At 40.8% G+C, this 144179-nt stretch overlaps 5 protein-coding genes across 5 annotated transcripts; 3 read left to right on the top strand and 2 right to left on the bottom strand.

Moving 5' to 3' along the window:
- Nucleotides 1-71089: 71089 nt before the first annotated feature.
- On the bottom strand, nucleotides 71090-81830 carry macroh2a1 (macroH2A.1 histone). The gene is made up of 9 exons (XM_083909790.1): nucleotides 81717-81830; nucleotides 79887-80087; nucleotides 79651-79757; nucleotides 79367-79558; nucleotides 79116-79223; nucleotides 76903-76993; nucleotides 75004-75093; nucleotides 73308-73482; nucleotides 71090-72497 (listed from the first exon to the last, which is right to left on the bottom strand). The coding sequence occupies exons 2-9, from the start codon at nucleotides 80056-80058 to the stop codon at nucleotides 72332-72334; spliced, it is 1101 nt and encodes a 366-aa protein (XP_083765916.1). The 5' UTR covers nucleotides 80059-80087; nucleotides 81717-81830; the 3' UTR covers nucleotides 71090-72331.
- A 1622-nt stretch (nucleotides 81831-83452) lies between these two features.
- On the top strand, nucleotides 83453-90801 carry faxdc2 (fatty acid hydroxylase domain containing 2). Its single transcript, XM_083910716.1, has 9 exons — nucleotides 83453-83554; nucleotides 84631-84671; nucleotides 86301-86398; nucleotides 86524-86627; nucleotides 87021-87142; nucleotides 89019-89224; nucleotides 90122-90227; nucleotides 90323-90489; nucleotides 90568-90801. The coding sequence occupies exons 2-9, from the start codon at nucleotides 84633-84635 to the stop codon at nucleotides 90722-90724; spliced, it is 999 nt and encodes a 332-aa protein (XP_083766842.1). The 5' UTR covers nucleotides 83453-83554; nucleotides 84631-84632; the 3' UTR covers nucleotides 90725-90801.
- Nucleotides 90802-94671: 3870 nt separating this feature from the next.
- larp1 (La ribonucleoprotein 1, translational regulator) lies at nucleotides 94672-119410 on the bottom strand. Its single transcript, XM_083910369.1, has 22 exons — nucleotides 118426-119410; nucleotides 111509-111547; nucleotides 108545-108609; nucleotides 107664-107729; nucleotides 104981-105055; nucleotides 102908-103058; nucleotides 101535-101669; nucleotides 101125-101277; nucleotides 100093-100255; nucleotides 99652-99796; nucleotides 99386-99560; nucleotides 99110-99291; nucleotides 98246-98338; nucleotides 97845-98171; nucleotides 96986-97109; nucleotides 96689-96894; nucleotides 96497-96603; nucleotides 96248-96405; nucleotides 95990-96134; nucleotides 95784-95893; nucleotides 95577-95704; nucleotides 94672-95057 (listed from the first exon to the last, which is right to left on the bottom strand). Exons 1-22 carry the CDS (start codon nucleotides 118841-118843, stop codon nucleotides 94824-94826), a joined length of 3399 nt encoding a protein of 1132 aa, XP_083766495.1. The 5' UTR covers nucleotides 118844-119410; the 3' UTR covers nucleotides 94672-94823.
- A 7847-nt stretch (nucleotides 119411-127257) lies between these two features.
- LOC310944657 (15-hydroxyprostaglandin dehydrogenase [NAD(+)]-like) lies at nucleotides 127258-132022 on the top strand (the record flags this gene model as incomplete). Its single annotated transcript, XM_083910463.1, has 7 exons — nucleotides 127258-127350; nucleotides 128204-128327; nucleotides 128575-128681; nucleotides 128750-128846; nucleotides 128962-129038; nucleotides 131671-131828; nucleotides 131908-132022. 7 exons carry the CDS (start codon nucleotides 127258-127260, stop codon nucleotides 132020-132022), a joined length of 771 nt encoding a protein of 256 aa, XP_083766589.1.
- A 985-nt stretch (nucleotides 132023-133007) lies between these two features.
- On the top strand, nucleotides 133008-138557 carry znf346 (zinc finger protein 346). The gene is made up of 7 exons (XM_083910715.1): nucleotides 133008-133096; nucleotides 134104-134207; nucleotides 134897-134986; nucleotides 135231-135378; nucleotides 135466-135711; nucleotides 135795-135894; nucleotides 136896-138557. Exons 1-7 carry the CDS (start codon nucleotides 133051-133053, stop codon nucleotides 137167-137169), a joined length of 1008 nt encoding a protein of 335 aa, XP_083766841.1. The 5' UTR covers nucleotides 133008-133050; the 3' UTR covers nucleotides 137170-138557.
- The last annotated feature ends 5622 nt before the right edge of the window (nucleotides 138558-144179 follow it).

The following is a 144179-nucleotide window of genomic DNA, read 5'->3' as shown; positions in this document are numbered from 1 at the left end:
TGCTCGAGATTCCAGCTCCGTTGGTTTGTTGAACCTCGTGTGCCGAGATTTTCCCAAACCCAAACCCGGAGACGCCGCGTCTTTCTGGGACACCAATTTAACGACGGCACCGCGTGGTGGTGTCGGTGCGGAACAGAGCGTTTACATCTGGGGGTTGGGGGTTGGGGAGGGAGGGGGGGACAACTTTGGTTTCTTCTTCCTGCTGCTGAAGGTCCTGACTGTTGTGTTTTAAAGTCACAGCTCCTCAGTCTGAGCAGATCTTCACACACTAAGTGCAGACAAAAGCCCACGAGCTTACACCTGCAAATGTGCCTCGATGGAAGCGGCCCGTTGTAATCCCGTGAGCCTCTGCAATCCGCCGGCACAAAGGGAATTGATGACGGGGTATTAAAGCGCTATAGTAAATATGTCTCACCTTTTTTTTTCCTTTTTTTTTTTAGATGATACGCTAACACCGTTTCCCCCTCTTTACGCCATTGTGTCAACACTGAGCTGCTTTTTAGTTTGTAATTAGGGCGAGGATTTTTCTATCAGTCTCTTCAGATGCGGTTCTTTGTTTACATTTGAAACGGGTTAATAAGGAATAATGAGCGGTTATCGCACAGCTCCACTGATTCTCTGTCATTATGTGGCATTAGTTTTTAAGACGGACTTAAAGCGCAGCGTAATAACGCCGGTATTATACTGCGATACTCGCTCTTTCTTTCTTTTAAAAGCGTCCTTTATGAAACATATCGGTGAATTAACCTTATAGACAAACATACATGTGTGTTTGTACACTTTAAGTATTAAGTTTAGTGTTAACCTCCGTGTAAATCTGCGTGTTGCTTCAACAAGGGCGTTGTTTTACAAAGGTCACAGTGCTCAGATAAACCAGACGGCACGATCTCAGGAGAAGCTAAATCCTTTCTGGTACGTGAAGGCCACCGTAGTTGGAGGGTTTGTGTTCATTCATTTGTGTCAATGTATTCAACTTCTTTAGTTTATTTGTTTCATTTCATTCACAAATATAAAAGAACAACCTTCTACAACTTGGTCAAAGTCAGACTAGGCATATACAGCACATACAGGAGTAATTGGACCATGAATCGCGTTATCCAGCTACGTTAGTCTGACTAAGACTAGCTCAACTTTAGTCGGACTTAGTTTCGTTTATTTATTTCATTTCATTCACAAATAATCAAAAAAACAACCTTCTACTTCCATGTCAATGTCCAACTCCAGTCCGACTAAGTGTGCACATGCAGGACTAATTGGACTATGAATCGCATTATCCAGCTATGTTAGTCCGACTAAGACTAGCTTGATTTTAGTCTGACGAGTTTAGTTTATTTAATTTAATTCACAAATAAATAATTAAAAACACTTCTATTTCCAGGTCAAAGACCGACTTCAGTCTGACTAAGCGTATACAGTACATGCAGGAGTAACTACATGAAGGCCACCGTAGTTGGAGTCTCACCTTTTAAATGAGAGCTTTTATTATGATAAATATAGACTTTTATGCACCCTATTTTACACAAGTTTATACAATAAAAGCTCACACCAGGATAAAAATGCTTGGATAAACCATGCTCCTCTGTTTCATAAGTTTCTGTAAAGACGTTGTTGTTGAAAGATAACTGATGTGAGGACGTCGCAGCTCCCGTTACAGAGCAGCATCTCAGCGTCTCGAGCTCTGGGGGTTTTTGGTTTCACAAAATCTTAAGCAATGTCGTCCTCTCTCCCCTCGATATCGTCTCTGGTGTCAAACTGTTGACATCTCACTCGCTGTTGTTGAGGTTCTTAGAGGGCAACGCTTATATTTCAAGGCTGTGTTCATATTATCTCTCTATATTTCCGAGCATAAATGGATGTATTTGTGTGCCGTTTGCTTCCTGGAATGGCAAATCCAGACTCTGTGTGTATTGTAGCCTCGTGACCTTGCGCTTTAAGGCTTAGAGAAAGTAAGAATGGATTTAGTGGAGATCAAAAATGTAGCCACCATGCTCTCTGTCGTCGTTTTAATGTTCAAATTTCAAATTTAACGCGCAAAATCTGGTGCTCATGTGCACACTACACTATTTTAACACGCAGTAAATTGGAAATAATGGTCAGATATTGAAAGTTTTTCTGGAAAAGTGGGCAAAAACACTTTGTTACAGGACATTTTTGACCCCTTTAATAAAAAAAAAGGCCATACGGACATTTTAAATTTGTATTTGTTTGCTTCCTGGAATTCATTCAGTGTCAGACAGGCACATTGGCCAGTGTGTGTGTGTGTGTGTGTGTGTGTGTATTGTAGCCTCATGGCTTCGCGCTTTAAGGCTTATAGAAAGTAAGAATGGATTTAGCGGAGATCAAAAATGTAGCCATCAGTCTCTGTCGTCGTGTGACCGTTTACTCACACATGAAAACACACAAACAAATAACTGGACCAAAGTAGCAGAGTTCAGTTAAAAAAAAAAAAAAAAAAAAGTAACCCTAACATCAAACAAAATCGCAAATCGGCAAAAGCTCGTCCGCCGTCCAACAACAACATGCAGTGATAACTGTTTAGGAACGAGCTAAATCCAACGTTACACAAAAACAAAAGACGCTCCATCGCATCACGGCCCTCCAGTCACACACACACACACACACACACACGAACACACACAGAGTCTGTGCGATGACACATCACATTCACACAGAAAACATGCACATGCTTGCACACACACACACACACACACACACACACACACACACACACACACACACACACACTGGTGCCGTCACAATGTGAGTTGTCAAAGTGTCAGAGGAGCATTTGAAAAGCTGCAGTAATAACACATTCACAAATAAAAAAAACACTTCTATTTCCAGGTCAAAGTCTGACTAAGCGTAGACAGTACATGCAGGAGTAATTGGACTATGCATCACGTATATGGGTATGTTAGTCTGACTAAGACTAGCTCGATTTTAGTCTGACTAGTTTAGTTTATTTATTTCATATAATTCACAAATAATAATAAAAAACAATCTTCTATTTCTGGGTCAAAGTCCGACTCCAGTCTGACTATGCGTATACACGCGCATGAGTAATTGGACTATGAATCGCATTATCCAGCTATGTTAGTCCGACTAAGACTATCTCGATTTTAGTTGGCCTAGTTTAGTTTAGCTTATTTATTTCATATGATTCACAAATAAAAACAAAACCTTCTACTTCTGGGTCAAAGTCCAACTCCAGTCTGACTAAGCGTATACGTAATTGGACTATGAAACGCATTATCCAGGTATGTTAGTCTGACTAAGACTAGCTTGATCTTAGTCCGACTAGTTTAGTTTGGTTTAGTTTATTTATTTAATTTCATTCACCAAAAAAAAATGAATCCCATTATCCAGATATGTTAGTCTGACTAAGACTATAGCTCGATTTTAGTTGGACTAGTTTAGTTTATTTATTTCATATCATTCACAAATAAAAAATATTTAACATAAACATAAAATTGTCCAAGAGCAGAAAGAAGACGAATCTAATTTGTTCTGCCACTTTTTATCCCAATGATAAACGAGCGTTTTCCGCTTCAGCAAATTAAAAAGAGGAGCTGACTTCAGTTCAGTCGTAACAGCAGAGTCTGAGCTTGAATCCTGTCACAGCAGAGATTTATGACTTTATAATCGCCGTGGCAACTCTTGTTTTGTGGTTTTCCTCAATCAGCCTCCATCTTGTTTTCTCACACTTCACAAACAAAGACTGCTTCTCCCTCTTATATATTTACGTATATATATACATTACCACTCTGAAACATTCATAAGGACATTTTACACCCTCATTATGTTTACATTAGGAAAGCTCAGGGCGTGTGTGTGTGAATGTTTTATGAACGTCTATCCTCTGCTGAGCTGAACGCGGTAAAGAACACTCTGCTGACGATGTAATGAGGGGATGATGATGATGGTCTGGACATGTCAGAGGACGCTAATGAGCTCTGGGTGTGTGTGTGTGTGTGTGTGTGTGTGTGTGTGTGTGTGTGTGTGTGTGTGTGTGTGTGTGTGTGTGTGTGATTGTGATTCAGCCAAGTTTAATTGACGCAGCTGAATGTAAGTGTTGAGTGAAATGTGTCATGTAAATTACTGTGCATGGGTGACTTTTAGTTTCTAATGTGCGTTCCATTTTTTGCGCGTCTTAACCCTTTAACGCCGAGCGTATCACAGACGACACATTTGCGTGACCGTATTTCATGCTATCAAAAAAAAATCCATCGGTTTCTGAAGTTGGAGAAGTTGCACGTTCAAGCCAACATGTGGTTATTACGGTAATTTTACTCGCGCTTGTTGCAGGAAGCCGCCAAATCAGCGTCTTGGTCACCAGAGACACCTGTACTTTTAGAGATTGAGACCAAAACTCTAAACTTTAAATATGTTTTAATGTTCAAATTTCAAATTTAACACGCCAAATCTGGTGTTCATGTACAACTATGGTATTTAAACCTGCAGTAAACTCTAAATAAGTGGAATAATGGGTAAAAAAAAAACACCTTTTATGGTTAAAATAAGCAAAAAGTCCAGACAGAATATATTGAGGCTCAGGTGTTAAAGGGTTAAAAAAAAAGTGTAGCAGCCAAAATGAAGTTGATATGTTTAAGCTTTTAAGAAGTCTTTGTGGATCTTGAAATCAAGCTTCATTTAATAATTGAGTCATTATTTCCCCCTGAAAACATTGCCTTAAAAGCTGAATTTTACGATTTATATTCACACTTTTCTCATTAAAGCAGATCAAAACCAACAGTTTACTCAACAATTATTCACAATTGTTAACAATTATTATTATTATAGTTGATTTGTATTTATGTATACACTTAATCTATTTATAATAATAAAGTAATAGTAATAGATTTGAGTATGAGGGATTTGCACTGCAGGAAATGGAGATAAAGCTAATTTTGTGAATTGAAGTGAAGTTTTAACTCTGAGAAAATGCTTCCTGTGCAGTCAGAAAAGATTTTCGACAGATGAGTGGAGGTGAAGGACGGTGTAATAATCATCTCTGCACAGGTTTTCCCTGCAGCCTTCTTCACAGACTCTTTCTCTGTCTGCAGTTCCTCTTTTCTGACAGAATGCCTAGCAGCTCCTCCTGTCAATCAGAGCACTGACAGGAGCATGTAGAAATCTGTGTTTGTGCCTCTGTTTCACTCAAATGAGTATACACACACAGTAACTCACTCACACACTGCAGCTTTTCCCACTTTATGGGAAACAGTCAATGTTTCTTTTGACTTGTGTTTAGACTCGTGAGATATCAAAATAAAAGCCTATATTTGATTAAGAATGTGCTGAAGTTTATTCAGCACATTTCGGGGCCACATTTGGTGATGTTTTGATGAACGGAAGTGTTGCTAAGGAGTCATAGTGACTCACTTGGATGCAATGATTCATTCATTCAACCAGGTAATTACACGTCACACATATCTTTTATATTAGTGTCCAAAAAAACCACTTTTATTTCAGCTGCAGATTTGACCTGAAACTTCTTCATATGATAATAACTATCATCTCTTCTCGGTCCTGATTTGTTGCGGGCGGTCAGACTCTTAATCACTTGGCTGTCTCCGCTCGCTCTGCCCTGCAGCGTCTTTCTGACTCCACTCTCCTTCCCCTTTCGCTCGTCTGTGACACCGACATGAGCCTGTGAGCGATAGACACAGACGCCACGCATACACTCCGTCAGACGGACAGGATTCTTGTCGTAAATCCTCTCAAATATCACACTTTTTTTTTTGTTTCTACATGACACGGCGCTCTTACGGTCCTGAAAGAGGGTTTTTCAGCCTTTGTGTTGTTATAGCCTACATACAGACAGACAGATGTGTCAGATTTTTTGCTTTATTCAAACACTGACAGATGCACAGAATATCAGTAAACAGGTATGGGTGCAGAGCAGAACAGGTACAGTCTCTTTTTGTTTTATAAATGGTTTGCTTCACTAACTCTAATGGTCTCACACTCCTTGGTGACTCACGCGTCTGTCAGTACGATGTTGTTGTCGAGGCCCGACAAATTTAGGGAGTGTTGTAAAGGTCGCCCTGCAAAAGAGAGTTTAGTCCACTCTGAAATACTTTATTTGTCTTTATTTTCTCGTAGAGCGAACGCACGGAAACCGCTTTTTCTGACAGTGTGAATTGCGTTGGTTGCGACTAATATATTTTAGCATGCAGTAAATTGGAAATAAAGGCCAGATATTGAAAGTTATTCTGGAAAAATGGGCAAAAACACTTTGTTACAGGGCATTATCTGATCCCTTTTATGGATAAAATAAGCACACCCAAAAAAGTCCAGACGGACATTTTAAAGCTTAGGTGTTAAAGGGTTAAAATTGACCAAAATGAAGTTGATATAGTTTAGCTTTTAAAAGTCATTTCCCCTGAAAACAATGCCTTAAAATCTGAATTTCACAGTCGACTACAGGGTATTGGACACTTCTCTTTAAACCAAAACCAACCATTTACTTAAGATTAACGTGTTGAGATGAATTTATCAGTAATATCTCATAGAAATGTGCGCTTAATCTATTTTATTCTTTATTTCTAAGTGCCTTTCAGACACTCATACTTATTATATCCGCGAGAAACGCGTGCGGATATTATGGAATCGGTCTTGCGCGTCCTTGTTGTCGTCTGCGTCGTCGCCCGCGTCCGCAGATTTTAGCCATTAACGCGATAACTGGAAAGGCGTTTGAGATTAAATTTTCTTATTTTTTTTATGGGTCACATACCCCCTGTAGATGATCCCTATTGATTTTGAGCTGTCTACCATTATTATTAATTAGTTAATTAATTAATTAATGATATTAAAAACATATTTTCGCCTGTATATTCCTAAGTATTGCAGGTATTGGCTTTTAATTTTGCATGGGCATCACATACCACCTGAGAATTATCCCTATCTTTGTAGCTTTATTATTAATTAGCACATTAATTAATTTATTATGCTAAAAACACATTTTCGGCTTTATCTTCCAGACTGATGGAGATATTGCCTTCAAATTTTGTACAATGATTCATGTAACAACTATCTACAAGTACAATCATTATTACTTTGGCTATGATTGGTAATAGTTACATAATAACTTAACTGGTTAGCTTATTAGTGAACACAGAAAAAATAGTTAAGGCATTTTTTCTTTATTATTGAGCTCATTTGGACACATTGAGGATATCATGGGTTTATTTAGCACTTATTCATAATATTTATTACATTATAATATACATTTATTATCACATATAAAAAATAGTTAAGCCTCCATTTCTTTATTAAATGCATTGAATGGAAAGTTTGAACATATTGTATGCTTTTTCATGACATTTGGACACTTTGAAGATATGGCAGGTGTGGTAAGCATTTTAATATTCATAATATTTAACAAGGTATATTAGGTTAACTAGTTTTATTAAAAACTAGAGAGAAATTTATGAGTTCAGGTATTCTGTGTTCAATATCGAGTTTATATGGATACTTTGAACATGTATAAAGTGTAGTCAGCATTATATCATAATATTATTTTGTTGAATTTATTAAAAATTAATTAAAACAGTTAGTGGCAGGTGCGTGTGCGTATACTTTGGGTATATTGGAAAGTTGAGGGTTGGACAAGTTCGCGGATATAACCCTTGCTGTCGACCCCCAAAAGAGTAGGCTAGTTAAATAAGAAGATCAATCATTAAGATGGAATAAAACGGACAAATTAATAAGTTAAAGGTCAAAAAGGCTGAGATTCTGTTGCAGAAATATGCCCGTGCCTGTGATCCTCTCGCAGGAAAGTCAGTCGACTGCATTTCAAGTTCAGCCCCGAGGCCACGGAGACACGTGACACTTTTACACCTGTGTGGATCCACAGATATCAAAACACGGAGAGTTATTTCTTTCAAAGGTGAATCACGGGCACGGCCGCCTCCCTCGGGACATGGACGTTTTCCTCTCCTTTGTCTTCACAGCTGCTGTTTATTCACTCTTGACCTGAATCAAACGGCAGACAAACAAACACCGGATTAAACTCATCTGACACTTCTGCGTCGTCTTACTCGTCTGCACTAACCTGACAGTTTAGTTTCTCCGTGTTTGGATTTCCATTCATGTGTTTGCAGCGTCCGTGAAATGCCAGTCAACAGCTGTCAAAAGCCAAAAGTCACCTGTGGCCCTTTCCTTATCTGCGCAAGTGTATTTTTAGCATAGGCAACTAAAATGATCAGCCTTTTGTCTGCAGATTCTCCTCCATGTGAAATTCCTCTATTATAGTCTATTATGGCCAAGGCACAGTTAAGTTGCGTTGTGGGAGAAGAGACGTCCGACACAAGAGTCAAGCCGAACAAAGCCGAAATGTAGTTAAAAAGACTTAAAAATCCCTAAAATGTGGGTTAATCTCCAACATTTAGCAAAGAAAATGTCTAAAATCTCAATATTTAACACAGGATCCTGGTGTTTTTAGTATCAGGAGGAAGTACGGAACAAATAGTATTAATTCACTGATTCTAATGATTCATTTTCAGTTGATTAGGTTCTATTTTGTAGTGGAAAAGCAACCTGTGCCGTTCAGTGCCGTGCCGAGCTGTGCCGAGCTGTGCCGAACTGGAACCATTGTGGAAAAGGGGTCATACGTGTTGCCACCACTCATAAAACGGTGATTATTAATGAATCGTCAGCTATTCATGATTTAAACAAGATTTCGGATTGTTTTAGAATGTTTTCTTTGTGTATTTGCTCCACAGAACAAAGAAATCATTAAAAACGGAAACATTCGAGAACATCGTCATTTCCAGGTTTGACGAATGCTGATCAATGTTTTTTTGACATTTTATGGACCAAGCGATTAATGGGTAATATAAATAATCGTAAGTTGCAGCTATGATCCTGACATAAAGTTGGGGTAAACTGCTTTTCAAGAACCCTGACAAACTTCTCACCTTAACAACTTCCCACTTGACATTCACGTCCACGTCTCCGGTGTCAAACTTGTCCTTAAATTTTCCTGCAGAAAGAGAGAGAGGGAGAGAGAATATAGTGTGTGTACGTCTGCAGTCTATGCATCTTTCACCCTTAAAAAAGTTCCCCCGTCTCCGCTCTAATTGACTCGTCTGGGGCTGTCATGTCTGCGTCTGCCTAACAATGGCATCCACGGCCCGACGTTCAGCCGCTGTAGGATAATGGCCGCGAGGAAAAAAGGTGCCTTTAGGTGCCTCAGAGCTCTCTCTCTCCTCGCTGTTAGCGTGATTAAAACACACGGGGGGAACACACACACACACACACACACGGGCTACTTGACCCAAACGCTCCGTTGTACCAAATTGCTTTTGTGAGGTGTAGCCAGCGATGCGCCCGGCCTGCCTATCAGCCTGTGTCTGGGGAGGATTTGAGATGCATATACATGAGCTGCTGCTGCTGCTGCTGCAGGCTGCGGAGAGGGGGAGTCAGGTGGAGTTCTGAAGGCCAATTTAGGCCTGGTGGAAGGAGGTGAAGGAGGACAAAGGAGGAACGACGGGGAGGAGAAGAGGGCAGGGAGGTGAACCCTAATAGAGCGCCGTGCTAACAAGCCTTCCCATCTCTGGGCTTTAAGTCGCCACATCTTCTTGCTCTTCCTCCTCCAGGAATGCTCTCACTGTTTGCCTCTGCATAATTTCCTCCCCTCTCTCTCTCTCTCTCTCTCTCTCTCTCTCTGTGTCCTCTCACACCAATTTGGACGAGGAGCAGCGAGTTAAAGACTTTGCTCTCTCCGCCTCATTTGTGGAGGCATCGAAGAGAGCAGGTCGTGCTGTTTGTTTGCATGTTTTCCTGTGTGTTGTCAGACAGGTGCTTTGTTAAGCTGCTGCAAATCATCGTCTGCTTCGTCTTCACCTCCTCCTCCTCCTCCTCCTCGGGGGCTGACGAGGCTGATTACATCTTCACTTTTAGACGTTTTTCATGCGTCCCACACACTGCAGCCAGACAGACGCTTCATTAAGATGCTTCAGGCCCTGGCAGCAGGTAACAGGTCAGAAAAGTTTCATACTTCAGAAGAGGCTGTTTTTTCATGAACAGGAGTCACGTTTGTTAGCCGTCAGTCATCGTCTTTATCGTATCTTGTGCAGTTCAATCACTTCCTGCCTTCAAATCTAATCACGTTCTTCTCAAAGCCCGATACGACGTGACGTCATCGGGCCTCAATTTCCCAAAATATCACTTCTTCACCCTCCGTGTGTGCGAGGCTGAGCAATTATGTTAATAATCCTGCGTGGATTTGGATCCATATTTGGATCAACGACTGAAATCTGAACCGTTTTCTTCCTTGGGCGCTAATCTGACATGTGTTACGATTAACCCTTAGTGCCGTGGGAATAATAAGCACACATATTCAGGCTGTAAGTCAAAGTTATGATTCATTTTATATTGCATTTTTAGTCGTAGTGATGTAAAGTAGTGATAATTGTGCAGAAGTCACAAAATTTGACCGTTTTTCTTTACTTTTTCCTCATAAAAATGAGCTTTGAACTCAAATTTAGTCCGATTTTAACCATTTTGAGTACTTTTTGCTCAGTATAAGACAAGAAGAATAGGGAATATACCTTCTGTCAAAATTTTGATGGATGACCCCGATGACCCCCCTCAGGCCCCAGTCCCCCCTCCCTCACCCCTCCCCTCCCTGTTAGCCCATCACCCCTCCCCTCCCTCAGGCCCCCCCTCCCTCACCCCTCCCCTCCCTGTTAGCCCATCACCCCTCCCCTCCCTGTTAGCCCCCCCCCTCCCTCACCCCTCCCCTCCCTGTTAGCCCATCACCCCTCCCTCCCCTAAGCAACTGTGACGTCACCACGTCACCACGTGCCCCCGCCCCTCCCTCACCCCTCCCCTCTCTGTTAGCCCATCACCCCTCCCTCCCCTAAGCAACTGTGACGTCACCACATGCCCCCAGCCAAGACGTCACCACGTCACCACGTGCCCCTACGTCCATATTATCAAGCGTTATTGTTGACGAATAAAGACGAGACTAAAACGGAGATAAGACAAAAAAAATCTCTTCATTTTGCTATATTTAAAGAATCAAGAATGGAGGCCTGCCAGCAGCATATTGTTGATGACTTCCAACTCTGTTACCCCTACTTCCAGTAGCACAATGGTGCCATAGAAGCACAGTGACTGTAATGTGGACATCAGAGTGACCACTTCTCGCCCCCCAGCAATACGATAATCCACTTTATCAATGGTGAGTGGACTTTGGGTATCAAAGTGACCCCTTCTCACCCCCCCTGCCAGGACGTGAAAAAAAAAAAATCCTATATTGATTGTCTCTTGTCCCACACACCAATTGACAACATATGTCTCTCCCCCACGTGCCTCTCTGTTCTCTGTTACCTATACTTCCGGGGTTAATGAATTATTTGCTATGTGGAGCAAAGAAACAAAGATATTTATTTCATTTAATCATGAAAATGCTTCAAACTGATTAATTGACGACGGTTAATTTAGTGGGGTTTTTTTTGTTTTTACCCGGCTTTAACAACACTCTGGCAATAAGAAACAACAGCTTTCAAAGACACCTCACACGTAATCCATGGTGCAATCAGCACTAAATTACACGCATCCTTTGCCTGAGAGACAAGAATAATCCTAAAGTCTGAATTCTTTACTTGAAAAAAACAGTGTTCATTTTGTCACCCGAGACAATATATATATATTCGTCAGTGACGAATGCTGACGATGAGGAGATGATGATGATGAGACTGCACATATGTTCAAAAAACACTGACTACGTCCATATTATCAAGCGTTATTGTTGACGAATAAAGACGAGACTAAAACGGAGATAAGACAAAAAAAATCTCTTCATTTTGCTATATTTAAAGAATCAAGAATGGAGGCCTGCCAGCAGCATATTGTTGATGACTTCCAACTCTGTTACCCCTACTTCCAGTAGCACAATGGTGCCATAGAAGCACAGTGACTGTAATGTGGACATCAGAGTGACCACTTCTCGCCCCCCAGCAATACGATAATCCACTTTATCAATGGTGAGTGGACTTTGGGTATCAAAGTGACCCCTTCTCACCCCCCCTGCCAGGACGTGAAAAAAAAAATCCTATATTGATTGTCTCTTGTCCCACACACCAATTGACAACATATGTCTCTCCCCCACGTGCCTCTCTGTTCTCTGTTACCTATACTTCCGGGGTTAAACAATGGCGACGAAGAAGCACATCAGACTGACCCCCTGCCATGACGTGTAAAAAAAATACCCGCGAAAAACACATATATTGGAACTCTAGCCCCACACTCACCACTGATCAGTAGGCCAGACTTGCGAGGACTGAAGAGGACTGAGACATCGCTACTGATCAGTCGGCCAGACTTAGACACGAAAATGTACGGTAAGACAAAATGCTTTTTTTTTGTTTGTTTTTGTTATTTAACAAAATGTAATCTTTGGTATTTTTTAAATATGCTTTTTTTTTTAAATTTTAACGTTTTTTATTATTCCATTGTAGATGACTTTGAGCCTTTTGAACTGACGGAAGAAGACTATGGTAAGTCACTATATATTATATATTATTGTTCATTGCTATATTGAGGTTTTTAAACATTTCTTTTTCTCATCTCAGATATGCTAGAGCGATCAGACGTTCAGGCCAGACACAACCCAGCTGTGTATTTTGGTGAAGATTTTGAGATTTCAGAATTCCGACAAACGTCCTCATCAGATAGAGAGAAAAACCAATCGTATATGTTGGTAGATAATTCAAATAAAAAGAGGGAGCAACAGCAGAAACAGGAGCACATGGTAATCATTGAGCCCGAACCATATAATCCCTGCCTTCTCTCTGACATCCCTGATGAAATTGGACCCAACATCTTTGGTGAATTCTGCGAACAACTCCCAAATGATTTAGGTGAGTTTTATTTTTGTCTCAACATGTTGTCAATGTTTAACTGAATGATGAATTGATTTGTTTTATTGTTTTATAGATTTACAACCCCAGTGGCAAACCGGAAATCAGCTGTATCAAATCGTACAGGATCAACCTCCTCCTCCTCCTCCTCCTCCTCCTGCTGCATCCCCTGCTGCATCTCCTGCTGCTTCTCCTGCTGCTTCTCCTCACCCAGATCCGAGTCCCCTCACTGAGATCGGAGATCTGACCGCATCTGAACGGTGTCAACTACGTACTATCGTAAATATTTTTGGAGCTCTTCTTAAGCTTCTGATTTTTGTGTTTAAACTGTTGGATACAAATGTGTAATGTAAATGAAAACTAAAAATGGGTGAAAATAGTGAAGGCCTCCCAGCTCTTTTGTCACTCGTGCAAACAGTCACTGCAGCCCTTCATAGAGACATAAATCAGGAAACAAACTCAAGCGTTCAAGTAAATTCAGGAAATGCAGTATCAGACCCATTGTTACTATTAGAACAAGCTTTAGCGCAACTTAATCCACCTCCAAATGCAGAATTACAAACGGATGAAAATACAGAGATAAATTCAGGAAATGCAGTATCAGACCCATTGTTACTATTACAACGAGCTTTAGCGCAACTTAATCCAAATGCAGAATTACAAACGGATGAAAATGATGAAATAAACTCAAATGAGGAGATAAATTCAGGAAATGCAGTATCAGACCCATTGTTACTATTACAACAAGCATTAGCGCAACTTAATCTACCTCCAAAAGCAGAATTACAAACGGATGAAAATACAGAGACAAATGAGGAAATAAACTCAAATGAGGAGATAAATGCAGTATCAGATCCATTGTTACTATTACAACAAGCATTAGCGCAACTTAATCTACCTCCAAATGTCGAATTACAAACGGATGAAAATACAGAGACAAATGAGGAAATAAACTCAAATGAGGAGATAAATGCAGTATCAGATCCATTGTTACTATTACAACAAGCATTAGCGCAACTTAATCTACCTCCAAATGTCGAATTAGATACGGATGAAAATACAGACCTAAACTCAAATGTTCCATCGATCCAAATTGGTGCAGGGGTACCCTCGTCTCAGGACGTAACGTCCGAGGGTGTTAGAGAAATACGACGCGAGCGATTTAACAACCTTGAAATAAGACGTCTGCTGAACTTTCCTCAGCCCCAAACAGCCCCTGATTATGCAGATTTTTATCATAATGTCATGGAGGGGTTTCAAGAGACAATCGAGAGAGCTCTCTCAATGACTAATCGAGGTGATGTTATTCAGTTTGAAATAATTGGAGAAAACTTGCGAAACCATACGCTGGTTACCCTCGATGATAACCAAAATGCCATGGAGGTTTTCCAAGATACACTCGATAGATTAGTGCAGTCAGGAAGGGAAATAATGACTGACGGTTCCCTGGAATTAATAGTCCAGGTGATTCAAAACCCCAGAGGCGGTGGTAAACGAAAACTTGAAAAAACAATAGATGTAGAGATTGTGACGAAAAAATTACGTCATTTGTATGTAGTACACAACAGACGGGATCAGCTCTGTTTTGCCACCAGTATCGCTCACCTGCTCCATCCTACATACAACAGTCATCAGGCGGCACAGTATGGGAGGGAGCTACAGCATCAGGCAGGTCTAAATGATCAAACACCCGTGACCTTCAGTGATATAGACAAATTTGAACAAATTATCAAACGTAAAATAGTAGTGTTTTACAGGGTGGCGGAAGACAAAGCGCTCTCTCATTTTGAAACAAACTATCCAAAACCGTCTGAAACCCTTTTCCTCTTTCTATTGAATGAGCATTATTATGGCGTAAAAAACACCAAGGGCTTTATAGGAAGCAGTTACTTTTGTGACTTTTGTTTCAAAGGGTACAATTCCCCCAACAAACATTACTGTCAGGGTTTCTGCCCCATCTGCCAAAATGCGGCCTGTCCCCTTAAAAAGTTTCAACCAACAATGTGCAGCGATTGTCACAGGATCTGTCGCTCTCCTCTCTGCCTGACGTGGCACAAACAACCTCAATTCAGGCCCGTGGCTAAGGAGTATGCTAGTAACTGCGACTTGGTTAAAAAATGTCTAAAATGCAAAAACACATACTATGTTGCCATAAAGGGAGAAGGCAAAGCTCACCAGTGTCTAAAACCAAAATGTAGGATATGCGGGGAAAACACTGACAATCTGACAAACAGTCATCTCTGCTATATGCAACCTCGCATGGCAACTGAGGAGTACAACGACAAAATTATTTTCTATGATTTTGAAACGTTTGTGAATCGCGCTGGCGTGCACATTGCCTTCCTGGTCTGCACTAAAACTTTGCAAGGTTTAGAGTGGGCATCTTTTGGCCAGAAATGCGTCAAAGATTTTCTTTTAAAGTACAGGAGACCTCGGTACAGAGGCACCGTGTTCATAGCTCACAATTCAAAAGGTTTTGATGCCTACATTGTTCTCAACAGCATGCTTGAGTTGGGTTTAAAACCCTCCATTCTCATGCAAGGCAGTAAACTCCTCTGTTTAGAAGAACACGATTATAGTCTAAAATTCATAGACTCGCTGTCTTTTCTCCCTATGCGTCTGAGTGCCATGCCTGTGGCCTTAGGTTTCTCTGAGCAAAGCAAGGGCTATTTCCCTCATCTCTTTAGCTCTGACCAGCACCTCCAATACGAGGGGTCATTCCCCTCGGCTCATTATTACGGCGTAGAGCGGATGTCACAGAAAGAACAGGAGCGGTTCTATGTCTGGTACCAAAAAGCGGCCTTGGGTCGTTTTAACTTTGAAACAGAAGCTAGACGTTATTGTAAAAATGACGTTGATATTCTGCTTCAGGGCTGTGTTACGTTCAGAAAACAATTTCTCAGTGATACTAAAGTAGACCCCTTTAGCTGCATCACCATAGCCTCAGCCTGCACAAAAGTGTTTGTCACAAATTTTCTGCCTGCCAACTCTCTGGCCATTCCTTCGCCAGACGATTACAGACGACAATTTAAACGCTACTCCAATGCATCTATCCAGTGGTTAGAATGGGAGGCGCGCAACAAAAACATCTTTATCCAACATGCCTTAAACAGGGGAGAGAAACAAATTGGCCAATATTTTGTAGATGGTTATGCTGAGACAGAGGATGGCAAGTGTGTGTGGGAATTTCACGGGTGTTTCTATCACGGGTGTCCCACATGTTTCCAGCCCCATGAAACTAATCCATTAACCGGTGGAAGTTTTGGTGAGCTGCATGCTGCGAGCGAGGAAAGAATAAGGACGTTAAAGTCTGTTTACGGTCTCAACGTCCTCGTCATGACAGAACACGATTGGTGTGAAATGACTAAATCTCATCCAGGGGTGATAGAGTTTCTGAAGGAATTTCAGGCACCCACCCCACTTAGCCCGCGTCAGGCGCTTTTCGGCGGAAGGACAAATGCGTTTAGACTGAGATACACAGCTGCTCCAAACGAAAAGGTGCATTATGTCGATGTCACGTCGCTCTATCCTTATGTCAATTGCAGCTTTCCCTACCCACTGGGGCATCCTACCATCATCTACAGAGATTTTGACCATCCACAAAACTACTTTGGCCTCGTCAGCTGCGTAGTCTATCCTCCTCGAGGCCTCTATTTCCCTGTTTTACCTCATAAAACCTCACGCGGTAAACTAGTGTTTGCGCTCTGCCGCACATGTGCCGAAATCAATCATCAGAGCTCTCCATGCCACCACGATGATGAGGCCAGAGCCTTGACGGGGGTCTGGGTGAGTGTTGAACTGCAAAAGGCCCTCAAACTTGGCTACAGATTGGGTAAAATCACAGAGGTCTGGCACTTTGATAAGCAAAGCGATGCGATATTCGTAGACTATATACACACATTTCTGAAAGGTAAGCAGGAAGCCTCAGGTTACCCGCCTGAAGCGAGGGATCAAGAGAGCAGAGATAGGTACATCAGGGACTATCAGACTCATCAAGGCATTCTGCTGGATGCTGATAAAATTGAAAGCAACCCGGCCAAGAGACAAGTGGCTAAACTATGTCTCAACAGCTTCTGGGGAAAATTTGCACAGAGAAGCAACCTCACACAGACCACACTCATGAATGACCCACAAAAATTTCTCCACATGATGTTTTCAGGACTGTATGACATCAAGTATTTCCACTTTATCAATGACCACACGGCGATGGTGCAGTGGAATCATCACAAACGATGCGTTGTGCCCCCGGGTAAAACCAACAACGTGTTTATAGCCGCATTTACCACCGCCTACGCACGTCTGACCATGTACAGTTATCTAGAACGTTTACAGGAAAAGGTCCTTTACACCGACACAGACAGCCTCGTTTATGTCGTGAAAGAAGGGGAGACGCCTTTAGAACTCGGTGACTACTTGGGTCAGCTTACAGACGAGCTGGGAGGCGACAGCATTCAAGACTTTGTTGCGGCGGGGCCAAAGAGTTATGCGTATCAGACCAGAGATAAAAAAAAGACGGTGCTCCGCGCTAAAGGCATCACGCAAACGAGTGAAACCAGTCAAAGGGTCAACTTTGACAGTGTGAGAGAGCTGGTGGAAGGTTACATCAACAACAACGTGCAGGATGTAATAGAAATACCCCAACAACAGATTGTGAGGGATAAAAAGAGCATTGAACTAAAAAATGTATCATTTCAGAAAAAGTTTAGAGTGGTGTATGACAAAAGACGTCTCTTAAAAGAGGGAAAAAGTTTGCCTTTTGGTTTTTAGAATGGAGGAGGTTGATTTTGACCCCAGATTAAAAATGCCTTTTTCCTGTTTGATTGTGGGGCCGAGTGGGTGTGGGAAATCCTACTTTGTAAAAAGTGTATTAGAAAACTGTGAACATGTCATGAATGGTTTACCTGAAAATATTGTATGGATTTATACTTCTTTTCAACCCATGTACAAAGAAATGCAAAAGATGAATAAAATCAAGTTTGTCAAAGGATTGCCTGATTCTTTTGAAGATGAAGACCTGTTTCCTCCTGATCAACGTCATTTGATTATACTCGACGACGTCATTTTCCAGGCCTCTGACCATCCAGAAGTGGCTAAAATATTCACCCAGTACAGACATCATAGAAACATGAGCGTCATGATGTTGACGCAGAATGTGTTTCACAGGGGTAAATACAGTCGTACCATTAGTCTAAACAGCAACTATATGGTGTTGTTTAATAACCCCCGTGACAAATTACAAATCAAGATTCTGGCTCATCAAATCTTTCCCACGCAAAAGAGTTTTTTCATGCAGAGTTATGAAGACGCAGTCAAAGATTCTCACGGATATTTAATCGTCGACCTCACGCCTTCCTGCCCAGATCGTTACAGATTGAGGACGGGTCTGCTTCCTCAACAGTGGCCAGCCGTGTACGTACCTAAAACCAAATAATATGTCTGCAAGATTAAAAAGAAACGGCCCCTTACTGACGGCTTTGTATCACGCCACACCCCGGAAACGTAAGGCGATTCTCTCCCACTGCTCATCAGACTTTCTTCAAGCACTGAGTGAGGTGGCGTTAAACCTCTTGAAGGGGAACATCCCACTCTCCCCTTGTCAGTTCAAAAAACTAAAAAGCCGAAAAAAATTGATCAGACAACTGGCTGATAAAAAAACCAGTCTGAAACACAAACGCCAGACTCTGCTCAAGCAGTCGGGTGGGTTTATTCTTCCATTGCTGTCTGCAGCCGTCCCACTCCTGGGTCAGCTTTTTGGAGGGATTTTCAACCGCAAGTCCTAAGTTGTTGTGTTTTTTTTTTTTTTTTTACGTTGTTGAATCAACCATGTCGAAAATGTTTCTTGTTTCACCTCATCAGTTGAACCGACTGACACGACAACAACCGTCAGACATGAGACAAACGGTTGAAAATGATCTGGATGCAAAAATGAGAGCCGTTTTAAATGAACCAGGGTTGAATCAGTATGAAAAAATGAAAAAATATGATGCCTTACTGCAGCGTTATCTCACACTCATGAAGCAGGGTCAGCAGGAAGAGCAACGGGTGTCTTTGACGCTGCATTCCCCCACCGAGAAGCCACCGGACGATAATGAACCCATAGCCGACAATGTCATGGATGATGTGTTAAAAAATATGCCCCCACGTGATCGCAAAAACACTAAATACATCATCGGGAAATTATCCCAGAGCGATGCGGGGTGGAATTCTAAAGGGGAATTTGTTTATAAGGGGATCGCTGTGAAAGGTTCTCATATGATTGATTTATTTAAAAACCTCTCACTCTCTTATAAAAAAAAAAGCACAATCTGCACCCCGTGGCTGGATGAATTTTTTGGACACACTGGCAGGGCTGAACATTCCTCTCACTTCCATCCAAAACCCCAAGGCTAGAGGTCAATATGAACGTCTCAAATTTCACGGGCTGCAGCGAGATGAGGAAGAAGGAGAAGCAGAAGAAGAAGAGGAGGGGGAGTTTTTGCTGGGCCCCGGGGGCGCAAAAGCAAATCCCAAGAGGAGAAAAACCCCTCACTCTTCACACTGGATCAACTATTAATTGTTATTTTTCACTCAATAAAATGTATATCATTTAAAAAAAACAGAGTCAAGCTGATTTTTTTTTAAAACTTTTATTCATCTTTTACAAACGGTAACATTCTCTAAACATTTGTAAAGCACACGGTACTTGTTGCATGAATGAGCTCTGACATTCTGATGCTTTGATGCATTTACGATATTTATTCACAAAGTTGGAAACTTTACGGTCATTTTCTATGGCATCCTCCTGGTACAAAGACAGCGTTTGTTTAAAAGATAACCCGCAGGCCCTCTGGCAGAGATAATAAACGCAATGCTGACCGCAGACTAGAGAAAAAAGGTGTTGAAGTTGATGGGTGTGATAAAAAATTTCTTTCACTCCTCGCTGATTTTCCAAAAACTGTAAAATGCTTGAGGGGTAATGACTAAAGTCTGGTGGAAATCCAAAAGAATCAAAAAAGGTGGCTTTACCCCCCGCTTCCAACGTTAAAGCTATCCAGTGTTCTCCGGGTCTATGGCTTTCATGCGTGTTGACAATAAAATAGGCAGGGAGTCTGAAACTAGACTTTAAAAGAGGTAACTGATCGCAGGGCCACACTCCACAAAAAATATCTCCCAACAAAGGGCTCAAAAGATTCTCTAGCTCATGATTGTTCATGACGATTGTTTCAATAAAAAAAAAAATCAGTAATAGTCTACCAGCACCTGTCTTTTAGAATTGATCTCTAAAACAGAATCATAACAGGCATAAACCACCAGAGTCGTGGTCTGAGGCAGGGGGACCCTAAATCTCATCTCCAGCCTTAAACTCCCGCTGGAAACTGGAGACAAGGCCTCGGTGTCCTCTCCAGGATTAAGGTTAAACACAAACAGGGTGTATCCGTTTCCAAACTCTTGACGGTCGATGCTCAGAGGTAAATCTTTGAGATGTCTACCCGTGGCTGTAAACAGGTTGTAAAACTCTCTGACTGAAATCCCCTGGTTAAATTGTGGCTGAAAAGCTTTAGATGGGACCTGTCGACCATCTTGACAGAGGGCAACGTATTCCACATCATTGTGGACAAAATTAAAGGGTGATAAGTCTGGTTTCCCTGTAAAGGCCTCGTGATTTACCATTCCCAAAACAATATATTTTGGCATGACCCCGAGAAACAGGTTCTCTTGGCTGCATATTCTGGAATTTTGAGGGATGGAGAATGTTTTCACGTTAACGCGTGACAGAGGGTAAAGGGCGTTCCCTCTCTGCAGGGCAGCTGTGTGACCCAAACGGACGGCTGGGGAGACGGTGACTTTTTTGACAAACAGAGATGCTCCCAAAATTCTGAGTCTGAAATCAGAGACTGCGTTTCCCATGAGGCAAAAGGCGTTGTTGGCCCTAGTGAGTTTAATTCTGGCATCCACAGAATTCAAAAGAAGTCTTTCGCAAAAAAATATGTCCCCGTGAAGAGGACCCAACAGATGTACTTCTGCAGAGCGCGCGGTGAAGGCCGCTCTCTGTACTAGCCCTTTATTGGGGCCGTTGGGAGCTACGTCGATAGAATCCATAGCCCCCGCCGTGTCTTTGTAAAAAAGCCCCGCGCTGAATTGACTCTTTAGCGTATGTTCAGAAAAGTTGAGCAGGGTTTCAATCATGGCTCTGTAGGGGTGTGTGGCGCTAGACTGGGAAATTAATCTATCCCCCAGAATAACGTCGCATTGGCTGAAGAGGGTATTGAGAGGATAATTGATGAAACCCACAGCGGCGTCGTTGGCCAGGTTAGAACCATCGGGATTGGTAATTTTCACACGCAGGTGTAGCAAGGTGTCGTTAAGATCCAGGTATTTTTCACCATCTCCGGGGATAAAAAACTCGATGGGACCCCCGTCAGTCATAGCGGACAGAGGAGAAATTTCCGTGTAAATTTTATCGTCGATAGACAGCTGAGTCATGGGTGCTGAAAATAAATCCAGCTCTGCCAGAGTGCATTCGGATGATTTCTGATGTAAAAGAGCCATTCTTTTTTTTTTTCTCTCTATTAAAATATGTCGATGCGTTGGAGAGACTTGTTTCCCTTTGACTTGCTTTTACCAACTGGTTTCTTCTTTTTCCGCTCTCTGTCTTTTGTGGAAAGACGCTGCCCTGGTGGGCGCTTTCTCATCCTGCGTGATAAAATCATGAGGCCCCCACTTCCTTCTTGCTGCTGCTGCTGCTTATTGTTAAATTTAGCCACAGTGTGATTGATCACGTCCGAGGCAATGTTGGAAGCGGCATTTTTGAGATGAGGTTTAGCGATGGCAAAACCTCTTTTCAACATGGGAGACACAAAACGAAACAGTCTGGAGAATATAGAACCTATACCTCGACCATACATCACTGGCGATCCATAAAAACCGGGTAAAGACCCTCCCACCTGACTTTCATAGTAATTTACAAAACGGTGAGGATCCGTGTGAATCATTTTGTTTTTCTAGGAGAAGGAGGAGGCGGGCTTAAAGTGAAGCTTCACAATGCTTTTTCCAAAGATAAAGTCGGCGCACCTGTTTCGATCAGTTTTGATCTCAATGCGAATACTTTTGATGTAATTTTTGGACAAGGGGAGGTAATGTATCCTTTGGTATCTAATGTTTATCATATCACCAAAAGTCCCGGCTACTTTGACTGTACCCAGCAGCGGTGAATAGCTATCACCGACCGATTGATACTGAATGATGTCTGTGTAGACATACAGATTATAAATCCCCCTTCTGAGGTCACAGGGGTAGATGGTTCGTCGTTTGGAGAGAGGAAACCATTCGTTAGGCCTCAGACCTAACATGTAGGCCAGAGGTGAAAAGGTCCGCATTTTAAACTGACCGATGCCTTCGAAATCGATGCATTTACTGATATTATTGTATGTGGCACCGAAGCTGGGGTCATACTTTCTAATCTGCGGAATCATCTGATCCAATAGTTCTTTTGGACGTTCATAATACCCCCCTGTTTTACCAAATTTTACAATAATCAGGGGTTGTGGCTCGTCTGTATTTTTGTTAAGTTCCACATAAGACTGGTGCTGAGGTAAATTATACCATGTATGTGGGTAAACAATTTCACACATCCCTACCATCCATTTTCCATGCAGCTCTATGGGTCTGGCCAGATCCACAGTGTAACACGAAGGCGTATTATCACTAAACAACTCTTTACTAGAGTTGGAGGGTAGAGTGACATAAAACCCCTCAGTCAGTGCCTCCATGTCTCTACTTTTTTTTTTTACGATTATGTCTCAGCAAGGCTTCGACGTTTGTCTTTTATACATTTTTCAAATCACTGGCTTTAACCCAGCTAATGAATTTTTCAGGCCAGTTTTTCCAGCGTACCAACACCTCTTTCTGACCACGGACGACGCGTCTTTTTAAAATTGTTTCCACTTGAAAAGTGTGATCTCTGGTCATTTTCACTTTTTGCAGCTCTGGTTCATAAAATGATCCCTCAATAGATTCCCCGTCGTAATCTATCAGTTTGTATACGGGAGGAAAACGAGGGATGCACTCTGATACAGTAAAGGTCTCGTCCGTAAAGCTCTGTTCATATTTTTTGTCAAACACTCCTCTCAACTTGGATATTCGGACAACGTCATCCTTTTTGAAATTCATCTTTAATGCACCCTTTGGTCTGATGGGGAATGTACCATACAGATTTTGAAAAACTTGAAAGGTGTTTTCAAAAGTCACCTGCATAGGCGTCATTTTAATACTTGTGTGATAGCTGTGATTATAACTTTTCACCAAATCAGGTAGGACCTCCAGGTACCGCCTAGTGTTTTTAGCCGTAAAGTATCGCCACATTCTAGTTTTTAAAGTGCGATTAAATCTCTCCACTACAGAGGCCTTGAGATCGCTGGCTGTAGCAAAATGGATAATTTTGTGTTTCTTCATCAATGTCTTAAAAAGTTGATTAAAAAATTCTTTACCAGCATCCGTTTGAATCTTTTCTGGCGTCCCACTCTCTTTGAGGACAGATTCAAACGCCCTCACTACTTTGACGCCCGTCTTATTTTTCAAAACACGGACAAAAGCCCTTTTAGAAAATATGTCAATAACCGTGAGTAAATACTTGAAGCCATCATTGTGTTCTGCTAAGGCTTGCATGTCGCAGAGATCGGCTTGAAATTGGTTCAGAGGCCTAGGTGCAAAAACTCTGTTGCGAGGAAAATGTATTTGAGCGGGTTTATGCAATGTATATGCATCCTGTCCTGCTAAAAAATCTTTGACTTTGTCCAACTCTACTCTTTTACCCGTCTCATCTTGCAAAGCCCGACGCAGTCTTTCTACTCCCCCCAGGCTACCAGGGTGAGATGGGTCATAATAAGCTCTTTTCATTCGACCTTTTTCAGACATCTTATCGGGTCTGACAGACACGTTGAAATAAAAAGAAGTGACAAAATGTTTTGTTTATGTCAAGTTTATTCTCTCTCAAAAAAAAAACAATCATTTACCAAAAGGACAATCACACACAATCTGATCATCATCATCATCTCTGCCCTCCTCCCAAAACTTTGTCAGCGCATGTAGTTGAGACATTTCACTTTCAGCTTCATACATATCATCTATCGCGTAATCAACGCGATCGACTGATTTCAGCTGGTGCAGCATCGTCTCTGCTGTGATTCTGACCTTGAGGTTGCTCGCTCTGATGTTGCGCAGATTCAGTAAATGTTGAATGGCGGGAACGAAACGAGGGCCGTACAGTCTCTTTGTCAAAGGATAAAAACGAGTCTTGTAAAACCCATCTTGAAGGATATCCAGGCATTGGTGTTGTCTCTGGCTGGGATGGTCAATCAGGCATCCGTGGCAGCAATCCTTCCTGTCTTCCTTGATAGCCAACGCTAGCAGATGTAGCACAGCCGATTTTACACAGTCAATAAAAAGTGAAGACAAAAAACCATCCGTTTCGTCCACCGTCTGTAATTCAATCAGAGGTGGTGTCACAGGAGAGGCTGGTGGTGTCACAGGAGAGGCTGGAGCTGGAGTTGACCCGTTCCAAGGTCCATTGATGGATAGATCTAGCGGTTTTTGTTGAGTTAAATCATTGAGCGTACTCAGAAAAGTGGTCTCGAGGCGTCTTGGTGCGAGGGGTCGCTTGGTAGTCTGCATGATGATGCTTGACTCGAATGGGTCTGAGAGTCGTTGGTGATTGGTCTTTTTATACGTTGAGAGAGAGAAAAGGGGAGGTTCTAAAAGGAAATATTTTTTTTCACCAATAGCAGGTCGATCCAATTGCGACAGTGGCGAAAGAGATGGCTGAATTTTTCATCCATTTCTCCCAACTTCTCCACCCAAGCAGCCAACGGTATGGATAATATAGTATGAAATACGCCACAATCTGAATTGAAACACTCCAGCACCAGATCATCACCTTCTTCTTTTTCCTTTTGACAAGTCAGGACTCTGACACGGAGAAACCATCGACTCGTGTGAGAGGCTTTCGATTCCCAAACAGCACTGAATCGCTCTTTTCCGGGAGAATCTGAAAATTTTCCTCGCTTAGCTTGTGGAGAAGCGACGTCCTCAGATTCCTTCTTCTTCTCATCCACATTCCAGTCACCACCGTTGATAAAGTGGGTTATCGTATGTTTCAAAACTCCCCAGTCATTGGAAGTCATCAACAATATGTTGCTGGCAGGGGTCCATTCTTGATTCTTTTCTCTCTGATACAGACAGAGTTCCCCCGTTCCATACTTGAAGTCATAGCCCCAGACGCCAGGTTGTCCGTAGGCCTCCAGCGACCATTCCTGACGCTGCAATGTAGCCGACGGGAACTGGATGCGTCGCAGGAATGCAATATGCTTCTTTGGGGCCCTTGTGATACCGGGCGCATGGCTAATGCTAATCGGTGTCTCGCTGATGCGGGCTGGAGTATGCAAAACATTTTGACCCATTTTTTCTGATTGTCTCTTCACTTCACAAACTCCAAAATGCAGCCCTATTTAAGCATCAAAAACGACTTGTTCTAACATGTGGAAGAGCACGTGATTGTTAGGGCGGGGCATGGTTAGTGGATAGGGACGGGGGGTGAAGGGGGGGCGGGGGCACGTGGTGCACGTGGTGACGTGGTGACGTCACAGTTGCTTAGGGGAGGGAGGGGTGATGGGCTAACAGGGAGGGGAGGGGTGAGGGAGGGGGGCCTGAGGGGCTAACAGGGAGGGGAGGGGTGATGGGCTAACAGGGAGGGGAGGGGTGATGGGCTAACAGGGAGGGGAGGGGTGATGGGCTAACAGGGAGGGGAGGGGTGAGGGAGGGGGGACTGGGGCCTGAGGGGGGTCATCGGGGTCATCCATCAAAATTTTGACAGAAGGTATATTCCCTATTCTTCTAAGACACTCTTTCTTATAATCTCTGTATTTACTGTAGGTTTAAACATAGTAAATGGAAAAAAAACATGTTTTATTGCGGTATAAAGATGCACTAAATGCACACGTGACAGAACTTCTTGACCGCAGACAGTTGTTTAAATGAAGTCGTGCTCCCCGTGTTATCATGCAGGACATGTTCAGTAATACATGGGGGGGGGGGGGGGGGTTAAACTGTGAGCTTGTCTCCTTGTCAATCAAACAAAAAATCAGCGGCGTGAGATGAACATCTCAAATATCAACCTCCTCGTCCTCCGCTGCTGCTCTCGCTTTTGACGTCTGTGTTAAACAAGGACTCGGGGAAATCCTCCCTCTGCAGGCTTAACACCGTTACCTGGGGAAATCACAGCTGTCTGGGTGTGAGATTGCTCTGTGTGTGTGTGTGTGTGTGTCATACATATCCATAACGCCACCACTGCTCCCCTCCGTACGCACACACACACACACGTGATAGACGCTCGTGTGTATATCGACTCCTGGGGTAATTGACGGACTCTCGCTCCCTTGTTTAGGCCTCGTCTCTCGGGGGACGCAGTTAGCTTTGCCTCCACTCATGGAGAATGCATAAAGGCATCTCTGCTCAATCTGGGGATTACAGAGAAGAAGAAGGGGGGGGGAAGTGCAGGTTAAGTTATTTGTCAAGCGTGCATTTGTTGTATTTGTGAATCGCAATTGACAATTTAATCGTCGTCGTGGAGAGCATTTTCCTTTTAATGTTGTCAGAGAGGAGTTTGTTACTCGGCAACGCTGACGCCTGTAAACACGTTCAAGTAGTGACTGAAAACAAAAGGATCAAGGCTTGTTGCCTCCACCTGCTTCTGCGCTGATAGTTTTGCTGAACAGAGCCCAATTTTTCTGATGGCAAAACAAATAATGTTGCATCGTGTCACTTTGTCTGTTTCTGTTTGTCGAGACCAAACACAAGCAGAATAAGAGCAGAAATCAGGGCTGGAACGTCTTATATTTCAGACTTCTCAGATTCTCCATCACAAATATGATGTGATAGATTATTTTTGGGGCTATTTTTCACCTTCATGTGGACAATTTGACATTTTAACTCACAGTATCTCTTAGATTTAGTCATAATCTGACTATTATCGTGTTTGTAACCTTTTACAGGACGCTGCACCTGACATTTTACCATGTTTATGTGATTTTATTATAGATATTATATATTATATATAGATATATTATACCAACTGGCAAAACAGTATCAGTGGCAGTAGTAGCTTCTTATATTTCAGACTTCTCAGATTCTATTTTAATTCTCCATCACAATTTTGATATGACAGATCGTTTTATTGGACAATTCCACCAACTTATTCCAAGCTTCCATAACTTGGATCTTGTTTTAATTCACAGTATCTCTTAGATTTAGGCATAATCTGACCATTATTGTGGTGTTTTATAAAAGAAGTGACCTTTTACGGGACCCTGCAACTGACATTTTAGATATTATTCAAGAGTCTTTATTGTCATTATACAAGATAACTACATTTTCTTTGGCTCACGGCTTAAAAGGCACACATTAAAAACAAAAACCACAAAAAAGGCATACATGAAAGTAAATGGAATACAATAACAAGGAATGTACACATTGGAATACTGGAATTATGTATAATATATAGATATATTACAGTGTTTTGTTTGTTTTATTTGGAGATACAGTATCAGCAGCAGCAGTAGCTTCAGTGATGATGGACCCGTCTCTGTCATCCAGAACAGATCAAACAGGGCAGGGCCCTCAGAGATGATCCGTGATGCTGTCGTCTGTTTGATAACTGCAGCGCTCGTGTGTCCACACGAGGACACAAGTTTTTTTTATTTTCACAACACGACGCGTCTGTGATCTCTGGACTCATTGACACAGCCTCGACGCTGCTGTTGTTGTCGTAATAACAGACGATTCCAGACAAACACAAACAAAAAGACGATCGCGGCAACAGTCGATTTAAATAGGGTTATGTCTGACGCTGACGTCCACGTGTCGTTCATGTTGCTGACAGTTTCCATAACGGTCTATGAGGTCTCGCAACGACTGACGGTTTGCAGTACATTTTGTCTCATTTTAAAGCCTCAGGATTCACAATTTGACCTCTGCCATTTGCTCAGTCGTCTGTTTTCCTTTAAAAATGGGAACATAATTCACAGAATTGAAATTATGTGCAACTGAGCAACGTCCCATTTTTCGTAGTTGATATAAAGCAGCGATAATTGTGCAGCAATCACAAAATAGAGGGTTTTTCCTTTTCTTTTTCTTCATAAAAATTTGCTTTGAACTGTGACGTCTTTCTAAGTTTCAATAATTCAATCCGATTTGAAACTTTTAATTAAAAAAAAAAAAAAAAATTATGAATGACTTGACATTTACCATCATCATAGTCGGCATCACCCTGAACAAGGATCAGTTTAAATTTTTTGCAAACCTCTTAAGGAATCATTTTAATTAATTTTTGAAATTCAGGAAATGATCCATTTACCCTGATGCACTTTGACAGTGAGCTGACTTTCTTCAAAATAACAAAAAGTATCTCGGAATGACTTGAGATTTACCATCATAATAGGCGTCATCGCCCTGAACAAGGATCTGTTGAAAATATTTGCAAATCTCTTAAGGAATAATTTTAATGATTTTTTGAAAATCGCGAAATTATCCATTGCCCTGATGCACTTTGACAGTGAGCTGACTTTACTTTCGAAAACAAAAGTATCTCGGAATAACTTGTCATTTACCATCATAATAGTCGGCATCGCCCTGAACAAGGATCCATTGAAAATATTTGCAAAACTCTTAAGGAATAATTTTAACGAATTTTTGAAATTCAGGAAATGATCCATTTGCCTGATGCACTTTGACAGTGAGCTGACTTTAGTCTCAAAAACAAAAAGTATCTCGGAATGACTTGAAATTTACCATCATAATATTCAGCATATGTTCGTAATAAAGTTTTTTACATGCAATTTGTTCAGCATGTAAACTACAGTGAAAGTAATTTTAAATATCAGATTACACTGTATTTTTCATTTACAGGGCAAAACTGTACATTTCAGTGACCGTAAAAAGAGCTGCCAGTTCTTTACTCTTGTTTTTCAGGAACATTTCTAACAGTGTGTGTTTGGTACAATGTCGGTGTTTTACATGCCTTGGTTGCGTGTGTGCATTAGCTGCTGAGTCACGGTGACACTTGGACTAAAAAAACCCTCGTCCTCACTTCCTTTTTTTGCGTCTTTTTCTGTGAGCAGACCTCACACGGTGATTTGACAGCAACACAATTATTAACTGCTCATCAAAAAACCTCGGCTGACCCTGCTGAGAAAAAGAGACACATCCTCACAAGTGCTTTACAGGATTCCACCTAACTCTGGAGTGATTGTGTGAGAGTGTGTTGTCAGTGATGTTAACCAGGCGTGAGAGATCACACACACACACAGGAGGTGCTTATTTTCTCAGCCTGAGCCTCTGACAGTCACGCCTGGCTTTGCTGAAGCTTCCCGGAGCAGAACGCGCTCTCATTAGCCCGTTGTGATGAATCGATTAGGATCTGACAGCGCGTGGATCCGCAAAGACAACTTGCAATTTTTTTCAGAGCGAGCGTGAGTCATCGCAGAGTAAAAAACGCAGGCTTTTGAAGTTTGGACGTCTGCGTCTTGCTTTTGTTTTGGTGGCGATTCACACGAGGTGTGGCCGTGTCACAAAAATGGGAAGCATTTGGTTTGACGTTTAAATGTAGTTCACGGTCGCTTTGTTTTGGTTGACTTCAATGCTTCTTTAAGCTCATGTGCAGCAACCATGAGTGTGACTGAGATTATCAGTCCTGTTTCAGCTGATCAATGGAGACACAGAATGACAGCATGAGTCATTTTGACTGCCTCTGATCTTGTATTTCTCACTCTCTAAAGTCTTTTATTGACATTGTAAACAGGACATCCTGAATATGGACCTCTTAAAACGACTCAAACAGACCATACTAGGTGTTTGAATTGGACTTGGATTTGTAAACACATTACCAAATATTAGTACTCTGTTAACAAATGTGTTAGACCACCACACAAAGCCACGGTAATGGTTATACACCAGTATGTAGAAGCTCTACATACTGTTATCCTTCAGATTATTATTATTATATCTGTGGCTTTGCGGCCATTTTTGAGGGGATTAACGTGCATCAAAGCTCTCGAAACTTTGCACAGAGGTCAGGTCTGGGTCAAAATGCGATATTGGCATAGTTGCCGCCAACCCTGGGTTGCTCAAGGGCTCTGTAGCGCCCCCTAAGGTGAAAACAGGACCACTGAATTTCCCGAAACTTGGAGGGAAGACGTTATATTCTGCCATTTTGGTGATTTGCACCCTACGTAAATGAGCGAACTCGTCAATTTTCTCACTGACTATTAAAGGCGCCATATGTAAGAATGTGGCCAAAAACGGTTACTACATTCAAATTCAAAACACCGAGGTCTCTTAGGTTTCGTTTTCTGACCTAACTGGCAACCCTTGGTTGCTCGGCAGCTGAGACTCTACTGACTGCAATGATTGGTAGACGGCGGTAGGTGGCGCCACATGACGCCAAAACATGATTTCAAAACATAAACGTGATTTGGAGTCTGCAAAAAAAATTTTTTTTTAATGCATATATTTTGTCTGTACTGTTGTTGTTGTTGGTGAGTTCAGTTTGTTATATGAACATTATTCCTGAGTGTCTGTGACATATTAGGAGGATTTTATGGCCAGTTGCTTTAGATTTATTACATAATGCACCTTTAAACAGTATTAGTAGGGTTATTTCTTGATTAAAATGTCAAATTAACGTTATTTACTTGCATTACTGACTTCTCAGAGCAAAGCAAATGAATAACAATGACATTTTTTGGTGTTAACCACTGTATTTACGTTGGTTAATATTAGTTTTGTGATATCGTGAGAGGCAGAACGTTGGATTTTGCTCTTCAGAAATTACAGTGATCTCTGACCTCTTGTGTTGGAGTTCTACGTCTGATCCATGCTCTCATTTTGTCAAAATCTGACTTGGACTAAACACAGAATGAGAACGTGGACCCTGAGCAACACATTTGCGATCGTCGGGTCTCGATCTGAACTTCACCGTCACTCGTCTTTGGGCTCGGCTCTTAACGGACGGACAGGAGGAGGGTAAACAAAGACCTAATCTCTCTGAGGTTCTTCATGTCATTAATCTTTTTCTTCTTCTTCGTGATGATTGTACACTGTGACACTGTAATGACAAACACGGGTTAGCGGTTGTGTGTCTGTTTAAAGGCCACGTCCTGCTAATCCTCACAGGTGTGGCCTCTCTGCTGCTGCGGTTACCTCCTCCTCCTCCTCCTCCTCCACACAGCGCTCTGCTCTCTGCTCGCTGTGTCGGCTGTTTGACGGCGTGATTGATGGTTTGGTTTGGCCTGAGCACAGTTTTTATTCATCCACTTATTTATTGTCCTGCTGTTATCATCCTTCTTACCCTTATATTAATATTAGAATAATATATTTAGTTCTTACATGGTTTAAGTCGCTTATTTTACTCCCTCTAATAGTGTTTTTTCCAATAAACACGTCCACTATCATATACATCCATGATTTTTTATTTTAATATATTCTGTAAACTCAAGGACTTGGATTGGAAACATTATTTAATATTTAAACTAATGTTTTTGACTGCACAGAGGCAATTATTGGATAGTGGCTAAAGAGATGTAATGTGAGAAGCATGTTTTGGTTGTTTTAAGCCTGTAGCTTAGTTCCTCCTTAATCCTTAATTATCTATATTATAACCTAAACTGAACGATTTTGAAGCTTTATATTTCATGTGTAAATGATCACAGCACGAGGTTATTGTCATATATATAATATAAAATATAAGGAAACAACACAAAGTTAATCAGACATGCAAAATAAAACAATAATGTGTTACTTTTAATATAGTTAATGCCTCACCAGGATGTTATATCTCTGTCTCGTTTATTTATTTAGTCATTTATACATTTTATGGTGTGTTCTTTCTCTTCCTATGAATGAATATGAGAATAATAAACTTATTATTATTGTTCATTAAAGTCCGACTTGACTCACCTGGCTTCAAAAAATTAATTAATTTTGCAACACAACTCTTTCCAGGAATCACAGAAAACACAAAACTGCAGCTGCTCACACACACACACACATACTGGCTAATTTGTAATCTCTGTCCTGGAATATCATGGCTTATGATCTGACAACATTCGGGTTTGTGTGTCTCATCAGAGAGAGTGAGGAGGCAAAGAGAAGACAGATGTTGTTTAAAAAGTCTAATCCCGGCCTCCGTAACAGCGTCAGCATCACTTTTTGATTTCTATTCTTTGTTGTTTCCACTTTGTTTTGCTCGCGACTGTAATAATAATAATATAAAATGAAACGTTTGCACAACACGTGAGCCTCGTCTTTGTGCGCGGGAGGAGGTTATTTATAATATTTGACCTTTTTAATGGACGTTTGTTTGGTGGAATTCCAATAACTGTGTCTTTACAAACGACATTAGAATCTAAAAGCTAAATTTAAAAAGCTAAACTTAATGAAATCACACGCTCGTCACTCACAGGATGAAGAATGACTTGAGTCTTTGCTAAAATCACATGGCGTCGGTACGCGTCATCACGTCCTTTGACAACAAACGGCGTGTTTTCTTTTAAGCAGGTCTGCTGCAGCTCCGACGACGTCCTCGACGCGTTTTCGCCGAGCGAAATCTGACTCAGCAAAAAAACATTAAAAGACAAAAACGCTGACTCTGAGTTTATGGTAGTTTAAACCCGACTTTCATGGATGATCAGCAGCCTCTGTAGCTGAGCCAGCATCAGTCATGACGTTCATGGGTGGGTTGTTGTGAAGCTGGAGCTGCTTCTGTTTTAACACAAAAGGGAAAACAAATGAGAGTCATGTGACCGTGCATTTATTTCACCAAAACATGAGAGCTGGAAAAGCTGAACGCTAATGAAATTAATACTCAAGTAAAAGTAATATTTTTACTTAAGCACAAGTATAAGTTACTTAGTGACTTTAATAACATTCTTGTGTCGTGTATAAAAGGACAAGGGAACACAAATCTAAATCTTAATTTAAAGGCAAAAACTTTACAAATTTAAGTGCTGACAAAATAATATGAGTCAGTCAACAAAGGTCAAAGGTCACACATGTCACTCACTCAGGGACCTTCATTAACACCAATTCACCTGTCCTCATTCACCTGTCCTCATCATCGTTCAACTGTCCTCATCATCGTTCACCTGTCTTCATGTCCTCTTCATTCACCTGTCCTCATCATCGTTCACCTGTCATCATTGTCGTTCACCTGTCCTCATCGTCGTTCATCTGTCCTCATCATCATTCACCTGTCTTCATGTCCTCTTCATTCACCTGTCCTCATCATCGTTCACCTGTCTTCATCCCCATTCACCGCTCCTTATCATCATTCACCTGTCCTCATTCACCTGTCCTAATCATTGTTCACCTGTCCTCATGTCCTCATCATGATTCACTGTTCTAATGTTCCTCGTCATTGTTCACCTGTCCACATCATGATTCACTGTCCTCATTGTTCACCTGTCTTCATGTCCTCTTCATTCACCTGTCCTCATCATCGTTCACCTGTCCTCATCATCGTTCACCTGTCTTCATGTCCTCTTCATTCACCTGTCCTCATCATCGTTCACCTGTCTTCATCATCGTTCACCTGTCTTCATGTCCTCTTCATTCACCTGTTCTCATCATCGTTCACCTGTCTTCATGTCCTCTTCATTCACCTGTCCTCATCATCGTTCACCTGTCTTCATGTCCTCTTCATTCACCTGTCCTCATCATCGTTCACCTGTCTTCATCATCGTTCACCTGTCTTCATGTCCTCTTCATTCACCTGTTCTCATCATCGTTCACCTGTCTTCATGTCCTCTTCATTCACCTGTCCTCATCTAGGTTCACCTCTCCTCATCATCATTCACCTGTCCTCATGTCCTCATTGTTCACCTGTCCTCGTCATTCACCTGTCCTCACTGCCATTTTCCAATGCGTGAATTTTTACAACATCTACAACATTTACAACATTTTTACTTTCAACAGATTTGATTTAAAACGTAGTGAAGTAACGTCCAAACAAACTTACTGAAGTAAAAATAAAATAGCATATTTTAAAAGTAAAGCGAGTAAACTTAATTCATCACTCTTCACCTCTGCTTGTAATCAAGTTCATCAGGAAATCTCAGTCCAAATGAAACAAACTCTTTGTTCTTTATCGTCGTCAGGAATATTTTCACACAAACTCACTGTTGTGTGTGTGTTTTTTTTTTGCCTTCATTCATGTAACAAATGATCCAGTGTCTGAGTCTGAGCATGAGTTTATTCTGCACTTATTGTTGCTGAACAAACACTTCACACATTAATCTCAGTGTTTCTCATCGTGAGTGTTTGTACAGACAGAATACAGCACCAAGGTGTGTGTGTGTGTCTGTGTGTGTGTTATTTCCTGTCCCTTTTGTGTGTTTGTCACACAGCGACGTGGTGGGAACTTTTGCAGAGAAAACCTCCGCTCTCTTGTCTTTGTGTGTGTGTGTGTGTGTCTCGCTTTGATTTCTCACACAAACTAGTTCCTGCCTGCCTCACGGCTACATCTGAGGCTGTGTGTGTGTCTGTGTGTGTGTGTGTGTGTGTGTGTGTGTGTGAGAATCATTCACGTGTCCTCTGTGTGTGGCGTATATGAATCCTCAGAGCTGAGGGTTTAAATCCCTGAGCTTAAAGGAAAGGGGGGAGGGGTGGGGATGTGAGATGACTTTTAATTATAGCGTCAACGCTGATGGATTCAGGAAATTGATGCTAATGTTGCGTGCAGACGGAGTCACGTGATCACATCATTTGCGTTTCAGGAAGTAGAAGAAGACGTAAAGGGCAGAGCTGAGATGAAGACGTGGAGGGGATGATAAGTGATGAGTTGTCATGGCTGCAGGGAGGAGGAGGAGGAGGAGGAGGGGTTAAAGACGGAGGTGGTGGTTGCCGCGGTAACGCAGAGTCTATATTGTTTAAGGTGCAAGGGAGAGGCTGGAGGCAGACAGGTTAATCCTCTCTGGGCAGCCAATTACAGACTTCCATCTCCCATCCTTCCTCCCCCGTATAATCTCACTGACTCATTCTACACTCCCTCTCTCTCTCTCGACCTGACTCTTATCCAAACCTCTGTTTTCTTTTCTTCTTCTTCGTCTTCTTCTGTCACAGGAATTAAAACCCACTTTCCTTTAACTCTGGAAATATGTGCCACACACACACACACACAGATTATTGCAGGCGTAAAATAACATGCGTGAACGTATTAAAAGAGGTTCGATTAAAGTTTTCATCGTCGTCTTTGTGCGGCAAATTAGCTGTTAGCTAAATCTGAATCGCAAATACGTTATTTATTGATCCCCTCGGGGAGGAATTAACTTTTCTTACAGCTCCTCCGACTCACAGCTTACACTAAGATGTTAAATAAATATATTTTAAAACAAGAATTTACAATAAAGTGTTTATCTTTTTTTTGTTAAATACGTATATAAACAGTGTTTTTAATCAGTAATTTAACCTCAAATACTTGTGTTTAACTTAATATATTATACATTATACATCTAATGTACATTTAAGTGTTAAAAATAATGTGCAGAATATTTTTAGTGTTCATATTTGAGGTAAATACTGTAAAAGTGAAACTTCCCACTCCAATTCAATCCAACTTTATTGATAAAGCAGCTGAAACAAAACACTGTACGTCAGAGATCAATAAAACAAGTAAAATATAAAAATGTGAGGCCTAAGAACAAACAATAAAAGACTAGGAAGTATAAAGACAACACAAATAAACAATAAAAATAGTAGTAAAAATGGGTTTTAAAAGAGGGCAGTGTAGGGGGTGTGTCTTAGACGCTGTGGAAACTTGACTTATATCACAATAAATGTAAGAAAAACTGCAGTGAGGTATTTAAATCTAAATATTGTGTGGACGAGCGGACGTTATCAGCGTCTCTATATCAGTGTCGGTCATGTTTTTAATGATTGAAAAGTGATTTTTCTTCTTTTTTTCCTTGATATTTTTTTGCACAGGCGATAAATCTGAGGGCGTTTGAGGCGGCGGCAGCAGACGAGAGACTCTGAGACTTTGATCTGAGCAGCAGCAGAAAAAAACCATCTAATCCTTTAATGGGTGGATGCTGAGTCATGCTGATGTCCGTCACACCATCTGTCACACACACACACACACACACACACACACACACACACACACACACACACACACACACACACACACACACACACACACACACACAGGTTATGAAATCAGGTTACATGTGATGAGCAGAGCGTAAAGTAAGTAAAAAAACAGCAGATTTCCAATAGTTGTCGTTATTAAACTCCCATTTTTTACCGTCTTTGGTTGATTCTGTGGCTGTTAATGATCCAGTTAAAGTTCCACTAATGATGCACTCGCGCATTAATCCGTGCCGTGGGTTAGGGTTTGTACTCTAAACATTTCTAAAAAAAACTCTTAAGTCTTAACCGTCGGCCAAATGAGACACAGGCAGAAAAGCCAACAGTGGGTTTAGTTTTAATGTGTAATGTTTGACTTTGACAGCCAGATAATATGCTACTGTCAGATGTTATCTCCTAAAGCAGTGGTAAAAGTGGTAAAACAGGACTATTTTAATCGCACAAATGTGCAAATATTGTACACATGTAATATAAAGTGTGAGCCAGCTCTGCCAAACGTGGTGAAGGATATGAAAATATCTGATCTGGAAGATCCCACGTCCTGACCTCCTTCATTTCTTTATTTTAATGAGGGCTTATAGACGCCAATAAAAGAAGCATTTAAAAACAATAATACAGAAGATAAATAAGAAAATAAGCTACAACTCATGAGAAACAAATCACTCTGGGTTAGAAGCCAAAGAGCCTCATATTTGGAGTTGGATGAATGACTTTGTTCATCCATGTTTGTTCTCTGAACTTAACAGAAGAAGAAGACGACGACATCAGCAAATCCACGGTGACGTCCTGCAGGCGAAGACGTCTTTGGACTGATGTGGTGAGTACGTTTTGTTTAATTTATCAGCTGAAATAATGTCATATTTTTGCAAGTGAATGCATGTAGGGAGACTTGCAATGGACAAGCTGAAAGGAGCATATCGCCACCTAGTGTAGTGGAGGTCAACACGTTTAATTAATCTACTTCCTGCTCGCACCTGGGCTCTTTTTATTAAACTTATTTGCTGTTTTTATTCCTTTACCTCATTTTTAGCCCAGTTAGCTCCTAGAATTACACATGCCTTCCTGATGCACTCTCCAGTTCTAATCTGTGCATGGAAACATGGCCGATGTCGCTGTGTAAACTAAACTGCAGAGCGCTGCAGCCCCTCGCTGAAAAGCGTAGCTTCTCCTTGTGCTGATGCAGGAGCAGATGTTCTGTGGCTGCATGTGCAGCTTAGAAAGAAAAAAAAAAGAACTGTGGCTGCATGTTGGCTCCCAATTAGGCCCCTGCTCCTGGTTTGAGAGCCCCCCAGGGAGGCACCTCACCCTGGACCCCCCTCACCCAGCCTCCCCTCACCCCCCCCCCCCCCCCCCCCCTCACCTAAATCCCTGCACAGGGATTAAAGATGGCTGGGCTCCAGAAAAAGATGATGCACAAAGCTTCTTGCTCTTTTATTTTGTGTGTGTGTGTGTGTGTGTGTGTGAGAGAGTGTAGGGTTCGCGAGGAAGAGGGGAGTAGATAGGTGTGAGTGTATTTACCTGTGTGTGTGTGTGTGTGTGTGTGTGTGTGTGTGTGTGTGTGTGTGGTACAAGCCAAGAAGAACAAATTACTTCACTGTATTAAGCTGCCATTTTAGAACCTCAAACCCATTGTTCACTAATAAGTGCTGCAGGCAACACACACACACACACACACACACACACACACACACACACACACACACACACACACACACACACACACACACACACACACACACACACACATTTTTAGACCCTAGGAATAAAAGGAACCCTGAATAAGCAGAAAAGACATAGAGCAAAAAAGTGAAGAAAAAAAAGAGAAGAAATCCTTTACCTTTTTTTAAAGTGCAGTGGAATGTTGACACAGCCAATCAAATCACATGAGCCAGAGTGGGCGGGGCCAGGGTGCACACAGCACTGATGATGATGATGATGATGAGGATGATGCTAATGCAGCCAATTAGTTCGCGGCCAAGCCACACTCGGTGTTTCCCTCCTCCTCCCCCTCCCCCTCCTCCTCCTCCTCCTCCTCTTCCTCCTCCTCTTCTATGTCAGTGGCAACTTTTATCCCCCAATAAAACAGGAACCTGAGCTCTGGCAGCTCCGATGCTTTCTGCTCCCACAAATTTGTCCTGATTGTACGCCGTGGAGGCCGTAAGCGCTTCAAGACTTCATTACATTTTCCTTTTTCAGGGTGGGGGAGGGAGCTTTCTTTCTTTCTTCAGTTGGGAGTTCTCCACTGAAATAAAGCAGGGTGTTCTCTCGTCAAATCTAAACCAGCACAAGTGCACGAAAGGCCGTTAAAGAATGACATAAAAGTAATAAAAGAGCTGTAAATAATAACATAACATCATATTAAGCTGCATTAGTTTCTCTGCTGGGCCACTGAGACTTTGTCTATGGGCCACATGTGGTCCACGGGCCACCATTTGATTAGTCAGGGCCTAAACTAAGCATCATCTTTTACCTGAACTGTAACCAGTTCATGTCTAATCCTGACCTTTAACCTGTAAATAACCACAATGCAATGTTTTATAGCGTGACTGCAGCACTTCTGTCTCATTAGGACCAGGTTTATTACCAGGAGAACTGAAAAGGATTAAAGAGAATTTAAATTGTCATAAGATTGACTGCTGTTCTTTCAGGAGAAAATGTTTAATCTCATAATCCCTTATCTCCTCATCTAATATTTTTATTTTTTTTTTACAGTAATTTTGTTTTGACAAAACTAATGTTTAAAGAAAACAGGATAAACGGATAAAAAACACCAGTTAAACATCAGTGACATCATCACAAATGATCAAGTCACATTAAAGTCATATTTGATCTAATATTTCTATCTAAAAAAGAGACTTTATTTTGTAAACTGTCAATAATAATAATGATGATGATGATGATGATGATGATTATTATTATAATTGGACACAAACTTAGAACACACAAGTACTGAAATTATGACATGATCAAATAGGTTTTTTGCCAATTTTGACATCATTATTATTATTATTTATGCAGAATATAATGACTTTGAGGACACATTATGTTATTTTCTTCCTGTTAACATTAGTCAGTTGTGTCCTCCACACCTTTTTCACTTTATATCGCAGATTAAGGAACTTTATATAAACACTATATCGTCTAATACATAAATACAAACACAGTCCAAACCAGAAATCATGACTAAAATCTTTCAATCTGTGCTTTTTTGGAGCTGAATCACAAACCCTTCTCTTTTTTACTGATAACTAATTAACTAATGTTGTAATGAAGCCGAGGCCGAGGTAAGAATCTGACCTCACATCTGCTGCACACTGTGTGTGTGTGTGTGTGTGTGCTTGTGTTTGCTGCTTTGTGAGGACCAAACTATACAAAAATACATATAAACCGTACGGAGAGAGGCCTTTTTTTTAGGGTTAAGACCTGGTTTTAGTGTTAGGGTTAGGTTAAGGGCTCGGGTTAGGCGTTAAGCTGTGGTGGTTAAGATAAGGTAAGGGGTTAGAGGATGCCTTGTGTGTGTGTGTGTGTGTGTGTGTGTGTGTGTGTGTGTGTGTGTGTGTGTGTGTGTGTGTGTGTGTGTTTGGAGGTAACACTGCAGAGTGTGTGATCTTTTACGTTCTTATTTTTGTTTTTCCATGTCATGATAAAACACTGGAACCTCCCATTTCAGAAAAGTGTCCTCTCCCTACTGTGGGTATTAATATGACCTGTATAATTATCAACAATGATAATAATAATAATAATAATAATAATAATAATAATAATATAATACTCGACAATGAACGCTGCAAATTCAGATTCTAAATGATTTATATATATATATATATATATATATATGTGTGTGTATATACATGTATTTATATACATGTATATATATTGTGATTTAATCCCTTCACACACTAACTTATGGATCCATTTGATGATTAATTGTGTTTTTTTTCTGGTTATTAATGGAATTATTATATTATATATTTAAGTATATGTATTATATTTTAAATAAGTTAAGATGAGATACAGTGGGATATTATATTTCAGCAGCAGAGACTTTAATCAAACGTAAATGTAAACGATAATAAAACATGCATTTTAACATCTAACGTAGAACAATATTAAATATTAAGATAATAAATAGAAAAGAATAGTTAAAAATTTATTTATTATTTTAAACAATTTCAGTCGCAGCTCAGTAAATGAAAAATGATGATAATTTTCCTTTTTTTTTAAATAAAAAACAAACAATGTTTTTCCCCCTCAGCATTGATAGATGTTTACACCTGAGTGTAATGTTCACGCGCACACACACACACACACACACAGGCTCGCGCGGTGGGAGGTTCCGGGATGATTGACGTGTGTCCGGCTGCTCTCGTGGAGACAGTGGTCTGAAGCAGGGAAATGGATCCGTGTCCTTCAGATCAGGTTTTCCTCCTCTGCTGCTGTCACATGATCACTTGTGATAATTTCTCACTCTTTTCTTATCTTCCTTGTTTTTGTGGCCTCGTAAGTTTTTGTTTTTTTTCCCACCGGAAAATCTCTCTGTCCTGTCATCCCTTAGAAAAGAAAAATGGAAAAAATAAATAATGCTGTGAAACTTCATTATTCTCGTTTTTCTGGTGATTATTTTCGATGTTGGTTAAAATATTAAATATGTTTAAGAAGAATCTTGACGAAGTTTCTTTATATTTTCATGTCATTTTTAACTCTGATCTCAAGCGTGTGTGTGTGTGTTTGTTTTATTTTATTTTTATTGTTTTACTATTCTGAGATATTTTCAAAAGTAATATTTCCCATGTCTTTGTTGTTGCCTTTCCTGACCACATTGAAAAGAAGGGTTTATTATTATTATTATTATTATTATTGTTATTATTATTATAATAATACGTTTATATGTTATCACCGTTGATAATATTTTTTATTCACCATTCACCAATTTTACTTAATCTTTCTTTTTCCCCAGAGACTGAAGTATTAGAACAATAATGAGGTAAAACCTCTTCAAATAAAACGAGCTGGACTTTCATAATAATCATAATCATTATTATTATTATTATTATTATTATCATAAAATAATAATAATAATACTAACAATACTCAAACTAATAATACAAGGATTAATTCAATTTTCGTTTTCAAATATCACGCTATATTACTGCGTGTTATTACTATTTTAACTTTTCTTTGTTGTGACCGATACACAGTAATATATTCATTTAATATAATTTCATAAATTAATTTTAAAAACATAGTATATATATAATTAAATCTGTTTCTGTTTAACCTGAAATTAACGAATCATCAAAAATATAGAATTATTTTAACGCTAGTGTCCAAATTCAGCTTTAATATTTATTTATTTACTGTCATTTTTTTTCCCAAAAGTGTGTTTTCTCATTTTCAGCGTTTATTTTACGTATCACTAGATTATCTCTGTTTAAATATTAAAACGACGTCTGTTAATTTTTTTTTTAGAATTAAAAAACTTGTTTTGACGCATCGTGTCCGAACATTTTTAACACGTGCGGTTTTTCTTTAAGTGATTCGTGGAGTTAAGACGCGGACGAACAGACTCGCCTCTGTTGTGGCTTCACATTTTACGCTGTCGTAGAAAAGAAAAGTGACTTTTAACACAGATTAATAACCGGGATTAAACACGCGGGGCCGTTTTTTTTTTTTAAATTCTAAAGAGGATTAAAACATGCCGTGTTTTTTATTTATAAGAGAGATTTAATTAAAAAATAATGTTTCTCAAAAATTCTACTTCACCATTTTGTTATTAACAAGCGACATTAAGAAGTTAAAATGTGTTTAATAAGTGATGTTTTTCAGAGTTTCATGTGAATGTTCTCTTTCTATCTCCTGAAAGCCTCCTATTTTATACCAAATATCTGCTTTTAATTGAGGCCTAAAGGTCAAACTTCACTTCAAAAAAAAATCCTGATTTTTTAAAAATATTTAAATAAATCCTCTAAACTCTCTCTTCTTCTGGAAGCTTAAGTGTCTGTAATAACTTTGTGTACAGTAGTGAATTTACACTCACAGGGTGATAATGAAGCGGCTGCTGTAATATTCACATTTCAACGTCATCAGGGAGGAAAAGTAATATGTTATGCTGTAAAAACTGCCTTAAAAGGTTGATTTAAAAAAAAAAGGCAAATTCACATTTTGCCAACAAATTATTCCATAAAAATTCCGGATTATCTTCCCTTTTACGCTGTTTGCGGCTCTTTCCACTGAGTTTAGTTGATAACATATATTTTTCTCCCCGTATGTACATTTAATTAATTTTCCTTGCGTCAGTTATGTATGTTGAATTAAATTTAAGTGAATTCTCATAGTAATGGATATTACTAGAAATAAGATGCATTTACTGCGATATTATCTCCTTATAACTATACTGAGGATTGCATTAGAAATACAATGGTATTGGCATAATATTACCTCTAAATTACACATTTATTATTACCATTTTATTCCAACAGTACACTGTTGTAATAAAACCTTAACAGTGATAAACGTTCCGAGAACACGTGAGTGTGTCTGTTACGCTCAGGCTTCCTCGTCTAACCCTAACCCTGCAGCTCTGCAGACACAGAGGCTACTTTCTCATGGCTGCAGAGCTCCGCTCCGCTCTGCCGTTCCGTGATAATGATAAGGCCTTAAATCCCTCTGTCGATTTGACCTTTGACCTCGCCTCTCTCTCTCTATTTTTGAACCGTCCTGTGAATTCAGGGGGTTTCTCACAGTGGGGTTAGGATTAGGTGTATGTTGGCAGAGGGGGACTCCGTTTGGTTTGGCTACGAGATAACCCAGATTATTATGAAAGTGAGAATAAAAGATGGCTTTGATTGTGTCGGACAAACACGATGGATATTTCTAGCTCACTCGATCACGTCGTCACATACGCAGTATGTGAATAAGTAAATATAAGCACAGCCTTGTGCAGATTTCTAAAAATACTTGCCTATTTAAACGTTTCCAACATGTTGTGTTCTGTAAATAAAAACCCAGAGTATTTACTGGCGCGTATCTGCTTTAAGTCTGACCCTGGTAAACAATGAGCTCATGTGAAACTCTGTTTCCACCTGACGATGCGCGCGTCTGACCGATGATCCGGCGATCCGTCACTCTTCTGGACAAACTCGTCCTCGGCCTTGACAGTTAATGGGTTTGTCCCGCTGATTAAGTGTGATGAATGGGAGCTCATTCATAACCCATTGTGCACTTGGCTGTGTGTGCTGTCAGCCGCTGCACACACACACACACACACACACACACACACACACACACACACACACAAACAGCAGCAGCAGCACACAGTCAAGTTAGTGTTTTCACAGCACAGAGGTAAACTACTGCCCTCTGTTGACCTGACGCGCTCACTGAGTCAAGTTGCTGCAGCTTTTCAATTAAAAAGGGAATAATTCAGAAGGCTCAGTGGCACAAAAACACACGTAGAATCAATTTTTTTATCTGCTGTGTCCCATTTTTTAATGTACAATAATGTGAAAAACACTTGGGGGGGAAACAGAGATGAGAAATGAAGCTCTGAGCAGTGATCAGGGGATTTGAGCCCATATGGGAATGTTAATAATTTGAAGCTGGCAGAGGTCAAGAGCTACATGGGAATGTTGGGAATGTGGAGAGCAGCAGCGTTCCCTGCGCCGCTCACAGACTTCATGATGAAGGCACCAAACACACATGGACAGTCATTATAATAATAATTAAGATAATAATATTATACACTGACATATCAGTGATATGTCAACAAGAAAAACACACAGACTTCAGGTTGTGTAGCTCTTTGTGTTTGACGCCGACTCATAGAGCTGAAGACGTGGGTTCAATTCCTGAAAAGCACAAGCTCTTTGTCAAATTGACTTAAAGGTTGAAATTAGTAGGTTCAAATCCTTCATCTTAGAATATAATATAAGTTCATTTTAAAAGTGCAAACCATCTAAAGCTCGATGAAATGCTGCAAACAGGTCATTCAATTAGACTCTGACCCAGATTAAGTACGCCAAGAAATTCAACGAGACAAATAGCTCAGTTGATCAGAAGAAGACTTTCCTTTCTGAGGTTGTAAGTTCAAATCTCGCAATGAAGTAAACTTTTCAAAGTTTTAAAACTTCAGACCGAAAAAGAACTTAAAAACACTAAGAACGACTCGTTGTACGGCTCATGCTGTAAGAGTCAGACTTGTATTGCTGAGGTTGTTGGATCAAATCCTGTCATTAATTGAAGTTATTTTTTAGATCAAGATTCAATGTTAACAGTCAAAACCTCCAAGAAAACATCAGCACCTCTAAGAGCAGGTGACTCGCTTGGTATGAATGCTGCTGTCAAGTCCTTCTATAAGAATGAGGCTTATGTGTAAAAGGTTGTGAGTTCAAATCTCATATTGGTATCTTGTTAGCGCAACATTGAATTGAAACAGTCAAAAGCTCAAAGAAAACTTATGAACAGTAACAGCAGATAGTTCAGTGGATAAGAACGCTGTTGTCAAATTCGGAGGTCATAGGTTCGATTCTCATTAACAACAAGACATTTTTAAAGTTCAACATCCAAAGTGAAAATTAAAAGTAGACGGAAAGTCAAGAGAGTAGCAACAATTGAGCAAATAGCTCACTTACTTAGACATATGCTTTGTGTTCCTGAGGACACAGGTTCAATTCCCTTCCTTATGTGTTTAAGTTTGAGTCATACAATAATGCACACAACTTAAGACCAGACAAGTTAAAATTACCAAGAACATTTATCACAGCATGAATAGCTCCTGCTCTAAAAATGAGACTTTTATGTTAAAGGTTGTGAGTTCAAATCTCACTGTGATGTTTTGTTAATTCAACATTTAATTGAAACGGTCAAAAGCTCAAAGAAAATTCACAAACAGCAACAGCAAATAGCTCATTGGCTAAGAAAGCTGCTGTCAAGTTCTGAGATCATAGGTTCAATTCTTATAAAGAACAAGACATTTTTAAAGTTCATCATCCAAAGTGAAGATTGAAAGTAAACAGAAAATCTAGAACTTGATAAGAACTAAGAAAATAGCTCTCTGAGTTAGAGATCTGCTTTGAGTTCCCGAGGACACAGGTTCAATTCCCTTCCTCATTTGTTTAAGTAAATCATTCAATAACTGAGGAACCGGTCTTTTTCAGTTCAGTTGTGAAAGAGAACCTGTCGGACCAGAACAACTCCACGGTTGTGGAACCAACCCTGCCGGACTGGAACAGTCTCATCATTATTAGAGTCTGAAAGGTGGCAATGAAGGTTCTACAACCGCGGGGTTGTTCCGGTCCAGCAGATGGCAGGTTCTGTTCCAAAACCATACATGACCTCTGAACCTTATCAATTGAAAGTTAAGTTGAATAGCTCTTTCTTGTTGCCCACGCTTGGAGAGCAGGAGAGTGGGGTTCGATTCCCGCCAATAGCACATGTATTGAGTTCCAACCAAACCATATATTTACTCGGATGCTTTCTCAGTTTGAAGTGAAAGTAGGATTATAAAATTTTCTTTATCACAACATTTGGACCCATATTTAGACAAGACAAAGGCACAAAAAAAACAAAGAACTATTCTTGCTGTATAGCTCTTTGTTTTTGACCACGCTTGGAAAGCGGGAGAGCGGGGTTCGATTCCCGACAAGAGCACATGTTATGTTTACCAACCAACTAAACAACAAAAACAATTTTTCTACTCGAAGGTCAAATTTAATAGGTTGAAATCCGGATTTGTAAAAGACAAGTCACGACATTTACTCACAGTTCAGGACAAATAGCTCAGTCTGATAAGTAGATGACTTGTATTGTTGAGGTTATGTGTTCGAATCCCACTATCATCTTTGTTTTTGGCTCAAGAGTCAATAAAAACAGTCAAATGCGCGAAGAAAACCCAGAGAATTGTGTGAGCAGATAGCTCACTTCATAAGAACGCTGCTGTCAAGTTCTGAGGTTGTTGGTTCGAGTCTTACAAGAATGAAACATTTTTAAAGCGCAACGTCTAAAATGAACATTCAAAGGAGACGAAAAAACCCAACTCTCTCAGGAACTTGTGGAGCAGTGGATGTGTTCACGACCAAGATAACGGTCGTTGAGTCCACGGGGTGCTGAGTTCGATTCCAAGTGCATAAGAGGGCAAGTACTGTACCACAACCGCGGAGGTTGTGAGTGCAGCGCAAACAGTGGCGGAACAGGTACTGGACACACAACCACGGGGCAGAGTCCTGAATACAGGGTAAACGGCGGCAGACTCGGACTCACAACTACATGGCGGAGTTGTGAGTGCAGAGCAAATGGTGTCAAACACGGACCTGAAATCACAACTAAGAGGGCAGAGTTGTGAATGCAGCACAAACGGTGTCAGACTGAGAAACACAACTAAGGGGCGGAGTTGCGAGTATAATGCAAATGGTGTCAGACTTGGAACAGGAGCAGGAACCACAACCAAGGGGCGGGGTTGTGAGTGCAACAGTGGCAGACGAGGAAACAATACTGGAACCAGAACCACAGGGCGGGATGCGGTGGAGTCACGACCCTCCGAAAAAAGTGAGGATTTTTATTTTATTTTTTTTGGCGGACCGGATCAGAACCACCCACCGGCCCGGATCAACCCCGCGGTTCCGAAACCCCACCCGCCGGCCCGGATCAACCCCGCGGTTCAGAAACCCCACCCGCCGGACCGGATCAACCCCACCCGCCGGACCGGATCAACCCCGCGGTTCCGAAACCCCACCCGCCGGACCGGATCAACCCCGGGGTTCCGAAACCCCACCCGCCGGACCGGATCAACCCCGTGGTTCCGAAACCCCACCCGCCGGACCGGATCAACCCCGCGGTTCCGAAACCCCACCCGCCGGACCGGATCAACCCCGCGGTTCCGAAACCCCACCCGCCGGACCGGATCAACCCCGCGGTTCCGAAACTACACCCGCCGGCCCAGATCAGCCCAGCGGTTCCGAAACCCCACCCACCGGACTGGATCAACCCCGCCACTGCAGAACCTGTCCTATCCGGGTCCGGCAGGTTCGCAACAGCAGGGTTGATCCGGTCCAGCAGGTGGGGTTCTGCAACCACGGGGATGATCCGGTCCAGCAGGTGGGGTTCTGCAACCACGGGGATGATCCGGTCCAGCAGGTGGGGTTCTGCAACCACGGGGTTGATCCGGTCCAGCAGGTGGGGTTCTGCAACCGCGGGGTTGTTTAGTAACTGCAGATGAAACATGAAAAGAACATGAATTAATTGATGATGAAAAACAAGTCACATGAATGCTGATTTTAAAACATTACATTTATTTTTTAACCATATTTAATATTCACAACCGTGTCAGTGCCTCATACAATCATGCTTCAAAACACCTGAACTTCAAATAAAATAAAATGAATGAATAAATAAGGTTTTTACGTGACCACAATCACCTGCCCCCTACTGGCCAACTGCATACTTATTTTTTGACACTTGACAGTTTTTGACGACATACTATACTCTAACTTTTTGGTCAAATTTTGGACGACATACTATACTATGACTTTTCTGACTGATTTTGGACGACATACTATACTATGACTTTTTTAGGTGATTTTTGACAACATTATATACTATGACTTTTATAGGTGATTTGACGACATACTAATACTATGACTTTTTTGACTAATTTTGGACGACATACTATACTATGACTTTTTTTAACTGATTTTGGACGACATACTATAATATGACTTTTTTAGGTGATTTGACGACATTATATACTATGACTTTTATAGGTGATTTGACGACATACTAATACTATGACTTTTTTGACTAATTTTGGACGACATACTATACTATGACTTTTTTGACTAATTTTGGACGACATACTATACTTTGACTTTTTTAAGTGATTTTGGACGACATACTATACTATGACTTTTTTAAGTGATTTTGGACGACATACTATAATATGACTTTTTTGACTAATTTTGGACGACATACTATACTATGACTTTTTTGACTAATTTTGGACGACATACTATACTATGACTTTTTTAAGTGATTTTGGACGACATACTATACTATGACTTTTTCAGGTGATTTTGGACGATATACTATACTATGACTTTTTTAAGTGATTTTGGACGACATACTATACTATGACTTTTTTAGGTGATTTTTGACAACATTATATACTATGACTTTTATAGGTGATTTGACGACATACTAATACTATGACTTTTTTGACTAATTCTGGACGACATACTATACTATGACTTTTTTGACTAATTTTGGACGACATACTATAATATGACTTTTTTGACTAATTCTGGACGACATACTATACTATGACTTTTTTGACTAATTTTGGACGACATACTATAATATGACTTTTTTGACTAATTTTGGACGACATACTATACTATGACTTTTTTGACTAATTTTGGACGACATACTATACTATGACTTTTTTAAGTGATTTTGGACGACATACTATAATATGACTTTTTTGACTAATTTTGGACGACATACTATACTATGACTTTTTTGACTAATTTTGGACGACATACTAATACTATGACTTTTTAGGTGATTTTGGACGACATACTATACTATGACTTTTTTAGGTGATTTTGGACGACATACAATACTATGACTTTTTTAAGTGATTTTGGACGACATACTATACTATGACTTTTTTAGGTGATTTTGGACGACATACTATACTATGACTTTTTTAGGTGATTTTGGACGACAAACTATACTATGACTTTTTTAGGTGATTTTTGACAACATTATATACTATGACTTTTATAGGTGATTTGACGACATACTAATACTATGACTTTTTTGACTAATTTTGGACGACATACTATAATATGACTTTTTTGACTAATTTTGGACGACATACTATAATATGACTTTTTTTTAAGTGATTTTGGACGATATACTATACTCTGACTTTTTTAGGTGATTTTGGACGATATACTATACTATGACTTTTTTTAACTGATTTTGGACGACATACTATACTATGACTTTTTTAGGTGATTTCGGACGACATACTATAATATGACTATTTTGACTAATTTTGGACGACATACTATAATATGACTTTTTTAGGTGATTTTGGACGATATACTATACTATGACTTTTTTAAGTGATTTTGGACGACATACTATACTATGACTTTTTTAGGTGATTTTTGACATTATATACTATGACTTTTATAGGTGATTTGACGACATACTAATACTATGACTTTTTTGGCTAATTCTGGACGACATACTATACTATGACTTTTTTGGCTAATTCTGGACGACATACTATACTATGACTTTTTTGACTAATTTTGGACGACATACTATACTATGACTTTTTTGACTAATTTTGGACATCATACTATACTATGACTTTTTTGACGACATACTATAATATGACTTTTTGGGGTGATTTTGGATGACATACTATACTACGACTTTTTTGAGTGATTTTGGAAGACATACTATACTATGACTCTTTGGGGTGATTTTGGACGACATACTATACTATGACTTTTTAGGTGATTTTTGACGACATAATATAGTTTGACTTTTTGGTCAAATTTTGGACGACATGCTATACTGACATGCTATACCATGACATTTTTGGACAGAGTTTGTTGCTGTTGACACAATACGAGGACACTTTACACGAGATATATACTATAATAATGACACATTTTACTCTAAGTCATGAAAACAGTGAATTGTGACAGTTACATTGACAACACACACTGGTGCATGGTTGAGCGGTGACGTCACATTAGCCGCAGCAGCTGCAGCGGGTGTAATGTGAACACCTGTGATCGGATCGCTCAGTGCGGATGTGAACAGCGCGTGTGAACGGAGCGTCTGCAGAGAATCTAACATCATGTGTGGATCGTTTCTGCAGCAGTTACCGCGTGTTTGTCCCCGCTGTCCTCGCGTTGCTCCCGTTTCTGTCTCCGTGTGGAGGAAGACGCTCCGGTGGTAAACACAGAGTGGAACGTTCCAAATATATAGACACAGAGGGGGAGGCGGAGCGGAATGTACCAAGTCACGGAAACTTTGGATGAGGTTCATGCCCTCATTGGACAAATTAAAAAAAGCTGGAATTATTGTCAGTTTGTGTAAAAACGGTAAAAAAAAAAAAAAAAAGTCAAATATAAAATCCAGCCTGGTTTAATAGAATTTCAAAATAAAAGTCTCTGTTCACAATAAAAAATATATAAAAACATTTTAAAGGTTTTTACTCACATTTCTTGACTCATTTGCTCCATTTGAACACTTTAAGATGAAACAGCTGCAGTTAAAGGGACAGTTCAGGTGTTTTGAAGCACGACTGTATGAGGGTTTTTGTTTTTCACCGTCATTATCGTCAACATTCATGTGAATAAGTGTAAGAACGGTGAAGAGTGACACACAACGCAGGCTCTCACAGCTTTTATTATGTCAGTCAGACTCTCTCTCTCTCTCACACACACACTCACACTCACACACACACATGAAGATCTGAGGCCACACGTTTGATTTACACCCACTTGGGTCAAAGAGAATGCATTAAGGGCCTTTTTTTGCAGGAGAGACGTTGTAAAGTGGTCGGACGGACGCTGACACATGGCCCTTCATAACAATCAGCACAAGAGTTACACGCACCGGCCGTGACCTCTGACCTCCTCCATGATCTACACTCTGCAGCTGCTCTGCACCTCACAGCAGCTCCTGCATCCTGTCTGAAGCAGGAGTTTTCATCAGGTTTGTCCCTTACTGTAACTATAATAATAATAATAATAATAATAATAATAATAATTGTCGTCTTCCAGCCTGTTACACTCTACACATGCATCGCTCCGTGACACTAATCCGCTGAGCTTTGAAGAAACAGAGCACAGGGTCACTCCCATTTTAATGTTATCTAAAGGACTTTGGGGATTTGATGTCTGTCATAACAGCTCTTTATCTGCGTCTGAGCTGATTACACAGCCAAAGGATCTCGTTTAACACACGTTCAGGCTGTGGAAATAACAGCAAGAGAAGCACAAAGACGTACTTTTTAAAGTTGTGATTAATGAGCCGCTTGCACACGACGTTTGTGGTGAAGTTAATGTGATATTATCACAATAAAGTTTATAAAGCCTCTCCTTTTCTCTGTATATTCTGTCATTAGCAAACAGAGACACTACATCACTGAGATGGAAGACAACAATATTGCCACATATTGAAAAATAAATAAAATGAACCATAAAACATACATCAATTGTTTCTTATATATATTGTATTATATATTATAAAACATATATTTTTTACAATGCATATGTATGATCAAATGTATATAATATATGTATTTATTATATATGTATATATATAATATAACATTGTTAAAATGATAAATAAACACATTTAAGAAAAGTCCGGCTTCCATGGTTTGATATGGGAAGTTATCGCCCTAAAAATATGCTAAATTGAGCTCACACTTATGGACACGGACACACACACACACACACACACACACACACACACACACACACACACACACACACAAACTGACGTTCTGTCTCTCTCTCGCTCTGCAGGCCTCTCTCAGTGTTTACATCACTTTTTATAACTCTGTGTGAACAGACACAGACCTATGACACACACACGCGCACACACACACGTACACACACACGTGTCTGGACAGCATCAGGCCTCACTTCAAAGTGCACGATCCCCCTTTTTTTTTTTCTTTTTTTTTTTTTTTACAAGCCATATTAGTCTCACATCAAAGCCACGCTCACAATCGCCGCCGCGGCGTTTGACACCCAAATATCTACGCAGAAATATTACGGCGCCGCCTTTGACCTTTGACCTCTTTATTACGAGCGCCTGCAGGCGACGTCACCGACTGCAGGAGCGTTGAGGCGAGACGTGAGAAGTCATTTTCAAGAAAACAACGTGTGCAAATGTCCTTTAATATAATCCAGAATAAACTTAAAGCACTTAAAGCCAGCGTTAATCTCAGGCTTACATAAACTCACAGGTCAGAGTTTGTATCAGCACACGTTTGATTCCTTCATTAATTTAAAGTTTCGTCGTCGTTTTTTTCCTGGAAACAATGAGGTAAATTCAAGAATTCAAGGCGTTCTTTTTTCTTTTTCGTCTGTAATCTGGTGATGAAAAGCACTTCAAAGCGTCACGCCACCGTCCCACTCAGCCATTATCGCCTTAGCGTGTTTCACGCCTGGATTCCCGTGCACTGTGGCGTCACCACGACGACGACGACGACGATGCTGAGAATCCCCCCCTCTCCATACATCAAGCTTCTCTCTGACTCGTCGTGATAGAAACCAAATAAATACTGAGGGTTATTTCTCAGAAAAGTGTTGACAAAGAGCGGCGATCTGTCTTTTTGACAACAGGCGAGTCCTTTGATAAACACGGGCCGAACCCTTACTGTACTGAGCTTTGTTTTTCAGCTCCAGGAGAGTGTGCACAAGGAAGCTCCTGGTGTCTTTAAGTGGCTTTAAGAGCTGCTGCTGCTACTGTTTTTTACCTTTAACTCACTCTTTAATCCTCACAACCACTTTGAAAACTTCGGGTTTTTTTTTTTAAACTTTGACCGCCGTGTCAAAACAGAGAAGACGGCATTTTTTCCCCCCTCTCCCTGTCGCACTTCACTCGCCACTCCTCGCCCTGCCAAACACACCGGTTAAGGCCGTCTATTCATCCTCGCTGCTCCGCTGTTTGTTTTAGAGCCGACGTTGTTGTTTCAGCGGCGCTGAGTCGCACAGGGAAACTCCCTTTCACCTCCCGAGTTGACTTTGTGCAACCGTACGTACCAAAAAAACCCGTCTCCATTCAGACGACCCGCAATTCATCACTTCCTCCGTGTCACACTTTAAAGATGTCTTCGGAGGTGCACGCCTCTGTCATTTCATAACGCGCCGAAACTTTCCCACGCAACATCACACATGAACTTAAGGGTCGAGGGCTGAGACTAAAACTACAGTGTGCAGAATTATTCTGAGATACTTAATCCATGTGTTTAGAGGAAAATATCACTCCTTTAACTTATTCATAACAGCTGGAAATGCACTAGTTTTATCTTATTAACATATGCAGTACTTTACCAGGTGTACGTGGAAGGCCGGGGTTCCTCCTGAGCACCGTGCCTGATCCTCAGTGTTCCAATCCTCAGATAAATGGCATCCACTGTGGCGACCCCTAGAGAGGGAGAAGAGGAAAGATTTAATGATTTAATCTGTCATCTGTGGGGGTCATGTGTTGGTCCATCACATAAACAAACCCAGTTAGCTTTAGCAATCTGCTAATTTAGCTGAGTTTAACTTTAACATACAAGAAACAAAGGTGTGTCACCTGGTCATCACATCACAAACAAATCAGGCTTTCCCAAGGGTTCCAAAGGGTTCTTCTACACGGGCTGAAGTTTCTAGCTGGAACCATTTACTTCTGATAAACCATTTTCCCGAAGAAAGGTTTTTTCAAGTGTTCTTGATAACACTAATGGCTCCAGTAAGAACCATTTTGATCCAGAGAACCCTTTAAAAGCCCTTTCCTGAATAAAGGGTTTTAAAAGGGTTCTGGGTGGAACCCTCCAAAGGGAGTCAAACAAGGTTCTCCTGTGAGGACAAGCCGAAGAACCTTATATGGTTCTACAAAGCACTTTTATTTCTAAGAGTGTATGTATTCAGGCTCCAAGAACCTTCTCGAAGCACTGTGTTCCTCCTCCAGTGAAAAACTGCACACAACATAATCTCAGTCCAGATTCTTCACCAGGATGACGGTCCCTAAGTGTCTCCATCTTCAAGAAGCGAGAACACCGTCTTTCTAAAGTCTCGATTAACTAACTTTCCTTCCTGGACTTGTAGTAGTTTGGAGTCTGACTTAAAGTGAGTTAAATTAAAGATGAATTCATTAAAACTAGCTCTCAACTAAAGCACAAACACAGCATATTGTTGTGGTGCAGCTAAACCAAGGAGGAGCAACCTCTACTCTCCTGAAACACAAAGTTATTTGTTGTCAAAATCGGTCTATGGAGATGTTTTACTGCAGGAATTTATTTTTTAAAAACGTGAATTTAAAATTGCTACATGTGCAAAAGCTCCGCAATTTTCACATCATCATCATCATCATCATCATCCTTTTCTTTTTACATTTTTTGTGTTGTAAGCAGAATGATTCACTGCAAGGCGTTTTCACAGCAGAGTAAACTGGCAGAAACGTCCCATTCATCACACAGGTATGTGTGTGTGTGTGTGTGTGTGTGTGTGTGTGTGTGTGTGTGTGTGTGTGTGTGTGTGTGTGCGTGCGTGTGTGTGTGTGTGTGTGTGTGTGCGTGTGTGTGTGTGTGCGTGTGTGTGTGTTGTCTTTGTACACAGGACGAGGGACGCAAAGAAGAAAAGAGTGAGTGAGTGTGTTTGAGCTGCTCCCTCCAAGCCTTCATACCATCTGTGGGTCGTCCTGTCTCGCACACACACGCACACACACGCACGCACGCACACACACACACACACACACACACACACACACACACACACACACAGGCCTGAGGGGGGGGGGGGGGGGGGGTGATAGTTGAATCCTGCAGAAACCATTGCGGGATTAACACAAAGTCCTCTAATGGAGCCTGAGGTGAAGAGTCTTTGCACACGGCAACAAAATGTAAAGATCAGGACTTAAGCCTCAGGTGCTTCAGTGAGATTGTGTTAGTCTGGCTCCTGGTCTTCACTGTCTTTGTGTTTCCTCATCATCATCAGGAGGAAATGAGGCGTTAGGCCACAATTTAGTCATTATTTCATTCAGTGCAACATGGGTTTCTCATCCTAATCCAGGTTTAATTCTGCATGTATCCCTTTCTGCAGCTGCAGGTTTCTAACTGATTTATTTTCTAATGAGTTTCCCTCACAGTCAGCAACCATTTTATACAGATTAGATCATCTAAGAACAGAAGCTTTAAGTGTAACTTTATGGGTACTGCAACACACAAGTTAGATTAGCAACATGTCAGACAGGTTCCTAATCCTAATCCAGGTTGAATTGTACAGCTGCAGGTTTCCAACTTCTTTTTTGGTTTATTCTCTAATGAGACTTCAAACTCTGAGTCTTTGTCTCCCACACAGTCAGGAATCATTTTAAACAGATTAGATAATCTCAGGACAGAAGTTTTAGGTGCGTACTTTCCATTTATTGCATGACGTCGAATAAGAAACAAAGAATAAACACATAACTGAGATTAGCAAGATGTGCAGATAACATCTGCTTAATTTTAAGTTATATGGCTGATGTAAATACCCTTTTTTAATCCAGAGATTAACTGTTTAATAATTAATAATAATATGCTGTTTCTGCTAAATTCTAATGAACAAATTTATCAAACGTCATAAATGTAAAAGTCACTGGTCTCTGAGCAGCGTTTCCCAAACACCACATGACTGCAGGGTTAGGGTAAAACGCTGTTTGAACAGGACTCATAATCTCATATCTCACAGGACAAAGAGGTGAAGTGAGATAGTGAGACACGTCGAGCAAATCCTCACTCACTCATTCACTCATTCACTCATTCACTCAAACGACGTCCAAGTCAAACGGGGCATTAACAAGGATCTAATTAACTAATTGCCATTAGTGATGGTTGTTATCAGTGAGGGGCTTTAGGGGGCGGGCCTATCACCCTGTGCCAAGTGTGTGTGTGTGTGTGTGTGTGTGTGTGTGTGTGTGTGTGTGTGTGTGTGTGTGTGTGTGAGGGTCCTCGCTCGCCCTGAGGAGAGGCTCTTGGGTAATCCCGCGTGTTGACCAGAGGGCTTCGTGGTCCATTACAGGTCACGGCTCTAGACGGAGGGTAAACAAATTCCTAACTAACGAGGGATGAGGAGGGAGGTGGTGGTCAGCCTTCAAACCCTCCTCCTCCTCCTCCGTCTTAATTTTAAATTACAAGGCAACATTTAAAATGTTTTAATCCACAGATAAACTGCTTAATTGTGTGATAATCTGAGTCCATTTTAAACTCATATAATCATTATTATTGCATTTAAGATCTTTTTGTGTCCATGTTAGGTTAATTTTCTCCATTAATCATAATCTGTTTTTGTCACACTGTCACATGTGATTTAAAAAAAACAAGCAGATTATACAGATACAGATTTAATCCGAGTCATTTTCTCTCCTCGTGTCACTCTCCTCGGTCGTAAACTGAGGCGTCAGCTGTTGATTAGCTTTAAACCTTTTTTTTTAGTACCGATAATACGTTTAATCCTGCCTCACACACCCACACACACACACACACACACTTCCTCTGTGCTCTGGTTTACACAAGCAGCCGCTGACATGCAGATCAGATTAGGACCACATTCACACACACTCATGTTATATTTTCACCAGGTTAAACTCTGGTTTGAGTCACTTTTCAATGCTGACACCTGCTGATGACACAATAATCTCAGTGAACCCTGTGACCTTCAACTCCCAGTTTAGTCACACACTGTATAATTTAAACCAAGGGATTAACATACAGTAAAAATCACTTTTCACACTTTTTTTTCTCATCCTCGACTGATAAATCTGCAGATTAAATTACAGTATATCTCTATATACTGTTAACAATAATAATAATAATCCAAAGTAACTGTGAGAATACGTCGTATAGCACCTCCATCGGGTCAAAATTAAAGTTTAATCTGTTGGATTATGACTCAGCATTTGTAAAAACCATAGGCATCATCTCAACTGAAATATTTGACTGCCCTTTTTTTTATCTTGCTGAAAAACAACCTCGATGAGACTCTTTAAAAGAAGCTGTCATCACTCTTTTTGTCCACTGACAGCCACCATAGTCGTCAGTGACAGCCTCCTCTGACCTCACCATCACCGCTCTCACTAATCTGTGACACACGACCAAAGTATGACCACCATGTTCACTCTCTGACCTCTGCACTAAAGGTCACCAAGGTCGTGGTTTATTTAAATTTAATTTTTATTTATTTTATTGTACTGATTACTTTGGGGCAAATACATGAAAAAGTTGTATTTATTTTGTTTATTTATTCATAAGCTGATGATTAAGTTTTGTTGTGTAATAATAACATTTCTTTCATCTAATCCAATCTAATCTAATGATTTGAAAACTGACTTTTTATTTGAGTACAACCTTGGATTAAATAGATTTTCTTAAACGCATATTAAAATAGTGGATTAACAATTTATAATGGTGTTTTATTGAGGAAACACAGTGGCTTTTTCTGTGTTAAATGAACATAAATGAAAGAAAACATATTTAAAATAATATTTGTTTGCGTCTTTGGTCTAAAATGTCCAAAAAAAGGTGTAAACAATAGACTGTTATTGTGTTAAATGCAGTCATATCTGAGTCTCTTCACTATAACTATAATATGTGAGGGTATTTTAAGTGTGTTGTCGTCACAGAGTTGCAGAGAGAGTTCATCCTCACACACACGCACACACACACACACACACACACACACACACACACACACACACACATAGAGAGAGAGAGTGTGTGAGATTGTTGGTTTAGGAAATGCAGGCTTTGTCGTTTTGTTCGTGACACGAAAACACACACAAACTTCATCGCCGCGCAAACAAGCAGAGCACGAGAGGCAGCGCAGCATGTGAGCGCTGTGACGACAGGAAGCATCAGCATCTCACATCACACACACACAGTGTCGTAATGTAACAGTACACATACCTTTAACTTTGTTACTGAAGTAAAAAATGCACATATCTGTACGTTACTTTGTTATTTATATACTTTTACTCCTCTATTTTCCTACATACTAAAATGTAATTGATTAATTGATGGATTAATTGATTAAAGGCCCCATATGTAAAAATGTGGCCAAAAACGGTTACTACATTGAAAATACTGAGGTCTTTTCGGTTTCGTTTTCTGACACCCGTGGTTGCTCGGCAGCTGAGACTCTACTGACTGCAATGATTGGTAGATGGCGGTAGGTGGCGCCACATGACGCCAAAACATGATTTCAAAACATAAACATGATTTGCAGTCTGCAAAATATATTTTTTAATGCAAATATTTTGTCGGTACTGTTGTTGTTGGTGAGTTCAGTTTGTTATATGAACATTATTCCTGAGTCTCTGTGACATATTAGGAGGATTTTATGGACAGTTGCTTTAGATTTATTACATAATGCACCTTTAATTTCACTGGGTTACAAAAAAATGTCTTTTCAACAGAATTAGGACCATGTTGCACTGCTGAATCCAAGAATCACATCCATTTCTCTCTCAATCAGGTCAGGTTTTTATGCTAATTTGATTACTGGCTTAATTGATGACATTTTTGTGACTTTATCAGTTGATTTTCGTTAATATTTCTCATCCAAAAAAAGGTTTTAGGAGAAAAAAAAAGTTCACGATGGTGTATTCAGTGCAGATGTAGCAGAATATGTCGGATTATTTCTGCAAGAACTTCTCGTCCAAGCCATTTCATTCACTTGTAATATGAAAAAAAAAACAATTAGTCATAAGTTGGCACATGCAAAACCTTCAGAATATGTTTATGCAAGAAATATAAAGAATTTTGCATCATATGCACGTTAAAAAACAAATATTTATTCAGCCTTGTTCAGAAAGTTGAGCAAAACCACTGTGATTTTTGGATTCAGCACATGAAAATGATCCTAAATCAGTGAAATAAAACGTTGTTATTAAAGGGCTGCTTGTCTTCATAAGTGGGTCATTAAATGGATGAGTAACCAGCGTCTGTGACTCTATCACAGCAGCGATGGTCACCACAGGTGTCTGTGTCGTACACACCGTTCTGTCTCTGATAAGATCACAGCTCACAGGTAAACATTCACCAGGAGTCAACAACACCTGAGGAACGCTGGGCAAACAGGAAAACACACAGGAAATGTTTGGGATCAAGAACATTCATGTAAAAGTGTTCAGCAGCAGCAGCAGCAGAAGCAGCAGCAGCAGCAGCAGCAGCTCATGCAGCTCTGTGTCAAACACAGATTCCAGATCAGTGTGGCACAGAATAATCCCCTGCTACTCGGCTGCCATGTGTTCATAATTATAAATTAACACACAGACAGATTCACAACATTCTTTCCTCCAAATCTCATAAACGCCGTCATCATGGAGGTTGGAAATGGTTTGTAGGAAGTCACCTTAACAAGGTAACTCTAGCACAGAGTGGACGTGGAGCTGCAGCTGCGCTCGCTCATCTGTTCGCTCGCATTCGGAGGATTTAAGGGGCGACCGTGTTCACTTTGACCGAGCGTTCATTACAAACAGTGCAGTTTGTCTGCGAGCGTGATTACAGCAGTGATCTCTGAGTTCAGACTCTTCTCTTCCTGTCACTCTGGGGACGATTAAACCTCATTATTTCAATTTTTCCTTTTCTTTTTGAGAGCGAGAAAGAGAGAAATCTGGAGATGTATATAATGTTTGGCTGATTTAAAACACAACAATTAAAACAATATTAAACAAAAGAGCACATAGATAGATAATATAGATAAATGTTCATTGTTGATCCCAAACATTTCCTATGGAGTCTCTTAAAGTTGTTTAAATAGCATAACAATCTAATATTTTGATCTTTCTGGGGGAAAACAAACTATTTTTACTCATGTATATATTAATTTAGTCTGAAAATGAATGTTATTTAGCTTACAACAATTAAATGAGTTATTTTTATTTAAATTAATGTGGCGCGGTATCTAACTTATGAATTTATAAAGCAATGTAGCCCATAATTAAGTTCCTTATCAACATCGTTTTGCTCAAATCTTGTGTTAAAAGACAAAAGTGGGTTCTTGAGATATTAAAATATAACAATAATAGTTTATTTAGTTTATCTAAAGACAAAAAAGTGACATTTTCTCACACATTTTCCTCATTGCTTTGTTTAAAGATGGGATAAAGTGAACTGTAAAAGCGTCTGACACTATGATGGACAGCACAGACGACAAAGTCACGTCTCAAACGGTGATTTAATTTGTTGTTATTTTAATGTTTTAGGTGAAAAACTCATGTTGGAATGCAGCAGTGAGACGTTATCTCCTGATCGGGGTCAGCTTTTATTCTGTGAGTTATGACCGAGCTGCTATCAGGTATCTGCTCAATGACACACACACACACACACACACACACACACACACACACACACACACACACACACACACACACACACACACACACACACACACACACACACACACACACACACACACACAGATATAATCTGGCTAAGCTTCATTCACTTCTTTATCAGCCGTGTCCCCTCTCAGCTGGAGTGTTTGTTTCGAATACAGCACTTGACCCAGACCTGTGTGTGTGTGTGTGTGTGTGTGTGTGTGTGTGTGTGTGTGTGTGTGTGTGTGTGTGTGTGTGTGTGTGTGTGTGTGTGTGTGTGTGTGTGTGTGTGTGTGTGTGTGTGTGTGTGTGTGTCCACTTCCTCCTCAGATTTATGAGCTCTCTTAGTGGATATTATAAGACACACAGACCTGATTCTGTTGCAGCAGCAGCTGTGAGACGATCTGTCAGGATTTCTTCCTCCTCCTCGTCCTCCACCTCCTCCTCTTCCTCCTCTTTCTCTTCAGCAGCAGTGACAGCTGTTCCGTCCTCTTCTCTTCTCTCCTGTGTCCTCACAGATGATCTGAAACACCTTCAGCAGCTGATTCCCTTCACCTGTTGGAGGTCACATCATCATCAGCTGCTCTTTATTAACTATTAACACATAATTAAGTGCTTTTAAACGTGTTGTTTTCCATCCATAATGATTTAAACTTTATTTAAAAGCACTTTAAAGACACAGACTCTCATTGTGATCATAACATATTTAAATAAAACTCACCTTGACCTTCAGCCAAACTGCTTTGTTTCTCTCCTTCAGACATGAAGACGAAGACAAACGACAGCAGAGTCATCTCTGTTATTCTATATCTGCCTCCGTCTCATCCCTCACTGTCACCAGAAGAGAGAAAAACACACGACGATGAAGACGATCAGAGATCAGAGTCCACGACGACGTTCACCTGTGGCCTCCTGACCACCTGTCTCTGCTCGTCATCATCATCATCATCCCCTGTGCTCTGCTGCTTATGTTTCAGTCGTTTAAAAGACAAACAGTGGATCAGCTGTGACAAAGACATTAGATAAAGATATCAGTTTACACTCTGCTCATTCATCTATGAAGAATAACATCACTGACTCTTCAGAGCGACTGTATGAGCTGCAAATCTACAACTTATCCTTTAAAATAATCCTGTTTCCAGCCCAGAACGTCTTTATTTGGATGATGATGTGATGATTTAAATACTTTGTCTTTGTACTGATATTGTAACGAGAGAGGACACGTTGTCTCATCGTTTCTTCATCTTTTAACTCATTTGAATACATTTTAAAATGCACTATTTAACAAATCCTTTATTTACGCAGGGTTCCATCTGCATTTACTCTGCGTCTGCAGTGAAACTCACACTGAGACGAGTGTTGTCTTTATTTTGATTCACACACAGAGCTTGTAACTGCACAGATTTTACTCTATTATACTCTATTTAGTTTGGAAGAAGACGTATGGTGAGCCAAAACCTGAAGATATTCAAGAAAAATGCAGTTAAATGTCACTTTTGAGAAGCTCAAACAGGCCAAATCTACATATAATACTTCAATAAATATTAGATTGAACACCCTTAGTTGATAATTTAATCATATTAATATCTGTCAATGTTTGTGTATCTGAGTGTTTGCTGCTTACAGGAGGCAGGAGGACGACAATGATGATGATGATGATGATGATGAAGATGACGATGGCCGCCTCCTCTCTGGTTTCAGATTGATTCAGCCGCATGTTTCTGAGGATTACTGCCAGCAGCCGCTCAGTCTAGACTGATCTCCTGTTTCACTGGACACTGAACACAATGAACTGAGGACCAAGACAAGACAAGTGTGTGTCTGTGTGTGTGTCATGTGTGTGTCTGTGCGTGAGTGCAGCCATGTGGACGCTATATAAAGTGCATGTGTGCAATACAGTATCTGTAAGTAAATGAATCATTCATGACTGAAAAGGCCAATAAATTCAAATTATCTGCGACTTTAGCAGCTCTTTACATTACTGTGCAGTTAAATACGGAAAAACTATGGTGATTAATGTCATAATTGAGATAATATTATAGTTAAACCTGGTAATAATGATGTAATACAGACATACAACAGTAATATAATGTTATTTCTACATTAATATCACAATAATATAATGACAGTTACTATAGGCTGGTGTTACCTGGTGATAGAAATAAAATTATAGGACCACAATGTTATTATTATTATTATGTCTCTATTATGGAATTATTAATCTACTAGTACCATCTTCTTATTAAGTATACTTTAGTTATTAGTTTTTTGTTTTTTTTTAAATCAATTTACATAGTATATAAAACAAAATAATAAAATAATATACATGCAATATACATACAATTAAATGAAATTAATTTCATTTAATAAGAACAAATATATGAGCCACGGCTTGAGTGAGGCAGGGTTTGAATTCCATTAACTCCAGACACACACACACACACACACATGCTCTACTCTGTCAGTATTTGTTAAGTCCTGTAAGCTCCTAATTGTGTGTCATTGTTCTGCTGGACTTTGAAATCAGAGGGGGAACTGGATGACAACCTCTGTGTGTGTGTGTGTGTGTGTGTGTGTGTGTGTGTGTGTGTGTGTGTCCTACCTTCTTCCTGAAAAGGCTTAAAGCGTCAAGAATCCTGACAGCCTCAGTGTGTGTGTGGCCCGAGCAACCGCCGAGAGAAGATGATGCTGCGGAGACACACACACATGTACACACACACACACACACACATGTTAACATATCCAACGTGTGTGTGTGTGTGTGTGATATTTCCTCAGCTACAGTCGCTCACGTCATTATTTATGGATTTATTTACATTATTTATATTAAACTTGTTTTTAAACCTATATTTGATGGAATAAGAGCTTCTAGAAACTGTGTTGTGGAGGCTCGCACATGTTTATGTATGAACACGCACACACACACACACACACACACACACACACACACACACACACACACACACACATACTCACACACTCACAGATGAAAAGCAGCATTCAAACAAACAGAAAGAAGAACCTGAGTCACGACACCCTGAGGTCCACCATCAGCCTGGCGTCACCTGTCTCCGTCTAAAGGTGTCAGAGTACTAAAGGTGAAGAAGAGGAAGAGGAAGAAGAAGAAGAAGAAGGCTGGGATTCTGTAGCCAGAGGCTGACACCACACCTCCGTCTGCCCCTGATGAAAAGAACGCCCTGAATCTGAATTCAGCATTTATTTCACGCCCCTGTTTCTGTTTCTTCTTCTTCCTCTGTCTCATTGACTTTCTTTTTGGTTGTCATCTCCATCTCCATCTCCTGTACTTGCTCTGGCCCCTCCCCTCCACGCTTTGATACCCTTCATTTAGCGTGTCAGCGGCGATGACACACACACACACACACACACACACACACACACCCTCGTCTACATTGTTAGAATCAAGCAGCAACAAGCACGACTCTTTTGTCTCGCACTGAACATTTTGTGCCCAATAAAGACGTTTGAATGGAGCTGAATCTGTGGTGCCCCCCCCCCCCCCCCCCGGTCCTGTCAAAGGTGAAGGCCCTTTCATCTGTGAGTGCCTCTGGTTCAGAATCCTCCTCTCGCCGTGACCCACGATCCTCAGTGAGCTGCTGAGAATCACCTTGAGCTTAATGATTTGTAGATGGACAGAGAGAATAAGGTGGGGGGGGGTGGGGGGGGGAACCCAGGGCTGGACCCTCCAGGGCCGGAGTTTATCTCTGGACCTGACCCTTTGATCTAACCCCCCAGATTAACCCCTGCTGACAAAGAGATACGACCTCTCTCTGTGTGTGTGTGTGTATAAGAAATGACAAAGCTCTTGTGTACATATATCCAGTGTGAATATGTGTGCGTCTGGAGAGTGTGTTTGAGTGTGTGACCTCCGTATGACCTCCCAAGAGACCCTGGAAAGACCAATAAAAGCAATTTAGAAGAGTGCACTGGTTTGTCAGCTGAGCCTGAGAAACTCAGCGTCATTTAACGCCACTTTTATTCAGAATAGACGCGTTTGTGTTTGACTTTACTGAAGACTTCTGCTTTATTATTCCACCACATTGAAAATTTCTCTGCAAACAGCGGCCACCCAGTGAGACGATGACTGACGGAGCAAAGAAAGAAAGCTCCGCCCCCGACACAGGAAGTCGTCAGCGATGACAAACCCACGTTTTATGATTTTCCCGCTCATCGTTTACTGATTTTTACAACCTTTAAAGATGTAACGAGTAACTCGCGTCGTACGCCTGTAAGTGTGTGAGAATTAGTGACACCTAGTGGTGGGATTGCAGATATCGCTCATCGACTCGGCCCCTGTCTTTCTCCAGAGACGAACAGAAGTTCATAAAAGTCAGTTGTTTATTGTCTTAAAAGTACTTAAAAGTGCAGAACACTATCGGTCAAATTCAAAACACCATCACTAACGCCGGGTGATTTTCACCCGAGATAATAAATACAGCCAATAAAAAAGTACTAGTTATCAAAATATATATCAAAACATGAGAGATTTGCTCATGTTCTTTTATTTTAAACTGTGTCATGTCTAACAAAATGAAAGAAAAGCATCATGAGGGGCCCATTATAATAATGCTCAAATAAGGAATTTGGGAACAAAAAATTTCAAAAAATTATATAAAATAATGAAGATGAAAACTTGGTTTTCATGAAAATCACATGAATGTATTTGCAATGGTGTTCTAGGGTTAATCTAAGGCAGGGGTGTCAAACTCATTTTCACTGAGGGCCACATCAGCATAATGGTTACCCTCAAAGGGCCAGACGTAACTGTCAGACAGAATAAATGTAACTAAATGTAACCAAATATTATGTAAAATAAAGGTAACTACTCCGTAACATATTGCTAAATAACTTTCTGTATTTATGACTTATTCAATTTCCCTCGTCGCATGATGCATATACACTGATACACTGCGATCTAGTGGCGGTGCCGTCATTTTGCGGGTAACGCAATCGCCATGCATTGTGGGAAATGTAGTTTATGGTCAATGCACGACTTAAAGCAGCATCGACCTATTTTAACACAGATTTTTAAGACCAATTCATCACTCGCGGGCCATATAAAATGACATGGCGGGCCACATCTGGCCCCCGGGCCTTGAGTTTGACACATGTGATCCAAGGCAATGAAACCAAAGGATATTGTTTTATTTGGTACTCTGTTGTATTTAAAATGGTTTAATAAGCTATTTCCCGTCTCAGATCAGCAGTCTGAACACTCGTCCCTGTCTTGTTGTTCTCCTCACATCCCTAAGACTGAAGCTCCACACGCTGTGTGACAACGGCTCAGAGATCACAGCTGAAACATCTCCATCCTCACAGTGACTGACAGCTGCACTGAGACTTTTATCACCGCCACACAAACAAAAGCCAGGTTTTAAACCATATTCACAGTTATACTCTTCTTCCAGTGGATGGATGGATGGATGGATGGACGGGGGGATTGTGGAAGAGGAGAGCACAGGAAGGGAGCGTAAATCTCCCCAGATGAAAAAGCTAAATCAGTATGCCCCGCTGCCGCAGCCGAAGCCTCGGCGGGGATTGAGTTTAATTTATTCTCCTAAGCCCGGGAATCGGCCATCAAAAGGAACCAAAGTCTCAGGTTTCCTTCGCACTAAACGGCCAAACAGTGATGTTTGTGGCCGACTGCTGGGATCTGGTTTAACCCTTTAGAGCGTCTCAGGCGGGAAGAACTCATTTATTCTGCTGCCACCTCTGCACGACGAGATGCTGCAGGCTCAGGGAAGACATGTGGACACCAGTGGGGACACGAGCGGGGACACGAGAGGGGACAGTGGCAGTGTTTGGCAGATGTTTACCGGCTGTGAATCAGGGGATTAAGGCTCACAGGAGGCTACTGCAGAGGCTCCTTCTGTTAGTCCTGCAGCAGGAATTCTCCCTGGATTATTCTGGATTAGCAAACAGTGAGAAACAATCGATATTAAAGGTGCCATATGTAAGAATGTGGCCAAAAAACGGTTACTACATTCAAATTCAAAATACCGAGGTCTTTTCGGTTTCGTTTTCTAACGTAACTGGCAACCCGTGGTTGCTCAGCAGCTGAGACTCTACTGACTGCAATGATTGGTAGACGGCGGTAGGTGGCGCCACATGATGCCAAAACATGATTTCAAAACATAAACATGATTTGCAGTCTGCAAAATATATTTTTTTTAATGCAAATATTTTGTCTGTACTGTTGTTGTTGGTGAGTTCAGTTTGTTATATGAACATTATTCCTGAGTCTCTGTGACATATTAGGAGGATTTTATGATTTATTACATAATGCACCTTTAAACTCCAATATATGTTCATCCTAAAGACTCAAATTTCACATAAAGATAGTAAAACACCATCATACGTGGTTTGATATTTGACATTTGTTTGGTTTGAGCGTCAGCAGAATTCCGTTGGTGCTTTAAATCACATTTTCAGTCATTTAAAAAAGGAAAAACGCTCCTGAAAAACAACAAAAATCGTTTTAAAAACGCACCAAGAACCAGTGTGAGATGCAACCGCTCGCTCGCTTTAAGAATCCTGTTGGGAAACATGTGTTTCCAGGGCCTTAAAGAGGCTGGCACTGACGCTTATGAAATATAATCGAAGTCGACAGTGTTTTTTTTTATGTAGCTGAAATCAGCCAAAATCAACGTTGTGTCTGTGGAGATAGGTTTGGAAAACTCTGAGGACAAATGAAATGTGCCAAGACCTGATTACATTCATGTTTATTCCACTATTGTCTGTTTGTAATCTTATAAAACACATTTTAATCATAATTTCCTGAAGGTTTAGTTTAGTTTCACGATGTTGGACACAAGGAAATCGAAAAGATGAATTTTTAAGCTATAGTCGTGTTTGTCACAGAGGTTTGACACAACAAAGCCTATAAAACAGCCGTCTTATTCTAGTTAAGTCAGATCTACGAGCCCTAAAGTAACCAAATTTGTTCTTTCTCATGTGTAAATCCAACATTAAACTCAGCTCTGACGTCTCAAAAACAACCAAAGGTCACTGTTTGAGCACAAAACACCACGTTTCAGGAGGTTTTTACTGAATCTGATGCACAGGTTTTTGCAGAACGTGAAATATTGGGACTTCTAAGGGTCACCGTGCACGTTAAAATGTAGCATATTCACATCTTTGATGACACATTTTTGATTTATTTTAAACTCAGTTGCATGCACAGGCTTTAGATATTATATATATATCAGATTTAATGAGATTAGATTGACTGAAAAGTGCATTTGTGCAGTGAAATGAACTCAGTCCTAAAGAACTTAAGACTTCTCTGGGGGGCAGATCAGCGATGACCAGTTCTTTACCCCTGCGCTGCTCTCCTTGATCTTCCCTCGGTGTTTGCTTTATTTTATTCCTCTGTTTTTCCTCGCCCTCTTCTCCCTCCCGCCCGTAATTTTTTCGTGCAAAGAAGGAAAAATGTTCATCTGCGCGGGGCTCTAGGGTTCCTCTGGGAAACACGGCCCTCAGATTGGCCCTTGCACCGTACAGATGCTTTGAATTTACAAGGGAGCTTTTCTGCACAGAGGGGATGGTGGGGACGGGTGATGGGATGGAGGAAGGTGAACGGCAGCGGTGGTGGGAGAGGAGGAAGAGGAGGAGGGGGTGAAACCTGCCTGTATTTCCTGAGGATTAGGCGTCAGATGGGCGCCCTCAGAGGAGGTCTCAGGTCCCGGCCTCCCTGGATGGCTGGGAAACTGACCCCCCTCTGACTCCACAGTCCTCTGCCAGCATGGAGCCCCAGGCAGACGACGAGGCCCGGGCTGCTGCTGCTGCTGCTGCTGCTGCTGCTCCAGCCTGACGTTATTTTAACCTCCACAACTCTTCTCAGGCCTGGCCTGGTCCTCAGGAGAGGGCGTGAAGTCTTAATGGCCAGAATGTGTGATGATTTTTGGGGTTCACGACTTATTACACGTCCTGGAACTTTGGTTTCACAGTAGCATGTGGACTGTTTTTATTCAAATTATTAAAGATTGTCACTAAATTAGACTACAAACAGCCGGCTCATAATAACAAAATAAGGAAAATATTAGGAATCAGTCAAATCAATTTACTTTAAATGTTTCAAGTTTCAAGTTTTTTATTTGCCATTTATGCTTAAACAAACAGTCCAGGCACATTGGAAATATTTTGCGGGTTCTACGAGTCAGTTTTTTTTTTTTCTTCTTTTCTTTTCTTTTTTCCAAAAAGGAACACATTTTTATATATAAATAAATATATAGCTCAGATCTATACATAGTATAAAATATGTTTTGTTTTTTAAAAATGTAAAAGGAGATGTAAAAAATGTAAAAGCAAATAAAAATATACAAATATGCAGCATCTATATATATATATATATATATATATACATATACACACACATACACACATACACCTACATACATATGTATATACATATACACATACATACACATATACATACATATATATATATATATATATATATATACATACATACATACCCATATACATACATACACACATGTACAGATAAATGATGGTCAAATCTAAAGGAAAAAGTCTCAGCCCAAATGCTTTGGTTTAATCCTTTAACATAATTATGCCAAACATCAACTAGTAGCATTTTATATCTTATATCTCATACATGTGTGTATAAGAGGGCATGAATACATTCTGGCAACATTGTGTATTTGCATTTGATCGTGTTTCCTTCAATGAGGTCAAAAACAACAACACAAAGTGTTACACTCGTACCCTTAAGCACCAAAAATGACCCATTAAAAACTCATTCAAACTGCAAATTTTAAAGAATAATACATGCATTTTTATGATATCTTGGCATCAATCTGGGCTTTTTACCTTTTTTTTTTCTCTCCACAAGAGGGCATCGTTTTAGCCGTGATGATGATGTTGGGGTTCACGACTTATTACACGTCCTTCAAGTTTGGTTTTACAGTAGCATGTGGACAGTTTTTATTCAAATTATTAAAGATTATCACTAAATTAGACGACAAACAGCCGGCTCATAATAACAAAATAAGGAAAAATTAAGAATCGGTAAATTCAATTTACTTGATGGTCAAATCTTAAGGAAATCCTAATCCTTTAACATAATTATGCCAAACATCCTAGCAGCATCTTATATCTTATATATATATAAGATGGCATGAATACATTCTGGCAACATTGTGTATTTGTATTTGATTGTGTTTCCTTCAGTGAGGCTAAAAAAACCACTGTGTACAAATAAATGTTACACTTGTACCCTTAAGCGCCAAAAATGTCCCATTAAAAACTCATTAAAAAAAGCCATTTTTAAAGAATAATACGCGCATTTTATTATATCTGGGCGTCAAACTGGGCTTCTTACCTTGGAATTGATCTTTTTTATTTCTCCACAAGAGGGCATCGTTTTTAGCCATGCACGACACATGGAAGAACGAAAAACACACTTTTTCCACGAGATGGCACTGACATCTAACACTTACACTAACTTAATTAGGTCAGATGAAGGTGAAAAAAAGTATCAGCTGAGTATAATTTTCATATGACATGAATACATTCTGGCAATATTGTGTATTTGTATTTGATCGTGTTTCCTTCAGTGAGGCTAAAAAACACAAAGTGTTACACTCGTACTCTTTAATGCTCCATTAAAAACACATTCAAACTGCAATTTTTAAAGCATAATACATGCATTTTATTATATCTGGGTGTCAATCCAGTGGAATTGATCGTTTGTCATCGTTTTTAGCCATGGAGGCCATGAAACAAAACATGCTGTTTCCACTAGATGGCACTGACAAACACTTGTTTTTCATTATTATTATTTGATATGAATAATTAGGTCAGATGTAGGTGGAAAAAGAATGAGCTGATTAAAAGTAGAATTTTTTAGAGCTTACTTTTAAAAAGCACATTTTTGGTGCTTTTGTCATGAGTGCCTAATTTGACTAAAGGGTTAAAACTGGTAACAACATCACATTTGATGTGTACAGCTATAACACAAGCAGTAAGATTATAACACAGGGATTAATAAAAGTTAAAGTCAGTGTTTTTTTTATTCTATTCTTGACTGTTTTTGGTACCTCACCATTTTTATCAATGCTGATTTTCAGCCACCTAAAACTACCAGCCCAACACGAAAAGCTGGTGGAGACCAAAACAGAGAATAAAGGAGAGTGACGACTGGATTGCTGTGGTCTTATTTGGGAAGATGGCTCCAGTTTGTCCAATCTGATTTAATTCCAAACTCAGATTATTTCCAGTACACTGTGTCCGCACTAATCTGCATGTATGACGTAAGTGTAGCCTGTTTGTGGCGTTTACGGCTTTCAAAGAACCATCTCACGCTCCAAAACAATCGCCCTGTCAAGTCACACAGTGCCAAACCTCTGTGTCACACAAGAACAACTGCTGTGTTTGTGTCATGTTGTCACAGTCAGTTTCTTTGTGTGGTGACAGAGGGAGGTGTGGCACTTGGAATCCGATTAGAAAATCACTCTCTATTCAGACAAAACTACAAAACGACATCCTGTGAGAGCTAAAGCTGCAACACTACAAGGTGAAGGTCTTTGTTTTGTTGTTGCGAGGCCGTTTGAGCCTCTGAGATCAGCACAGAAACACAGATGCCTGTGGATCAAATCAAATAAATGCAGCATGTCATCCTGCAGCTGCTGCTTCTGAAACACTTCAAATTAACTCTTACATCTTAGTTAACCAGGACGTCTGGGGTTTATTCCAGAAATGCTCCTTATGACAGGTTTTCCATGGTTGACATCCAGATTAAAGCTTTAACCCTGAAGCCCGATCATAACGAGTTAATACCCAGACTTTAACCTCCAGTCGCCTCACAAAGACCAGGCTTTGGTCCACATGATGACGACAGGGTCATGAAAAAAAACAGTCAAGGAAAAGGTGTGTTTTTTTAAAGTTGTTTTATTATCGGAGTGTGCACAGACCTTTTTTTTTTTTTTTTTAGAATCATCAATTTCAATAGAAATAGCATTTTATATTATTACGATATGTCTGTTTTTTCGTTTTGTTTTACATAAGAAAGTCGAGCCGCTGAAAAGTCCCAAACGCAGCAGAGCAGTCTTTGTACACATCCGTCAATCTCAATCCAAATCCAACTCAAATCGAACCAAGTGTCTGTTCTCTTGTTTGTCTGTGAAGAGAAGAAAAATAATCCCAATTCTTGATTACAGGGCGCCACCTAGTGGCAGCTTGAGCGAAAGAGCATCAAACCAACAAAGCAACAGAGGATTTTTGCCTCTTCTTCTTCTTGTTCTTCTTCCGTCAAACTGATTTATGGCTGAACAAAGACAAAACGCACAAATAATGACTCTTTTCTTCATCTTTTTTGTTTTACAATCAGAAAAATTAAAATAGAAAGTAAAAATCTATATTACAGACTTTAATATCTCTGCTATAACAAACTCACAGATACTCCATCGATATAAACACAGATATCAACACACACTAGAAACTGAGTGCCCTGCAGAAAACCTGCAATCTCTAATTCTGTACTTAAATTTGTTTTTTTTACCATTTACCGAGTTGTGATGGCTCTAATATATAATATATATACTGTATGTGGGTATTTACAGAACACGTTATTCTTTTTAAATTGTAAGGGGTCGGGGGGTAAATGTGCAGTCTCTGCAGCAGCACACTGAGAAAACTGAGGATTATGTGACAAAAAAACACAACAACACAAAAACAGAAAACTCCGAAGCAAACTGAACTTTTTCTTTTTACGCTTTTTACCGTTTACAGAACGATCATGTGACACCGAGAAAACACATCATTACGTGTCCGTTTGTGTTTGTGAGCTGGAGAGTAAGAGAATAGCTGTTTTATTTTTGTTGTCTTTACTGCCGTGACATGCATGAACCCGTATTTGCCGTTGTAATTGAGGTGGTCGTATATTGTAATAATAATAATATCTTTGCTAATAATGAAAAAAAGTGAGCCTTCTCACTCGCTCTGTGCGCGACTGTTTGTATTAAAAAAGACGTCGAATGAACAAGCGCAAGTTTACGTTTAAATGCGGAAATTAAAAACAATAAAGTAATGCAAAAACAAGTTCCCGGCCATTTTAAAGATTCCTCTTTTTCTTCTTCTTCTCTTCTTTTTTAACCAACCAATCACAAAAAAAACACCTTCCTTTCTCCCTGCAGCAGCAGCTTGCTTTAGCTGGTCTCCAGTTTGGCCATTTCCTGCACATAGATGCCGATGCTCTCGCTGTCAAACAGCACAAAGTAGACGGTCTTGATGGTGGAAGACATGGTGGCAACAAAGTAGGTGGAGATGGCCTTCAGGATGAGCTGGGCCGCCGTCTGCTTCGGGAAACCGTTCCTGAGAACACACACGCATTTGATCAAATCTCATATTTACTGAATCCACAGTTAAAGTTCATTACTGTTCATACTTTTATGTTTTCCTATTTCAGCTTTAAGTTTAATCTCACTCAGGCCTTAGTCCGACTAAGACAAGACAATCGGACAATTTGCAGAGTATATGTACGGAGGAGATAAATCCGTTTCCCGTTGACGTTTACGTCACAGAAAAACAAAACGGTGAAAGGCCGATCTGGACGGTGCTGTGCTTCTGTATTTATGTGTTTTTCATACCTGCTCGACTGTACGTGTTAAATCATCCAAAAGTGGGTCATCTTCTCTTGCCAAAGCCGATGTTTGCTGTTGTCTCCTTCTACTTCCTGGGAGTAAATTTTGTCCGACTAATCTTGTTCATGCAGCAGTAATCGGACTATGAAGGTATGTTAGTCCGAGTAAGGACTAAGAAAACAGAATTGTTGTCTTAGTTTGACTAAAATCGGACTTTTAACGTGCACATAAACACAGTGTTTTCTTTATACTGTTACAAAGGTTTATTTTGTCCATTTTTGCCCTCACCCTGATTTGTAAATATTGGCTCTGATTGCTTCATATACTTGAAAGGAAATCACAACAAAAAACATGACAGGTGAACGTTCACTCAAACCACAGGAGCTCTGACCAATGCTGACAAGATTTCACTCTTTTTGAAGCCTTTTCAAGGTCAAATTTTGAATAAAACAGAAGTTAAACCTTCTCTTTTCCACATGTTAAGAGTCTGAAAGTAAAGCTGTTTATGTGTGTCGTGTCAGGGTGTATGTCGTCTTCCTACCTCCCGCTGCCGATGGAGGGGAAGGCCACAGACTTGAGTTTCTTCTCGTCGGCCAGGACGAGGCAGTTCTTCACCGTCTTCTCCAGCATCTCCTCGCACTTGTCCGAGCCCCAGCCTGGACTGTTGCAGTGGATCACGTACTTGGCCGGCAGACCAAAGCCAGCGGTCAACACGGCTGAGGAGTTCGCAGAGAGAGACAGACAGGAGGATGTTCAGTGAGGAGAGACGGGAAATACGGATTTCTAATACTTTTTGTCACCAATGAAAGCTTAAACGTTCATTTGGAATCTGTGCTTTATGGAAAATAAACATATGCAGCAAATGTACAGAAGCAGACTCACAGGAGCAAAGAAAAGGAAGAGGAAGAACAGGGAGGACAAACGAGTGGAGTCTGGATCTGGAACTGTGGACAGTTTAATAGACCACAGTTGGACATAAGACTGGAGTGGAGTTCCAGATGGAGAAGATGGAGGCGACTTCACACGGCAGAGAAGAGTGAGAGCCAAGAGCATGAGGTAAAGTCTGTGCACGGTCACTTTTAACAAGTGCCTGCAAAGTTCAATTTGTTTTCTACGTTTGTGAAGTTAGAAGAGTAGTGGTGGTGCACATGTGAAGATTGCAACAGTTCTGCATTAAAATAACCTAAAAACGAGCTTGAACTTAAGCAGAACTTAAGCCATGTTGATGTTGTACCTGATGAACAGCTTCTGCAAACAATAAAGGTTCTATAAAATGCAGCAAAAAGAAGAATTTTGAATAAATATAACTACTAAGTTCTGTTTATTTGAGCTTAATTTCGACTCCTTTTCCCTCCATATCTACAAACTCTGACACTAACTGTACAGACCACGGAGGGGATCAGGTTGTGTTATCATGTATTGGCTAAATTGCACCATGTAACATCATATGAGCATGTTGCTGCTCAGTGATAAGCAGAGGATTCATTTATAACACAAATGACGTCTGTCAGCAGCAGCAGATCGAGCTCCAGCTGCATTAAGGAAATTACTTCCTGGAAAAGTCCTGACATGAAACGGAGGAGTTTGCGGGTAAAAAAAAAACCTCCAGATGAATGAATACTTTACATCTTATTTTGAAGGTTCCTCTTGTCAAAGATGTAAAAATCCCTGAATCACTGACAGACTCTGCTCCGGCTCTGCGTTCAGTCCCCGCACTAATCTATTTATGAGCTCCATGCAGAGACTGGGATTACAACACTGAGCTAAACTGGCTGAGAAACGGCAGCAAAGGTTTGAAAAGTGACGAATAATGAGAGCGACAGACGGAGAAAGTGAAAAAAGAAGAGGTGGAAACAAATGATAATCTGCGAGGGCTCAAACAATAATGATTCTCACAGGACTAATAAACTCTGTAAAGTCACCAGGGAGATTATGAGTCTGCACTGACACAAGCTTTACTTTGTTCAAGGACAAAGTGAACGATATAAGTGGGAAATGTTTCTTTCATTCATCACCTGTGAAACCAGCAGAGAACCTGTTTCTCTCTCACTCACACCCCACAGCTTTGGATTGACTGCACTAATTAATGTGTTTGCTTTGCTGAAAACAGACACTTCGGTCCTCTGTGTTTGTGAGGTTTACTGCACAACGACATCGCAAACCAGTCCTATGATAATGACCTTGGTCTGTGTGGAATTTTAGAACCAAAACAGACACATTGTGCTCTCTGCACTTACCACCAGCCACCTCCAGGGGGCCGTTTTTCTTCTTCACCTCCTGCAGAGCATCAGCGAACTCCTTCCCTCCTTTCTTCTCCAGAGCAGAGCCTGGTGAACAAAGATATAAAATCAAGGTGAGTGCATCCTCACATGTTCGCCGAGAGACAGACAGACAGATGGACAGCAGGATGATGGACAGGTGATGTCATGCAGACAGACAGATGGACAGGCAGACAACACCGCTGTTGATCATTTCACGTGGCCTCTCTCTCTCTCTCGCTCTCTCTCAATCTGAGTTATTTTATTTGTGAGGTTAAAAAGTGTCATAAAAGTGCTGCGGTTTTCCAAAATAACTCATTTTAAGTCAGTGGTCGATGTGTTTTCTTTCACGGGTAAACTGGAAAAGTGTGTCACAGATGAGATGATATAAAAGCTAAGTTCAGATTTGTTTTATAAGCTCAGGTTCTAACAATCTCAGGAAAAGAGATGCTGTGAGAGCAGTGATTACACGTCCGTCACTCACACCATTATTTCACATTTTAATCTCAGAGATTAAGAGAGAGAGAAGCTACAAAGGAAACCAAAGAAGAGTCCACCACAGCCAGATATAATAAGGCCTGGCTGCCTTATAATTAAAAACAGACAGGAGAGTGGCGAGGAAAGGACAATAAAGTTAATATTCTTGCAAAAATAAAAGTTAGTACAGTGGACTTCACTTCACTTAATCTCAAATTAAAGTCTCAACTTGGTGGAGTTTCTTTGTGAGACAGAGGTCACAGAAAAAAATAATGAAGTCGTCACAGATCGACCATGTTTCAGTCGAGTGAGAGGAGGAAACAATAATAATAATAAGCAGCAGCAGCAGCAGCTCAGCTTTCAGTGAAACACTCGAAAGATAATATTTCTCTTCCTGCATCATGATGACATTTAAATGACTGATGATGAATAAAAATGCTGCATTGAAGTCTCACTCAAATACAACAATAACAAAAGCTGTTATTTGAGCATTGGCTCTCTTTCCGATGAAGTGACTGATCCTCTCCAGTCTTCTAAAAAGGTGACTTTTAATGCAGAGATATTACATATTATTATATATTTAAAAAGGGTTCCACTCTGCTGCTTTTATACTCTTTGCACTTTGACTGGACTCATGCTGTGAACATTAACTTGCAACGATTGCACTTAAAAATTGCTGCAGTAATGGTTTATATTAATGGGACAGTTGGTCCAGAGCCACTTTCATTTTCTTTTTGCAAGGAGTAAAATGATGATTTTAAAACAATAATAAATAATCAAAATAGCTGCCATACCAACACTTGGTACTAGGGTTACTAAGGTATAATAAGGTATAATAATATTATAACATACTAACATGCTTCTGCTACCATGATGGCAATAAAACATGACATTTTTCAGTATTTATATTTAATATATAATTGATTTGACTTTATGAACTGAGGAAAACATATCCATGTGCCTTAGTATATATATATAAAATAATTCAGGATTAGGTTCACAGGAAGTCAGTTATTTCTGCTTATGTCTTAATTTCACTTCCTACTTGTGAGGCGCAAATCTGAAACAGAAAACCTGATAAATTCACCTGATATTTGTCACAATGTCCACATTTATACTTCCTTTTTTCTGTGTTATTTATATTGAAAACAGCTGACTTTTATATCAGATAGCACATTTAAACTAAATCATATAAAAACTACAGAGACGCAGGGATGGGAGTTGTGGGTTAAAGGTTGTTGTCAGTTAAAAATAAGAATAAAAACTGTGCTGCTGCTGTAATTTGTTTGTCCACAGACTGCAAACGTCAGGGAAATGCAGAGACAGAGAGAGAGCGAGAAAGAGAACAGAAGACAGGCAGCCATGCCTCGACGTCTCGGTGGTGTTAATAGTTTCCTTTACCTACTTCACCACCTGAATAGAGGGAGGAGTTGGTCGGGTGAACGACAGCGTCGCTCTCCACGATGGAAATGTCGGCTTGGACAACTTGCAACTTCAGACGACAACGACGACAAAAACGACAAACGGCAAACAACAACATCAACAACACAGTGGTAAAAGAAAAGTGAGTGGTCCGGAGCAACAAGATGGAACAGAGAAGTAAAAACAAAAGAATGGAAGAGAAAAGAAGAAGAGACACCAGGTGAGCGTGGAAACACGTCCGTGACACACAATCAGGAAGCAAGACTCCACATTTAGTCAGGCTTAAATTAGGGTTTGCACATATTTTGGTGGTTTGAAACCAGAGTTCATTACGAACACAAACAATGATTTAATCAGCGTTTCTGACTAATTGCGTCGTCCTGATTTCTTGGCGAATTTTCAAACGACCAGACGAAACATCCTCACACAGCCAGGACTGCAGCGAGCAGACGACAATGACAACAACAACAGCAAAGACAACCTCACTCTCTCAAATGAAGCTGTATTTAAACTTCAATAAATGATTCTGTTCTAGTGATTTAATGACGGAGGAGTCAACCCTCGACACATCTGCACAAAAAGGAAAGAGCAAGCATAACCGCGGCTCTAAAAATCCTTGAATATCTTCACTGGAATTCATCTTTTTTATTTTATTTTCTATCGATAAGAAACATCCAGCTCTTCATTTAATATCAGAGCAAAAATCATCTATTCACACTGTGAACAACACCAAGGACTTAATATAATGTCAATAACACTTGGAGACACAAGTAAAAGTTGTGCACACGTGTTCCACCCAAAGCTAATTTCCACTAAAAATATCTGTACGTCTGGAACAGTTTAGCTTTAAATGAATTTCCCACACTTCATTAAATGTTCACAAGCCTTCACTTGTTTTTGAAAAATGGTAAAACATGAGAGAAAAACTCTAACGAGCAGCAGATCGTGTTCCTCTCGGCAAAAACCAGATTGTCCACAGTGTGAATAAGAAAAACGTGTTTTAGAGCGGTTTAACATTCAAGGATTTTTAAATATCTAAGCCCTGTGAGGATGGGTGGGGGGATCTCACCTAGATCATCTTTAAGTTCAAGTTCAGCAGTGGTGGGGTTGATGACCCCCTCCACATCAAAGCCAGCCAAGTTGCTGACCTCGCTGTGGATAAGGTTGAGCTGCAGAGTGATAGCCATGGGGTGAGGGGCGGGGCCAGGCATGCAAAGGAGGAGGAGGAGGAGGAGGAGGAGGAGGAGGAGGAGGAGGAGGAGGAGGAGGAGGAGGAGGAGGAGGAGGAGGAGCAGGGAGGAAGATAGGAGGAAGCAAAGCCATTAAAACCAGATTCACACACACACAGCACCCATTGTAGAGGATACCTTGACATAGTGAGTGAGGAGAACACACACTATTTATTCTATGTGTGGAGTTAATAAAGCTCGTTAAGCAGAGCAGCAGCTGTTAACGTGTGTCACAAATACAAAAACAGCACAACAGGAGTGAAGGAAATCACTGACTGAACGCCAATCATCGTCGTTTGGCATCAGACCAAGAAACGCTCAATTCTTTAAACATATCAAGTTCACAAAAAGTCGTCATAATGTGAACAACACTGTCGGCCAAGTCTGTCAACAGAGGCGGCCAAGAGAGAAAATATCCTCTCAGACTAAAAAGTCAAAATGCCAAGGTATCCGTAATTTCGGGGGTTAATTGTTGTCAGCGCTTAATTTAAGATTAACTTGTCATGGGTTATATAAACATCATATTTCCTTTTTCCAATTTGCAAGTGCATTATCTTAATCAGTGTGAGGTCGACAGCGTTTGTTTTTTACTTCATTCAAATGCTGCTGTAACTGAAGCACTCAGCCATTTTTACTACAGACGAGGTTTTACGACAGCAGGCGAACAAGTTCGGGTTTATGCTCAATTTAACAATATTTTCAGCATTTCTTTCCCTGTGTTCTTTTCTAAAAAACACGGGGATGTTTTGAAGGCTTGTCATTGTTTCTTTAATTAGATGTTAATAAAACAATGATAAATCATGTGGCTCCGATTAGTCTCTAATTCAATAGCACTTATTAGTCGACTAAAACATGCACAAACAGCTGAAACACAGATTTGTTTTACAGGATTATAGCACAATTGTATTATTTCTAGAACAATAAAAATGCCTTATTTTAGAATTCATTCATTCATTCACTGACCTTCTGGCCCAGGAAAAGGCTCTTGGTGGAGAGAACGGTGAAGCTGTCGGTTGGCGATCCCTCTGTGGTGCTGTCTGCTGACGCCGCCTTGCTCACCTCGCTCTGTTTCTGACGAGGACACAAACAAATACAACATTATGAGACCTCATTTCGACTGAAGGTCATATAAAAAGGGATTTCTGTGGCTTTAAAGTGTGTACACTACTCAAAACATAGACAACAATAGTGTTAAATCTGTGTCATTCTCTTACCTTAGCCTTCCCTCCTCCCTTTTTCCCGCTCAGCTTCTTCACCGCCGTTTTCTTGGCCGGCTTGGGCTTCTTCTCGGGGGCCGGTGACACGGGAGTCTCCAGTTTGCCCTTGGCTCCTCTCTTCTTGGCCAGCAGCTCCGGGTGGATGTTGGGCAGAACGCCGCCCGCTGCAATCGTCACACCCTTCAGCAACTGAGACGAGAAGAAGCAAACGAGAGTCCATGTGACAAGAGTCAAATAAGACGCCATAAAATCTACTATAAGTTCTATATTCTATAACCGACCTGGTTTAACTCCTCGTCGTTGGCAATGGCGAGCAGGATGTGGCGCGGCGTGACGCGGCCCTTCTTGTTGTCTCTTGCTGCGTTTCCTGCCAATTCCAGGATCTCAGCTTCACGGTAAAAACGAAACAAGAATAAACCGACTTTTGACACAAGGTAAACAACATATTTATGCACTTTTGTTGTCCAAATGTCACATTGTGTTGTGCCGTGGATGTAATGTTACATTAAACACTCACCAGTAAGATACTCCAGCACAGCAGCCAGGTAGACGGGCGCCCCCACCCCTATGCGATACTTGGGCAGCCCTCTCTTGATGTACCGCAGCATACGGCCCACAGGGAAGATGACCCCGGCCTTAGTGGACCGTGAGGTCTTGGTCGACTTCTTCTTGCCTCCTCGGCTGGACATGGTGCTGAGACCTCTACCAGGGTGGCACTCTGCAGGGACAGAATCAAGTATCACAAATTGAGTTTCTTCGAGTAAGTTTTAGTTTTCTTGAACAGAGCAAAATAATTTGAATAAAAATTGATTAACACATCAAAACAATGCATAAATCATCCTCTAGATCTCTTGTCTGGCTGAATAATAGTCTACTAATCTACTTTATTGTAAAGAAACTGACTATACAGAAGTATTCTCAATTATTCAGCATCTGCAGTCGCTCAATCAGACTTATTTAACAACTTAATCTCATTATCTCCGTATTCCTGGTCAGGACTTTAGACTTTGAACTGGCGACTATTTATCTCCGTTCGTGGACAGACACAAAAACATTTGTAAAAGAAAAAACAGTCTCATGACTCCATGAGCAAAAACTGCACAGATATGTCTGTGGTTAATGACCAAAATAGCGAGGTTTCCATTAAAGGTTTTACCAAGTAAATTCACATTAGAGTGCATTAGTCGTGTTTTTCTATCCACTGCCATTTGTTCACCAAGATAAGCAAACATCTGTTTCACCACAGATGGATTTTTTGTTTTATATTGCGGTGTTTTCCATCTATTACTGAAATATTTGCTTCTTGCTTCCGAGTTAAAGACAGTGGTTGTTTTTCCTCGTCCTCTTTTGCATATAGTTTGCATGTTATCTCCCCGTGTTCATCTCACAGTGCAAAAACATGCAGATTTAGGGCCACACGGATATAAATGAAGCAAGTGAAGGGCCACAATTACACATTTTAAAGAAATAGTAATCATTAAAGCCATATTTAGATGCAACATGTGTAACATTTATATTTTAAAAGTAAAAAGTGCTTTAAAGTGACTGTAGGTGTGAGTGTGGATGGTTGTTGTTTATCTCCATGTGGTCCTGTGATGGACTGGGGGACATGTCCAGACTAATGTCTGCTGGGATTGGCACCCTCTTGTGGAGGATTAAAATGGCAGAAGATGTGAATGATCAATAATTAACTATAAATTAGTAAAGGACTTTGATCATAGAGGCAAAACTACTAAACAGCACGCTTCCAAACCATAATTCAGAGGCTAATTTCTTGACATAAACAATAGTAAATATTAGCATTGCAGCAGCTGCACCAATTAGCTAAAGCTGTGACGATCAATTAGCCCCGAGCACAGGCCACAGCTTTAACGCAGTGATTCACAGCAAACACACAGAGGACACTCGTGGTGTCCTCATGTCTCCTGTGTCTCTGACAGGACACCGACAGCCTGTCCCTGTCCCCCAGGTTTCCGGCCAGGTGAAGGTGTGTCCCCTCGCTTGTTGTCCCCCCCCTTCCCCGCTTGTTGTCCACACATTTCCTGTTCCATGTTAATAAACAGTCCCCGCCGCGTGTCCCTCACAGGCAGCGGTGCTTCACAACACACACAAGCGGATAATAAAAAGCGAGCTAACGGACATTTTTCACGCTTTGAGAGTGTAAATAACCTCGGAGGAGGAGAAGCAGCTGCCCGCCGCCTCCGCCTCCCCGTTGTCAGCTCGCGCTCCGGTTCTCGGCCTCTCGAATTGCCAGAAAAGCACGAAATGTCACCGCGAACGCTTTGACGCTTTAACGCGTCGGTTCAACGACGAGCTCGACGCGGCCGAACTCGGCGTGTTTACTCACAGACAGAGCGGTAAATGTGTCCCGGTTCCTCCGGTGTGAAGTGAACAAGCCTGGGCAGTGAGTGTCCTCCTCCTCCTCTTCCTCCTCGACTCCCACAATCCACAGCGCGCGCTGTTTGCCGAGTAGAGCCGAGCGACGAAGGACTGGACCCGAACCTCGACGAGATTTGGTCTTTTAACCCCTTCACTTTGCACCAGAAAACAGTTTCCTGAGCAGATCGATGTCAACGATCACATTAATGCTGTTTTTTATTAGCTGCACGTCATGTTTTAAATATAGCTGATTCACGGAAGACCCGCAGTGTGACTCTGCTCGGGATCGGACGATACAGATACCGATATCACAAACTCAAGTACCGACCGATACCGATATTAGAGGTGCAAATAGTACTGCGATAGATAGATAGATAGATAGATAGATAGATAGATAGATAGATAGATAGATAGATAGATAGATAGATAGATAGATAGATAGATAGATAGATAGATAGATAGATAGATAGATAGATAGATAGATAGATGTGTTTTGTCATTGAAAAGTATAGCTTGCTAGCTAAAATTATGACTTGCTAGTTAGATAATAGCTTGCTAGATACATATACAGACAGACAGACAGACAGATAGATAGATAGATAGATAGATAGATAGATAGATAGATAGATAGATAGATAGTACTTTATTTATTCCCGCAGCTCCTTAAAAACAAACAAACATAAAAACAACATCCCTACTTCCACTCAGTGCAACACGAGTACAATAATATTTAAAAAGTAATTCCAAAGGTTAAAAGTAGCGCAAAAAAAGAGCAGTTTTCAGATTAAAATTCCGAAATACAAATTCAAAATTGTCCACTGTTATATGTGTAATGTAATGAAATAAAAGTACCTCTATATTTGATGAGTTTTTACTTAAGTACAAGTAAAAGTACTGTCCTCATCATCATTCGTCACCTTTGACCTTCTGCTGTCAATTAAACAAACATATTATAGATAAAGTTTTTCTACTAATTGACCTCCTATATTGACAGGATTACCAGATAAATCAGCTGCTGAAGTATGATTAAATAATAATAAAAAAAAGTTGAATAATGAAGTACTGAAGTTGAAGTTGGTTCACAATTAAATGTAATGCTCACTGATGCAGTGGCAGCAGCTGGCCACTAGAGGTCAGCCTCAAACTGTGCGTCAGCAGCATTTTATTCTGGTCATAATAATAATGATGATAATAAAACTTCTCTGCCAAATTAAATACAATAAAATACAACAGCTTCAATAACAGTGGAATAAATAAATAAAAGTGCGTGCAAAGATGAGGACAGGTGAATTGACCTTTGACCCATGTTGACTGACACATTAGGCGTTTACGTATTTTATTTATTTTAATTTGTAAAAGTATTTGCCTTTATTTTTACTTCAGTAGGATATGATATATCTGATATATATATATATATGATATAATAAAGTCTCTTAAATCATCTTCTGTTCTGTGATTGGCTGATGTTTGTGTTGACATGCAGTTGAACGGGTGTACCTAATAAAGTGGTCAGAGACTCAACCTTCACCTGGATCCGTGTGTGTGCGTGTGTGTGTGTGTGTGTGTGTGTGTGTGTGTGTGTGTGTGTGTGTGTGTGTGTGTGTGTGTGTGTGTGTGTGTGGACCAAGAGAGAGAAAAGAAAAACAAGAGACAAAACCTGCGTCAGCTGACCCGGGATCAGCCAATCACAGAGCAGCACACGGTTGTCAATAAAGGGCTGGTTTGAAAACGTCCAGCTGAGTCCACGGAGGAGTAGAAGAACAGAGAAGAACAGAGAAGAAGAAGAGGAGGAGGAAGAAGAAGAAGGTGAGTGACAGTGACTTTATTTCCTTTAAAAGTGGAGGATAGATCTTTAAAAACAACAACAGTGTGTGCGTGTGTGAGGAGTTCAAGTGTTTCGAAAAACGCAGGACATTTCATTCACTCTGACGTCATCATCGTTTTGTCATGTTGAATTTTTTCCATAATCACAAACACGACGCACGTGACTCATTTATTGTCTGAACTCTGATGACGATGCAGATTGTTATTTTTAGACTTTTATTCCCCGCCCAATAATAATTCTAATCCTTAAATAGTTAGTTATTTGGTTATAAATCTACTATTAAATAACTGATAACAACACATTCTATGGCTGCTTACATGTGAATATGTAAATAAAACACATTTAACTAGAATTTCTGTGTAATAATAACATTATAATAGACTATTTCTACCATTTTTTTTGACAACTACAGGAAAAAAAAATGAGTGACATATTTTAATAAATAATCCAAGTAATTGTACTTTTCAGCCCTACTATTCAGTAATAAACTGGGTTTAAATAAAGTTATTTAACATAGTTAAGTCATGTTTGCATATTTATAAGACTCTAATAATCCCAAATTTAGTCCATAATAGAATCTGTGATTGTGTGTAAAGTTGTGTTTCTCAGTCTCAAATGTGTTCTTATTCTTGTTTTGATAATAAAGTGAATAGAGTGGTGTAGAACTGTCCTCAGGCTCTGGTCATTCACAGAATGCATGAATTAAATCAAAACAATCCCTTCTTTCATCCATAATTAACACAGTAATATAAAGACCTGTATAAAACTCTATTTCATAGACACACACACACACACACACACACAGTGTGGATGTGGGTCACATGTGGAGATTATGCCAAAAATGTCTGTGGGAAAGTGCTCAGTGTAAAATTTGGATTATTACAGGATTATGTTTAATCCTCTGGCTGTATTTTATTTTTCCCTCTTTCTCTCTCTCTGTGTTACTCAGTCACAGAATGTTGCTGTTCATTCAAAGTTATTTCTCATTACTGTAAAGGATTGTTTTCGTTGAAATACTCTTAAATATAGACGAATAAACGACCTGTTAATGTTACAGACATGAGAGGAGCGACCGTGATGAAAAGCAACAACCAACAGGTAAGAAAATAAGAAGTGTCATAATCTACTGTGACTTTAATTCAGTAGATGATGGAAAATGAAGCACTTTAATCCATTTTCTATGACAAAACACACACTAATCCTGTTCAGATGTGTAAAAAATACCTTTAAACGGCTGCAGAATGTTAGTATTTCTGCACAAACTGGCTTCATAAAACTGTTATTGTACTCAGATTGTTGATAATCTGTGTTAAGGCCGTTCTTGCCTGTTGTTTAGAAACTCTGGAAACGCAGTGAACTGTGGATATGCTGAGTGTAAATGTTGTTTTTGGCTCTAAAAGGTGCAGCACAGTCATATTTGAGACTGTTCCCAGCGTTGTCATGGCGAGCTGCTGCAGGGGTAAAAAAAAAAAAGGTCTTTAGCAACCACGACAAAAGTAACTTGTTCTCACGCTTTAGTAACTGCGACATAAGTAACAATTTCCCACGCCTTAGTAACTGCGACAAAAGTAACTCGTTCTTGAGCTTTAGTAACTGTGACATAAGTAACAATTTCTCACACTTTGGTAACCGCGACATAAGTAACAATTTCTCAGACTTTAGTAACCACGTCAAAAGTAACTTGTTCTCACGCTTTAGTAACTGCGACATAAGTAATAATTTCCCACGACAAAAGTAACTCGTTCTCACGCTTTAGTAACTGCGACATAAGTAACAATTTCCCACGACAAAAGTAACTTGTTCTCACGCTTTAGTAACTGCGACATAAGTAACAATTTCCCACGACAAAAGTAACTTGTTCTCACGCTTTAGTAACTGCGACATAAGTAACAATTTCCCACGACAAAAGTAACTCGTTCTCACGCTTTAGTAACTGCGACATAAGTAACAATTTCCCAGCGTTGTCATGGCGAGCTGCTGCAGGGATAAAAAAAAATGTCTGCAGAACAAATCACTGGATTAAAATCCTGCTGAATCCTTACTGAAGGCACCACGGATTTGGTTTCATTTGTAGAAATAAAAACTCTTGATCATCTGCAGCAGAAGATTGAGTTTATTCAATCAATTGCAGTGCAGTGCAGAAACAAGTGGGTTTATCTAAGAAGCTGCAGAGTAAGTGCATCAATTATTGAACTCATAAGTGACATAAAAACTGAATTTATGTGATTTATTCATTTAGTCTTCTAACATGACACGATGCCACAATGATAGTTATTCATGTTTTGTTTTCACTGAAAAACTAAATTAAAACTACAAAACTGCAGTATTTTACCTCGATTAAGTCACTGCAACGCCTTTAAACTTGGTATCGGGATAATTGTGAATGTGAACGAGGGGAAAATGAGTCTCATTTATACGTTTCTGATTGTTTCTGACAAATGTGGTCATAATAATAACAATTCATGTTATTTCAGGCCCCGGTCTAAATAATCCTAGATTTAAATCCTAATTATGACAGTATCCGGTGTATTAAACGCACTCACTTTGTGCCGATGAACCTCACCCAAATGAAAACACGCTGTTCTCTCCAGTGTTTGCCTCTTCACGCCTCCCTGCTGTCGTCTTCTCGCTGTGTTTCGCTGTTGTTTCAGAGAAACATGGACGCCGTGAGAGGTTTTTTGTTGGAAACCCTGACGATGTTGATCTTCTTCTTCTTCTGCTGCTCAGGAAAGTCCCACAGGACTCTGGGACTCTGTGAAGAAAGCCGTGTTCGTCATCGGCTCGGGGATCTTTTTCTTGGCTGCGTTTGGAAACTCGCTGACGTGGTAAGTTTTCTCGCAACACACGTCAAACGTGGACAATAAAAACAGAAATGACTTGGATTAGAGGATGAGGGCAAGTGTGGACCTGGAAGTAAAGGTCATATGAGTGAAGAGTCTCTGTCCTGCAGGCATCTGCAGAAGTTCTGGGGAGCGTCCGGAGACTTCTGGCAGAACCAGTGGACCAGGCTGTACGTGACCTTTGAAGGTCATGAGGCTGCTTTGTTTTACCTCGGTAAGAAACAACTGTGTCATATTATGTGTGCGTGTGTGTGTGTGTGGTTTCACTAAAGCACCACGTCGTGACCTCTGGTGCTCATTCACTGCTCTTTTACGAGCGCGTTGTTGCCGTCGACCTCACACAGACGTTATCTTTGTCTGATTATTATCTCTATTACCAGATAAGATGCTTGTTATATTAGTTATGATGTAACACTGATGTTGACCCTTTTTTGTGATAGCAGCTCCTGCCTTGTAACGTAAACGTTGTTTTTTTGGCCCTAAAATCACTTGATTTCAGTCGTGAGGCAGATTCTACCTCACACAGTCCTTGCAAGCCATGAAATGCTCATTTGCACTTTCCATAAAGTAAAGATTTAACGTCAAACTCTCCTTTTACTGCACTCAGGGACCATGTTGATGCCCACTCTGGTTTTCTGGATACCGAACGCTCTGCTGCTGTTTGTCGACGTCACCGGCAAACCCTCGTTCATCACTCGCTACCGCATCCAGCTGGACAAGAACAACCCGGTGAGCGCCACAGTCTGTTCCCGCTGTTGAGAGTCATTGCATTTCCGTGGAAAGAACAGGAGAACATGATGAAAGTGTGGTTTACAGGAAGTGGTGTCATGTGGCGCTTTTACATTATACATTATACTAGGGACTCGTTCCCACGCTTTAGTAAAGCGCAGCCACGACAAAAGTAACTCGTTCCCACGCTTTAGTAACTGCGACATAAGTAACTTGATCCCTCGCTTTAGTGACTGTGACATAAGTAAAAATTTCTCACACTTTAGTAACTGCAACATAAGTAACAAATTCCCAATCTTTACTAACTGCGACATAAGTAACTTGATCCCACGCTTTAGTAACTGCGACATAAGTAACTCGTTCTTGAGCTTTAGTAACTGTGACACAAGTAACAAGTTCCCACGCTTTAGTAACTGTGACATAAGTAACTCGTTCCCACGCTTTAGTAACTGTGACATAAGTAACTTGTTTGCACGCTTTAGTAACTGCGACATAAGTAATTTGTTCCCACACTTTAGTAACTGCGACGTAAGAAATTTGTTCCCACACTTTAGTAACTGCGACATAAGTAACAAGTTCCCACGATTTAGTAACTGCAACATAAGTAACTCGTTCCCACCCTTTAGAAACTGCGACATAAGTAACTTGTTCCCACACTTTAGTAACCACGACAAAAGTAACTTGTTCCCACACTTTAGTAACCATGACATAAGTAACAAGTTCCCACACTTTAGTAAGTGCGACATAAGTAACTTGTTCTCACACTTTAGTAACCACGTCAAAAGTAACTTGTTCTCACACTTTAGTAACTGCGACATAAGTAACAATTTCCCACGCCTTAGTAACTGTGACATAAGTAACAAGTTCCCACGCTTTAGTAACTGCGACATTAGTAACAATTTCTCACACTTTAGTAACTGCGACATAAGTAACAAGTTCCCACACTTATTAATAATAATAATAATAATAATAATAATAATAATAATAATGCATTATATTAAGTAACCATGACATAAGTAACATGTTCCCACACTCTAGTAACTGTGACATAAGTAACTTGTTCCCACGCCTTAGTAACTCGCGTAATTTGCCACACATTAAATGTTCCACAGTGGACCTTTAAGGTCTTCTTCTCTGTACCTAATGAAATGACTGTTGTGTTGAACATGCTGTGAGTTCAGAGATGAATCTGTGACCAGAGAACTGCTGCTGCTAAATAAACCCTGGAGAGAGTGAGTGTTGCTCCTGTAGAGACTGAACTGTGCTGTTTAACAAACCCTGGAGAGAGTGTGTGAGACATGTGTGTCGATTGGCACACGGTGCTCCTGTACTTTACTGTACTGTAGAGTATAGAGATGGAGAAACAGGTGAAACAGGATGGACATGATCTGTAGCATAAGAAAAACACTCCCTCGGTGACAACAGCGCTAGATATTTCTGGATTAGGGTGGATGACGAGGTGATCTGGTTTGTCCACATGTCCGTCCGTCCAAAGTCCTCCGACTGTGTTTGATTAAAGGTCGGACATGACTGATAACAGCAGTCGGACATGAGTCTGATTATCGATCACCGTTTCTCAGATTAAAGCCAATAAAAGTAGCCTTTACTTCTCTACTCAGGTTCACTGGAGGTCAAAGTCAGAGCTTTAAAGGTTTGTGTGACATAAGCTTCCATAACTTTGTCACTTTGTGGAGATCATGGGTTATAACCTGAGTGTTCAGTGACCGACAGTAACTCGTCTAAAGAGCCAGGATGTGCTGTCACTGTGAATCTTTAAAGTCATGGTCTTCATATATTTAAGTTCTTATTCTTGCATTTGGAATATACAGTAGTTAAAGACCTTCAATGAGTTAAACTACGGTCTTCTTCTGCTCAGGTGGACACCGTGAAGCTGCGTCACGCGGTGAAGACGGTGATCCTGAACCAGCTGCTGATCTCAGGTCCGATGGTGGTGGCCGTTTATCACCTCACCAGCTACAGAGTGAACCCCTGTGGTCCGGAGCTGCCCACCTTCCACTGGGCTCTGGTGGAGCTCGCCGTCTTCGCCCTGGTCGAGGAGATCATGTTCTACTACTCACACAGGTAACGCACACTGTACACGTCAGTGCCACCTGCTGGCCAGGTGTGAGTATTTCAGCCCGTGGAGCAGAACTGTTCGATATAAACAAAACGTGACTTTACGCCTTTGTTTCTCGCTATATCAGGGTTTAGATCCCATGTCGTGGTGATATACATATACATTTATACATGAATTGGCACTAGAGCTGAAACAATTACTCCATTAATCATTTCCAAAATTAATTGTCACCTATTTTGAGCATCGATTTTAAGCTTTTTTCATCATTAAAACAAGATTTCAGCTTCTTAAATGTGAACATTTTCTCCGTTTCTTTGCTCCAGATAACAAACATAACATTAAAAACTGAATCATTTCGGTTTGTGGACAAAAACAAGACAAAAACAGTCAAATCAGACTCTGTTTTGAACAGAATAATAATAATAATCTGCACATCACAGATACTAAAACAGAACTTTAAACCCATGACTTATTTAATAATTTATAAGCAGCATGATGAGTTTATGAATATGGGATGTGCTGTACAAACAAAATTAGAATCATCTCTACGTTGTTTTCATTTAAATCTGCAAAAATAAACTGATACTTCAAATTTAGATGAATCTTATTATAATGATGCAAAACATACTTACTGTGAGGTGTTATTTTTACAGCTTTAAATCACAAGCAGATTCTCCCTTAGCGTCTGAAATGACATCAGCGATTAATGTTTGTCCCTGTCAATCAGCAACACCTGAGTAAAATCACAGGTGACCCCAAATTAACCCACAATGACCCCATGGGACATGAAATACAGCCCCCTAGTGGTTGGGGGTGAAATATCATGCCTGCTTACCAACCAGTTTTCAGTTATTATTAATAAATAACACATAATAATAATCCTCCTCTTCCTCTTCCCTCAGGCTGTTCCATCACCCCAGCCTCTACAAACATTACCACAAACAGCATCATGAGTGGACCGCTCCGGTCGGAGTGGTGTGCATCTACGCTCATCCTCTGGAGCACGTGGTAATTCATCCCTCCATCGTCTCTTTAACCCTTTAGCGTAACTTTAAGCCCACAGTCGATGATGTGTTTCTCTGTCTCTCTCTGTGTGGTGTCAGCTCTCCAACATGCTGCCAGCCGTGGCCGGCCCGGTCATCCTGGGCTCCCACTTATCCACCACGTCGCTGTGGTACTGCCTGGCCCTGGTCAGCACCACCATCTCCCACTGCGGATACCACCTGCCCTTCCTGCCGTCGCCGGAGTTCCACGACTTCCACCACCTCAAGTAATTAAAGCATTAAACCCTTAGCGGACGATGACGTTGTTCTCCTCACGTCCTCACGTCCTCCTCCTCTTCCTCCAGGTTCAACCAGTGTTTCGGGGTGATGGGCGTCCTGGACCGACTCCACGGCACCGACAGCAAGTTCCGTGAGACGAAGCAGTGCGAGCGCCACGTGCTGCTCACCGGCCTCACGCCGCTCAACGAGAGCATCCCCGATCCACCCAAGAAGGGCCAGTGACGTGACCGCCCCCCCCCCCCCCTCCCCCCGCGTCTGACCTCTGACCTCCGACCTGAGGCCTAGGCCTCGACAATCAGTTTTGGGAACATTCGCCGCGCGACGGGTGGACACGGAGCTCCCATAGATAGATGTAGATGAGATTGAGGCAGTGATAAATCATGATTTCTCATGATTTTCTCATCCTCCTGTGATCTGATTCAGTCACATGATTCTCTCTTGTCAGTTAATGGTCGTGTCGCACAGATAGTTATTATAGTTTAGTTAAAAAGAAGTCCCATAATCTGATTAAAAGCTATGACAACATGGTAATATGGAGATTATATGATATTAATACCTTTGGTAATCCATCCATCCGCACACTTTTTCCACATTAATAAGCTTTTAATTGGTGATAACGATAAAAAATAAGATGTTATTCTCAAATCATCCTCGGTGGCGCCCCCTAGGGAGAGAGAAGAAGAAGAAAAAGCGTCAAGTTTTTACCAAACGACAACAAAAACAAATGAATGTATATCAGAATTGGTGTAATTTCATTATTATGGTTGTGGTTCTCTAATATATGTTTTTTACTAAGTTTAATAATACGTTTAAACATAAACATTCCAGTTATCGTCCATGTGAAGAACGACAGGATCTAACGTTAATAAATATAATTCATATTTAAATCATTTCAGCATCATCGGACTCTGGTTCTAATGAAAGGTTTTATTTAACTGTGTCCGAGTTACCGAGTCATTTGTCCGTTTTTCAGAAAATCCTGCTTTTTAAACGCTGCACTAACAATAATCTGAGATTATGAAGTATGATTTTCTCTTTTACCTCATGTTTAATGACCGTTCAACCAGTGCACACACTTTTTAAAGAGACCTTCATTGTTTCAGTCTTCAGAATGTTAAATAACTCACGTTTTACTTTTCTGTGATTGTGAAGAATGTTTGTACCAAATTACTTCTTATAATAAAGAAAATTTAAAGAAAACGTGTTTCCTAGTGATAAACACACACACACATTCTTGCACTTTATAAATCAACACAATTACAAATGTATACTTCATGAATGACATCTACAAAGAACTACTGGTTGCAGTACCATAAAATGTCTGCAGGTGGAGCCCCAGAGCAAAAAGGGCTGGAAAAGTTTTTCGATTTTTATTTTATTTTTGGTCTTAAATGTTACAAAAACATCAGAATTATACTATGTCAACAAAATTTTGACCAAAAATGTCATACTATACTATGTCGTCCAAAACTTGAAAAAAAATCTTTGACAAAAAAATGTTGGTGCAAAATTTGACAAAAACGTCATACTATACTATGTCGTCCATAAATTAGATTTTTTATTTTTTTTTGACAAATCGAGTATAGCATGTTATAGCAACCCAAGGAAGTGATTTCAATGAAAACAAAGTGAGGACCGGCCAAAATGACCTCACTCTGTAAAAATGACCTCTCTTTGTTGGTTAAAAACCCTCACTGGTCCTCAGTATGCTGCAAGTACAAGAACACACGCACACACGGGTGAATAAAGAGCCGTCAGTCTTCGTTGTTGAGGTTTTTTTGTCCGTTTTGTGGTTTTTTTCTTTATTAAAGGAAAAGCATAATTACTACAAATTACAAATAACACTAATAGCGAATCACATCAGCCTACAAAGCAGATATTATGAATATTAAATGATATTATACAGGATCTCATTCAAGTATTTTACATTTTTTCCGTTTTATATATTTTTTTTGTTTGTTCTTTTTTTTCCTCGTTTTCGTCTTTTTTTTTTTATTCCTCGTCGTGGCAAAAGCCAAAGATATTGTTATTGTGACGTCGATGATGTCACCGTCGCGTCTCATTCATATGGCTTCATGGAATTATGTCCTTTTTTTCTGTTTAATCCCAGTCTCCAGACGTCAGAAGCTCCTCCCACTTTCTTGCTTCCTCTCCTCCGTCATCATCATCATCCCTCAAGTCCATGTTTTTGTCAGTTCTGAATATTATATCATTTTTTTTTCATTATTTAAACCATCAATAAACCGTCAAACTCAACTGTAGGCGTCTGAAATCCTGGAAAAATCTCCCTGACGTTAAACCAACAAGACGTCGACAGGAAAACACGAGTAAACACAGCTTTTTCTTTTTTTTAGCAGAGGTGGTTTTTGTTTTTTTAGAGGAAGAACGTGACGTGATGAGGAAACACTGACCACCTCCGCTCTGCTCGCTGAGACTGAAAAATAAAGGTTTGAACACTGGTGTGTGGAGAATTAAAGGCTCACTCTGTCAAAGCAGCAGTCGAGGGGAGAATAAAACATGTGTTTTAAGACTAGAGCCAGAAATTTGTCTTTTAAATGACTTTAAATCACAGTTTTTGTTGTTGGCCGCTGTTAAATTGGCAGAAAAAAAACAAAAAAGAGAATATAATTAACTGATTTCAACATGAAAAACTATAAACAATCTTCTTTCTTTTTTTTTTCCCTTTTGTGATGTTCCCATGTTTTTGTAACAACAAGCGTCCATCTTCACCACCACAAACACTGCAAATTGAAATTAAAAAGCATTAAAAGAGAATTAAAAAAAAAAAAGAGTTAGAGGACAAAGATGTGTAAGGCAGATATATCGCGTGCTCTACGTCGACAGTGAAAGGAGGAGCTGCTGCTGTCGTCATCGTCATCTGTCAGGATTCACATTTACATTTAGAGGAGGAAGGAGAAGGTTTGATATAATCAATACTTGAGTTGGATCACGACGGAAACTCGTCCACACACACACACCGTCGACTGTGAGCCCAGGCTGCTACGTGTGTGCCTGCATCGGCGCTCGTGCGTGTGTGTGTGTGAAACAAAAAAGGAGGCGGAGCCTGCAAAACCCAAAAAAAACCGGTGAAATGTTTGAACCAACACCGTTTTTTCTTTTTTTTTCTTCAAGTAATCCAGATTTGTTTTTTTTTCCTGTACGTGTCACTGATGGATGGATGAGTGGGTGGATGCAGCTCTCGTCTGACGGGGAGGAGGCGGAGTTTAGGACAGGAAGCACAGAGACAGAGAGGACGAGGACGGGTGGACGAGGACCTGATTGAGCACAGGAAGGATTCTTGGATTTGTAACAGACCATCGTATGACACTTGGAAGACACCTGAGAGGAGGTGACGGAGGGAAGAAGCCACGGTTGAGGCTGGCGGGGGAGGGGGAGGCGGGGCCACTTGGTGGCATCTGCTGGGAACACGGTGAGCGGGTTTTTAATTACGGGTGATTTTCACTGCTGTACAATCAACAATGTGATGGAGGAGGAAGTCTGAAGCAGTAAAACCATTAAAATAAGGCAACTTTCAATGATCGAGTCCTCACTGAGGGAACACAACAAGTCTTTTCTCTCTCTCTCTCTCAGCTCTGTAATGTTTCTCCCCTCAGTGTTCGGCCGTAAAGTAAATCAAAGCTCTCCAACGACGACGAGGTGGGGGCTCTGAGTGTGTGTGTGTGTGTGTGTGTGTGTGGATGAAAACGACCCCACTTTGGTCCAGTTGGATGTCAGGGAGCAGCAGCAGCAGCAGCAGCAGCAGCGCAGCCTCCCCGGCGGCCACCAGTGGGAGCTGTTGAGACACTGAGTGAAGTTCAAACAGGTTTATCCAAAGTTTTTTCCTAAAGCCCACCACATGCCGAAAGAAATAATAATAATAATAATAAAGTTCATAATAATGATAATAATCATTAATCTGAGATCTGGGCGAGAAATCGAATCTCCTTCAGCCAGCGTTGATCGAAGAGGAGGAAGAGGAGGAGGAGGAGGGGGGAGAAGGGGGTCCACGTGAATTAAAAAAATAAAAATAAATCCAGGATCATTGCTAAGAAAAGAAAAAAAAAAAAAGCTTGATATTTTAAATTCTTCAATAAGAATTTTTTTTTTTCGTTCCTCAAAAACGAACAAAAATGTATCAAATTAAAATAATAAAAAATTGATGCGGGGGAAAATAAAATATAAAAAAAAAATAATCTCAAGCTTGAAAAGAGCTGGACACGCCCCCTCCCTTACCTCTCCCCCCACCTCCCCTCCAGGTTGACACAGAGTGTTTGTTGTGGTGGAGCTGATCCATGCAGGCCGGCGTCAGCGAGGAGAGACTTTACTTCAGCGTCTTGGCGTCGGGCGCAGGTTCAGCTGCAGGAGGCGGGGCCGTCGTTTTCTGGCCGCCCAGTTTGGCGTCGTCCTTGGCGGCGGCGGTGGCAGCAGCGGCGGAGGCGAAGGCGGGGCCTAAACTGGCCTGGCTGTGAGGGCGACTGGAAGGCTGCGAGAGATGCCGACGACGACCGTCCCCGCTGGACGAGTGTCTTCTGCGACCTCCTTCCTCCATGGGGGGCTGGAACCACAGATGAGAGGGATGTAGATATTTATAATACAAGACTTAAAACTTTGATTTTTACTCTAGCTCCTTTTTATTCCACACTGTGTTGTGTTTTTCTGTTTTATTTCAAAGTTAAAATAGTATTTTAACCTCTCGACTCGAGTCTTTTTCCTTTTCATTCCACCCTGTGTCGTGTTATTTTGTTCTATTTCCATCTCTTTTCTTTTTAAATTCTATTTCCTTTATTGAGAAGCACTTTTGAGCTACAATCCTGGTATGCAATGTGCTATATAAATAAAGTGTATTATTATTATTACACCGTAGTATCATAAAAACAGTACAACATTGCCATAAACTGTCTCTATTGAAGAGTGTGTGCTCGTTATTTAAGCTAGAATAAACTAGATCTTGACCTTTCCTCAGATGTTTTAAGCTCTTCTTAAAAGACACACTATCTCAGGTTTGTAAATTCTGTTCACACGTGGAAGAAAAATAGGCGATTATTTCGAGCAAACGTGATTCCGATGCACTTACATCGATCCTGAAATCTTCCAGTCGCTTGAACTTGCTCAAACATCCCTGAAGCTTGGCGTCGATCTCCAAGTTCTTGGCTTTGGAATATTTAAGGAAAGCCCAGAACTTCTCCAGTCCATAAAGCTGGCCTGTGAACGCCACACAGAGAAGACAGTTAGGTGAAAGCTGAAAAGCTTTATCATTTCTCATCATTCAATAATAACTCACCAGCTTCATAGTCTTTCATCGTTTCCTCCTGGAAATCCTTGAAGATGTCTGGCCTGAACTTCCTCTCCAGACCGTAGCTGTAGTACCTGAAGAGACACTCCAAACCGTACCTGCAACAACACACACAACCGATAATTTAATAATGTGTTGGAACAATACAGATTAAAGAAAGAATAATCCCAGGTGAGGAGGAGGCGGAGTCTCACCTGTATCCTTCTTTCCCATCCTCGACCACCAGCTGTCTGAACTCCTCGTACATCTTCCTGTTGAAATGATCTCGCAGGAAAAACGACCAGAAGCGGAAGAGCGTGTTCATCTCCTGTGACTGACCGATGCCCAGCCGCTTCCTCTCTGTGTGGACACACACACACACACACACACACACACACACACAGGTCAGTATTTAACATTTGAGAAGACGGAATCAAAGTGAAGGAGAAGATGAAATAACGCTGAAAACTCACCGTTGAGGCAGCGCCGGCGATACTTGTGGTAAACGTGTTGCGTGAAGCCGTTCTCCTTGAGCAGCTCGTGTGACGGGTGCTGGAACTTGGGCAGAGACTGAGGCGTGCAGCCGATGTTACCCAGGGCAGGGGTGCCTTCTGACGGGCTGGCGTTGGAGCTGAGAGGAGGAGGAGGAGCCACAGCAAAGTGTGAGAAAGACGACTTATTTTAAGGATTTATAAACGGTTTAATAGAGCGGCGACTCTCACCTGACAGAGGCAGTACGTGACCGATGCTCTCTGGAGTCCATCACCCAGCCGACGTGGCACTCCATGGGAGGATTGGAGCTGTGTCGGGTCTTTCTCTTCCTGGGCGTCTGAAAAAAAACAAGCGCAAAACAAGTTAAATATCAATCGTGGTCATAAAAAAGCGACACATTTCCGATTCTGATTTCGTCTTACTTTGGCGTCGACGGGCCGACTCTCCTTCACCACGGGGTAGAAGCGCGGCGTCATGGTCGGGTCTTTGCGGTGAGGCGTGCGCGGCGTCCGTGGCGTCCGGGCACTGCGGTAGTTTGGCGAGTCAGGCACGGTCGTCGGGAGAGAGCGAGCTATCGAGGACGGCTCCGGGGCGCCGAAGAGTTTGTTTGCCAGAGCGTCTGTGGGGACTGAGGACGAGACCGGAAAGGATTTAACACTTTAGCTAGTTCTTCTTTAATCTCCTCGATGATTCTCTCTGTGTGTTTCTGTAGTTCTTACTCTGTTGGGGTCGTGGTGGACCAGGTGGGACTTCCTGGTTAGGGTCAACCGGGGGCTCAGGGGTCAGGCAGTCGAACTCCTCCCGAGTGATCAGGTGGACCTTCTTGAAGTTCTCCACCTCTTGCTGTAAATGATAAAGATGATCCAGGGTCACAAAACACGTAAATACTCATCCTTCCAAAGCCGTCAAACAGTTTTAAAGAAACCACTTAATGGACAGAAGTCGACTAAGATTAAAGACAAACAGACCTCATCTGCAGCAGCCGGGACACGGAGACGCAGCAGCAAAACACGGCTGCCAAAAACACTTTTTTCAGCCTCATGTTTGACGTCTCTCTCTGCTCTGACACCGTTACACTGAGCAGCAGCAGCAGACTCGCACAAATACACACAAAACCACACAAACCCTGAATTTTCTACCTCCTACTAACAAAAGAGCGACCACTCTTTCTGCAACAACAGCTCATTTAACCATAAACAGAAGCAAAGCCTCGTGCGTCTCACACTTGCCCTTTCATTCCACCAAGAATCCTCAGATCTTCGAGCGTCCATCTTCGCCTCCTGCCCGCAGAGCCGTCACTTCACCCCCTCAGGCCGAGGCCTTGAGAGCGAGCAGCTTTAACTGTGAGCAACTGTTCTACGCGATACTGGATCTGTGCAGCGGAGGTCCCACAAAGACTACAAAGGGCAGCGGCGACAACACAAACAAAGCCGAACTAAAACAAAAACAACGCTCTGTTCCGTGTCCAGAAAAAGCTCCGACTGCAGCTCATTATTCCAGATTATCAGACTGAAAGTCTCACACGTTCTGTCTCTGGCGAAGTCTTCTCCAAACACACAAACACACATCTAAACTCACCTTGATGGTGGCGTACTCGGGCTCGCACATGTCGTCCCACAGGTCCTGCTCGTAGTAGAAGAGGCCGTCGTTGATCACCTTGACCAGCTCGGTGCTCAGCTTGGCGCGCGATGTGTGGTGGCCCGTGCGGTCGCCGCCGGGATGCTTGCGCAGGTACGGCGGCGTCTGCGTGACGATCAGGATCTTGTTGACGTCGTGGTCGTCGATCTCGCCGTCCGAGTCCTCGTCCGACCAGTCGGTGAAGGTGTTGCGCCGGCCGTCGATCTGCTCCATCTCCTCGTCGAACATGAAGTCCAGCTCCTCTGGCTCGTCCTGCTCCGCTCCGTCCTGAAAACAATTGGCGTTATTATGCTGAATTATGACAGTGATTTAATCAACAACATTCGGTCTTAGTATCCCACCTTAGCAGGAGTAGCAGGAGCAGGTGTGGAGCCAGGCTGTTGCACCGGGGAGCGACTCGACTCGTCCTTTTCCTTCTGCTGCAACGAGGGGGCCTACGTCAGTCAATCAACACCGAGCAACGGGGAGACAAGGGAGATGTGGAAGTGGACAGAAATGAGGAATGAAAAACCAGGGTCGGAAAATGGATGAAAAAATGACATAATTAAGTAAACAAACAAACACAAAATGGTGGATACAAATCAAAGATGCTGCACATGAGTGAAGATGAAAGGTCCTGCGCTTCAATGCTGAGATCAGAGATGTAAGAAAATGTTCTCCAGTGTTTCGTCAGAGAAGAGACATGAAGATCTCATCACTTCTACAGCACGGGCTGCAAGATACTGCATTTCCTATAGAGTGCGAGTGTCAGCTGTGAGGCTCATGTCAGCATTATTCTAGGCCAGTGTTGTATTGTCTGAGAAATATAGTTATTTTTCAACAGTTTCTGAGGAAACTGAGGTGGTTTAATGTGCACTTTCAGTGTTTTGCATTCATTTCTGCGAGTGTGTGGCTTCAGGAAGTGAGAAATGATGTGAAATTATGACACAAAAAGATGCTGCGCATGACTGTGAGGATGGAATTCAACATGTGAGCAATGCCTGAATCTGTTTTTTAGGACTTTGTGAGAATGCATTCTGTTACTTTTATATTCATATTATTATTAAATTGACAATTTGAATTAGTTGGAAAAGCAGTCTAAGTCAGTTAAAGCCTTATTGTAGGGTTAGTCTGAATTGAACTCTCTCATTTCACTCGTAAATACGCTTAAATTAAATCTCTGTGGTCACAAAGAATCCAAAGAATGCACTCGAGTAGAGTTTCACCTTGTCTATGCTGACCTTGGGTCTGGCGGGGGACGGCCTGGGCCTCTTCTTGACCTCGATCCAGGACTCAGAGTCGAGGTCGGGGAGGCTGGCTGAGAGGCCTTTGGGCATAGTCTTCAGGTTGGAGGTGTCTGCTTCAGTCTTGATCTTTTGCTTCAGTGGTGTCGACGCCCTCGGGGAACCTGCACCACAACACAGAGATTGATTTTATGACTGTTCCACCAAAAAAAAACCTTATGAATTTACATTTTATCATTCTGTTCCATGAACGCTTACCGCTGGAGTCCTCGGGTGGTGGTCTCGGGACAAACTCGGGACAGTTGATGAGCTGGGAGAAGTCGGTGTGGGTGTGGTTCGGCATGTTCAGGCCCGGGAGAGGCCACTTGTCAGGATCCACCTTCCGACGGATCTTCATGTCGATGATCTCCACTTCCTTACTGTCCTTCAAAGACTGACGAGAGGTGAATAAAGGGTTAAAACGTTAGATTAAGAGCTCTGGTCATTAACTGTAAAAACCACATGATCATCATCCTCTCAGTCACCTCCAGAATGGTGTTGACGTCAGTGGTGAGTGCCTGAACTCTGTGGAAGCTGGCGATGAGTGAGATGGGCAGGAAACCCTCCTCATCCATCTTTCTCCGCAGGAAGAAGTCCCGCTCCAGGTTTTCCAGGCTGAAGTAGTATTCGCTGCAGGAAGGAGAGAGAGATGAGCACAGTCAACACAGGAATGTTAGTGGAGGTATGACAACATTCACGGTGAAATGTCCGCACCGTCGTCACTTGGTCGGGAGGTGTAAACATCCCGTGTTTTATCGCCTATACTTACACAAAGTGGAACCACTAAAACATGACAGTCTTGTTTTTTCACATTTTGGGGACTGGTATGGCCCACTGAGTCCCAAATATAAGTACTAAAAGATTAAAAAGTTGATTTTGCACAATAGGGGACCTTTAAAGTATCACAGCACAGTTGCACATCTTACATTTGCCTCTTGATGTAGTCCTTGAGCAGGTCCTGGTCCCCAGAGTAAAGGTCGTTGCTGCTCATGTTGTCGTAGTAGTAGGTCACAGAGTTGCCGAACTTCTGGCCGTAGGGTCCGTCTTTCATGTCGTATGACTTGTAGCCGTAGTGAAAGTCATAGTGGCCTGGACAGGAGAGGACGAGAGAGACACACAGTCCGTTAGAGACGCATACACTGAGCTTCCATGGTGAGAGATCTTTAAATTGTTCCCTCAAATTGTAGAATGAACATTTAGAACGTAGCAAAGCAGAGAAAGTGGCTGTAATGTGTGAGTAAACACACACAAAAGGGACAATGGTCAACTGCTAAGTATTAAATGCTGAAAGGAAACGTGTCCTTCTTTTCTCGCCTTATTTTCTCTCACACTTTTCTTAACTCTTACACAATTCTAAAAAGGTGCCAAGTATTTGCTCTACCTCAGTCTGAGGAGGGGGAGAGTCAAAACTAATGTATGTTTGTGTGTGAGAGAGAGAGCTGCCAAAATCAACAGGAATCCGATTTCTTGTGTTAAATCCAATGCTTTTTCGTCATTTACACATTTTCTGGTCATTTTTTTCCCTGGTTTTTCAAGGGAAAATGTTATTTTAGCTCTGTTGCTGATCTCTCTCACTAAAAGGTGCCTTTAAGAAGCCTCCTCTGATGCTATCGTGTTGTTTACTTCACCCAAAGCTTTTAGTTTGGTGAAATGTTTAGGTTCCATATCCTGTGAGGACACTTTACAGTGTCCTTTCACAGCATAACAATGAAACCTGGTTCTTATCTCCTCAAATCATCATGAAAAGTCTGTTCAGGGGGAAACTTTTTTCATTATTTAAGGTTTATAGTGATTCTTGTTTTTGGCTGTGCTTCGATGCCGAGATCAGAGATGTAAAAAAATGTTCTCCAGTGATGTTTAGTCAGAGAAGAGACATGAAGATCTCAAAACTTCTGCAGCACATCGACAGCTACATCGACACACTCGAAAGGTTGAGGTCGTGAGAACGTGACACCTACCTCTGCCAGCACCTCTGCCTCGTCCGCGTCCTCTTCCTCGTCCACGCCCGCGACCTCTGAACCCGCCGCGGAATGGTGCTCCTTCGCTCTTCACGCTGGACACTTCGTCGTGATCGTCGCGCCACTCGCGCTCGTACTTCTGACTGTGCCAGTCTGCGGCGAGACAGAGAAACGACGACTATGTTGATTATCTGAACACGATCGCTTTACTGAAGTCACACAAACCTCACAGTTTATATTTAGAAAGAGAGGAAGGAACAGAGTCAATGTCAGTCTGTGATGTTTCTATGAAGTCAGAGTATTTATAAATTTAGAGTCTTAAAGCAGAAGCAACAGATGAGAACAAAGCACAGTCGCCGTGCAGAGTCATTTACACTGAAAAAGAACTCAAATAAGAGATAAACGCTGACCTCTCAGGTCATTCCTGGCATTAGGAGGGAGCCGGGGGTTCTCGTTCTGTCTGCTGTTGTTCCTGGAGGCCGATCGCTCTCTTGGACCCTCAGACTTCACCTCGATCATCAGAGGAACCCACTTCTGCTTGTTTCCTGTTTGTGACGCGACGAGAACAGCAACACGCATTAGACGGGTGGACGGATTAGACCTTGTCTTTTGAATTATTCAACTGACTTTAAACTATGTAGAGCTTTCAGGTTTAAAATGCAGGCGACAGAAACTGACTCAACACTTTCAGGACTCGTAGATAAAATGAGTTTATATATAAATAAGCTTGCATGTACATATATATATATATATAGAATAAAGACAGATTTATAACCCACATTTGTCACTTCACCAGTCTAACAAGGTTGGTACAGAATAATTTACTAAATGAGTTACTAACTACTAAATTACTGAATCAGCCCTGAATCAGCAGCACTACCTGTTTTGACCACCAGGCTGCGTCAGTGACCTGATGTTAAAACCAGGGTTAAAGTGCAATGGGTCAAAGTGTGATTGATTACTACAAGTAACAAGGAAGCCCATGAACGTGCAGATAATCAGGACTATTTTATATGATATTTAGAATGTTGACGTTTTTTTTGCATCAATGCTGAGATCAGAGTTGTGAAAAACATCCTCTTCATTGGTGTTTAGTCAGAGAAGAGACATGAAGTGCTCATCACTTCTGCAGCACGTCTGCGACACACACACGCACTTGCGTGTCTACAATGTTTGTAAGTGTGTTGGTCTGTAAATACAGTAGAGCACTGTGTAGCCCTGCGTCAATGTACAAAGACATTACGTTAAAACACTTAAGGGAACTACAAACAACTGCCTGAGGAAACACACACACACACAGAGTCTGGTTTCCATGACCTCTGAGGCCATCACTTCCTGTAGACTAACTCTAACCTGGGCTATAAATACTAACGTAACTCTAACCTCATCCTAAACATAAATGTCCTCACCTTAAAATGTAGTCATTTACATAATGGACGGCTTGTCTCCATAATGAAGACGAGTCCCCACAACATGACTAATACCACACACACACACACAGATGGTGTGACATTGCAAATGCTTTTCAATGCCAGCATTGTTTCAGGTAATAAAATTTAAAAAAGCCTGAAGACCAGCAGAGAAACAAAGGCAGCATTGGTCACTGAGAGTAACCAGGTTGTGAAGGTCAGAAAACACTCGCTGCCTCTGTTTGGCTGCAGCACTTTTAAATAAAAGAAGCTTTAATTTCTGCCAAATCTGAGACAAAGCGTCACAAACTGCTGCGCCCTGCTTTCTGCAGTCAACTTCTGTTTCCTCAGGGCTAACACTCCGTCACATTCACCTTTTTTCTTTGGCCCGTTCTTCTGGGAGTCGTCGTCGCCGTTCTTCTCCTCTCCTGAGTCGTCAGACTTGGCCTTCAGGTTCTCCTTGCTCTCCTCGTTGCTCTCCCTCTTCTCCTTCGACTCCTTCTTGGCCGTCGTCCTCTTGGGAACCTGGAGACAGAAAGAAGTTTTTAAGAAAAGACTATTAATGCTTACTGTGTTGTTCTTGAGATTCCTCAGTGTCACAATGGTAGATATCTTTCTCTGAGGATGCAACAGGTGCTCTTTACTTTTAGCTTTCACACCACTTGAGACTTGCTGACCTTTCACATGCGACATGTGTCTCCAGTTTATTATCAGATATGCAGCCAACTAACGCATTCTTACGGGACCTTTCGCAAATACGCAGATCATCAGGACTATTTTACACGATATAAAGACTTTTTTTTGGCATCGATGCTGAGATCAGAGTTGTGAAAAACATCCTCTTCATTGGTGTTTAGTCAGAGAAGAGACATGAAGTGCTCATCACTTCTGCAGCACGTCTGCGACACACACAAGGCGAGTTAGCTTAGCCTTAAGTATGATAGATCACACCTAGCATTAAAATCATAGTCGCGGTGCATCTTCAGTGACCACATGAGATTAGATCTGGGATTATCGTGCTCCGTATGCAAAGAAACACTGATGTCATGTCTGTTTTTTCAGGGCAAAATTATGCTTTTTAAAGAGTCTGAGTGTAGAAATGTGTCTGATGTCAACTCTGAAAGGAAAAACATGCTCAAACCACCTTTTTTTTCACCTCTGATAACTTTTTAAGCCAGGTTTGAATGTCTGCAATGCAAAGTGTGGATTAAATAAATCAAAAATGCAGATAAGTATGACATAGTGTAACATAACATTTTAGGTTGTGGAATAAACACCAGCAAAGTTATGACACGGTTGTTACGTTGACTATTTCACAATAAAGGCTTCTGCATGAGTTATTCTACAGAGCTAATCCAGCATTCTCGAGCCCAGACTCACACAGAGAATAACGGACGCGGGGTAATTCACCACGCGTGGCGTCGCCTATCTCTGCTCACAGAGCCAATATCTATAAGTTTATTCAAATCAAACAGAGCACAGCCTCTCAGCTATCAGCTGCACACATATCTGCAAACCCTGATACTCCCACACATGAGGTTTGTAAAAAAGGAGTTTATCTCTAGTCCTTGTGAGTGACTGCAGGCTATGAACCACACATTTAATTCCCCAAAAATACCAGGCTCAGCACTCAAGGTGTCACACCTCAAGATCTAACACTGAACACAAAAGACCCACTTTAACCGTGCACATGAGACCAAAACACACACAAGGTTAAAGAGATAAATTAGACAGGCAGGAGAAGATATTTTTGAAACGAACTAGACCTTAGTGTAATCATAGGCTGCAGCTTTGTTGACATTTAGGGCAATGTTGTGCAATTGTATGTGATGAGATGGAGAAAGATGATGATTAAACAGAGACCGACCGAGCTTTACTTAGGAAAAATAATCTTTAAACAGGTTAACTGGATGAACAGGTTCATAAACCATATGACCTGCAGGGCGATAGAAATGCTTCCCAAACGCAGGGAGTTAAAAACCTAATTGACTTTATGGAGACAGTGAAGCATATTCAGCCTTTTTCGACTTCACACATTAGGAAATGGACTAAAAATATGGCTTTGTGATGCACAGGAGTCAGAGTTAGCTCAGTGCTGCCTTTAACTGCAGTCACCTGTTCACTCGTGGGTCACTGCACCTGCTCTTAACTCGACTGCCTCGATAGTTAAAGTTGCCTTTGTCCTGCAAATATCTTAACGTCACCACAGGACTAAACAACCAAAGGAGACAGATATGGACTCTGTTTTACTGTGAACTTCCTGTATTTTAAAGGGCTTCGAAATATAAAAAAAAGCCCACTGTGTGTAATGTAAGTTATATTCCAACTTGTTCGGTTTAACATTAGATAGATTAGACTTTTCTTTGTGCAGCGTAGGAATGCTTAAAATGGCAAAACTCTAGTAAACGGGCAGGCTGCAGGTTTCCTGGGCCGCAGGTTGAACTTACACTGAATCTCCACGAGTCCCTGACCTGCCTGACAGTCGGCGGGCAGGACACGGTCCGTGTCACTGCTGCCTCGATCTGAACAGAGAGGGAGGAGGGAAGAGCAGTTTAGAGGAGACAACGATGGGGAGGGAGGACACAATGGTCACATGACATGAAGAAAAACAAATGTTACTCAACAGAAAATGAACATGAGTGGTGATGTTGACTCTTGAAAAGCTGCTCTGTGCTGTATTGTTCTGTTCTGACACCAGGCCGTGGATAATAAGAAGCATCTGCTGTATCTACAGTGGACAGAGCTCCTCCCGGGGCTTCATAAACTATATCCAATATCATTACACCGGCTAAGCTGCTAACGCTGTGAAGACGGCGTGCATTCGTTTTGTTTACGGCTCCCGATCCTGCACACGTGGGAATAAAAGAGGCAATTATTTTAAGCGAGACCAGAGACTCGTGAGATGAAGAAGACGCTCAGGTGTGAGGGCGGTGATGACGGGACACGTGTCGAGATGGCAGGGATGACGAGGCATTGTTCTGAAGCGGAGGTCACGGTGATATTCAAACATGACAAAATAAAAGGCTCCTCAAACACTGCACCTTCAAAATTTAGACAAGGAAAAATAATACTGGCGACATCACACGGACGCACGCCGACCCAGCAGGTGGTGAAAAAACATGACATAACTATGAAAGTTAAATAAGAATGAGTGGAATATGTTCTCGGGTAACTCTTATTCTGAAATTCGGCTGAAACTAAGGCAAAGCTGCAGCAAGAAGGACATTTAAAATCTGTTGAACACTCAGATTAAAGCAGAAATAAAATAAAATAATGGAATGGGACCATAAAAGAGCCCTAATAAAACCTCTTAAATAGAGCTATAATCTGATTTGTCAATGCAGCCAAAAGCCCCAAAAATAAAACTCCTCCTTTATCAAGTTTCACCGTCCATTTCCCAGCATGCAATCTGTGGAATTCAGTGACCGACGAGCAGCTTTAAACATTACATGACGGCTCGTGAACTCTCCAGTACTCTAAGTATAGCAGCAGCAGCAGCAGCATAAATCCAGAGGCAGCAGAGTATTGAGAGGGGGGATCCCTAAAAGGACATCCCTTCCCGAGGCTTGGCAGGCGTCTCGAACGACGCCTCCTGCCACTGTACCCGCCTGGTTATTCCTGGCTCTGATGAAGTGACCCACATTTTCCAGCTCGGGGATACGCTCACCCAAGACCGAGCTGCCTAAAATAGGGCGAGGGTTACTGGGGTCGCTCTCCCGGTGACACACTAACGTCCCGGGGAAAATTGGAAATAGAGAAAAGACGAGAGGATATGATTCACAAGTGAGGCGCTGCAGGAGGAAGCAGATTAAACGTTTCCCCCTGTTTGGACCAAAGGCTGTAATCCAGCAGGGAATAAGTTAACTCTTTGTGGATTAGGAAAGTCTACATTATGGGTGTTTTTGTCGTATTTTCTGGCCCTGTGGTCAGAAAGGTCGTGGGGTCGTGGTAATCCTGGACTAAGTCAAACAGAGAAATGTGCAGTGGTTGAGTGCACACAGACAGACGGCTCTGTCTGGAAACGCTAGGGCTGTAAATAAAAGTCGACTGGTCGACTAATTGGTCAACACGTTCTGGCTCGACCAAAATTGTGATTGGTCGACTAATTTTTTTTTTTTTATGGTGAATTTCATTAGAAGGAAAGTACCAAGTGCTAATGGGGGTGTTTTAGAGCACCCGTGTTTCACAGGTAACAGTCTTCAGAGAACACCCCCCTTGTTTTCAACTATTTTGGTTTAGTCCAGCCCAGTGGGTTGAAAAGAGCCGCACCCGTAAAGCACCCGATTCGTCGATTTTTAGTCGAAATTTCAGGGCTTTATTTGACCAAGATTTTCTTTGGTTGATTACAGCCCTAAATCTAGCACATTATAGAAGTGCAGCAGGAGAAAGTCAGCAGCTTTTTTTGACTTTAAACTACAAAGACACTATTAAATCAACGTACACCCCAATGAAAACAATGACGGGACTGTGTTTAATCTCGTCCTTTAAGGAGTTAAAAAGGCATTTGATTATTCATCTTCAATACAATCAAGTGCCTACATGACTATTATTCACTCTAATGTGATTAAAGGAGAGGTCAAAGCACAAAGAGGTGAGCAGACCACTATCATCCCGTTGCTCTCATTTGCCTGATCGTCTATAACTCTGTGTCACGCTTGCTGCGACTGAACCAAAGATAAAAAGGATCTTGTAATTCCACTTATTTATTACACAAATAAATCAAGGTCCTGCCTTTAAAATAACACAGGACAAAATTGCTCCACCTTCACTAAAAAGGAAAAAAATCAATGATTCCTTTTGCACCAGGGACAGAGGAAATATGAAGTCGGACGTGAAGTTTAATTAAACTTATGTACACAATGTGTGTTTCTCTCTCGACTCTAAACCTTATCAACAAAGAAAAAGTTGAACTCCGTTCCGTTTCCCGTGTGGACAGAGCCGTACTGAACAAAAACATGTGTGCAGATGTCACCGTGGACGTTCTCCAGAGATCCTGCTGCCAGCTCTCGCATGTCCCAGTGAGCTCATGTGACAACAATACAGGAGAAAATTCTCCTGCTCACTCAGCGTCAGTGTCCTCCCCCCCCCCCTCTCCACTTCATTCATGTGTGAACACAGCAAACCACTGACCTGCATGTCTTTAGTGGCGATCTCGCCTGGTGTCGGCCAGCTGTTGGTGTCGCCAAAATCTCCAACCTGAAGTCACACGGTAATAAAACGCGGTGGGTTAATACAGACTTCAGGAGTCGGTAAAGTTTGTGGTGAAGGTGTGGTTGCGAGGTCGCTACACACAGCCTGAGGCAGGACAGGTAAACAACAGCCACACTCTGACTGTACAGAACTCCACAGAGGTGACTCATTCTGGGTTAATGAAGTATTTCTCTGTAAACGGTGACGGTGCTTCGCTGGTTAGATAATTAACCGGGAGGGGAGATAATAATAATATGACTGTGCCGTGCCGTGCCTGGGTTTACTGATAGAGAAGGGTGCACTGCCCTGGTGTTAATAAACGGTAAATAAAGCTCAGTAAACATTTTGACTTAATGAACACTGATAATCATTCTTGTATCTGATCATAAAGGCTCAGTTTTGTGGAAAAGCTCTGTGCACATCAGAATGGGTCTCTACTTTACTCCAGTCACCATTCTGGACCTTCATTTTAACCATAGTTTATGTAGGTAGATGTAGATATTAGAATACGAAGCTACAGCCAGAGACGACAGCTCTTTTTGTTAAGTAAACACCAAATTGAAAATGTAAAACAGCAGATAACTTGTTCTTTGAAGAACACATTTTTGTGCCACCGATCTTCAAAAGTGTGAGCTCCAATTAGGTCACACTTGTTTTTGCATAAGCAGAGATGTATTTTGTCTGCTCAGTCTTCTAGTATTAATGCCAAACATGACGAGAAGCACCGATCACATTACAACAGTGCCCTAATATCCTTGTTTTTGTTACGGTCTTATGGGAATACCAAGGAATACTTGAATAAACATTACACGGATGATTACCTTTCCTCCTCGCCTGGGTTTGGGTGGGTTCCCTGCTCTCACCACCTTGGCGGGGCCAGTGGATTCTGCGGAAACACATCAAGAAAGTGACAAATTACAAGTTGCTCTGCAAAACGTACTAATGATAGGACGAGAAAGACGTTTAGCAAAGTGTGAAGAAGCAAAGCAGGAAATGATACAGTGCATTTATCTACCCTGACATTGATGTGACGAGAAAAACAAAAAACACGTCTAAAGATGAAGAACATCAGTAAATTAGAAAGACATTCAAACTGCAATAAGTCGATTTTCCTGAAATGCAAATATGATAAAAAGAATCCTTTAAAATGAAGAACTTCTCCAAAAAATACAAACGTTCTGCTTCTTACTACTTCCACTTATTTAAAAAACGTAGAAATGTCATCCAGATTTCAAAGAACAAAACAGCACTTCCTGACTTCTTATTTTCCATTACATGTATACAACTTTTTTTTTTTTAATTAATTAATTAGTAGTTTTGAAACGACAAACAATACACAGCTCCAGTCACCAACCGCAAAGTCACACCTGAGTTCTTAAGTCAGCAGTCTTACTTCCTGGTAGAAGAATAGAATAAGAATAACACGATTTTATTGCGTCCAGTACACCACAAGAAACTACAACTCTTTTAAGAATAAGAAGACGAATCAATAAGTGACTTTTGAACGTAGAATAACAACACGAGTCACAGAGAAGTCCAGTTCTGCAGAACACGACGGAGAACATGAAGACAGCACCGATGAGGTCAGCGTGGCAGGAAGCAGCTTTTTAACAGAATCACAGCAGCAGCCACTGCATGGAAACAACTTCTTTAAAACGTTCAAAACCTCAATCACCACGAAGTCAAAAATCAGAACTCACCCTGCGACATGTGTGTGTGTGTGTGTGTGTGCACTCAGGTTACACTCAGGTTGTTGTATTCTATCCCTCTTTTGACTCTTCCGGACACCTTACACTGTGGATCCTCAAAGAGAAAACACTGCTGTTCCACGCCATGACTGTGACACAGTTTAGCAAACAAAAAGGGAGTGGCGTCTTATCATCATTTCAAAATATGGGCCAAAACATGTCATGATAAGCATTCGACTCACTGGAGATGCAACAGTGCAGAAGACTTCTAACCCCTCATTACCACGTCATATGCTAGGAATAAAAAGTACTTGAGCAGTGAATTGTTAGTTTTGGCAGCTCGGCCTACATTTCACCGTTAAATAAAAGCTTCTTAAAAACCCAGAGCCGCCTCGAGTGTTTAACTCAACACCTCTTTACACACACACACACGTTGCGTCAACAGGGTCCTGATGATCCTTATAACTGCTGCTGCATCACATGACATGAAGAGTCACTAATGACACACAGGAACAAGAGGATTCCTCAGACAGAAGTGAGAACGCTGCAAACGCGACCATTTCCTCACCGAGATTGAGATAAACTGCAGTTTTGGAGGTTTGGTCGTGTTCAAACGGACACTTTCTCACCTGTGTTTCAGGAGCCGGCTATGAAATAATCTAGAAACCGTTTCTGTTTGTTTGTTTGTTGGCATTCATTTCACCATGTGTGAGCGCATGGGTGTCGTTTCATGTCACAACACTGCAAGACAGTTTTACAGGTATCCAGTTCAAAGATGGGCGTGGTCTAACCCACAGATCCCTGATGTAACAATGCAGTAACAATGTAGTAACAATGAAGTAACGGCAACAAAGTACTGCTGAGTCAGAACTCGGGTCTCTTACTAAATTATCGATGCCAGAAACTCTCTCTTCTAGTCTGAAACGAAATGCGTCCAAAAACCTGTCAAATACACTATAAACTTTAATAAACAAAACATCCTAAACTCCACTCAGCAGCCTCACGTAGCACCGTCTGTTACAAGCAAAGGCTTTGTGCTAAATTTACTAAAGGAACTTAGATGAATTCCTTGCGTATTTATCCCCCCCGTATATCTGCTTAGATTGAGCACAGGGTGTGAACAATGGTAGAAAGTTTGAAAAGTCACTGCATGACCGAGCGTGTTTGCACAGGCAACGATGTACAGTAAGTCAGGTGTTGAAATCTGCAGTGCACGCTGTACTCGTTTACACTGAGCCCTTCATGAATATGTGCTCCATCGATTTAACAACCGATCAATCATCGAGAAAACAAGAGCTTAAAAAGCCATTATTTAATACTTCTGACATTTTAATTGTACTTTAAATAAGCAACGTCACCATTGTATAATGATTGGATTAGCACCAAAAACACAAAACAATGACCAAGCCCAACACCAGCCATGAGTGGAAGGAAACCTGGCTTTGTGCATTTTAACTTTGGATCCTTTTTCCATCCGATTTAAACGCTCGAAACAGAAGCTGCGAGTGTGAAAGCACCTTGAGAACAGTCTGACTCAACAGGTACGAGTGTTATCTAAGCGCTATGTGCTCAATTCTGCAAGAGCCGCGATAAGAGTGCCATGTTCTGTAAAAACCAGGGAGCAGGCCAGGTTTGCGTGTGTGCGTGTGATTGGTTACTGTTGGGGACATTTTCCGGACTAAACCAATCGCATAGGGACAGCTCATCTAGTCAGGGACGAAAGCAATGACGACAATACGTTGAAATACATCTGACGACATGTTTAAACTGAAATAAATGAGCGACAAAATGAGTAAGGTGGATAAAGTCCTCATTATTCAATTGTTTTGGTCAGAATTAAGAGTTAGAGCAAGCGTAGAAGCTGTAAATCAGCTTGTGAGTCTTCTTGGTGTGGCAGGTCCAGGTTTCTGGAGCCCTCAAGCAACACAATAACGTCTGGCACTCCCCACTCTGCTGGATCCACGACGGTGATTATAAACCAGACTTCAGGCAGTGTGCATGCAGATTTGCGTCATTAACGTGATCAAGTAAGCAAAAACATTAGATTATAATGGGAGCTTTTCCACACACTTTCCTCTCAGGCAACTCTGTACTCACCACGTAAGACTCCACCGACACCGCTGTTCAACACTGCACCTACAATCAAAGCATTGAACCGAGTGTTAATACACTAGTATTTCACAAAACACATTGTATTTGATAATCATGACAAACAATAACGTGACAAACAGCGGGACGGTTGCAGCCTACGTCCCTTACACTGAGCCATAGGTGTGTGTGATGTAAGGAGAGCAGCGACCACTTCTTCTCTGGTGTCATTCTCTATTTTTAGCGTCAACCGGTCAAACACGACTGGCCTTGCTCGTCCTGCAGAGACTCTCATGTCCATCATGTCCTCTCACACTTCCTCAGACCTTTATTGTCTTTTTCCTGATTCTGTGTCCACAGAGGAGGCCAGTTGTTGTAGCCTGCTGTGCACGCCAGACAGCCTGAGGCGACCATTAGCATTAGCCACCACCCCCACAGCCACTTCACATCAACCATTGTCTCTCCCTGTGTCACACAATGTCCCCCAGTTCAACTCACTCGGCTTTCTACTCGTCCTTGTCAGCAACAGCAACAGTTTCAGTAGAGTTATTGGCAATGAACCTAACTTTGTGCTGTAATATTTTCTTTCAGGCCACTTTCAATTATCTCTAAATTGCACCACTGCCAAACACACACACTCACACACACACACACACTCAGTCCCTGTACGTCGTCGTCTTCTTGGAAACCGGCAGCTCTCCGCTCAGGTGGAGGCCAAGAACAGATTCCCACGGGTGATAACAGCGCACAGTAGCAACAATACCTGCTCCAAACCTCACAGGGTTTATCACAGGGTGAAAACCTTTAAATAAACCATGTGCCACATCAGCCCTTTAGTCCTAGATAAACATGAAGGCTTTGGGGAACTGGCCTCGTCCTCCGTGAGACTCTTTTGTAAGAGGGTTTTCTTCAGATTTAACTATTTAAGGGAAGCGTTGGATTCTGGGATTCAAAACAAACGAAGCCTTTATTTTGAAATTATGTCAGCACCGCTGAATCATGATGAGATATCGTGATCGTTTTAAGAAATATCACCCACCGCTTACTTTTTTCTTTACTTAACTGGCCCCCCTCCTCACAGACTTGAAGATCATGTGGTCCACAGGTCTTCACATGAGGATTTGCAACGAGACATCCACACAAACCAGCGTCTAATCGAAAAAGGGCCCACGTGCGTTTCATTTTCATAAATAGTTCTTCAGTCCTCTTTAGATTAAAGAAATGAGAAACCCTGCCCACCATGACACACACACAAAGTTCCTACGAGGCAGCAGATTAGAGGTTTTCACACAACGAGGTGTGAAAAACCATTGTGTTACTGGCTAATCATTCTCATAATCGAAAATCCCTCATAACCTTTAAATCACTTTTATCCACGAGCTGCATGCAGCACTCCGTCACCTCCACTGCAGAGCAGAGTGACGACAGGAGAGAGAGAAGGACCACCAAATATGGAGGACCAGACACTCTGGAGTGTAACGCTACAGAGCGTCCTCCTCTATGCTCCACACACACACACAAACACACACACACCACATGAGCGACATTGCCGCTTACAGAGTGGAGATCGGACTGCAGTAGCAATTCACACTTACACTAGTGTAGCTCATTTTCCACTAACATCTGACTTCTGTCTGCAGTGGGTAATCACCATCTGCTCAAAGGGTCAAAGGTCACTGCTTTAGGGCTGGGCAATATGGATCATTTTGACATCTACTGCTTTATTCTGGCAGTCTGGTCTAGACTAAATAATCTGTAAGACCAAATAATCCAAACAGCATCATCCCATGATTACTGAATGATTGGTTTTATCGTTACTTGTAATGTAATGAAAGTAGTTTTGGATTATCCAATTCATGCGTTGTTTCATTTGTGTTTACGTACAATTTGACCGTATTAAAAGATTATTATGTCGCCTAATTGTCTTTTAGATTTGATTTCCTCAACTGCAAACAATTCCTCTGCAGAACAGTATTTATAAAAACAAAAATCAGAAACTATACATGCATCGATACCAGTACAAACACAGACCACACCCTGTCTATATTAGGGCTTAACCATTCCAAACCAAACTGAAACATGACAGAAACACAGCAAAACATCCTAGGCTTTAATGCTAAAAGAAAGTGTTTTACTCTGTATGTTAATTACTTGAAGAAAACTTTGTTTTGTTGATTATAAAGTAAAAAATCAATCAAACCGTCACCTGAAGTTCAGATAACTGTGAAAATGTCAATAAATCTCCTATATGTGTTTCAAAATACAGTAAATGGAATGCGTTAGTCATAGTAAAGCAGGTCGATCAGTGCGATTCTGCTGGGGGCGCACTAAACTGTCTGATAACTGTGTTTCCTAACGTCGTCAGAGGTCAAACATGTTTATATAGAGTTGTTCTAAATGTCCACACCCGCTGGCTGGGTGAAAAGCCAGTGATCCCAGAGAGAGAGAGAGAGGAGGGGACACACTGATCTTTGAATTCAGGCATAACAATGAACGTTAGACTCCCAGAGTGACATTTCAGTCACTGAAAAACACAGGAAAAGAGACGTTTAAAACCAGTTTACCTTCTGTGTGAACAAGTTTGCCACTCCAGAAAGTGGCAAATGTTGACCCTGCCCTAGAAAATGGTTTCCTGACCTGAAATCTAAACCGACTTCTCTGTCAGAAATCCTCGTACTTCCTGGAACAATGTGCAGCATCGACCTGGTACAGTAGAACACAGATTAACCATTTATTCCTTGTATGAAAAACATTAATCCAATCCGCACGCATCGGCTCCTTTTTTAAAAAAACACCAACAATGACTGGACATGTCCTCGTTTCAAAATATCCACACCCTGAGAAAACGTCCGCGCTGCCAAACCTGAGAATCATGCCTCTATCACAGCGTCCAGACACAGCCCTGAGACAGATAAGCCTGTATGAACTGGACAATTCAGGACATGGCGATCATCTGAAACAGCTGACAGGGAGGGAGGGAGAGTGTGTGTGTGTGTGAAGCACAGGGCAGGAAAAGTGGAAAAGAGTTAATAGGATGAACATAAGGCCGCTACTTACACCACAGGTTAATCTGCTCTGAGGTTCTGACCTTCTGTGCTCAACGATTGTTTTGTCTGAGCAACGGTTTTAAACGTCAAGACGCACAATTTAAAAAGATATACAAATAAAGCCAAGAACAAACTTGAGGTTGTTGGGCGACTAAGGAACGATTAAAGCGTCTTATTAGGTTTATTTTAATCAAATCAAATATTATATCCTCGTGTTTCTATAATTGGCTTGTTCCATTTACACTGGGACAAAAAACCTCTCCCGCACACCATAGTCAAGCTGCAGGAGCATCGTCCATCCTGCCCTTGCTTCCACGTCACCGAGTCACACCTCAGCACTTCACTTTCATGCCCTTTGTTAAGTCTCGGCACCTCGTAAAAAAACCCGAATACACACAAACATCTCGACGCGTCTCAGGAGCAACAAAGAGGAAAAGGATTCACGGTGCAGCGACAAACGCAGGAGACAAAATAGGTGTCTGTAATACCCGCCACAAAACCATACACGTTCCTCTATGTTTGGCGAGTAAAGGTCGTCTAAATCTAAGCAGAATTAAGTGATCAATAATCAGAGTTTTTGCTTGTTGTTATCTTTAGGTCAGGTGTACCTATACTGCTATGTAAGCGGACGATTCTCTGCGTGCAGAAAGCTTATAAAGAAGAAGGTGGTGATGAAACAGGAATGCACGGTCTCACGTGATGAGCAGCTGTGATACAAATTATTGTCATATAAAATTTTTAGCTTCAGCACTAACGCGCGAGACGCTTCGTGTGTACGTATTTGATGCTCAGCTGAATCAGCAGTGTACCAGTTTACTCATGAGAAGGAAGAGACTGGAGTATATGCAGCAGCAGGAGGAGGAGGAGAAGGATACACCCGTGTGCACTCAACAACTCCATTAGGATAAGGAATTGCACCGACAATCAACGAGCCTTTAAGTGATGAGGTAAGAGAGGAGAGGGAGCTGAAGAGCATGCACAAGCAGAGTGTGAACTGATTTGGTTAACAGAAACATTTATGCAATTTCCATTGTGATATATATCAGATAATATGAAAAAAGTACATCAAAAGATTGTTTTCAGTCCTAAATTGAAGTTCAGCTAATCAGCAATTTCCATATTTTACGTCACTGAAACAAAAGCAGGACGACGGCACTGTCCATATACTTTGAACGATTATCTTCCCAATCAATAACAATAATCCCTGATAAAACATAGTGGCTACTGTGCATGCAGATTCAATCTTAGCTGAAATGATTCATTTACTAACTCATGCACACTGATGAAAACAGCAGCGACTGTAATAAAATGTCAAAATATTCACTTTAAAGGCTCTGGTCATCTTTCCAGGACAAGTTAATTCATCAAAAAACACAATAGTGGACAGACTAATTATAGGAGAAAAACATGTTTTTACAGCCCTAATCCAGATCCACCCTGCTCTTTGCTAAGATTTAAGACACATTTAGCAACGTCCGCCCTCGGTGATCCTAAAACAAGCCGTGTGTGGACTGTAGGAAATTAATTTCCAGTCATTCAGCCGGTGTTTTTTATCCAGGGCAGGAGTCCAGGGTCTCGTTCAAGGACAAACTGGATACACAAGACTGATAAGGCAGCAGTCAGTTTACCTGTCAAAGAATTAACTCTCTAACACCGAGTTTTGACAAATATGCTCTAATCTTCAGACGATAACCTAAGAAACATGACAAAAAACGTCAGCATTGCTTCGCTTCAATCGACGCTCATTCCCCTACAGAGGCAGATTTACTCAAGATCTAGTCTGACGTTTAATCAATGATGTGCTTCACTAATCAATAGATGATTGATCATCGGCTATTTTGAATGATCAGTCATTAAAAGGCAATTATTCAGAAAATATTTTCTCCAGCTGTAGCTTTATGCTTGTACTCAATGACTGTTCTTTTCATGATTATTACACTGTCACAATGTTGTCGTCTGTATGGAATAATAATATAATAAATAGCCACCTGAATAACAAAACTAAATGCCAGGTTAAATGGCAGAAAGTGTCATTAGTTTCACCTTAAATATGTCAATGTTTCCCTAAAATGAATAGTGAAAACAGCTGGTAGAAACCAGTAGTTCCAAAGAAAGTAGTCACAGCCCACAAAATAAACATAACCGTATAAATGTCTCTTTTACATAGACATTTATGGCTTTGTATTTTAATTTTGTAACCACACATTTAAATCCAAGATTGACATGTGGATTTAGGCAATTGTATTAAACACTAGTGCCTGGTTCAGTCTTGCTGATGTGACAGCTTTTATTTAGGGAACATATGGTCCAGATTCAGGGTACACTGTGTACCATAATAACCACAGCACAGTCAACGAGCTGCCTTCGAGCAAAAAGACAACACATGCTGCTGACAACGCTGGAAGTGTTCAGGAAAAAGGGTCCTACGGCTCACAGACACGGAACCACCTTGACAGGGCAGGAGAAGGAGGGGCTGCTCCACGTGTAACACCAATAATCATTATAAAATATAAATTATTAACAAATATATGCGCCTTCGTCTTTGATTACTATGATGGCACATAAAAAAATGGTAATATGTGACGTTTGAGTACGGATCCGAGTCAGATCATGAAGGAGCCATGATGACTGTGCCTTACTAGCTACCATGCTACCGACAGCTAGCATGGGTTGACGGGGCAGACAGTCGTCTGGTGTGGGCTGACAACGTCCACTGGACGTGACAGCGGCTTTGATAAACATCAGAGAGCCGAGATGCGCCACATCCATCGCCATCGGAGGTGTGTGGCTGCCGCAGTTTAGCGCCGATGTGGTTATAAACGCGAGCTAGCCGGCTAATAGCGGCCATGCCTTTCTCTCTCACAGAGTGGAACACGTGGAATGAACACGTGACGTCTCACAACAAACCCACTGCTTTTTAGTGGATTAAAAGAGCGGGTGTTAAACGGTACCGACGTGTTTTGGTGTCGGGAAATGACTTTAGAGAACGCCAGGGAGTTAGACCGCCTGACAGGCTTCGCACGGAGCGGACTGTGGAGGTGGCAACCTGGAAGCTAAGCTAACATCTGGGTGCGAGGGGCTTGATGGCACACTAGGCCAGCTATGTGTGTGTGCGCTATTGTTAGCCGTTAGCGGCTACACACATACACACACACTAAGCTCGTGGGTTTAATGCTAATTGGTGGAGAGTGGGACGCAGAGGTTATGTGTCGACACCTCCCTGAAACAACTGCGTTAACACGGCTTTAAAACACGGGTTATGTTGCTATAGAGCAGGAGATACGTGAGCTTTTATGTCTTTGAGTCTGGGCTAACTTTGAAAAGTTCAAAGTCACTGCAGAAACAGTGACAAGTGCTACAAGTAGCATGACTTCACTTAAAACCAGGGACAGAAGAAGAAGAAGAAACACACCCACCCAACAAAAACCTGATGAATGCACAGACTTTGTCTGAGGTGGTGATGACATAACTTTACTACAACTACAACTGCGTCTGCAACACAACCCTAAACCGCCCTTAAGCAGAGTTGAGCAACGGCAGGGAATACACTTTTTGAGGCATTTCAGCAGAGGGAATGATGGTGCTCCCTTATGAAATCAGCCACCCATGATTCCACACTGCAAATCAGGAATAGTCCCCACACCACAGGGGGAGGAGACGATGGAGACTGGGACAGGGGGGGGGTCATGCACTCCAAAAATAACCATCTTGGATACAGGGTTTGTATACGCAGCCCTTTGCCTTTTTTAGTGTAATAAACTGACCCCACTGTTGTCCCACAATTGCTTGGTCATCCCATGAGATCACACCTGGACCCACACACACATACACACACACACAGTGACAGCCAGGAAATCAACACGTAGGGAGGGTACAAACCGTGGTGTGCTTGTCCATTCACGCTGACCACGGTCACAGCGTTCATTTTCCTAGTCCACGGGTTCACCTTGGGCGGGGGAGCTTCAGTAAACTCCTTTCTGCTGCTCTTAACTCCCTCCTCGCTTTGCTTGTCCTCGCTGTCACAGCTCTCTTTGCTCTCCTCCGTCGCCTCCTTGGAGCTCTGCTCCTCCGCAACAGGGGTGCCTCCCTTCTCGGGGCTGCTGCCGCCGCCGCTGCTGCTGCTGCTACTACTGCCGCCGCCGCTGCCGCTCCCCTGGTCGGCGACATCAGTCTGCCGCTTGGCCCCGTCGCCCCGGCCGCCAACCTCTTCCTCCGGCTCACCTCCAATCATTTTGCCGTGCTCCTCCGCTTTGGCGAGCGGATTGCCGGGCAGGAGAGCCTCCACCTGAGTGGCCATTTCCCCACCACCGTCTTTCTTCTTCCCCTCAGGATTACCAGTCCTTCCCCCGGCCCGAATTTGCCTTCAATTTCAAGGAAATGTGAAGTTGTTCCGCGGATTCTGCCGCTCCCAGACCGACGAGCTTGAGCCTAAGACGCAGAGCAGTAGGTGCTGGTTAAAACATACGTAAAAAATATAAAGAAACGTGTCCGAAAGCTTCTCAGGATTACAACCTTATCTCCTACACCAGCAGCAATATGGATGATCCCCACCACGCGATACCAGGGTGCGCGCACGCACACTGTCGAGGGGGAGTAGACACGTAAACACGGGAGCGCGCTTTGGGTCAGGCCGAGGTGCTGCATTCAAGTGTTTCCTGGTCAAACACGCTGTCGATTTCGGAAAATCATATGGTTCCACTTTATCAAATTATTTTTAGTTTTCACATTATACTGACTCCTTGTTATGTTTGCACTACATTTGCAGTTTACAAATCGAGAAATAATAGAGATTTTTCTTATTGTTTTAAACCAGCATCAGTCGTTTTCATACATATTAATGTATTTTGTCACGATGCACTTTCATTTTATGGCCTAAAAACACAATAAATTAATTATTTTCAATATAATTCATGCAAACTGGATTAGTTTTTGTTTTGATTATTGCAGCCATGTGAAACCTGTTTATATATGCATTAGTATATATATATATTTTTTTTGCAATGTCATATTTCTGTCACATTTAACCCTTAAATTGACAGGTTTTGTGCATAGGCATGTAGGTGTGAGTATTTTAGTTAACCTTGTTTGCACTACATTTGCAGTTTACAAATCGAGAAATAATAGAGATTTTTCTTATTGTTTTAAACCAGCATCAGTCGTTTTCATACATATTAATGTATTTTGTCACGATGCACTTTCATTTTATGGCCTAAAAACACAATAAATTAATTATTTTCAATATAATTCATGCAAACTGGATTAGTTTTTGTTTTGATTATTGCAGCCATGTGAAACCTGTTTATATATGCATTAGTATATATATATATATTTTTTTTGCAATGTCATATTTCTGTCACATTTAACCCTTAAATTGACAGGTTTTGTGCATAGGCATGTAGGTGTGAGTATTTTAGTTAACCTTGTTTACAATAGACTTAAACAAAACAAAAAAAAGAGAACACTTAAAAATGCACTACCTGGCATATTGTTAATAATATGCATGAAAAACGATTTGAAAATAAAAACAACATTCTATCTATTGCATATAACGTCAAGTAACCATCGTGGTGGTGGCGTAGCCGTTACTAAGCAGTAATTAACCACATAATATGATCTATATCATCAGACTTAGAGCTGCAACAAAAAGTTGACTGTTTTAATCTTTGTTTTTAGACAAAAAAATAGCAACAACATAAAACTATTCCATTGCACCCGTGAATATTTTTCAGATATTTATTTTTTGAACATAGAATACAAATACAAATCAATTTATATTTAACTTAATATCACCATACACGCGGTGCAAACATGTGAATAATTGTTTATTCTGTTATTAATGGTGGGTGTAACCCTGAAATCCGAAAAAAAAAAAAAAATCGATTTTAACCCATCCTTTTTTAAAACCCACTTTCCCAACAGACGTGAACGCAGCACGGGATCCACGATGACGTCGGTCTCGCCCCGTGAACACGTCGAATCCCCGTGAACTCGTGAATTATCTTTTATTTTAAAGCACTTTTTCCTCCTCTCTGACTTTGTGTCTGCAGACTTTGTGTGACACACATTTATCAAACACAGCGGAGTTTAGTGTTAGTGCTGGTTTATAAACGTGCGTCAAAAGATTTGTGTGCAAACGCAGTTAAAGCCACTGTTGACGTCTCTCTGCACACGTGTCCACAGTGGACGCTGCACGTGTGCAGTCTTTTAAACATTTAGTTTGTTTTTCTGCCCTGAAACTTTCAAAACTACTAAACTTACTAATTTAAATAATAACAGTAGGATTTATGATATTTGATACAGCTGTGTGTGTGTGTGTGGTGATATTTTTATATAAATAATTACAGTAGAATTTGTGATATTTGATACAGGTGTGTGTGTGTGCGTGTGTGTGTGTGTGTGTGTGTGGTGATACTGATTTAAATAATTACAGTAGGATTTGTGATATTTGATACAGGTGTGTGTGTGTTTGTGTGCGCGCGTGTGTGTGTGTTGTGATACTCTGATTTAAATAATTACAGTAGGATTTGTGATATTTGATACAGGTGTGTGTGTGTGTGTGCGTGTGTGTGTGTGTGTATGTGTATGTGTATGTGCGTGTGTGTGGTGATACTCTGATTTAAATAATTACAGTAGAATTTGTGATCTTTGATACAGCTGAGTGACAGATGGGAGAGAGTGAACGAATGAGTGTATTTATGGTTAACAGCAGTTAAGGCCTTTTAAAGGAGGTTATTGTCATTCCCACAACAACAGATTAAGTTGGGATTGACTAAATAAATAAAATTGACACTTCCTTGCACTTGCGCTTTACTGTGTTTGACCATTTGACTGTAAAAATGCAAAAACCCCAAATTATCTTTATTTTAAAGCAATTTTTCCTCCTCTCTGAACATTCTCATGAGTAATGTATTCAATTAGAGCAAATAGACCCTCATCAATGTTACACCGTGGACCTTTAAGAGTCACATTGATGGTACGTGTGTTTCCAAAAACCCTTCAAATGTGTCTTCAGTTCAGGTAGAAACATGTAAATCGTGTGTGCACACGCTCAATTACATCTTTTGCCTCTTCTTACGTGGACTTGGCAAGTGTTGATGACACGGTGGTTTGACTGGCCTCAGGGCAGCGGCACTTTCTCAACTAAATAGTTTATAGTTCATTACATTTAATCTGATAACGACAGAAGAAAGTGTTATTGTTTCTGCAGAAATACACCATGAACGTGATGAACTGTCAATGGAATTTTGTAGACACTCGCTTATTGTTATTTAATTCTATTATTATTGTTATTATTATTAAGTTTTTGTGTGTGTTCCAGAGAAAAACTAATTTATGGTTTTATGAAGTGTCAGTGGTCCTGATAAACCTGTTTTCAGCTGAAAGGCTTTAACTCTAGTTAATTTGTATATTACACATTAATAGGATCTATTATACTGTTTACACACAGAGTGTGACATTAATATTACAGTGGATAATTAGTACAGTAATATGTTTGGACAACTCTTAATAAAGCTGAATATCCAAAACTATGAATGGCATTTTTAAAACATACTATTATTATGGAAAAATGTACTTGAAGACTTGAGGAAAAGTGCTGGGCCAACACTTTATGACTAAAGCCAAAAATATGCCATCGGTCTGCGTTCGATCATGACATGTGTGTGTTTTCTCACAGTTGACTGCAAACAAAGGCATTATCGTGTGTGAATGGTGTCAGAGGGTTCGTTCACAGGAGTGGATCAGCAGGAACTGCAGACCTTTGCTCTTTTTTATATATACTGTACTTTTATATACTGTTCCCTAACCCAGACATGTCGACGTTTAACCCAAATCTTCACGACAAGTTGGTGCACATGTGACCTTTTGAGTGATTACCTGCAGCTGCACCAATCCCCACAAGTAATGACAGTAATCCTAATACTTCAACATATGTTTTTATATATTTTTTTATTCTTATTTGTCTCTGATGTACAGCAATTTAAATTGCTTTATAAATAAAGTTGGATTGGAATGGAATCAACGACCAAAGTAATTTTCTGTGTGTGTCATAATGGCCAGATTTGAATTAAATGCGATGTACCATAATCATAATAATGATGATAAAAAAGGCACTTTACAGTGAAAGTTAGTGACTTTGCAAGTTTATTAAGAAATCCCAGTGGTTTACAACACTTAATGTGAATGACACTACTTTTGCAGCCTCATTTGAAAAGGAGAAAATCATGTTATAACGAGAATAAAGAGAGAAAGTGATGATGTTCAACGAGAGGAGGAGGAGGCCGAGCACAGATCCCTGTGGTACCTCAGAGGAAAGTAAAGGAACGCTGGAGTCAAAGAGACCAATTCAGAGAATTTAGGTAAGAGATACGATTATAAACTCTACATTGATCCCACAACTTATCCTTTTTAGTATTTTACTTATTTATTCACAGATAATCTACTCAATGGTCACTTTCTTTACACTCAACACTGAAACAGTGACAGTGTATTTTGTCATGGGATTTTTTTTCCTGTTTTCAAAAGTGTATGAAAAACAAGTCATGACAAACGGGGCGTCCCATCCTGTGCTGACAATTCCCGCCCTAATCCCTCTATTCTACACGCTTCCATCTGTGTCTGCGTCTTTTGTCCGCAACGCGCTGCTGTTTGCTCGTGTTAATAATAACAACATGACACACAGCTGACAAGAGACGCACACAAACACACAAAAGTCGCCTCGTTAATGTGAAGGCGATTCAAGAAGCTTAATTCATGAAGTTTAACATGTTGGAAACACGTGTCAATGACCCTAGACTTTTTGTTTTTAAAATTACAGGTTTGCTCTTTTTTATTTTTTGTAAATGCTTCATTAGTTCAATAATACACATCTATCTATCTATCTATCTATCTATCTATCTATCTATCTATCTATCTATCTATCTATCTATCTATCTATCTATCTATCTATCTATCTATCTATCTATCTATCTATCTATCTATCTATCTAGCAAGCAAGCTATCTAGCAAGCTATCTAGCAAGCTATCTATCTATCTAGCAAGCAAGCTATCTAGCTTGCTAGCAAGACATCATTTTAGCTAGCAAGCTATACTTCTCAATGACAAGAAAACACATCTATCTATCTATCTATCTATCTATCTATCTATCTATCTATCTATCTATCTATCTATCTATCTATCTATCTATCTATCTATCTATCTATCTATCTATCTATCTATCTATCTATCTATCTATCTATCTATCAAGCAAGCTATCTAGCAAGCTATCTATCTATCTAGCAAGCAAGCTATCTAGCTCGCTAGCAAGACATCCTTTTAGCTAGCAAGCTATACTTCTCAATGACAAGAAAACACATCTATCTATCTATCTATCTATCTATCTATCTATCTATCTATCTATCTATCTATCTATCTATCTATCTATCTATCTATCTATCTATCTATCTATCTATCTATCTATCTATCTATCTATCTATCTATCTATAGGCAGTAGACGCTCATGAATAGCACAATAAATGGTGTGTTTAGGTTTAATGAGCGACCTCATGTCCACTCTCCGGTTGTGTTACTTGACTTGTTGTGGTTGTTGTGTGTCGAGTGTTATCTCAATGTGTTCATTGAGAACATACCAGTGTGGTGTTTATGTCACTTTCTCCCTGAGTGTGTGTGTGTGTGTGTGTGTGTGTGTGTGTGTGCTGAGGTGTATCACTGTCTTTGTTGGCAACACAACAAACAGCCTGCTCTGTACCACCTGTCGCACACCTTGAGCCGAAGCCTTTGCATTCACACACACACACACACACACACACACACACACACACACACACACACACACACACACACACACACTGTAAATAGGGCTGATATTTAGTGAAATGGCCGCGTCCTATTATTTGCAGCCAATGACACTGGTGACACGTAAAGCTCCGGTGCATTGTCCGGCTCTTTAGCAGTGCAATCACCAGTGAAATGGGAACGGGCCGCTGGGATGAAAACACAAGTCAGCAGCCGGTCAGCAAATCCCAGCTGAAAGCTGTAAAATGATTTGCCCTGTAAGCAAGACGAGTGTGAGGGGCCTGTGTGGAGCCGCGGTTTGAGAGTATATAGTACATATATACTATATACGTATAGATTTGATGTTTTTACTAAGCAATTGATCTATTTCTGCCTTTAAAAGTTGTTATTTCGACACAAAAACACTCTTTATGGACGTAAATGCACTGGAAACATTGGGAGAAAGTGTGTAAAAAGTCATCACAATAACACAATAAAAATGGTACAGTGGCAGAAGATAACATGTTAACCTCGTGTACGTGAACTCTCCCCTCTGTCTGTGCTCTACATGTGCTGCTCCGTCTGCATGATGTAACATTGACTGAGGCAAGAAGTCACCATGTGGCAGCAACGCTGTGCTCCACCTAGTGGCAGTGAAGGACACACACACACACACCCCCACACGCACACACACACACACACACACACACACACACACACACACACTCTTGTACTTGCTGCAAAACTGACAAAGTGAGGACCAGCATTTCCACTTTATAAATCAACACAATTACAAATATCTTCTTCATGTATGAAATCTACAAAGAACTGCTAGGTGCAGTACCATAACATATGTGCAGGTGGAGCCCCAGAGCAAAAAAGTGTGTGAAACACCAGTGTAGGAAAACAAAATGTTTTTTTTGGACCAAATTGAGGACCTGTGTTAAAAACAGAGTATAGCATGTTTACAACCTAGGGAAGTGATTTCAATGAAAACAAAGAGAGGACCGGGACAAAATGTCCTCACTTTGTAAAAATGACCTCACTTTGTTGGTGAGAAACCCTCACTGGTCCTCAGTATGCCGCAAGTACAAGACTTACATCCATTTTCTGTAGACTTACTCTAAGTTTAACCTTAATTATTACAGGCCTAATCCTAATCCTTATCCTAATCCTTACCTTAACCTTAACCTTAACAAATAGTCTTCAACTTAACATTAACTTGATTTGATTTTTTGTCCCCATAAGGATAACAAGTTATAAACTAACTGAAAAATGAATTGTGTGTTTATAAAACTGATTCAAATTGTCGTGAAAATGTGCTTAATGTTCGTCTTTGTAAATGTATTTCATAAAAAATCCTTCGGGGTTCATAAGAAGTGTTTATTTTTTTTCTCTTTTTTATTTTCATTCATAATAAAATGCTTTTAATGTAGGACATTTGAATGTGGTGGAAGATAAACAAAAATCATATTCTTTATATTGTTAGTCGCGTCATGATCTTCTCCCTCCTCATCAGCTCAACGCCACTCACCTGATCACTGCAGCTGCACTTGATCAATAATCTCTCCTCTATATATACTCCTCCATGCACACAGTGCCAGATTGCTTGATGTCACCAGTACCAGTCTCTGCAGTGGTTTTTGGACTCATTTCCCAGTATGGACCCTGCCTGTCTCTGCCCTGGTGATGGACTCAGTCTTCAGATTCTGCCTTTGACCTCCTCAGACCGCCAGAGATCTACAGTGAGCCCAGTTTTCATTGACCGGTGCAGAACTTTGTGGTAAATAAAATGTATTACCAACTTTTTGTCCTGCATTTTGGTCCATTTATGTCATGTTCATGTGTGTCTTTAGTCTGTTGACGAACTGTATGATGCACATTTTGAACTTTCTTCTCTTTAGGTGTTTTCAGCTGCTCCAAACACACCCGAGTCAAATAAACGGGTCGTTATCAGGCTTCAGAGCTGACCATTTGAATCAGGTGTGTTTGAGCAGAGGAAAACATCTAAAACATGCAGGACCAGGGAAAAAAAAGAGAAATAATACCATTTGTAATAATTCTAATGACCAGATCGCAGTTCTACAGTTTACACTTATTGGTTTATATCTAGTAATGTCAAATAAACATTTAACAAGCTTAGTAGCTCCTGGATTAAAACTATCAACTGTGATTCATTGCGGGCCGCCAGAAATGTTTCTGCGGGCCGCACTTTGAGAACCCCTGATCTAAAGCATAAAATCCTCCTAATATGTCACAGAGACTCAGGAATAATGTTCATATAACAAACTGAACTCACCAACAACGACAGTGCAGACAAAATATATGCATAAAATAAAATATTTTGCAGACTGCAAATCATGTTTATGTTTTGAAATCATGTTTTAGCGTCATGTGGCGCCACCTACCGCCGTCTACCAATCATTGCAGTCAGTAGAGTCTCAGCTGCCGAGCTACCATGGGTTGCCAGTTACGTCCGAAAACCAAACCTAAAAGACCTCGGTATTTTGAATTTGAATGTAGTAACTGTTTTTGACCACATTCTTATATATATTATGACTTTTTGCATATTGCACTGGGCTAATACTCCATATTACCAAAAAAATGAACACTTTAACTACAACTGAGCATTTACAATAAATAAAATCAAGCAAACCTGCTCTAAAAACAAAAGAATCAAAGCCCTGAATCATCTGCTGCCTCAGACTGAGCAGAGCAACTGCACTCTCTAGTGATCCAACTGCAGAAATGCAGTCACTGAGAAGCCTCATTTTTTCTTTTGACACACACACACACCCTCACTCACTCCTCCTTCAGGGCTGGACTCAAACGCCTCACTGTTTAAAGTACAGTGACTCAACTCTGCCAAACGTTCTCTCTCTTGTTTTTTCCTGCAGAGATCCTCAGCTCCTGATCTCTTCCCCAGACGACGGCTGCACAATGAGTCTGAGCGGTAAAGTTGCAGTGGTGACCGGAGCGATCATGGGGATCGGCAGAGCTATGACGGAGAAACTGCTTCAAAACGGTGCCATGGTAAAGTTTTATCACTTCATTTGACAAAACACATTTTAAGTCCATGATGTTCTTTAAAGTTAAAACATGTAGGAAAACCATTGTTTGCTGCAGCATCCACACACGTATTCAGACTTTGTGACAAAGCCTGACTACACCCTGTTCCTTCACACAGTTGATGAAGAGGCTGCAAACTCATCATAAAAAAAAGAAGAAAAAAAGACAAAGTGCTCTTATAATCCTTGAAGCATTTAATGCTTCAAGGATTATAAGAGCACTTTGTCTTTTTTTTTTTTCTTCCTTCCTGCTTCTATTTTGCAACATGTGGGAACTTGAGATTAAAAATACGGAAGGAAAAACTTGTGCCCTGAGGCTAAAAACTGTTTGTTTTATACTCTGAATAAACCATTGACACGTGTAGGTCTGTGCACTTTGATACTCTGATTCCTGATCTATATTTTATGGTCTGAATGACAGATTGATTGATCACGACAATTATTTAAAGATGCATAAATTATGAAAATCTTGTCCACTTTTGGCTCCATGTCAGCTGACCCACACCTGGAGGATAAAGTGGTAGAACATGAGTGAGTGTAATATTAGTCAAACCTCCGTAAAACCCAAAAAGATTTAACCAAAACGATTCACAACATGCAGACTTCATGCAGGTTGTGTTTAAAGGTCTTGCATTAGAGGTGCAGTCGCCTTACATGGGTGGTTGTGTGGGTGGTTCAAAGTTCATTTAACATACAACAAAAGAGCTATAAATGCTATATGAGTGAACTTCTGGGCCCACGCAGAGGCAGCTTTCGGGCCACATGTGGTCCACGGGCCACTGTTTTGAGTTAGCCCGACTGTGGCTCGTCTCTTGCAGGTCGCTCTCCTGGACGTCAACGAAACGGCGGCAGCCGGTTTGGTGCAAACGCTCGGCAAAGAGTACGGCGAAGACAGGGTTCTGTTCCTGCGCTGCGACGTGGAGCAGGAGGAGCAGGTCAAAGGTAAACGTCAACGCAAAGAACAGCTGCAATAAAGATTCTTGGAAACGCGTGAAGCTAAACAAAACTGGGGTTGGAAAGTCGGCAGGGAAGCTCGGGGACATTGTGTCCTCAGTAAAACTGTTCAGATTAATGTCTAAAGTCTACAGATGTGGTCTGAAAATACTGCTCAAACCCTTCAGAGGAGATTAAAACTGACTTAAACACTTCAGCAAAACAGACCATTAAGTGTTCTTCTCTATCCCTTCAGCTGCGTTTCAGAAAGCCAAGGAAACCTTTGGAGGAATCGACATCCTGTGCAACAACGCTGGGATCTTGAACGAGAGCACGTGGGAGAAAATGATCTCCATCAATCTGGTAAGAAGGTGGTGAATTAAATACTTCTGCAGTTTGACAGCGAGATTAAACAGATTATTTCCTTGCAGGTTGGAGTCATCAGGTCCACTTATCTGGCCCTGGAGCACATGAACAAGTTGAAAGGAGGACGAGGAGGGGTCATCGTCAACACAGCATCCTTGGCAGGTGAGGTTAACCATTAACAGTTGACGTTACACTGCTGTATGCACTGAAGACGACACATCGCCACAGTCGTGTCAAATGGAAGTTTAATTTATCGTCACATTTCCTGATCCTGCAGGTGTCGGTGCTCTGCCCAGCTGTCCGGTCTACACCGCCTCCAAACACGGCGTGGTCGGCTTCACTCGGGCCATGGCGGTAAGTTGAGAGGGTGGTTCTGTTTGTGAAGAGGAGGAAGAGCAGTGGATTAAAATGTTGTACTCGCGCATGTGCAGACATGCGTTTGCATTCTGGTCTGGAAATCTCTGCAAGTCCTCACCCGTGTGGAATAAAAGTGATTGCATGATGCTGACGTTCACTGTGCTTTCCTCAAATATTCCTACAGCTAGAGGCGATTCTAGAGTCTGTAGGGGCCCGACACAAAAACAAAAACTCCCATCACCATTATGTTATAAATAATCTGACACTAACGAGAAAAGCAAGAGTTACATTTTTTTGACATGAAAAAACCTTGTAATTAAAAAGTATGTGAAAATATAACTGTAAAGACCAATAAAATACTTTAAATAGCCTTTAAAAAACTATATAAACTTAGTAAAAAAATACATTACACTGTAAAGAACCCACATTATAAAACAATATAAATGTATAGAAGAATAAAATACTGTAAATAACTGAAAAAAACATATATAAAGTAAAAAAGATATGCATTACACTGTAAATAATCCTCTTCATTTTCCAACTTACAGAGGTTAAAGTGAGGTGGGGCCCCTTTAACCCCTAACCCTTTTCTACTGAGATGTCATTGCAAATCGCCCATTGTTTTTTAAGGGGGACGGGGAGACGGCTGCTCACTGCACATTTCAGTAAAAATGGCCCTCTGGCTCCGAGTGCCGGGGGCCCCCTATCAGCTCGGGGCCCCAAGCAGTTGCCTGCGCCTCTGTTTACAGCAACACTGACCATGCATTACAAATATTTATCTTAATTAAGAGAACAAAATGCTGTAGCTAATGTTGTGCACTTTTTTTTTTTTTAAAGATTTTATGCACTTTGAATTGCACTCTTACGTACAGTTCTTTTGTGCTGGTTTTAAATGTGTAACCAAAAAGCCCTGGTGTTAATGTACAGATTAAACAATACAAAAGTGACTTTTCCTCATAATATATTTAATTGAAGACAGATTTAAGGCCGTGTCGCATCAACATAAATACGAGTTAATGTTTAAATTTCTACATAATCCATGGAAAGTTTCTGTATGCTCTCCTGTACACGGACAACGATAATACTAATAATAATCTATAGAACTGTGATAATAGTGATGCAAAGTGCAAGTAATGATTCAGCTTGGATTATGTACAGAGGCAACGCCAAAAGGAGTGAGTGAGGACGGGGACACGGACCACAAAGGCAATGGGTTCACGGACTCTGATGCAATAGATTACAACACTAATCTATAGAGCACAGTACATAACACAAATAACCATGACGGAGTCGGCAGATATCTGGTACAAGACTGCTTTTATTTACAATTTATGTCATGGTCATTTAAAGGTGCCATATGTAAGAATGTGGCCAAAAACGGTTACTACATTCCAATTCAGAATACCGAGGTCTTTTAGGTTTAGTTTTCTGACGTAACTGGCAACCTGTGGTTGCTCGGCAGCTGAGACTCTACTGACTGCAATGATTGGTAGACGGAGGTAGGTGGCGCCACATGCCAAAACATAAACATGATTTGCAGTCTGCAAATCTTTTTTGAACATTATTCCTGAGTCTCTGTGACATTAGGAGGATTTTATGGCCAGTTGCTTTAGATTTATTACATAACGCACCTTTAAATATAGCCTCTTGTTGCGGACATAAGAGCCAATAGAAGACCGGGGCGATACGACCTGACATTTACATTACATTTGAATGTTTGTCTGTGTGTTTTGTTCTTTTCCATGAATAAATAAAATAAATAAATAATAATAAATATTTGAGGACTTGACTTTCACAAGCACCTCGTCTAAAACGCCTTAGAAAATCTGCCTCCACTTCCTTCATTCTAAATTTAAAGCCATTTAAATAAAAGGCTCGTTCCACGCCCCAGGTACAGAATATACAAAAGCCCGTTTTTCCAGTTTGCTTGTGGGCATTTGGAAAGCAGAGCAGGACTTTTCTGCAGGCCAATAATCGCCTCATTGAAAAACTCAGTGAGAGTTATAGAGCATTGGTTCTCAAAGTGGGGCCCGGGGGCCAATGGCGGCCCGCAGAAACGTTTCTGGCGGCCCCGCAATGAATTACAGTTGATAGTTTTAATCCAGGAGCTACTAAGCTTGTTAAATGTTTATTTAACAAGCCAATAAGTGTAAACAAAAATAATGGGTATTTACCTGGTTTCTATATGGTGAATTTTAGTGTATTATGGGTTATAAGCTGGTAATAAGCAGGTAGCTACAGCCCCCAATTACTAGCTATTTACCCCGTAAATATATGGCAACAGAAATTAGTTACTCGGTATTAACCTGTAATTAGAAGGTAAGAACAATGGCCAAAATACTGGTAATTGGTAGTTACCCAGTACATTATAAAGCGTTATATTAATGCTACATATTAACTCTTCTATAATTTAAAGATAAACTGTAGAACTGCAATCTGGTCATTAAAATTAGTACAAATGGGATTTCTTTTTAGGTTTTTTTTCCCTTTGGCGGCCCTCAGTCCAATGTTGGGTTCCTAAATTGGCCCTCAGGTATCAAAACTTTGAGAACCCCTGTTATAGAGGTTGTAAATTCCTATGTAAATATCTGTCCATTGAGAATGTGAAAAAAACCTGTTTTTCCTCCAGGCTGCCAGTGCATTGTCAGGATACGGCGTTCGCATCAACGCCCTGTGTCCGGGTTTCGTTCAAACCGACCTCTTCTCCAACATCCCGGCCAGACTGGGACCGTTCTGCCACCTGGAAGCTAGCACTCAGCAGCTGGTTGAAAAGTTGGGGATGCTGAAGTGAGTGCCGACCCCTCCTTTTGTTCCCACTGTTTGTTTGTGTTACCTTAACACCGCGTTCCCTGTGTTTGCGTCTCAGTATGTCTCAGGTGGTCGAGGCCTTCTTTGAGATGGTGACGGACGAGACGAAGAACGGAGGGGTTCTGCTGGTTTTACCAAAGGAAAGGAAATACCTGCCCGCTCCCAGTTTGTAAGACTAAAAGAAGCTCCACCTGCGACCTGGACCAAGAGTGTTGATCTGGACAAGAGAATTCATGTGTTAAATTACACCAAATACACCTGATGCATGTTATAAATGTCTTGAGACCTCAGTGATAAAAGATGTAAGCAGTAAAACCTCAAGGTGACCTCAAACTCTAAAAACACTAATCCTGATGTACAAGTCTGCACATACCTACAGATTATTGTGATATTTTGAAGGTCAGTCATTTGCATATTCACGTTCCATGTCATTCTAAACTTTGTTTGATGTTTACCGGTAATAAATGTTCTCAATATATCATGTACTGTTTCATTTCAGAAACCTTTCCATGTTGTATAAAAGTCTGTGAACAGGAATAATTCAGCATTTTAAATGAGCTTGGATCTTGCTTTCATTCCTAGTAAATGTTTTGTGACAGTACAAGTAATAAAGTGACTAGAAAACCATCAATCCCATGTCCTTGGTGTTTTGGTTGTGTTGGTTTAACTTCTAACTAATTTCTTGCTTCATTGCACATGCACACATAAGTGTAAAATGTACCTGTTGTGTGTGTATGGTAGCAGACAAAGATGTCCTGAAGGCGGTAGTTAGTCCTGGTCAGAACGTATGGGAATTGTTTTAATTAAATCTTAAAGTTGATCCTTTTTTTTAATGGAAAAAGTGCAAATATGGGACTTTTAATTTGAAATATCACTAAAACTATAGAGTAAAAATGTTTGATTTACAGTGTGGTAGTGGACAAAGATGTCCTGAACACATCCTAGTCAGAACTGTTCAGTAAAAATGTCTGATATCCAGGTCAGGAGCAGATATCAATGTGCTGAACACAGCTTTTCCATTAAACTGCAAGAAGTGCACCGTCAACACCAGCAGGTGGCGGTAATGCGATTAAACAGACGCGAACGTCCGGTTTGTAAATCCAAAGAAGAAGCATCACGCCGGAAGCGCTTTACCTCTGCTGCTGCGCATGCGTGATACGACGTCTGTGTTGTGTGAGCAGTCGAAATTATAACCGTAAAGATGCAGACGGAGGACTTTCCTTACCTTCCTACGGGTCCGGCGGAAGGTACGGCGTGATTTTTCTTCAATTTTACCTATTTTATCGTTCGCCCGGTCAAAGTGGAGATAAAAGTGGCGTAAATAGCCAATGTTGTTGTTTCCTTCCTCCGCGCAGGCTAGCGTTAGCTGCCGGCAGCACGGCTTGTGTGTGTGTGCGCAGAGCCAGGGCTATCCTGCTAAGCTAAGCTAACTGTAGCCGCTTCAGCTCCCAAGGTCGACGAGAGCGTGTGTGCATCCGTTCATCTTCGGTTTGATAGTGAATCCGCGCGCGCGCGCGTGTGTGTGTGTGTGTGCGCGCGCGCGAGTACCGGGACTCTATGAGTCCGTGAGGGTATCATTTTGTGTTCCGCTCCGTTAAATTCAGACACGCAGCAGCATTTGCGAGGACATGTGCGAGATTTGCAGCGTAATCCCAGATTTTTGCTCCCGTACACACACACACACACACACACACATACAGTATTCCCTGAGCTCAATCCCAAACACAAGAGCTAAAATTCGTTCTGGTGGCCGTAATTAAAGCAAATAAGTTTAAAGCAAAACAAATCTGACATGAAAGAGTAGATATTATTAGTGTTGTACTCAGGACCAAGACTTGTGCACCTGCACTGAGGATGTGTGTAAAATATGTATATTTTGTCTTGATTAAGCTCTATTAATCCAATCCAATTTTATTTAAAGGGCCTGTTCAAAATCTGATAGAAACTAGTTTCCTATGTCTGCTATTAAATTAAAACATGACTACATATTAGTCTCTCCCGACACACCTTTTGATATGTAAATCATGGTTTAATACAATCTGTGTAATGTATCATTAAACATGTCTGTAAGTTAGCGTGTCAAACTAAGCTCCATATTGTAAAAACAACAAAAAATCAACATGAACGTGTGCACATGGTCGACGACGTCTGATATTTACCAGGCAGGGGTTGACAACATGCTCTCATTCACGCCCTTGATAAATTGATAATGGAGTAATATACATTTCCTTTTTTCCTTTCTTTTCTCTTGCAGTAAATAAGATGATAAAGGAGCATGGCGACCTGTTTTCTGACTCCCAGTGCAAAGTCTGCAGTGCTGTCCTCATTTCCGAGTCTCAGAAGTTGACGCATTATCAGGTCAGTGAGCCCACAATTACTGACGCTGCTGCTGATTCTTCCATGTCCAAGGACTAAACGTTGTCCTGTGATGCTGCCTCTGTGCTCGTTCATACTGGCAGCTCATCTTTAATGATGATAATGTTTGTTGCATGCATGAGTTTCATGCTACCACATCACTATAGTAAAAGGAAAACTAACTAAACCGTGTCGAGTCATGCTGTGCCAGTACCATGTAGTCGAAAACTGCTAATTAAAACTGCAACTAACGATTATTTTCGTAATCGATTAATCTGTCGATTATTTTCATGATTAAACGATGAATCTTTTGGTCCATAAAATGTTAAAAAACGTTGATCAGTGTTCGTCAAACCTGGAAATGACGATGTTCTGGAAAGTCTTGTTTTGTTCACAAATCCAAAATGATTCAGTTTGAATGATTTCTTTGTTTATGTGGAGCAAAGAAACCATGAAAATATTCACATTTAAGAAGCTAAAACAATCAGAAATCTTGTTTTAATCATGGAAAAAGCTTCAAACCGATTATCGATTATCAAAATAGTTGCCGATTAATTTAGTAATCAATTAATAATCGATTCATCGATTAATCGTTTCAGCTCTACTGCTAATGTGCTGCTGAGTCAGGATTAGGAAGTCATGTGTTTTGTTTCCCCATTGCTGATGTTTGTCATTATGTCTTTTCTTTGCAGAGCAAGAAACATGCTAACAAAATGCGGCGTTACATCTCCATGCAAAATGACGAGCCGGCCGTCAAGAAGTTAAAGCCGTCACCTCAGAGTGTAAGTAAAAAGTTTCATTTGTTGAAACCTTCAAAGACCCTGTATATATATATATATATACACCCGCATATTACTGTGTGTACTTAGATTTAGACTATTTATACATTTTCCAGCTACTTTAATGCCTTTTTAAATTGTCCATTTTCAATCTATTTATACAAATTCAAATGCCTCAAACCGATCCCACTGCAGTTTCTTGTAGTTCATATATGTGATCTATTTTGTGTCCCTCTGTTGTCGGCAGGACTGTAATAACGGCGACACCGATCGGACTAAGGAGTGCCCTCTGTGTAACATGACGTTCTCCTCTCCTGTGATCGCCGAGTCTCACTACCAGGGCAAAGTTCACGCCAAGAAACTGAAGCTGAAGATGGTCGGCCTCCAGGACCCGGGTATGAAGCGCCGTCCTCTGAACCTCCGCCTTGTTCCAAAGAGTTTCACTTTGTGCTAACCCTGATGTTCTCGTCTTTGTGCTGCAGCCGCTCAAAAAGCAGCAGTTCTGCCGAAGAAGAAACCCGCAGAAGATACGAGCGATGGGCCGATGGTGGTGGGCGGCTGTAACAACAACAACAATAACGCCACCAACCCGGACCGGTTTTGCTCCACCTGCCAGGCCTCCTTCAACAACCCGCTCATGGCCCAGCAGCACTACGAGGGCAAGAAGCACCGGAAACAGATGACCAAGCTCAAACTGATGGAGACGTACGGTCCTTCCACGGTGCCAGGTCAGACAACAGCGTTAGGAACTTTGATGTTTTTAAGAGGTCGTCTGTCCTGTGTCCTGATTTTCTCCTTTTTATGTTTGCAGCCTCCACACAACAGGGCTACCAGTGTGCTGTCTGTAAGATTGAACTCAACTCTGTGGAGCAGTACCAGTCTCACGTCAGCGGTGCAAAACATAAGAACCAGTAAGTACTGTTGTGGAAACTTCTGCCGGCCGACAAGGTTTTAGTTTCTTTGAAAAGAAAAGGTCAATCTACACAGGAGTAGTCGTAGTTGAAGAAAGACCCAGAGCATCGCGACAAACATTTAAGGCCACGTTATACTTCTCCGACTGCGTAACCACGGAGACCCCTCGAGCCTTCATCCTTCTCCATCGTGGTGCCGGATACGCACTACAATTTCCCGCCCGATCAGTAGGGGTCGATACGCAAGGTTGTTGTGCTTTTGCCTACAGTGAGCAATGGCGTCCGAGAGAGAGAAAGACTGTTGTTGTTGTTGCAGCTGAATAACATTGAAACAGTGGCCGTTTCTCACCTGAAATACACATTTTTCTGTTCCGGGAAGCAGTTTTGAGATCATTTAAGGCGAGAAATTCGCCATTTAGAGTCTCAACATGTGCTGTGTGTGTATTAAGATATGACGTATTTATAGTTTGGCAGCGACGTTGTCGGCGGTGATCAGCTCCGCCTCTGTAGACGTTCGGTGCACAGAGCAGCGTTATCTCGGCCTGTCCTGAGAACCAATCGCAGCCCTTTGCCGTCTCCGTTGTCCCTTGACGGAGTGACGGACACTTAAAAAAACATTTTGTGCAGCCGGAGACGACGGCGACGTAGAGGGATCTCCGTAACCTACGTAGATTACCTTATGCAGGAGTATACTGTGGCCTTTATACCTGAGGAAGATCCCTTTGTCTGTTGTAGGGGCCTGCTCCTCCAGGACGAGCTTTCACACCCCTTTTGTCTACTGCAGGTATCGGGGCCCCACAGAGATATCCTGCAGGATGTTGTAGTTTGGTACAAGTTGATTCTAGACATCCTAATTTGAATACATAAAAGAACCTGGTATCTCGTGTTAGGAAAGGCTCTCGCATTTTAAAGAAAATTTAATTTGCCATGACAGTACGCACTCAAAAATTTTAGCTTTTTATTGTACATATGCTATAAAAACATGTGTTTTTCTTTTCAAGAATGAAGAAATTAGGCAAAAACACCACTGAGAACCAAGAAAGTGCAGAACAATCGGTTGGCGGCGGCGACGGTGACGACGTCAATGACAAGTTCCCCAGTGGAGACGATCAGTACGCCGCAGCAGAAGAACAAGACCAGTACGCTCCCACACACGACCAGTTTGCCCCCGAGGATTACCAGTACGGCGGCGGAGAGGAGGACGCGTACGCAGCCGGAGACAACCAGTACACGCCCGAGGACAAGCAGTACTCTGAGGAGTACCAGTACACTTGAGGCTGGAGTGGGACCAGACTTTCCCACTTTTGAGAGGTTTCTGTCAGGACTTGGAATATAACACGCAACCACCAGCCCCCCCTTTAACTCCATTATTAATAAACCATCCACCTCCATGAACTCCTCCACCTCCCGCCAGTAGGTGAAAAACCGGGTTCATAAACTAAACCGGGTACACAGAGTCTGGTTTAAATGCGTTTAAAAGAATGAAGAATGTTGTCGTTTCTTTTCTGTTTTTACTTGCATCGATGACGAGAGTGAAGAACGTCTGCGCTGATTTAATCGTTTGCCGTTTGCGACGACGACGTGAGTCTAAATCTGGTTCTTAAAACTGAATTTAACGATTTGTTTTACAGCATCAGAGTCCAGACTTCACTAATATCAAACATGTTCTCACCTCATCTGCTTCAGTTTGAGTTTGTAGATGTACAGCGCTTCACGGATGTGTTTATAAATCTTTCAAATGCTTGTTGAAAACAAGTTATTGCTCATTTTTTGGCCAATTACAAAGTCAGAAATGAACCACGCAGAACATGCAGCCACTCAAACTAACTCCTGTGTTCAGAAATGCAAGTAAATGACTATAATTTGACGTTTTAATCAAGAAATTATGTTTTTTTAAATTGTAAAGCAGTACACATTTTAGATTTTAAACGTATCATTTGGGTTATAAAGAGCTCCTGGATGTGTAGATACTGAAGAAGAAACGAGGTCAAACGTTCGCAGAGCCACAGTGAAACCTTTTTATCATTTTAATTGTCAGTGCAGACAGAAAATAAACAAGTTAAAGCTTCTTTAACAGTTTAAATATTAGATTTTTTTACTACAATTATTGTCCTGTTGTGCACATGAGTCTGACTCTTTAATGGTTCAGTCATTGTAAGTTGTTTTCTCAGAATAATCTACAGAGTGGAGATTAAAAGTTTACTAAACAAAGTGTGTGTAAGAGATGACGTGACCTCTGACCTGAACAGGAAGTGGAATTCTAACCCTCTGCAGGAGCCTAAACAGACAAAAGATGCTTCTCTGATGTTCCTCTGTAATCTGTAACGCTCACCATCATCACGTCCGTACGAGTGATGTCAGATTAGGTAGTGATGTCAATAACGTACTTTTCTAAAGAACGGCGACTTTTTAAGGTTGAACGTCTTCAACGATGAAAAAGTTTGGGAAGTAATTTAAATAAAGAGGGCTGGTGTATATGTATATATAAATATATACATATGCAGTATACGCTGTATAGTTCATGGTGTATAGAAGTGTTTTCATCTTTGTGTGTACGGTGTTGTGATTCGAATCTTACTTTTCAATATGTTACAGATAAATAACCGAGGAAACGACGACGACGTGAAGCAAAGTTTTCAGAGTTTGTTTGTTTGTTTGTTTGTTTTCCCTCTAAGATGTTTTTTTAAAGGCTGTTCTTTCAGTGTGAGAATCAAAGACTCTGTGTGGTTTTTATTGTTGTAAAACTCTTCGTTCCATAGAAATAATCAACAATATGTGAAGACTTCAAACTCTAAAAATGCTCCCGTCTGTGTCAGCTGTGTGTTTCTCTATGATTTATTCATAAATTAAATCATATTAAATAAGTGAAGTTAGAGCTAGAATCAAAGTAAGTTTATTTTCTGTTCTTTTCATAGAACTCCAGTCATCCATCAGTAATCTGCTTGTCCAGGTCAGATTTAATCTTACATTTATAATATTTCTGGCATACTGTTATTGTAATTATGTACAAATATATATAAAAAAATTAGGAGAATAGTCTTAAAATTACGATTTCTATTATTATAATTAAATAATGCGAGACAATCTCCTAATATTACCTCTTTATTCTTGTAAAATAAGATTATTTTCCTTTGTTTGACCCAAATTCTCCGTCGAATCAACGACTTCATGCAACTGGAAAATAATTGTCGGCCTACTAAATATACTTATATACTTTAATATAATAATAAATCAAGTTTTATTTTAAGTGATACTTAAAAATAACAAGGGTAATTATTCACTCTTATTGAAATCTTATCTGCAATAAAATTAAAAGGAGGAAGAAAACCCATTAAAATTATGACAAAACACTGAAACAACGCCCATGACGTCCACAAGGTGGCGCACTTTCTCTTCTCCAGTGCTGATCACAGGAATTCATCAACAAAATAAGAAATAATAAAAAATGGTGTGAGTGAAAGTTCACTGTGATTCCTGATGAATACACAAATAAACACATAATAGTTTTTACTTAGTTTTGACTATTTGTTTTTAAAGTGACTTAATTTAAATCAGTTATTAGAGAGGGTTTGATAGTTTATATTACCTTTTATTTTTTGTAAATGCTTCGTCGTAGTTTATTTTTTTAATGTGTAAATGTTGACAAAACATAAAAACAACTCTCATGTTGTCCACAAGGCAGTGCACTTTCTCTTCTCTATGATTTCCAGGGTCTGATTTCTGCTCAATACGCAAATAAACACAGTTTTTATTTAATTTAGACTTTTTATTTTTTCACGTGACTTTGTTTAAATCAGTTATTAGAGAAGGTTTGCTCGTTTTTATTACCTCTTAGTTTGAGTTTAGTTTTTAAAGTCTCCTGACGTCCACAAGGTGGCGCACTTTCTCTTCTCCAGTGCGGATCACATGCATTAATCAACAAAATAATCTTTGGAAAAAAAATGGTTGGAGTAACACTGTGTTCACTTTGATTTCTGCTGAATACATAAATAAACACATTATAATATTTTTTTTTTTTTAGTTTAGACTTAGTTTTAATGCGTTTTTAGAGAGGGTTAGCTTATTTTTATCAACTTTTATTTTTTATAAATGCTTAGTTTTAGTTTTTTTTGGGTAATATTCATGTATTTGCCAGGTACAAGATTCAAAAACATGACCGGTCCAGGACTTATAGTCTCTATAAGTGAGCTGTCTCTAGACACCACAGCGCCCTCCTGTGGAGGAGAAAAGCAGTGGAACATGAATGAATGAATGAATGAATGAATGAATGAATGAATGAATGAAAGCAGTTAATATGGACATGAACCACAAAATATCCCACACGAGAGATTAAACATCAGGATTTTATTTTGAAGGTGGAGTTAAAGAGACATTTTGAAGGTGGAGTTAAAGAGACACTGCTCTCAGCCAATCACAGCTACTGATTGTAATAAATAAATAAAGTCATGTCAATAAACAATAAACATATATTAAATTAAAATTAAAATGACTACATCTACAAAGTGAAAATGTGTGTAAACCAAGAGATAAAGTCACAACTTTGACGCTTTACTTGAATTTATATGAATTTGTTGACTGAAGTTCTTTAAACCACCACTAGAGGGTGCTCATGTGCAGGTTAAATTTGTCATCGAGCATCATAAATCACCATAATAATAATTCAGATTCAGAGACAGGGAAAAATAAAGACTATCCACTATTAACTGAAAAATGACTTTTGATACTTAAGGAATTATATATATATATATATATATATATATATATATTTATGTATAAAAAAGTGACTTTAACTTGCATTAAAGCCATTTTCTGGTCACATATTTGTACTTTTCGCCTTTTAGATGATATCCACAGACTGCTGAGGTTCACCAGTGTGTGCATAAGGGTTGTTTGGATAAGAAATGTAACAGATATGTGTGAAACGAAGGCGTAAATGAAGTAAAAAGTGTCCTCAGTGACAGTCACAGGAGCCGATTGTGTGTCTTTCAGGACTTTCAGGAGTCGTCGTGTGTGAGTCCAGATCTGTTCTTCAGACTTTAGACCAACACTGAGCTCCATTCACTGTTTCTGGTTCTTTTACAGTGTGTATTTGTGAGTGAGTAAGTAAGTAAGTGCTTCTCCACAGCTGACACAAAGATGAATGTATGTAAAACACACACACACACACACACACATACACAGTTTCCTGCCTGTGGTTTGGCTGCTGTTGACCCTCCACAGCATTAAATCTCCCCGGGTTTTTTTTTTTTCGACCCACACTCACTTTGTGTTACGCACTCACCGACGCACAATGAACAGAAAACACACACACAAGCACAGACTGTTCGCTCTCTTACATAAAACATGTATTATGTATAACATGTAGTGTCATTTTCTGCATCAAATCATCTATTTAACTTTGTTTTTACTGTTCAAATCCCAGGAAATCAGCATTTTGAAGGTTTTTAGTTGCAGTGGATTGAATCCAAAACGACTGCAGAGTTCAGGATATATCCATTTACATTTAAAAACAAAAAAGAGTTAATTAAATCCATATCCTCTTCTTCTTGTTTTCATCATCTTACAGATTATTACCTGCAGAGTTTACTCATTAAGATAATCCAAAGCATGTGTCCAAATCCTGTTTATTATAACGACTGTAATGATGTTAAAGAGAGGAAAAACAACGTTAAAGGACAATTATACAACTGTATATCGTGTATATACACAGTGGTTTCCTGTTTTTGTCCTGTTTTTGGACACAAACAAGATGTTTTATACATAACTTTCAAACCACAACAACATCTATGTCTTTTATTATTGATTATTATAAGTAAGAGACCACATCAGAAATCACATACTGTGCTTTTAGTCTTTCCTGAGACTCTGACCTCGAAGAGAAAAGAAATCAATAAATGCTTTACCTATTCTCTAAACTCTATTTATCACAATTTAGGGATATTTTTTTAACATAGTGCATGTTAATCAACCCAGATGTTGTAAATTATTGTGAAAAAAATGACAAAAACAGCTCATTTCTGACCCTTTTATGGTTAAAATAAGCAAAATTCTTCATTTTTTCTGCCGTTAATAAATGAAAAACATGAAATACGGTTCAAATCTGTTCATCGATGACAACAACAGTCACTGTGACACAATAACGTGAACAGAAGACGCAGACTGTGGCTCAGGAGCAGGAAGCTCAAAGTCTTTTACTTTGGTGTCCTCTTCCACTTCCTGTCTGAGAAGATCAAACGGCCGAGCGATTGAGTGTGTGAGTGTGTGTTTTACGGCATCATGTGATCTTTAGTTTTTTAATCTCCACAGAGTCTGATCCACATCTCACATGTTAAAGAAAACACGGCCAGTGTTTTTCACACAGAACAAAGAGGCTCAGGGAGGAAGAGGAAAAGGTTTTTAAAGCCTCAGACTCAGCGCTCGTGTAACTTTAGACTTTTGAAGCAGAGATGGTGGAAAAAAAAAGAATAAACACCAGTGAGGGTGAGGGTGAGCTGCTTTTGTACCACTTTGTGATAAAATATCTGCTGTTTAAACCTTCTCCCATCCCCAAAATGTTGAATTAAAACATGTGATTTCTCAGGTTCCTTCATCAGTGATGAATCAGCTGAAGCTCTTGTGTTTTCAGACGCCTCCACCATCAAATAAATCAGCTAATATTTCTTTAATCAATGCAGTAAATGTTCTGCAGTCGTTCAGGTGTCAGTGTGAGTGTTCAACAAATGAGCTGAATGAAAGGCGAGCGATTGATTCAGTGTTTTTCTGCAGAAATTTGTGTTTTTCGTGCAGAAATCTGTGTGTTTGTACACACATCTGTTGTTTTTTGTGCAGAAAGCTGTTTTTTGTGAGGAAATCTTTGTTTTTGTGCAGAAATCTGTTGTTTCATCTGCCGAAATCTGTGTTTTTGGGCAAAAATGTTATTTTTGTGTGCGAAAATCTGTTTTTTGTGCAGAAATCTGTGTGTTTTTGTGCAGCAATCTGTGTTTTTGTGCAGAAATCTGTGTTTTTGGTGCGTAAATCTGTGCTTTTTGTGCAGAAATCGATCGTTTTGTCCAGAAATCTGTATTTTTGTGCAGAAATCTGTTGTTATTTGTGCAGAAATCCTTGTTTTTGTGCAGAAATATGTGTTTTTGTGCAGAAATCTGTTGTTTTTTGTGCAGAAATCCTTGTTTTTTGTGCAGAAATCTGTTGTTTTTGTGCAGAAATCTGTTTTTTTTTGTCCAGAAATCAATGGTTTTTGTACCGAAATCTGTTTTTTGTGCAGAAATCTGTTGTTTTTGTCCAGAAATCTATGGTTTTTGTACCGAAATCTGTTTTTTGTGTGAAGCAATCTGTTGTTTTTGTCCAGAAATCTGTGTTTTTGGTGCGTAAATCTGTGCTTTTTGAGCAGAAATCTGGGTTTTTCGTCCAGAAATCTATGTTTTTGTGCAGAAATCTATGTTTTTGTGCAGAAATCTGTTGTTTTTTGTGCAGAAATCCTTGTTTTTGTGCAGAAATATGTGTTTTTGTGCAGAAATCTGTGTTTTTGGTGCGGAAATCTGTTTTTGGTACGGAAATCTGTGTTTTCTGTGCAGAAATCTATGGTGTTTGTACCGAAATCTGTTGTTTTGTTCAGAAATCTTTTGTTTTTCTTTGTGTTGTGTTGCAGACAGGAAGAGGGCGGCTGTCGTCAGCTCGTTCTCCTCCTGCAGATTCACACTGACGCTCCATTTCACACTGAGCGTCAGTCAGCGAGTGACAGGAGGTCAGGTGGTGATACCTGACCGCTGCAGGTGTGCAGGTGTGTGTGTGTGTGTGTGTGTGTGTGTAGATGCAGGAATGTGTTAAAGACAGTTTCCTAAACGACTCCAGAGCAGTTTCTGCTGAACAAAACCATTGTTTGTCAAACAATAACGGGCAAAATGAAAGAGTTTTTCCACATCGCTTCTAACGCAATTCTTTTTATAATTAGAGATTATAATTAAAGTTTATAGACTTCACTAATGTCGCTGTGGCCGTGTCTGACGTCTCTGTGGTGCTTTTTAAACGAGAGAAAAATGTGTGTCCTGGTGGTAAACAAAAGAACAATGTACAGTAAAAAGCAAGCAAAGGCTATAAGTGAACACAGACACAGTAAATGTTAGATTTTTCTCTTGTTATTACTCTGAGTTTTAACAGACAACATTAAAAGTCCTTCTATTTGTTCTTGTTTTATTCGTCTCAGACGCTAAATCATCGACTGACACTCACACGATGCACAAAATGTTCATTTACCGCCTTGATTTTGAGGGAAAAAAAATGAAAATAAA

This window comes from Microchirus variegatus (assembly GCF_963457635.1).
Source record: "Microchirus variegatus genome assembly, chromosome: 2".
Taxonomy (NCBI): domain Eukaryota; kingdom Metazoa; phylum Chordata; class Actinopteri; order Pleuronectiformes; family Soleidae; genus Microchirus; species Microchirus variegatus.
Note: the sequence above shows the minus strand (reverse complement) of the source record. Positions and strands in the feature narration are given on the sequence as shown.

Excerpts from the sequence above, each read along its gene's own strand:
- znf346 (XM_083910715.1), top strand. The coding sequence starts at position 133,051 with ATGCAGACGGAGGACTTTCCTTACCTTCCTACGGGTCCGGCGGAAG. Across the intron at positions 133,097-134,103 it reads TCCTACGGGTCCGGCGGAAG|TAAATAAGATGATAAAGGAG; the intron begins GTACGGCGTGAT and ends TTTCTCTTGCAG. Across the intron at positions 135,379-135,465 it reads GGTCGGCCTCCAGGACCCGG|CCGCTCAAAAAGCAGCAGTT; the intron begins GTATGAAGCGCC and ends TTTGTGCTGCAG.
- macroh2a1 (XM_083909790.1), bottom strand. The coding sequence starts at position 80,058 with ATGTCCAGCCGAGGAGGCAAGAAGAAGTCGACCAAGACCTCACGGTCC. Across the intron at positions 75,094-76,902 it reads CTATTCAGGTGGTGAAGTAG|GCTCTGCTCTGGAGAAGAAA; the intron begins GTAAAGGAAACT and ends TTTGTTCACCAG. Across the intron at positions 73,483-75,003 it reads CCCCCTGGAGGTGGCTGGTG|CCGTGTTGACCGCTGGCTTT; the intron begins GTAAGTGCAGAG and ends CGAACTCCTCAG.
- larp1 (XM_083910369.1), bottom strand. The coding sequence starts at position 118,843 with ATGGCCACTCAGGTGGAGGCTCTCCTGCCCGGCAATCCGCTCGCCAAA. Across the intron at positions 107,730-108,544 it reads AACCCAGGCGAGGAGGAAAG|GTTGGAGATTTTGGCGACAC; the intron begins GTAATCATCCGT and ends GTGTGACTTCAG. Across the intron at positions 99,292-99,385 it reads ACCACCCGAGGACTCCAGCG|GTTCCCCGAGGGCGTCGACA; the intron begins GTAAGCGTTCAT and ends GTTGTGGTGCAG.
- faxdc2 (XM_083910716.1), top strand. The coding sequence starts at position 84,633 with ATGAGAGGAGCGACCGTGATGAAAAGCAACAACCAACAG. Across the intron at positions 86,399-86,523 it reads TTTGGAAACTCGCTGACGTG|GCATCTGCAGAAGTTCTGGG; the intron begins GTAAGTTTTCTC and ends TCTGTCCTGCAG. Across the intron at positions 89,225-90,121 it reads ATGTTCTACTACTCACACAG|GCTGTTCCATCACCCCAGCC; the intron begins GTAACGCACACT and ends CTCTTCCCTCAG.